Genomic DNA, 118,580 nt, shown 5'->3' with positions numbered 1-118,580 from the left:
TCCTTTGTTTCTTGTGAGTGTGGAATAACCGCAGCACAGCTGCACAGTAATGTGTTCTTTGGCTTTTACCCCCAAGTGGTGCCTCTCTGGCAGGAGGGGGGGATTAGGAGGAGAGGGAGCAAGAGGAAACGTGCTGCTTTGCTGCAGACTTTTAGACACTATAAAGGAAAAGATGAAATCACCCCAGCTGCCCTCCCCTTGCTCACTGCAAGCCTTTGTGCAATACTCCAGCACCTGCACTTGCCGAGCTACAGAGCTGCACTGAGACATAAGCAGAAGAGGAGAAAGGGTTTTGTTGTCTTTCTCTGTCTCTCTTTCTCTCTCTCTTTTTTTAATATCTCTAAATCCTCCCCAGAGGGGAGCTGTGGGCCCTGTGCATTCCTTACAGCCACATGCCTGCCTGACCACAGCGGGCTGGGAAGCCTCCAAAAATACGGTGCCTGGGCAAGGCAGCTGCATCCCACAGAGGGTGCACGGCAGTTACACCCAGGGGGGTGGGGACTGCGGGCAAGGCTCGGGTACGGATTGGTCAAAAATTAGAGAGGCGGTAGAAGAAAAAACAGCAGAGAGAAAGGGAAGTGATGTAACTTACAGGCGTTCGGATGATAACGTCCGGCCAGCACTGTCCACCCTGATCGCGCCTGAAGGAGTAGGTGGCGTGTGGCCGGCGCTGTCTGCTCAGGTTGCACCCGTAGGAGAAAGACAAAATGACGAGAGTCTCCGGACGCACTCCTTACCACAGCATTCAGAGTCACTGATTCGACCCACATATCCTTTTACAAGATTGAGTGCGTATGCAACCAATCAGAAGCCTCTACAACAGTCAGTGCATGATCAAAGGGAGATGAGTCTGAGGGGAGGGGTGCGGAGCCCGCAGCTTCCAGCTGTGACTGAACAGGATAGCGAAAGGAGAGAGGTGAATTTGCATTTAGAAGTTAAGAGAGATGCACTAACAGATTGTGGGAAGTTTAGATCTAGCCTGATAGAGGAAGGAAAAGTACTGGAGATCTTCCTGGTAGTAGAGAACGGTAACAGAATCCCAGAAGGGGTACCCCTCGATCTGAAAGACATCACACACCTGATAGATTGTGCAGAGAAACAGGGATTGAAATCACTCCTTGCTCTAAATGCATTAGAAGTCCTGACAGCACCAGGTCTTCTCTTTCCTCATGATGTAACGAATCTGATGTGCATGGTTTTTAAGCCAGTGCAGTATACATTGTGGGCATCAGAATGGGTTCCCTTCAGGGACAGGTGGCCAGATTGAGGCCTGGAGAACAAGCAATTCCACACAGCTGGCTTGTGAGAGCAATGCTTTCAAGGCTTGAGACATCTGCCTTGATATTGAATAAAATGTTTGTCATTTGGAGGTACATTCCAACAGGTACCTGAGGCAAAGTTGGCATATATTGGGAAAATAACCTGGTTATGTTTGTATAAGGATCCTTTGTAATTTCATACTCATAGATAGTGCCACTAGAGCTATCAGCAATCACTCCAATCAGTAATCTCTAATCTCTCTGTCTATGATTTTACCAGTACTGTAGGATGTGGCTTTAATTGTTTAGCGTCAGTAACATCACATCAATTATTGCAGGCACAGCATGCTTCACTGTCAGAACTGCGCATGATCTTCATGCATCTCTTCATATAGGTGCCAAGGCTTTGGCACGGGCCTGTTCTATTCCCTTGCTGACAGTTCGTAATGTAGTTCAGGCATGTCCATATTGCAATTCTGCCCCAACTATTGGTGCAGGTGTTAACCCCCGTGGCTTAAAGCCACTGCAGATCTGGCAGATGGATTTTACATGGGAACGCCGTATGGCCCCTGTTGTATTAGGCACTTGCGCCATCTTCAGGTTGTAACGCGTTAGGACCTCCCCCTCCATATATAAGCACGTGTTCGTTCCATTAAAGCGCCATTTTGCTGTTCACCATATTGGTGTCACCTCAGTAATTGGCCAAGCTGCGGTCTCCCAGGAAAAACGAACAGGTGAAGGTTACAACAGATGGTGACCCCGACGTGATTTCTGGGGGTAAGTCAGCTGTTCTGCCAGCGGCGCAGGATCCCATTGCGGAGCGGGTACGTTATAAAACCCGCGGAGTAGTGGAAGCCCGGGGACGGGGAGGAGTGCGCATTAGTCCTTGTCAGGCGGGAGGCTCGGGAAAAAGAGCCACGATCCCCCGAGAAGCTCAGGGAAGTGCCCGGTGAAGGCTAGACTCGCGCTTAGCCTGGGGCGATGGAAGCCGTTATCAAGGTGATTCTTCGTGCATGTAAAACCTATTGCGCAAGAAGTGTTCCTTCTAAGAAGGAGGTTGCGGTGGTTCTTTTGCTGCTGGAGGGGGAGGGCTTATTGGCATCTCCCTCTGATTTATACGATCCCGCTAATTGGGATGGGTTCACTGCCGCGCTCTCTAAGAGGGCAATGACAATGGCAGAGGTGGTTGCCGAGCCGCTCTCCATCATATTTGAGAAGTCGTGGCTGTCAGGTGAGGTCCCGGACGACTGGAGGAAGGGTCACGTCACTCCCATATACAAGAAGGGGAGCAGGGAGGACCCGGGGAACTACAGGCCGGTGAGTCTTACCTCCGTGCCTGGGAAGATGATGGAACAGATCCTCCTGGACAACATGCTTGGTCACATAAAGAACGAGCATGTGATCCGAGACAGCCAGCACGGCTTCACCAAAGGAAGGTCATGCCTAACTAATCTTGTGGCCTTCTATGATGGAGTGACAGCATTGGTGGACGAAGGGAAGGCGACCGATGTCATTTACCTGGACCTGAGCAAGGCCTTTGACATGGTCCCCCACCACATCCTCATCTCCAAATTGGAGGGAAGTGGATTTGATGGGTGGACGACCCGATGGATGAGCAATTGGTTGAAAGGCCGCAGACAGAGGGTGGTGGTCAATGGCTCTATGTCCAGGTGGAGGCCGGTAACAAGTGGTGTCCCCCAAGGGTCTGTCTTGGGACCGGTGCTCTTTAACATCTTTATTAATGACATTGATGAGGGAATTGAGTGCACCCTCAGCAAGTTTGCTGATGACACCAAGCTGAGTGGTGCGGTTGATACGGTGGAAGGAAGGGATGCCATTCAGAGGGACCTCGACAGGCTGGAGGGCTGGGCTCGGGTGAACCTAATGAGGTTCAACACGGCAAAGTGCAAGGTTTTGCATTTGGGCCAGAAGAACCCCAGGCACCTGTACAGGCTGGGAGGAGTGGGCCTGGAGAGCAGCTCGGCAGAGAAGGACCTGGGGGTCCTGATGGACGAGAGACTGAACATGAGCCAGCAGTGCGCTCTGGCAACTCGAAAGGCAAATGGGATCCTGGGCTCCATCAGGAGAGGGGTGGCCAGCAGGGACAGGGAGGTGATTGTCCCTCTCTACTCGGCTCTTGTGAGGCCCCATCTGGAGTACTGTGTCCAGGTGTGGAGCCCTCAGTACAAGAAAGACATTGAGATTTTGGAAAGGGTCCAGAGGAGGGCGACTAAGATGATCAGGGGGCTGGAGCACCTCCCCTATCAGGACAGGCTGAGGGAGTTGGGCTTGTTCAGCCTGGAGAAGAGAAGGCTGCGGGGTGACCTCATTGCAGCCTATCAATACCTGAAGGGAACCTACACCCAGGAGGGGAGTAAACTCTTCAAAAGGGCTGACAACAGCAGGACTAGGGGAAATGGTTTTAAGTTGAAGGAGGGAAGATTTAGGTTGGATGTTAGGGGGAAGTTCTTTACTAGGAGAGTGGTTAGGCCCTGCAACGGGCTGCCCAGGGAGGTTGTGGATGCCCCGTCCTTGGCCGTGTTTAAGGCCAGGTTGGACGGGGTCCTGGGCAACCTGATCTGAATGTGTATGTTTGGTGGCCCTGCTAGGCAGGGGGGTTGGAACTACATGATCCTTGGGGTCCCTTCCAAGCCGGGTGATTCTGTGATTCTGTGATTCTGTGACTACCCAAAAGGCAGCAGAGTTCAAGGTGTGGGGATTGATTTTGGGGGCGTTTAAGATGGCGAGGGAGGAGAAAATGGCGAGTGATCGAGCTAGGGAGCTGTTAGGGCTGGGGACGGGGGGGGGGGGGGCGGGGGGGGGGACGGAGATCTCCCCTGCAGGTTTGCTGGAGGGCAAGTCGGGGCCGGTCCCCGCAGCCCCGCCCGAGGCGGCGGCTTCGACACCAAGAAGGGAGGAAGTTCGGCAGGGATCATCGGACCGCAGGGACGGAGAGGCTCCATCCCCGCCTCCTTATCCAGCTCAGGGTTTATATCCTTCGTTGAAACCCTTCAGGGATGAGGGGGGAGGGGGAAGTGCGGAGGAATGTAGCATAGCCTGTTTAATACCTGTTAAGAGGGCAGTGGGGGAGGGCGAGCTGGCCAGAGAGGGTACGGCGCGGCTGGTGAAATGTGAGAGCGGGGGCGGTGCTTCTTTGCTGCCTGACTCTGTTTGTTGCCGCGGCCGCTCCCAAAAGGGGCTGGAATGTTCCACTCCGTCTTGTGAAGGATGTGGGTGTGGCGTCCCGGTGCGAGCAGCCTCGGGATTCACCCAGGGAGGGCGGGATCCTGCAGTGACTGCCTCATGGGCCCCACCTACACTCACTGGGCTAGGGCGAGGGAGGATTTACGAAAGGCAGATCCGACAGCTACGGCATTTGCCCTCCCTGTAGTAGTGAAAACAGGGGGTCCAGCTTGGACCCCTCTGGACTCCAAGGCAATTACTCGCCTTGCAGATTTGGTTAAAAGTAAAGGTCTGCGCTCTCCTGTGACCATGTCGGCAGTAGAAGCTCTTATGGCTTCTAGCCTCCTGCCGTATGATGTGGTCAATCTTATGCGTGTCATCCTTGAACCTGTACAATACACCCTGTGGTATGATGAGTGGAATAGGCTGCTTCAGGTTGTGGTGGCCACTGCCACTCGTGACCACCGCCATCCAGCAAATGGCCAGGGCCGGAATGACAGGACTAATCTTGCGCGTCTCCAGGGCCTAGCAGAGGGTATGGTAGGGTCCCCAGAGGGCCAAGCGACAGCACTTAGAGCAGGGGAGTTGGCAGCCCTTACAACCGCAGCTCTTCAGGCCTTGCGAACGGTGGCTAGGGTCGCAGAGCCTGTGTTTCCATGGACAGATATCAAACAGGGGCCCTCTGAGTCATTTTCCGACTTTGCGAATCGTTTGATTCGCGCGGTGGAAGGATCCGACCTCCCCAAGGAGGTTCAACCTCTGGTCGTCATAGATTGCCTTAAACAAAAATCGCTGCTGGATGTTCAGCAAATTATCAGGGCAGCACCAGGGACCTTGAATACCCCAGGAGAACTCATCAAGTATGTATTAGATCACCAGAAGGTTGCACCTCTAACCAATGAGGGTTTAGTGACAGCCATGCAAGGGATGGCTGCTTCGGTTAGCTCGGCGGTTAGGACAGAGGTGATGGCAGCTGCTTGGGTTGGGGAAGAAAAGGATAAAGGCCCTTGTTTTAAATGTGGACAGCGCGGTCACTTTAAAACACAGTGTCCTAAGAGAGTGGGCCAGGAGGGGTTGCAGAGTCAGAAGAAGAGGTGTCAACTGTGCGACAGGCCCGGACATGTTGCGCACCAATGTCAAAAGTTCAAGGTTATGCCGCAGGGAAACAGGAGAGGGAGGGTGCCAATGGCCCAGGGCTCCTTCCCGTTTCCCTGAACTGGGCCGCAGATGCTACGCCTACAGCCGCATTAGCCATGGACTTAGGCGAGCGGCCATTAACTAAGGTCATGATGACATTTGATTTGGAGCTCCCAGTATCGGGGCCCCGAACGGTGTTTTTTACAGCTTTATTGGACTCTGGTGCGGACATTACTGTTATTGCAGAAAACGACCGCAAATAACAGTACCGGAAAAAACAGGACCGGAAAAAGAGTCGGCTGGCGACTCTTACATGGAAAAAGCTTGCCGGGGTGGGGGGTGAGGTACCTACCAAAGTGGCTGATGCAGGAGTGGAGCTTTCAATCATAGGCAGAGATGGCTCTATAGAGAAGACTGTTTTCATTACCCCTACCCTAGCCCCGATTCCAGGATCTATACTGGGCAGAGACATCCTTCTTGAGCTGGGAGTGAAATTGACAAATTTATAATAAGGGCCACTGTCCATCATTTAGCACTGCAACACGCAATTCCGTTACGGTGGAAACGGGATGTATCTCCCATTTGGGTGGATCAGTGGCCCCTTCCAGCTGATAAATTGGCAGCGCTTATACAGCTTGTTTCGCGAGAGCTTATGGCAGGCCATGTAGAACTGTCACTTAGTAATTGGAATACACCCGTTTTTGTTATCTGAAAGGCTTCTGGGTCATTTTGGTTGCTGCATGACCTTCGAGCGGTTAATGCGCAGCTAATTCCCTTTCGTCCGGTTCAGCAGGGAGGACCTCTACTCTCAGCTATCCCGGAGAAATGGCCCTTGATGGTCATTGACCTTAAAGACTGTTTCTTTTCTATTCCCCTGGCAGAGCAGGACAGACAGGCTTTTGCATTTACGGTCCCGGTTGTGAATAACCGGGGACCCACCCAAAGGTATCAGTGGAAGGTTGTTCCACAAGGTATGACCTGCTCGCCCGTGATTTGCCAACTCGTAGTGGGCAAGGTCATAAAGCCAGTTAGACGGTCATTATTGGACTGTCAAATTGCACATTACATGGATGACCTATGGCTTGCTGCACTGACTGATGCTCAGTTGCGGACATTGGAGAAGAATGTAGTTACCACGCTCACTACTGCTGGGTTTGTTATCTCACAGGAAAAGATTCAAAGAGAACCAGGAATTGAGTTCCTAGGATATAAGTTCGGGTCCGCGACGGTAATCCCAGAGGGATTGGAGATCAAGCCCCATGTTACCACCTTGTGGGATGTTCAAAAATTAGTGGGGGCTATGCAATGAGTAAGAAATTCAGTAGGCATTCCCCCACGGCTCATGAAGCCCTTTTATGACCAATTGAAGGGGTCAAACCCACATGAGGAAAGGGAATGGACCCCGGAGATGAATTCAGCTTGGCAAGAGATACTGACAGTTTGTTCTACAAATGCGCTTGCAAGGTGGAATCCAGATCAGCCACTGGAAGGCGCAGTAACCAGATGCCAACAGGGATCGGCAGCTGTGATAGGACATACCCTTAGCTCCCGCCCACGTCCATTGTGTTGGCTGTTCTCCGCCCAGCCGGTGAGGTCGTTTACTCCGTGGTTGGAGCAATTGTCCTCTCTGCTCCGAAAGGCTCGCCTCACCGCAGTAAGGGCTTTTGCAAAGGACCTGGATATTGTGTACCTACCGGGGGCCTTTTGAAATGCTCAGCCTTTGCCGGATGAGATCTCCTTGGCGGTGCATGATTTCAGTGGTAAGCTTAGTTACACTGATGTACTGCCAATTTTCCATCTGGCGAAACCTCTTCAGATATCCCTACGGCACAGAGTGTTGACACCCCCATAGATGGCCCGACAATATTCACTGATGCCTCTTCAGCGACTGGCCAGGGAGTAGCTGTTTGGCAAGTTCTGGGTGGCAAGTGGGAGTCTAAGTTGATAACTGATGGCTCGGTGAGCGTTCAGATGCTGGAAGCCAGAGCGGTGGCAGTGGCATTATGCATCTGGCCCCAGACTCCCTGTAACATCGTTACTGATTCGGCATTCGTAGCTAGGTTGCTATTACGCATGGGAAAGGAGGGACAGCCGAATACGACAACTGCAGCTTTGTTGGAGGATGCTTTGGTGGCCAGATCTGCGCCTGTCGCCATCCTCCATGTCCGTAGCCATTCTGATGTTCCAGGGTTTTTCACTATGGGGAATGATACAGCGGATCGTTTAGCGGGGGGCCAAGTATTTACTTTGCGGGAAGCTCGTGATCTTCATTCTGCATTACATATAGGGGCTAGAGTGTTAGCTCGGACTTGCTCCATTCCTGTCACTGTTGCTAGGGAAGTTGTGCAAACTTGCCCGCACTGCAATTCTGCACCAGCGCTCGGGGCAGGGATTAATCCCCGTGGTCTCGCTCCATTGGACGTCTGGCAGACAGATTTTATGATGGAACCACAAATGGCCCCACGAGCATGGCTTGCTATAGCAATTGATACATCCTCTACCGTCATCGTTGCTACACAACATGGGCGCACTAGCTCTGCGGCGGCTCAGCATCATTGGGCCACGGCCATCGCGGTCTTGGGAATGCCGCACCACATAAAAACAGATAATGGCTCTTGCTTTGTTTCGCGGTCGTCTAAAGAGTGGCTGGCCCGCTGGAACATCACACATAGTACAGGAATCCCGGGTAATTCGCAAGGTCAAGCCATTGTAGAAAGGGCTAACCGCCTCCTCAAAGAAAAGATTTGTGTCCTTGGGGAGGGGGAGGGATATACAGGGAAGATCCCAATATCACTTCAAGGAGAAATCTTGGCTCGTGCATTGTATGAGTTAAATCATTTTGAGCGCGGGGAAAGCGCAAGGACCCCTATACAGAAACATTGGCAGCCGAAAATTATCGAGGAGGGCCCACCAGTTAAGGTTAAAATGGAAAATGGTTCTTGGGAAGCGGGGTGGTCCATATTGGTATGGGGCAGAGGTTACGCGGCAATAAAAAACAAAGAAACGGGGGACATTCGATGGGTACCCTCAAGGAAGATCAAGCCGGAGGTTGGTGATGTTAAAGTTACTGAGGTAATAATCAAGAATTGAGTATCTTGTTACAGGCTATGTTGATCGGGCACTCGAAGGACCCGGAACCAAAGGACACCCACATGAAGGAAAAGGACCTGGAAAAGGGACCCTTGCTGTCAACGAGAATTACTGTGCTAATGTCGTTGTGCCTCTTTTGTCTGTGTTGGTCGCCGGTGGGAAGTACTCACTTGATCCAGCAGCCTGGGAATTTGTGGGTTACTTGGGCTCGCCAAACAGGGAGGACGGATTTCTGCCTAAGCATGCAATCGGCCACTTCACCATTCCGCACGTGCCTTATAGGGGTACCTTTGAATTTTTCTACTGATAGGTTGTTATATTTCTGGGATTAATGTTGTGTTTGCCATGTATCTTTCGATGTTTGCGAGGTTGTATACAACGAATGACTGAGAAAATGATCTACACGCAATTGGAATATTGTAGGATGCAGGATAAATTCTAAGATATATGTTGTTCAGGTTTAGCATATTGCGTATTGTAATGGGGCAAGGCTTCTCTTGGCATGGGGAGGGGGAAATGTTGTATTAGGCGCTTGCGCCATCTTCGGGTTGTAACGCATTAGGACCTCCCCCTCCATATATAAGCACGTGTTCGTTCCATTAAAGCGCCATTTTGCTGTTCACCATATTGGTGTCACCTCGGTAATTGGCCAAGCTGCGGTCTCCCAGGAAAAACGAACAGGTGAAGGTTACAACAGGCCCCTTGTCCATGGCTTGCCGTTACTGTAGATACAGCTTCTTCTATGATATCAGTCACTCAACATGCAAAGTGCAATTCGACCGCAGCACAGAGTCATTGGGCCACTGCAATAGCCGCTATGGGGTTGCCCAGTCAGATAAAAACAGATAATGGGTCTTGCTTCATCTCAAAATCGACCCAGGAATGGCTAATAGCTTGGGGGATATCTCATTCCAGAGGAATCCCTGGCAACTCTCAGGGACAAGCAATTGTAGAACTTGCCAATCGCCACCTCAAGGAAAAGTTACACGTCCTAGGGGAGGGGCCGGGTCGGGCCGGGGGCGGCGATGGCGCCGCGGCTGCAGTTGGAGAAGGCGGCCTGGCGCTGGACTGAGGCGGTGCCGCCCGAGGCGGTGACGCAGGAGCACATCGAAGCGGCCTACCGCGTCAGGCTGGAGCCCTGCCAGCGCAGCGCCTGCCGGAGGAACTGCCGGGGGAACCCTAACTGCCTGGTGGGCATCGGGGAGCACATCTGGCTGGGTGAGATTGATGAGAACAGCTTCCACAACATCGATGATCCCAACTGCGAGCGCCGCAAGAAGAATGCATTTGTGGGCTTAACGAACCTCGGCGCCACGTGCTATGTGAACACTTTCTTGCAGCTGTGGTTTCTTAATCTGGAGCTCCGGCAAGCCCTCTACTTGTGTTCCAGCAATGAGCACACAGTCAGAGAGAGCATCCCCAAAGACAAAGACTATGAGCCTCAGACCATTTGTGAGCATCTTCAGTACTTGTTTGCCTTGCTGCAGAACAGCAGAAGGCGATACATCGATCCCTCTGGGTTTGTCAAAGTGCTGGGCTTGGATACAGGCCAGCAGCAGGATGCCCAGGAATTTTCCAAGCTGTTCATGTCACTGCTGGAAGATACTTTATCCAAACAAAAAAATCCAGACGTTCGAAACATTGTTCAGAAACAGTTTTGTGGGGAGTACGTCTATGTCACGTTCTGCAACCAGTGTGGCAGGGAATCCAAACTCGTGTCTAAGTTTTATGAGCTGGAGTTAAACATCCAAGGACACAAGCAGCTGACAGACTGCATAACAGAGTTTCTCAAGGAAGAAAAATTAGAAGGGGACAATCGTTATTTTTGTGAAACGTGTCAGAGTAAGCAGAATGCCACAAGGAAGATCAGGCTGCTAAGACTTCCATGCACACTCAACCTGCAGCTGATGCGTTTCGTGTTTGACAGACAAACTGGCCATAAGAAAAAGCTGAACACCTACATTGGCTTCTCTGAGCTGCTCGACATGGAGCCTTTTATGGAACAAAAAAATGGTGTTTATGTATACGAACTGAGTGCTGTTCTCATACACCGAGGTGTGAGTGCATACTCAGGGCACTACATCGCCCACGTGAAGGACCCGAGGAAACGGCCAGAAGTTATACCAGAAGAGGTTTAGGTTGGATATTAGGATATTGTCAGAGTAAGCAGAATGCCACATGCCGTGCACCCTCTGTGGGATGCAGCTGCCTTGCCCAGGCACCGTATTTTTGCAGGCTTCCCAGCCAGCTGTGGTCAGGCAGGCATGTGGCTGTAAGGAATGCACAGGGCCCACAGCTCCCCTCTGGGGAGGATTTAGAGATACTGCAAAAAGAGAGAGAGAAAGAGAGACAGAGAAAGACAACAAAACCCTTTCTCCTCCTCTGCTTATGTCTCAGTGCAGCTCTGTAGCTCAGCAAGCGCAGGTGCTGGAGTATTGCACAAAGGCTTGCAGTGAGCAAGGGGAGGGCAGCTGGGGTGATTTCATCTTTTCCTTTATAGTGTCTAAAAGTCTGCAGCAAAGCAGCACGTTTCCTCTTGCTCCCTCTCCTCCTAATCCCCCCCTCCTGCCAGAGAGGCACCACTTGGGGGTAAAGGCCAAAGAACACATTGCTGTGCAGCTGTGCTGCGGTTATTCCACACTCACAAGAAACAAAGGAATGTCTGGCAAAGTGGAACCATCTGGCTATGGCTGTTCAGTGCAGGAGACAAAGGAGAAAGCGGAACACCACAGAGAAGGGCTGGGTGGAGAATATGACCTTGGTCACAGCAGCCGACTTTGGGAAGAGACGCTCTCAGGTGTAGCAGCCATTTGAGGTGAGAAAGGTGGAAAAAACTGAGACAAAAAACAGTCGCAGTGTGAAAACCAAACACTTGCATTGCTGTGTGGATAGTTTAAGTGCCTCTTAGTAGTGCTCGTGGTGTGGCTGATGGGTGCTGGTGCCCAAATGAAGGCCTGAGTGCCTTCCCTCTGTCACACTGCTGCCGACGGGGGGCTGGGGTAGGAAACATAGCTGAGGAACCAACTGGATGAGAGGAATGGCTTTGTGACACACTGTAAGGCGCTGGGGAGATGCTGCGGCCTGGCAGCTGTGCACAGAGCTGTGAGGTAGGTGGGAACGGAGGCACCCTGAACTCCAGTGAAGGGAAAGCAGAAAGGCCGGGGAAAAACAAACCCACAAACAAACAAACAAAAGAAGCAGAGAAAGAAAAAAAAAAAAAAAAAAAAGCCGGGAAAGGGCAACCAGAAGGTGCACGAGAAAGAAAAAAAGGGCTGAGGGGGTGAGGCCGCGGGACGAGCGCGAGGCCCTTCAGCACCCTCAGGAGGCCGTGGCGGGAAACGCCTCAACGCAACGTTGGGCGGGAAGGCATCGCGCACGCGCACATCCACGGCGGAGGGATGGAAAGGGGGAGAGCGCCCGGCGTTCGAAAAATGCCCGGGGCTCCTCATTGGCTGGCGGCTCCGGTAGGCCCCGCCCGCCGCCCGGCGCGGCCCCGCCCCCTCCGCCCCGCCCCCGCCCCTTTGCCCCGGCCCCCCCCGCCCCTCCCCCGCCGGTTCCCCCGCCGCCGCCATTAGAGGGTCGCTTTGTGTCCGCCGGGCCCGCTGGTGAGTGAGGGCCGACCCCGCCCGGCGCAACAACGGCACTGCTCAATCTCCTCTCCACCCCACTTTCTGGGTGGGCTGATGTCGTTTCCCCCCTCCCTCTCCCATTCATATAGTGTATCACACTGAGAAGAGTGAAGCTTTGGGAACCAGGGTGACCTTGCACACATTGGTGAGGATGCACAGGAGGAAGGAAGCTGTGCAGGACAGAGAAATTGCCATCAAACTGATTGTACACAGCACTATCATCATCATCAAATACTTTTAATAAGTGCTAAGCACTTTCAGTCCCTTTTCTAGCCCTCCCAGGTGCAATGCAATGTATGAATCCCAGCTGGTTCATGGATTTTTTTTTTCTTCAAAATCATCCAATTTGATTGCAGCCCTAAAGCTTCTACAAATTTGCCTGGAGCTTTGGGTTTTGACTGTGCAGTTCAGCCTGCAGTTTAAACCGGGACATTTAGCTATTGCTACTGTTTAGATGAGTTCCATAAAATTTGCATGTCGAGTGATTTACCATTTCCACCCCATATCCTTTAGAGACTTTCCAGACCAATGCCACATGTTCTTTTTTGGCTGGAAACATGAAACCCACTGTACTTCTGGTCTCAGTACCTCCATTCCAGGGGTCACAAGCCGTTTTGTTTTCTTACCATACACCAACTAATGTTTTCCCCATTTTACCACAATTTTTACTTATGGATAAATATATTTTTTAATTTAACAAACACATCACTCATGTTGTTGAACTGCTACTGCCTCACACAGAACAAAACAAGATTATCACTACCCATGTCACGGTGTGCTCTGTATACGCTGGAATCAGCTTCTGCTGCTATGTTCACAGTCCTGCTGGCTAAGCGTCACCAAATTCTGTTTTAACATTGGCCTGCAGCTTCAAACTTGATTATATTTAGGCCTTGCCTCTGGTATCCTTACCCCACTTCAGCAAATTTGTTTCCACTTTTTTACCTCAACTTTCACATTTGTTTTGTAAAATCTTTCCAAAATGTTTGGCCTACAGCCAGCCTGGCTCAGGGAGAACGTGAGTCTTTTCCATTTCATTCCACATCAGGAGCACAGCAGGCTGGGGAACTCCTTCCCATTGCTTCATTCTTTCATCCCTCAAGCTCTGCGTTCTTCTGCTTCTTCAGCTTCTTGTGCTTTGAAAAACAAATCAAAGATTCCCCGAGAAGCCTTCCCCAAATTGGGTAGCACATGTTTACTGATTCTTCCCTTTAAACCTGTTTCTCCCTGAATGTGTATCTGAGGAAGGTAATTTGGGGTTTGATGTAACCTTGGGGCTAAACATGCTGTAACAGAACCCAGCCTGTTGTTGCTGGCAGCCTGATTGCGCTGTTTGATGGGAGTCAGGCTGTGCCGTTTGAAGTGTATGGCACAGCTGCTAATTTTGCAGTGAACGTTCCAGGGAAGCTCACAGAGGGCTTGAGCAGGACCCTTGCTTTTCTGCCTTGTGGTTCCTGTTCAGCAGGCGGTGTGCCTGGCTGTGAAGGGAGAGCCTGGCTCATGTTTTCAGCTTAACACAGGTAACAGGGAATGGTGTTGAGTATAACTATCCCAAAACCATCACAAACTCAAAGCGTTTAATTAATGTGGGTCTCACGTCGATATGTGAGAGACTACCTGGGCTGAATGAAACCCCTCTGCAGCATGCAGAAGTATGAGGTGAGGAAGGACTCTGCTTTATGAAACACAGGCCCTGCACAGCACACACTCAGTTCCTGACTTTGGAAGAACTGATGTGATGTTCTTTAGCCACAGCTTTGCACTTTGTTGCCATTCTGGGCATGTATGGCTACTTTACCGACTGCACATCTGTAATGGTTGCCAGAACAACTGAGAATCTCTTCTAACATACTGTGTTTGCTGCAACTGTGCAAAAATCACTCAATTTCTGCTTTCAAAAAAATGTACATTCTCTGACACTTTGTGGCCCTCCCGACACTACCTTTGATCTCTTTATTCTTTATCAACCTCCAGTAAGTTTTTTTCCATACTTTTCCAGCAGACTGTTCCACATTCCACTCCCAGCTGATTTGTTGCCATCCCTCTAAGAGCAACCCATTAGGGATCCCAGCTAGCTCTTCTTTTCAAACCCTTTCCAATTTTCCAACTGATATTCTGCTCATCTGCTTACTTTCAAACTTGCCTGCTCATTTTTGCATTAGTTCCTAAGAAATGAATAAAAGCATGTTTAAAAATACCAAAGTTTTATCTCTTCTGGAGCCATCACGGGTTTTTACATATGGCAGAAATGTACCTGCCATTGGAACTGACAGAAATTTTGACCGTAAAGAAAGGGCCTTGCAGAAAAAATGCTGTGGGCTCAGTTGCCTCCACAGGCTGCTGCTCTTCTAGAGATGCCCCAATCTGAAAGGGATCCTTATGGCAGATGAGGCAGATATGGTCATCGCTGGGAAACCAGTGGCTGGAAGTTGTGATTCTTCCATCACACTTCTGGCATTACAGTAGAGATTTATTTTACCCCAAGCTGGCAAGAGGAAACAGCAGCTCCCCTAAGCCAAAGACAGTTTGAAGCTGACCAGCTTGGCATTTCATAGTAGGTCGACACACCTCTCCCAAAGCTGTGTTCCCATGGTTAGTACCTGGCAGTGGGAACGCTGTGAAATTCCTTTGCTCTCTGAACCAAATACAGTTCCAGAATAGAATTGGTTCGCAGCAGGCTGCAGCGCAGAGCAGGCAGTGGCTGTTCCTCTCAACCAGGCAGGTAATAACTCACTGTCAGGAGCACCTCCTGGTTGGGTATGCTTTTCCAGCTACAAAAGCTCACTTTTGGCTGCTGTGTGTGCAGTGCCTGCCCCTGCCATCAGCAGCACGCCCAGCACATTCAGCAGCCTGGCCGAGCTACGGCCTCTGCACTGGTCCTGCAGCTGTAACAGAGCAACAGCATGCCAGCAAGCCTTGCTGGGAAGACAAAACCCTTGGGCTGAGCAGGAATTTAAAGCACTTTTGGCAATAGCACTTGCTTGAAGCATACAGTCAGATCTAGTGCTTGTCTCTCCATGGGAAATCCATCAGCTGGCTCTTCTTTCACATTTGACAGCTGCAGTCCAGGTTCCTGTTCAAATGAACTACCTTGTGATGGTGGAGGCAGCCAGAAGAGTTGGATGTGCTCACCTTTCCTTGCAGGATGAGCATGTGTTCCAAGGAGAAGGTGTGTGACATTCTTTGTGTTTGATGATTACATTGCACGAAAAAAGCATCTCATGTCAGCGGATCCCAAGGCAGGCACTCATGCTGTAAGAAAGCAGCTCAGAGGAAGCAGCTGGGATGGGTTCTACCATCCACTGTTGCGTTGTGCTTTTGTGGCAGTTCACTAGAATTATTTCTGCCCTGCAGACCCACAGCAGGGCTGTGCAGCAGGAGAGCAGTGCCATGCACTGCGCCCATCGCCAGAAGCTAACGCAGCAGCGGTGCCACAGCCCAGCCGAGTGCTCAGTGCCTGCTCCCTTCTTGGGCCCCTTGTTGTGATGCGGTGCACAGATACCCAGCACAGCGCGGGACACACAAACAGGAGGTGGCCAGGGCAGATAGCTCGTTCCTTTAAGTCTATCTTCAAAGGCAGAGAGCATTTCCACCCAGCGCTATTTCAGAATAGCTTATTCTGATGCACTGAAATGGCCTTTTCAGCTCTTCTCTGCAGTGTATAATCAAGATGTTATAATCACAATATAATTGTGTATAATCAATAGATATCAAGATGTTATAATCACAATATAATCAAGAGAATTATGCAAAGTAAACAACGATCACAAAAGAGAATAAGTGGAAGAGCTTACCCTTCGGCTGAGCTCACCAGAAGACACCAAGAGAGGTGATCTCCAGAAGAGATCCTTCCCCTCTGGTAGCCAGCTCTTAAATAGGTCCAGGAGGGGTGGAGCCAGGCTCCACCCCTTCCAGCAGCACAGATGAATTGCCTTCACCTGTGCTCCTCTGGCTGACTCAAGGCTCACCTCAGGTGATCAGTCAGAGGTTCAGGCCGTGACTCAGCAGTTCCCATACACTCCACCCCTTCACGGCGTGAACCAATGATCAGGTTAACAAAAGGGTAAGCTTTCCCTAATACAGAGATCCGGTATATCATGACGCTTATACAATTTTATCGCGACATGTGTTGGTACAGTTCAAGACAAGTGATGATTAGTGGATGTCTATATTCTTCTATGGGCCAGTGCTCGATGATGTGCCTGGAGGCATGAGGTCCTGAGGTGCAAGTCCATTCTATGTTCCATCAGTCCCATGCAGACCATCACCGGGTGTTGTACGTGATCTGACAGCAACACTGGAACGCTTGATGGCATTTTGTTCCTTCCGGTGGTCCTGAAGGCTCACAGACTCACGGGGAGTAATACAGATGTTTTACAGGTACCAGGAGGGGAAGGTCTGCTCTCCAGGGCAAGATACAGGCCGTATTTCTGTCTTGGGTCAACACTTCCGCTTGTACTGGGGCACGTCCTGGCCGCCTGTACCACACCTTCTGGCCGGATATCTGCGGCTGCATAACGATATCAGGCACCAAAGGAGGTGTCCTGATCTGCCACAGGGACATGATGGGGGTCCCTTTAGCAATAAAGATCGGAGTGTTGACCACAATATCAGTAGGCCATGTACCTGTTACTGGAGGGACTACTGAGCCTCCCACCTCCAATAGTCTCCCCCAAGGTGCAAGTAGGCCACACCACTTGGGTCCTACCTGCACCTTCCAGGGCCATTTTATTTTATGGGTACCTGGCTCTAAATTTTCAGGGGCAGGGAGCAGAAGATTGTTTTCATTACCAATCTGCGGTCTTACCTGATGATCAGTGCCTGTAATTTGGATCCTAAGTGGGGTGGCCCATGTCGTCTGCAACATTCTCAGGGCACTGGGTCTGCCATCTCGAGGTCTTTCATTCAGGTCCCGCAGGGTTTCATACAGTCTTTTTGTCCACCCCTGCAAGGACTGGGAGTCTGTCTTCAAGGCAGCCTTAAGAATACCATTATAACGTTCGATGAGGCCTGCCCCCGTTGGATTATATGGCAGGTGGAATCGCCATTCAATGTTATGTTCTTCTGCCCAGCGCTGTATCGTTGCACCAGTAAAATGAGTCCCTTGGTCGCTCTCAATGACTTGAGGTGTCCCGTAGGCAGACATCAGTTTAGTGAGTGCCTTGATGGTATATGCCTGGTTTGCTTTCGGTACTGGATAGGCCTGCAGCAGCCCACTTGCAGTGTCAACACAGGTCAGGGCGTATCTTGCCCCTTCGGAACGAGGAAGGGGCCCGATGTAATCGACCTGCCATCGCTGAAGAGGATTGTGTCCCCTAGCAAGGTGGGCTGTTGTTTCGGGCAACGATCTCGGTCTCATCTTGGAGCAAGCGTCACAATCCTGGCATGCCTGGACGATATCAGATAGTTGTATGGGCAGTCCCCATGCTTTAGCAGCTGCCCACATTGTCTTTTGTCCAGCATGCCGTAGCTTCTGATGTAACCAGCGGGCGATGTTCTCAGATGGTGAATTCTCAATCCATCGAACTCGGGCCTCCCCACGTAAACGCAAACTGATCTTGCGATTCCTCAGCAATTGGGATACTGAAGAATGCATTTGCTAGATCTAGGACACAACGATAGGTTTTTATCTCCCTACTCAATGTGTCCATTAGGGAGGCAATATTGGGTATGGCCGCATGAATAGGCGGCGTGACCTTATTTAATTCTCTGTAATCTACTGTCATCCTCCATGTGCCATCCGACTTTCGCACCGGCCATATGGGGGAGTTATACGGGCTGTGTGCAGGTCTTATAATGCCCACTTTTTCTAATTCCTGCACCGTTCTCGATATTTCATCTTGCCCACCCGGGAGTCTATACTGTCTAACATTAGTAATCCGGCACGGTTTCGGCAGGCAAACAGGCTCATGTTTCGCATGGCCTCTTAATATTGCCTGCACCGCCCGGATACTGATACATCTTTGTCGAAGTCTGAACTCTCCCACAGTTGTTTGGAGAGCCAGACCCCATAGAATGTCTATGCCCAGGATGTATTCTTGGACTGGGGCAATAGACACCTTGTACTCCCGGGGTGGGAGACGCCCAGCCCCCAATTTTAACCATGTTTGGGTGACAGGAATAGTCTGTCCCCCAAAACCACCAATCATCACTCTGTCGCCATCAAATTTACCCGGATCTCCATAGATAATTGATGTTTCTGCTCCTGTGTCTACCAATGCCATCACTCTCTGAATATTTTTTCCGGACCAATAAATCGTTAATTCTACATAGGGCCTCCGGTCCCGTCTGGAGGCCCTACGGGGACTAACATCCCTTGTCACTCCATGAATTGTGCTAGGGCCAGTTCTTTTGCTTCTGACGGCTCAGGCATTGTGGCCCGAGACACCTAAGGTGGCTTCTTTTTCCTGTTTGGAATAATAAAATCTTCTAGGTTCCATGTTGTTGTTGGAACCCTCTCTATAGCTCTTACCCTTGATTTCTTAGGGTAGCTCTGGAATTTTTGATTGTCCTTTAGTTGTCTCCAGAGCTGGAGAAGGACATGGTTGGGCTGGCGGTCGATCTTAGCAAATTGGACCCCAGCCCGAATTAAATCATTAAACATTTGTTTTCGGGATACCCTTATGGGTCCCGATGGAGGAGCTCGAGTAGCCAGCATTTTGGTTTTATTTACCAGCAGGACCTCTGCTTCCTCCAAAAACCGAATATTGCGCCTAGTCCGCAGGTGTTCTGTTTCTCCCAAGTCGACAACTAACTGGGCAGCCTGCTGGACTACGGCTTCTGATGCTACAAGGGGATTTAATATGGAGACTAGGGTGCCGTACAGATGGGAGGGAGCTTGCTGTAAAATTAAATCTCTCATCCCTGCTGAAAATTTAACCATATCAGGGCCATCAAATGTATCTTCATAGATAGCCTCTCTTACACCCGGTTCGCAGATATAATTTTGAAGGTCCTCCATGGAGGACCACATGCCTGTATGTAAAGGTATGTCTGATTTATTCGGCCATACCATACAGCAGGCCGCCATTAACCATTCTAGTATGGAATGGTTTTCATCACGATATTGATTACCTATGTATAACCTCTGCCTGAGAGCAGGATGGACAGTCATGGTGGCCAACTTAGCTATTTCTGAGCCATTCACCAAGACACTTTCTGCCCCAGAATCCCATAGTCTCAATAACCAAGCTGGCACACTTTCTCCAGGCTTCTGCCGAAATCGTTGTACTAAGTCCATTAATTCTGTTGCCGTGTATGGCCGAGCTGTAACATGTAAATGAGTCTGGGCAGGGGGCCACTGATCAGGCGGCACCCCTGCCGGTCTGTCCTGTACTTTTTTTGTTTTCTGGGTTACAACAGGACAGACTTCCAATGGATCAGTCAGAATTGGACATTCAAGGTCTGATTTGGATTTCTTGTTCTCCTGATCAACGAAGTCTGTTGATTCAGGAGTCTGGTCATTATTTATTGAAATGAACTTGGCCTACGGGAAGATGTAGAATTGGCTTCTTCCCTGTTAAAACGCCAAGTTCGTGCTCCAGCTTTTGAAAGCGGTCTTTCACAAGCTGATTTTCAGTTTCTAAAGTATTATCTCTTATATCCACATGATTTAAGGCACTTAATAATGGCCATGCCACCATGGAGTTGTCTTTCTTTAGTAATGAGGACATCCTTGCCAAGTCCTTGAAAATAGTCCGCCATGCGATATGGGGAGATATTGCCCATAACGCGTAAGGGACCCCATTTTTTAATGATAGCAGCAAACTCATAATAGGGCGATCCCTCAAATCCTGGGATCTGCCCTGGAATCATTTTCTCTAGAGGAGTATTGTTCTCCCCCTTGACCCATTTATAGAAATTCCATAGAAAAGACATGATGTTAATTTCAGTATATTTGGCCTGCCTGGCTCGCCAAGTGTATAATCAAGATGTTATAATCACAATATAATCAAGAGAATTAGACAAAGTAAACAACGATCACAAAAGAGAATAAGTGGAAGAGCTTACCCTTCAGCTGAGCTCACCAGAAGACACCAAAAGAGGGGATCTCCAGAAGAGATCCTTCCCCTCTGGTAGCCAGCTCTTAATTAGGTCCAGGAGCTTCCAGCAGCACAGGTGAAGTGCCTTCACCTGTGCTCCTCTGGCTGATTCATGGCTTACCTCAGGTGATCAGTCAGAGGTTCAGGCCGTGACTCAGCAGTTCCCATACACTGCAGTGCTGTAGTAAAACACTTCTAACAGTGCTCTCCTCCGTGCCTGTTAATGCTCTGCACTCGCAAGCTTAGAACTGTGCTTTGTGGCAACATCCACTACTAACCCTATGGGGGCTGGAACAAGACAACCAAGCATGCAAAAGGAAGGCTTTACCGTTTTCTCCTCTCACACTAATACAAAGATTTCCTAACTTCCTTAAAGCATTGCCTTCCCCATGACCCCTTTCTCCCTTCCAGTTTGCAGTCACAGAACAAATATCCCTGCAGCTGGGACAGCAATGGCACAGTTGGACAAATTTCCCTTTGGAAAGCACTGAATGGAGCAGGAGCTGGTTTTATTTCTCTCTTCTTTTCAGTGCAATTTAGCAGCTGGAAATGAGGGAGATAAACTAGCTCCACATGACCAAAACTTTCCATAGATCATGGCAGGGCATTCCTACAGCTGCATTTAAATAAGAGGGAGTTATTTCAGAAAACCACAATTCCATGACTGTTAGGGCAGGCAGTATGCAGGGCCCCACGGAAAGTACAAGGGTAGAACACTTCTACTGAAGTTTCCTCAGATATGTGCGAGGGTTTGGTCACGCTCATGGAAGTTGAGTGGGCTGACCAGTCTCACTTGCTGCAGTTGCTTGTCTATCGCCATGCTTTCCCTGCCATGGCTCCTTGAGGATTCTCTATCCATGGCGCTGGAGTGACGAGCAGCCATGCAGCCCTGGGGTCTTCAGCCTCAGGCTCCGTCCTACGGTTGCTGCAGTGTGCACGTGGCCCTCAGGCCACATCAGAGCATTGCTCCAACTTTCTATCAGCGCGTGGCCTCTCACGCAATCCCGAGTTAGTACCTTACTAAAATAAAGTAGCAGGTGAGGAGCTGGCACTTCTGCTGATGTTGTTTGGTGCTGCTCAGTTGGCCTAGGGCCACGTAGCAGCAGAGCCAACATCTTCCAAAGAGCAGAATGGCCAAGATCTGGACCATGCCGGACCAAGCATGTCATGTTGGAGCTCAGTGCTTGCTGGTTTGACCTTCTGCCCTGTGCTTCCTCCTCAGCAGCCCTGACCAGATTCCCACCTCGCAGCACCTCACCACCAGCACATCTATCTCTGGCCAACAGCCACCTCACCTAAATGGAGCTGAGCATCTTGAGGCTGATCTGCAGTTACCGCCATTTCTCTGGCATGGTCTTTAGGAAAGCTGTGAGGACACAAGAGGGTTCTGGGTGTATGTGTCTGGTTTTGAGCTTGCTGCCTACAAAGCTGAACCCTTTCACGTCTGTGAAACAAATCAAATGCAAGTGACTGGTGCCAGGGGCACAGCTGTACTAACTGTTCTGCTCTACACTGAATGCTTCTGACAAACCATCCAGTTTCAGGTCCATTTGTCTGCAAAACAACTCATGTTGAACAGGAGCGTACAGGAACAATCACAGCCACTCTTTTGGCAACCAGATGCCAACATCTGCAATTGGTTTTAAGGAAGCTCAGCAAGTTATGGGGTTTTCTTTGTCTTTCTCAGGAGAAATGATCTGTAGGTTAGAAATGAAAGCTCTAGGTTGCAGGGATGCAGCAGACTGGTAAGTTGCTATTAGCTTAACCCTGCCTTGTGAATACTGGAAACCACTTCTACTGCCAGTCCCTTTTCCCAAATCTCTGTGAGCCTTTAGCTACCAGCTCCTGCACCACGGAGTGCTGGTCCTGGGCAAAAGTCACAACCACGTCCCCTTACACCTGCCCTAAGAGCCTGGGCTGTGGCTGTTCTCACGACAATTCTCACTTGCCGAGTATCTGTAACATCCCTGTCACGAGGGATTTTGGGAGCTGCTGCCTCATTTAGAAATGGAAAGCGCTCAGGTGTGACCATGAGCAGCTCCGTGCCACAACCTGGGTGACTCAGGAGCACCTCAGGCTCCTTGGCTCCAGTGCACGTAGGGCATCGCTGAAACACAGCCAGACTGTTTTATAGGGAAGAAGCAAAAGGCAGAGCTGCACGCTGAATTCTGCTTCTTGAGAAAACAAGGCTAAAAAAACTTGTTAACACAAGAAGACACTGCAAGGTCTGTTATCGGTGACCTGACCTCATTCCTAGAAATGGCTGATGCAGTCCTGGAAACACTTTCCTAGAAAGAAACCAGCCTTCGGCACACACCTTGCCTGGATACTTCAACTGCTTCAGGTTCAGGGACATTTTCAGCAATGAAGACAAAAGAGACGTAAGTGACGCATCTGCTCCTCCTCCTCGCCCGCGCCTTTGATAGCACTCAGCACCAGAAGGGCTCCCAGCAGTGGAAATGGCTCTTAATGCTGCGCTTTCCTGCTGAGCTGCATTAACGCCCTGCCGCGTTCATGAGCCTGCCCAGACAGTGCGTTTAAATGCTTCGTAGGATGAAGATTGAAAGGGAAAACAAACCACAAACATTAGGGGATATCCATGTCCTCCCTGCTCACACCTTGCAGTATCAATAGCAACATGCATGTATGTGGAATGAGGCTTCTGCAAATCAATCACGAGAAGAAAACTTCCCATGATTAATTACCCTCTTTTCTGTTTCATGCATCTCTTGCAGTTTTTCTCTTTTAACGCCCACAGGGAGGATGTGTTGCAAAGATCTTCACGGACCTCTGGTTACATCCTGAAATCCGTGCAGATTTAGGTGACTGAAAAACAGCTGCAGCCTGCAGGTAAGCAAGCAGCATGTGGCAAACAGAGCAAGGCGGGCAGAGGAAGCAATTTTGGTCCAAGGTTGGTATCAGATGGTGACATTTGTAGGAAGCTGAGCCACAAGGCAACATATCCACTGCTGGAAGCCTCTGTCTAGTGTATAAACTTCTCACATCACTCCATGTACAGCTTTATTCCTCGATCTCAAGAAGATGTAAAAATTGCTGTGTTGCAAACACACCTTTTCAGAGCCTCTGAGTAATTCTGAAAACATTCTTAAAACCTTTGAAACCTTCCTTCCTGCTGCAAGGCACTAACAAGGCCAGTTCCCACTCCCTACAGACATCTACCATTAAAGGCTCAAACAAGGAGAGGAGAGACTTTCCTCCTCTACCCGTGTGCTCACTGATCCCCTTCCTTCCAGCCAGTGGTTTTTCAGATCCTTCAGTCTGAGGATTCAAGCTCTCCAACATCCCTGCCCTTGCACACTCTGATTCACATGAATGTTCAGAGGCTCTAGCAATTCCTACCTTTCTGATTCAAGGCAATCAGCACAGAAATTACAGTCCTTACGTAGTGGCACACGGTGGCTCTGGCGCAGGACACACACATTACCAGCAGGATCTGAACACTGCCCACCAGTTCACACCAGTGTGAGCGCCGCACAACTTAGCAAATATTGGCCTAATTTATACACAAAGTCGCATCTTCTTAACTGAACTATTTCACTGCTACAAACCATCGCATACCTACTCTTCTTCTGGCTCGAAAATTAATTTTTGCAAGAAGAGCACACACACAACCCACAGCCTCACAAACCAAACCCAAGCAAACCGTCACAGGACGGTGAGCCCAAGGCTGGAGGTGGGGGGAGCAGCTGTGGATGAGGAGCTGCTGGGTGTCATACAAGCAGGTACAGACATATGCATATATAAAGGGTGAGAAGTTTCTTTTCTTCTTTTTTTCTTCTTCTTCTTTTTTTTGTTTTTTTTTTTTTTTTTTTTTTTTTTAAAAAAAAATCAAAAAAAAGTGTTTTATTGTTACTAAAAAAAAAAAAAAAGAAAAAAAAAAGAAAAAAAAGAACCAAACAGCTCTAGTGTTTGAGGCCATGGATTCTCCAGCTCAGACACATGGCATGGACACACATCGACAGGGAAAGCGTCACACAGACATCTCCCCCTCCAGCCACAACCAGCTACCCTCCTCCCTTCCCCTTGGTGATCAAGTAACATCCTTATGTAAGTACAGCAATTGTTTACATGTAAAATTAGGAAAGTATTTAATGTAGTTTTTGCCTCCCCAACCCCCCCCCCTTTTTTTTTTGTTTTTGTTTTTAAGATTAAAAAGAAGTGATTTAGCAGCTGGAAAGAAAAAAAGACAGCATCACGTGAGCAGCTAGTGCTGCACAGACCACCAGCAATTGCTCCACAGGTTACTCGCGGTCCACGGACCACAGTTCACAAACTCCATTTCAGGGCTGCACAAACTCGATGACGGTAGACGCTTCTTCACTGTGAGAGCCAGCAGGTCATCTTTGGTTGTTGATGAGAGACAGCCAGGAGACTTAATGCGCTCAGCAGCTCCGTTAGCACCTGGTGAGCAGGCACCGCGTGGGGTGGCAGGGCCGGGAGGAGCACCGCGCCGCTGGCTGCGCTCCTTTCACCTCATGGCTCTCATAGGTCGCGTTCCTCTTCACCCTTCTGCGTTTTTGGGTTTCTAACGAGCATCAGGGCAGCCAGCAGGTGTGCTGGAAGCTGGGCAGCAACAGATGCACAAGCCGCGCAGCAGGGCTGTTGGGGTTCTCCGCTCCAACAGCTGCAGCCTCCACAGTCGCCGTGTCGCAGGTCCCAGCACAACACCTCTGCTCCGAGCAGACGAGGCGCCGCGCTCACACGGCTGCCAACGGGCACAGCCCTGCCTGCAGCCCCACAGCACCGTGCTGCAAGCAGCCGCCTGCTCTTGGCCATTAAGTTCTCTCTGCAGAAGAAGTCTCCCAGGCAGCAACCCCCCACCTTTCTGTTGTTGCTGTAAAAACAATTGCTCTCACCCCTCTTTTTGGTCGACACACATACGTACGCACACTATATGTACACAATTTGGAACTGAGGATCTACACAATGAAAAGGAAGCCAGCACCGCTGAGGTGGTGCACACATTCAGCAGCTGTCAAAGGAGAAGTCATTTTACTTTCTTTTAAACTTGCAATGTTTGTCTTTATTTTTGTTCTTTATATTTTGAAAGTGAAAAGAAATAGTATCCGAGTCAATTTCTTTTTTTTCTTTTTTTTCTTTTTTTTTTTTTTTAAATATTTGTTCTATGTATTTACAAGCCTTAAAGTTGCTCTAAAGGTTCTGAAAGTATCACTAGTACGTTTTTTCCCCAGGGTAGCACTGTTTCGAATGAGTTATTTTCGGAGCACTCTGGTCCGCAGCCTTTTTCTCAAATTCACTTCCTTCCGATCCGAGGCTGTGCACTACGTTCTGTTACATTTCTGAAGCAAGCTGAGAGGCAGGCAGAAAAATCTGATGACAATTAAAAAAAAAACATCTCTTCCTCATCTAGCTTACCCCAACCCCCTTGAAAAGTTTTGTCTATTTATCATGCTTTGAAACAAAACTGAGGTGCATACGAAGGGGAGGGAAATTTATTTCTCTGCTTTTGTTCTATTATACAATTTGTTTACAGAAACTGCAAATTTAAAAATTACACTGGCATTTGCAGTCCTTAAAATAATAAATTAAAAGTTTTAAACTTTTTTTTTTTTTTTTTTTTTGCTAAACAGGTTTGTTTTGCTTTGTGTATTTGAGTCCTCGTTTAAAAAGAAAAGAAAAAAAAAGATTAAAACAGAAAATATTTTCTATAAATAATACATGGATTTTGGTTTAGTGCTCCCACCAGGTTTGAAGTTTACTGTTTTTTTCAAGTACCTTTTTCCTCCATGATCACCTTTGTGTTTATCTATGTTACCTCTCCCACTCGTGCGTGTGTGGGGGAAGGGGGTCTGCGCGAGAATTGGCCTTGCTGCACTGTGATTGGCGAAGACGTGAAACTCTTTAAAAAAATACTTAAATTGTTTTTTTGTGTGTGTTTTTGTTTTTGTTTTTTTTCCTGTATTTTAAGTTTTAATTATCCTCTGACTCCTCTTCAGCCTCCCGTAGCCATGTGAAGAATGCTGTGACAGATTTCAGCGCTACTCCTTTCCCGTTCTGCTCTGCTGGGTCCTTGCTGCTTTCCCACTTGTAGAAGGCATCCTCTGAAATCACCTCCTCATCATACAGGCAATCGAAAAACATCCGCAACAAATCTGCAATAATGGAACCAGGGCAGAGAACATCTGTTAGTGCTGCGCGCCGCAGCCAGCAGACAAAGCCGCGGTTACAGATAAGGGGATTAATGGGACCTTTACAGCAGGAGACACAAGCAAAAGGAAGACCTGCCCCTGGGTTACTGCTTCCTGGCTGCTCAGACACAGCTGAGGTGAAGGCAGCTCCCTCCAGATAAGGGTTAACCTTCTACTGTTCTTCTGTCATCTTTGCATTACAGAGATTTGTTTTTTCTTCTGCACAGCTGATTACAGGAGCAAGCAAGAGAAGAACCCACCTCTGGCCAAGCATTTGGGGAGCTGCGCTTCTCTACAAGCTGGAATCTGGACAAGCAGAAAGACTGTACACTGTGTTATCTCATCTGCCACATACAGAGGTAAAATTTTGTTTCTGTTGTCAGGAAAAGCACTTCTTTCCAGACTCTACTGCCAGACTGCAGCAGAAGCAACTCTTTGTTAGGCTGTCAAGGGTTTAAATCCCCAGTACACAGACAACACTTACTGGGAGGCTGATCAAGTTTTACTATTGATGCTTGTAGTGCATAAAGTGCTTGTAGTTCCTTCTCTGTGTCTGAGTCCAGGTACTTGAGTAAGATCGGCACTCTCTGCTTGATAACAGCAGTGTCCACACGGAAGCTAGAAGAGTCCGCTGAAGGGAAGAGAAGAAAATAGGGTCAGCTGTGGTAGACGGCAGCAGGAGTAAATCTTTTATCGTCTTTATTCGAACAGAAATGACTGGTACTGGTTAGCATGAAGACAGACAAAAAGATAAGAAAAAATAAGAAGTATTTCTGATCACTGGCTTTTTCTGGAAGTCTTGATTTTTACAGTTCCCCAAAGGCAGCTCCTATCTGTAGTGATCCTAACCAGCCTGCTTCATCTGAACTGTGCAGCACAACTCACCCAGCTGGATGTTCAAACAATGTACAATGGCTAGTGCTAACATTTCAGCTCTATAGAAGGTTTTTAGTCTGTGTTTTTTTTCCCCTAAAAATACTAAAGCATAAACAGAATCATCAGTTGCAAGTGACACTGGGGATCAGGAACATGCAAAAATACACGTTAGAAGTCCGTCAGCAACACAGATACATTAGCAGCTTTATAAGTAGATCAGACAACACAATTCAGTGATTTTTTGGAAACAAAAGAAAAAACCCTCTATTAGAAGCAAGGCCAAAAAGCAGAACAGAAGACGTTTCTGATACACTCCCAGCAAAGATTCCTAACTCTCCAACACCCGTCATAGAATCTTGCATCATTCCCCCGCTAACACTAGGTGGCATCAGAAAGGTTCTGCTCTCGTAGAAGAAAGGCGCTGGGCTGTGCCTTTCCACTCAGCCTTGCAGCCAGGAGGTGAAGCGCAGCCCATTCTCTCTGCTGAGCCTTGATTCTTACAGCTAGGAGCAGAAGTGGGTGCTTTACAGGCACAGTTTTTTGCCTTACCAGACACCAAGAGTAAAATTAAAGAAAACAACGTGAACTGACCAATCTGCAGAGCACCCCTGCGAGGCTGAGGCTCATGTGTCTGACTTAGGAATCCATCTCCTCCATTTCAAACCATACACTGCAACTGCTGTACCTTCAAACCCACACAAATGGGTTTCTGAAAACACAACACGCTTTGGACACAAAACTATTAACAAGACAGTGATACAAGCCGGCTTCTGCTCTGAAACCCACGTTTCCAACTCACACATGGCAATCTCAGGGAGACCTCACTGCTCTCTGTAACTACCTGAAGGGAGGTTGTGGTGAGCTGGGGGTTGGCCTCTTTGCTCACGTAACAGTGATAGGACGAGAGGGAATGGCTTCAAGCTGCACCAGGGGAGATTTAGGCTGCAGGTTATGAAGTACTAATTTTCTGAAAGAGTGGTCAGGCACTGGAATGGGCTGCACAGGGAGCTGGTGGAGTCACCGACCCTGGAGGTGTTCAAGGAACATTTGCATGTTGTGTTGAGGGACGTGGTTTAGTGAGAACTACTGGTGATGGGTGGATGGTTGGACTGGATGATCCTGTAGGTCTTTTCCAACCTTGGTGTTTCTGTGATCTGCAATGGTTGAGTGCCCATGCAAGCTTGCTGACAAAGGAGTGGAAATGCTAATTACCTTAGTAATGTCTAGAGCATTTCCACCTTCCCTAGAAAAATCAATGAACAACCTGGCATTACTCAGAGTCACCTGCAATGTCTGCTCACGCACGGTCGCCGGGCCGTGTCAGGGCCTGAGCACACCGTAAGCAGGGAAGCGCCTGGCCACTGCAGAGGAATGGATGTCCTGCCCTTGAACACCAGAACTCAATGGGGTTCAAAAATCTTCCATGATAAAAAGCAGTTTCAGAGGGGAGAAAAAAGTGATATAAACTTGAAAAATTAGTATGTACTAACTCTTGCAAGGCCAGTTGGTGTGGTGTTTACATTGCAAGTTACTCACCTATAATAGCTGCTTTACAAACTGCTGTCATTAAAGCTCTAAGGAATGTAGGTGAACTCATCTGGCTTTCATCTAGATTAGCCTGAAATCAAGAGTAAATGGACCAGTTAAAAACATGCCAGTGCTTAAGAGGAATTGTTTCCAAATTCCACTGCTGAATTTGGCAGGAAGCTGAAGTTTAACAAAAGCTGCTGCAGTAAGAATCCAGTGCAAAGAATCATGTGCAAAAACTCAACTTTCCCATTCAATTGGAAACAGCTCAGGTACACCAACATGCAACAAGAGCTCTCCTGTGATCAATGCACCAATTCTTCTCACAACTCATCATATGTCTTAAAAAAACCAAAACCAATAACTCTTGTTGTTTACAGTAGCCTTATACATCTGCTGTGTGCTTTTGAAACAAATTTTACAGAATGCTCCATGGAGGAGACTTGTTTGCTCTGCAGAAGAAGCTCACAGAATGGCTGTATAACTTGTCCAACACTACAAAGAGAGCTTGTGGGTGTCCTTAGATCTTCATGCTTCTTTTGTTCTGCTCTCTAACAGCCACAGAAAATACCACTTCTCACCAGCAATACTAGTCCTCCAGCAACAGAAATAACTGGAATGAAGCTGACCAAGGCTTAGCTGTAAGCAGAGAGCTAACTGAATTGAGCTGAGTATTGTTTCAGGCATAAGATTCAAAATAGGCCTTAGATAACGCAGCCAGAGTATACGGGGCAGTGCCTGAGATAGTCAGAAAGACACAGGTGAGAGCTGTAAATGCCTCTGACAGTTTCCCACCTCGGTGGAACAAACAGAGCAACAAGGAAGGGGCTCTGTGCCAGCCACTTGATCTTACAAGCTGTCTCCTGGCAGTTTTCCTTCCAGATACCTCAGGCCTAGCACTGTATAAATGTAAGAGGACCTGAGAGACTGTAGAGATACTCCTTTAGATGAGAAAATATTTACAAAAGCAGTTAATGAACTGTGTGCCGGGAGGGTGAAAACAGTCTTTGTACCTCTACCCAGTCAAAGATTTGTTCATCATTCGCCTTGTCCTCAACAATGAGTTTTTCTAGCTGCTTGTTCAGCTCTTCTGCGGAGAGTTCTTTCTCTGAAAGTGCTTCTGGGGAACTGGAACAGTCAGACTCCGTGAACTCCAACTTCTGCAACATCAGAAGTGATGATGAGGATGAGTTAAATAAACTTTTCTACATCAAGTTATGCCAAGTTGAGGCAGCAGGCTACACTTCAGTGTTTTCTGCATCTTTCAATGGCAAAGTTAACACTGCCATGATTTATACACCTTCTTCTGTTCCAAACCCTATAGAGCATTTTACAAAAGTGGGAATTTCATTAACCAGCAAAAACAACCAGGCATCCCAGAACTACTCCAGCCCTGCACGACAGAAAGTCCGTGCTGCTCAACTAAAACCACAGGGAGCTGGAATGCAATTATCAGAGCCAGCATTTGCCCAAAAAAGCTGCAGCCAATGCCTCCATTCTTACAAAACATGACAGAGGATCTGCAGTGCCCCCATCCATCGCCAGGCTTTGGTGATCCATTTCATTTCCTGCAGCACAGCACTTCTTAAGTGTGAAAGCAGGGCAGTGGGTCACCTGGGGCTCCCGAAGAAGACCTCCAGGTACTTCAATAGGAGCACAACCACCAGCTGCAAGGTGCCCTCTGTCAGCCTTGGTTCCTCTTTGTTGTGAAACTCTCTGGGATCATGATGCAAGGTGGGACCAGTGAATACATGCTACCATTTGTTCTGAGCCTTCTGCACAGTTTATCCTGCTTGCTTCAAAACTCATTCTGAGTTCATTCCCCTCTTTAGGAGAAATACATCTGCTGGCTAAGCCAGCTGGTGGGACATGCTTGCCTGGGATCACAGAGAAGCCAGACCTGCTGGCATTTCAGAAAGAGGCACTGAAATCATATAACCTCATTTCAGAGCTGGAGACATTTCATCCCACAGCAACTACACCTAAGAACAGGATTGGAAGGGGATTAACAAATGCAATACACAAATCAGCACGACAAAGCCATTAGGCAGTGGCTTGCTGTTCACTCACTTGTTCCATGAGAAAGGTATGTACATCCTCCCCTTCAGGTAAGTAGTCCTTCCAACTGAGGCCAGTCTCCCTCCATAAGGCTCCCACTTTCTTATGGCTCTAAAATACAAACAGTTTGCCCATTTGAAAGACTTGAGAGACAACCATGAGAGCTTACACAAGCTGGAGTGGTGCAGCTGTGTCAGGGGAAATAAAGAACCATTCAGCTACAAACAAGATGCCTAGCAATAATGTGAAAATGTCTGGAAGTCCCGTGCAAGAGAAATCATATACACAACCCTGCCACACATATAGGTAACTTGTAAAGAGGTCAGATGCCATGGTGATGGGTAATAAACAAGGCACAACGTGACACGTGGGGTTTGCAACAGCTTCAGCCAGAGGCTACCTATGAGAAAGGACATGCCTGAGTAAGGCACAGCTTCCCATGACCACAACGGAGCTGGCAGATAGAAGCATGATTCTTCTGTCAGCAACTTCCTCTGTAACACATTGCCTCCCTGCCCTGGCGCTGGCAAATTAGCTACTTCTAGAACATTAGTATTTACATGGCTGTTTTCTGCTCACGGGTCAAAGCTCCCATTTGTACATAGCACCCAACTGTTCCATTTTGAGAATTTGTTGCCAGTGTTGAGGAAAATCTCTTTTGTAGCACACACCGTGCAGCATCTGCTGTGCTGACTCTTTGGTAGCCTGCCCAGCATGGCATGGGCATCATCCTGACAGGAACACAATCAGCTCTTTTCACTGCAAGGCTTTCCAAAATCACTGACCCCATAGCACCTGCACGTGGGACATTACTGCACAGTCCAAGTTAAATACTGATAAAAGCAGCTTGATTTTCCATTTACAAAGCAGATTACAATCTTAAATTTACAATACAGACTATTAAATGCTAATTGTGTGCAGTTCCTGCTACCACTCATCAGGATCTGACTATTCAACAAGACTGCTATTGCATGGAAACGCCTGACTTGAAATAACCACGTCCACACACTGGCCTGGACAAGAGAATTATAAAGCTGTGACAGAAATAGAAACCCAAGCTTGTCCTTCAGCCCCCAGAGCAGAGCAGCTCTCACAGAATGGAGGAGAAAAAACAAAATTCAGAAACAAACTAAACAAAAAACCCCATCACTGTCCAAATAAGCATAAGACAAAAAGACATCAATAAAACGTCACTGTTTGCACTGCTAGCCTGAAATGCTCTAGGAACAATCACCCCTGTTTAAATGCATGCTTAAAAACAACCAAAAAGGCAAGTGAAGGATTTTACAGAGTTTCAAATAGACACTATTCAAAGTGCATATTTAGCTGGATTAAAAAAAAAAGACAAAAATGGAGACAGTTATAGGGAAGCCACCAAACTGTTTGGACACACAACTGTGAAATGTGTAAGAGAGCTGTAGAAGTCACAGGGTGAAAAGGTGTCACTACCCCTAGTGATGGTGAGTCTTAAGAGTTGGCAGGTTTAGTTTGGATAAGCACCCAGAAGTCTGAGAGGCATCTGGAGCTTATCCGAACTCTCAGAACCTCTGCGGTCTGCAAGAACAGCTCTCTCGCAAGATTTCCGGCACTTGCTGCTTCTGGTCAGCCCAGAAATACCTTGGGAATGTCCCTCTTGCAGTATTTCAGCACTCTAGCTTCTGGAAGAAGCCAGGTGCAAAGGTACCTGCAAAAGGGAAAAGTGATGAGAAAAGAAAAGTTAACTCAACTTTTTGGAACCTCGCAAGGCTTGGTTTGAAACTGGGGATGAAGAAGCAAGTTTTCCTAGGTTATCTGGAGTGGCTGCCCATCCCTAAGTATCTCCAAGTGGGAAACGTGAGCAGTGGTTTCATGCACTGACATACTTGCTGCCTCCAGCTCATAGGAACGGTGCTCCTGGACACTTACCATTTGTTTGCATAGAAGGTGCAAGATTTCAGCAAGCAAGACCCCGGCTCTTCCCACAGGAAGTAAAGGTTTGCTAAATTCTCTAGAATAAGAGAAAAACAGGTATATTTGCTTATAATCTTTTTTTTTTTTTTTTTTTCCCTGAAGACAGTTAAATGCTCATCTAACATTGCTCCAAGTTTGCAATGCAAGGCAAGGGACATGATCAAACGGAAGCAGGACAACAGCTGTAGCCTATGCCAGGGATACAGGATCTCATCTAGCTAGCACAGCTGATAAAACAGACTTTGTTGATGCAAGCGTGCTTGCCACAACAGGGCTAATTACAAATACTTTCTTCATTTCTGCTCGAGATCATATCCATTCAACTTTTATGAGGTGCTGCATTTGGGTAGCAGGACCCTACAGGATAAGAGCTTTTGAGGAAAAAACAGTCATGATTGTCTCAATACTACTTACTTAAGAAGGGAACCATTCAACTGACTTCTAATTAATCTCCAAATATATAATGAAGTGTACAAAGCATAGGAACTCTGGTCCTGGGAGCAGTTTCCAGCCCTGCCAGCCAGGTTTGTGCCGGTGTTTCAGGCACTGCCCAGGCAGCTGTCACTGCACTGTGAGACACAAAGACACTGGCGTGGCACCTCGCTCTCTCCAAATCTAATTCTCAGATCATCAGCGCGCTTCTGAATGGCACTGACTGTGCAGCACGGGGTAGCTGCTAGGTCAGCCAGAGTAAACAAGACCGAAATCCGTTTACAGATAAAACTTTCACCCCTGAACCACGATGAAGAGCAGCAAGCTCCCCACCCCAGCTTTTAGTGCAAATCCTCAGTCCCAAAGGATATGCAGCAACCAATAGGTGAAGGTGCACCTCTAACGTGGTCAGTCTTCTATCTGCCAGTAAGAACCGTGCTGTGGCACAGCAGGCAGACAGCTGAAGCTCGGCTGTCACTGAAAAACACTGCTTACTGTATAAGTTCTCTCATAGAGATTCCTCCTTCTTTTAACATGGGGGTCACCAGCTCAGCTAGGTACAGCCATATATGGGGTATATCTATGGCCATGTCATCTGCCATCTCCAAGGTATCTGAAAACCTTTAAAAGAAAAGAAAAATGTCAGGCATTAAATACAACTCAAACTGAGATTTTTCCTGCAAAGTAAACCTGCATTTAAAAAACCCTCTGTTAAAAGCAAACCACAAACATCACAAGGAACACATCTGACATCTTATGCTTGCAAATGCTTTGAATCTGCCAGGGGCCGATTTCTTCAGGCAGTAATGTGGAAGGAGCATTGCCTTGTGTAAAACCAGCAGCTAGGGATGCTGCATCCAGAAAAGCTCCATGGACAGCAGTTTTTATATCCCAGGAACATGCAAAATTTCACAAACAGAAGTACTTTTTACATTTACAAGTTCAAATAAATTGAGCCTTCTTAAAAAACCCAGGCATTTACAGAAGGATAAGGGGCTGGCTTCTTCCCTCACAAGCTATTTGCTCAGACCTGCTGAAGAATGGACATCCAGAACAGAAAACGTAGCAGGCTATTACAAAACTGTTCCCCAGCTCTGGATACAATTTCCAGCATAGCTCAAAACTCTCTTTCCCGATAAAAGCTCGGTGGGTGGCTTCACTTTCCAAGCCTGATACTCCTATCAGGATCAAGATGATCATTTTTCTGCTTCTCCTGCCTATTTTGATCATGGTTCACTTCTCTCTTAAAAGCTGTAAGATTCTGGAGTTCAACTTCTAAGCAGAGGCTGTCTCCTTTGCTCTGTTCCTCATGTCCTCTGCCACTATTCAGCTCTGGTTTGTTCAAGCACTTGGGCCAGCAGCTGGTTTCCTGTGGTATCTCTCCAGACCTGTGCTATGACCACTACTCACCCCACAACCCCTAATTACACAGTAACTTGTGCAGCAATCAGTGTAGTGGTTTTCAGTGTTCTTCTCAGGTGCCCACTGGAAACCACAAAGGGCAGCTGCCTTTTCATCATCCTCAGGAGCTGCTGTGCTCTGTCGGTGCTGTTTCCAAACCACAACCCCACTATTTCAACACGATCCCAGGTTACTTGGCATCACAACTGCTTCTCTGCGCCCGAGGAAGCGCAGGAACGGCTCTTATCACAGTGCATTGCAGGGATGCATCACTGCAGACATCTCAGCCATCAGTGATGCGTGGACATGGATGCGGGCTCCCTGTGCACGTATTTTCTTATTGCCATGTGGTTTGAACTGAGGCTGCCTCAACTTCTCCTCTGAGCCACTCGATTTCATCATGACAAAATTCACTGCCAGACATGATTGCGGGGTAACACTGCTGCTGCTGTCAGCACTATGATGAGATGTGATTCAAAGCAAAGCAGCAAGACAGGGCTAAATACATAGAAATGTAGCATCTGAGAGCGTTATTTCATCTACCTGTTCTCCAGCTGCTTGTCACGGTTTTCCATTTCAACCATCCTGCTCTAAATCTTACCAAGGACAAGCTGGCACCCGGGAAGCTCCGGGAACACTGATCCTTTCGCGACTGGATAACATTCAAATCCAGGCTGGGAACACCAGCTCCAGAGGCAGTTATCATCTGGGAGATAAAAGGAGCTGGTGGCCTGAAGCAGAGTTATCTGAGGAAAGTCTGTTCTGTCTGATACCATATCTGGGCAGGCACCAACGTCACATCAAGTTTTTATCTTCCTCCTCCCCTTTTGTGCACATTCGATGGCTCGCCAAAAGGCAAACAGTGACAAGCACAGTGCCAAGCAGAAATCTGAACATGCGCATTTAAACGTACACCTATGTATTAGAAATAAATACTTAAATACAAAAATATTTACATTCATTAAAAGCATCTGAAATGACTAAAAATGCGCTAAAATATCTGTATTACTTGTAAGCACACCCAGGTGGAAATGCTGCTCCCAAAAGGACGTGTGGTGAGGGTAGGATGCCAACGCAAAGTGAGAAATCATTCTCTCCAACACAAACAGTGCTCAGCTGCACTGAACACGCAGGAAAAGCATCGGTTTCTATGTGCAGAATACAAACCCCTTGAAGAAATCCTGCTTGTTCAGCTTTCCTGACTGCACCAACTGATGTAATAACTGGCCCATGTGATCCCTGGTGATCTGACTCCTCTCCAGCGTTGACTCCACTCCCACTCGCACAAACACAGGCAGCAGGCTCTGGGCGCTCAGCTCCTCCACGCACTGCATTGCCTCCTGTTTTAACGACACGCAGGGTCATCTGCCTCAACTGCAAACATCAAAAGGTGCCAACACGAAACAACAAGCGGCGCAGGAGGCCTGTGCTGCCAGAGCAGGGTGTGCTGTGCAACACGTGGCACAGGGTCTCAGGACATCGCTGCCTTTCAGTTCTGCTTTAGACATAAACACACAGCGAAGCCAAACTGGGCTGTGGAACTCTTCACAAATCACCACTGAAATGGCAGTCAGGAATCAAAAAAGGATCAAAATTACACCGTGCGAACAGCAGAACTTTTAATACACACTCATGCTCCAGGGCACTGCTTGGCAGCTATGCTTAGGGACAGAGGTCGTTCTGCATGTCACCAAAATCCCTACCGTTCCACAACATATCAAGCCAAGTCCAAAACAGGACAGGTTAGCTTCACTACTAACTGGGCTGGCTGAACAGAAATGCCTACGTTACAGCAACACACTGTACAAAAAAGCAGAAAACATGGGTAACGTTAAGAGGGAAATTTCCTCTGTATAAAGCTTTTACTTTCTAGCATGTGTATTTTGCAACCTATGCAAATAAAACACTCTTAAATATAGACTGCCATAGCTCTATTGCTTAGCCAAGTGTTCCATTAGCACAAGAGCTGGCCTATTAATGTGAGACAAAGCTGCATTTGTCAGAAACTTTGTCACCACATTTGAAGGGTGCTGAGAATCCAAAGTTATCAAGTAACTGCAAACAAGCTGCCTCAGTCTGATGTACTTCTGAACAGTGTGAACCCCAAACAAACCATCATAAAGATACTCCCCTTTCTGATTTTAATTAGAAACACTACGAAATGCAAACAGCAGTTCTGTTTTATGGCTGCCAAGCTAGGAATATCCCTTGCACTGTCATTTCAAACTTTGCATGTTTTTAAATTTTATTTCAGCAAAAGATCAAACCAATCAGCTCTGCAGCAAATGTTCCCCATTCCTACAAACTCCCTGGACAGGCTCAAAATCCATTTACATGGGAAACAAAATTGCAACCTTTAACCAGGAAGTGATGACAGCTGCTCAGTAATCTCCAATGTTTATTAAAAATACTCTGGAGTGGTTCGTTCAGTATTTAGTATTGCTTTATCTGCCTCCAGATCAGAGCAGCAAATGCTTTGATAACTAAATGAAAACCTCAGTTCATTTTCCCACTAGCTCTTCTGCTTCCAAAATTGCCGTATAATGGAGCTGCTCAGTGATTTGTGACAGATACACATACATCTTGCTGCTTACAACACACACACCGGCCCACCTTCCCTGCTTCTAGTATGGCAGAAAACACCCATGGAGCTGCTGCCACCCAAACCTCACAAGGTCCCACTGCTCCTGTGACCTCTGGGAGAACTGGGTACCACTGGTTCCATGGAGAAGCATCCTGAGGCCCCACAGCAGGAGACCTTTCTGCTAAGCAAGGATCTCACGTTGCTCACCTTAAAATCATTAATATGCAAGAACTCATCAACGATAGATTTGCATTTTCTCTCAATTTCCTCTTCTGATAACGAAGGCTTCTCTTGAACTGGGGCTGGGGGAGCTTCTGGCTTGGCTGGTGAAAGCAGAGAAACAGCATTTGGGAAAGGAAAATCAGAACCGTTTCCAAAGATGACAGTTTGAAAACAGAAGTCACAGAGCCAACTCTGCTGGCTGGCCAGCCACAATCACAGCAATCTTCACTGTGATGACCGAAACAAAGATGGTTTGCAAGCAGGAATGTGAGGGCTGTGCAGGGCGAGCTTCCTGGCTCCCCATCAGGCACGCGTCACCTCCTCCTTGGTTACATTCTCCCCTCTACCTTTCTGCAAGGAAACTATGTAGTGATGTGGGACGCAGCACCTCAAAGCACTCTCTACCTGCATTAAATAATTAAACTTTGAGCTGTTACAGCAGTTCTGAGGGTATGCTGTACCTTCAAAACATACTGTGAGTAACACCCACAAACCCTCAGACCTTCCAGAGCGGGGTGTGTGTGCGTGCTGCGGGGGCAAAGATGTACTCCTCACAATTCCTACTGCAATAGCAGTTTCTGGATGCTTTGCATGCAAGAAGCAAAACCCAGTACTTAGTTTTGCATAACTTATTGCAAAAGCTATGTCCACAGGGAATGCTGTCTTAAATGTCCTCAATACATCCTCGCTAGCAAATCAAGATCCAAAAGTGGGAGCTGCAGCTCTGACACAGCGACAGGTCGACCCAGTGGTGCTAACATCACGCTGCACTGGGCCCTGCGTGGAACCAGGGCTGGCAATGAGCAGAGCTAAAAGCTCCACCTGGGGATTCTGCCTTGGGAACAACCAGTTCCCTCCTCTGCTCCGGCCTGGAGAGAAGCCTACACCCAAGGGAATGCCTGTGGGCTGGACCTGTGCTTGGTTACATCCTCCGGTTGTGCCAATTCTGTAACCGGCTGGGGATGAACAACCAACCAACGCAAAGGCAAAAAAAGAGGTCCCTCCAAGCACACAACGTGCCATACACTGATTCTGCTCGAGCTTTGCCAATGTGCCTAATCACAGGAGACAAGATACACTGAGATGCTCCTTGATGCTGATTTTGGGGACCTGTCTCCCAGGAACAGGTGGCAACAGCAACAGGGCACCAGCAGGAAGGACAATGCCACGTGCTCGCGCTTTGTTGCTCCCTGCAGCCTTCCGCTCCGAGGAAACACAAAGAGGAGCTGGTGGCAGAAGACGACACTAAAACCTGTAGATATCAGTTGTGTTACAAACCTCTGGGAGGTTCTCAGCTATCACAGCTTGACAGCACGTCTCTGTGGGCCAAATATTCACACCACAGCAAAGACCCCTGTCGCTTCTACCTATGAATTCTCTGGTGAGCCTTTCCATGCATTCAGCAAGGTCCCCTGAGTACGGAAGAGCTGCTTACCAGACTCCTTGGCTTTGCTCCTCTCTGCCTCTGCGCTGTTCCTGTCCATCTCCATGCCGCCTGTCAGCTGCTTCACCGTCTCCAGCATCTCTCTCCTCTGCTCCTCCTGTGCCTGATTGTCGAGCAGCAGCTCCTTACTGCTGCTGCCCCGGAGGAAGGTGTTGGGGCGGGACAGGGAAGGTGGGAGAGGTTTATCGTTCTTCTCCCTGCCTGTGCTCCCGCGACTGCAGAACAAAACCACATGCACTTGAAAGCACAGTAAGAGTAACCCCAGCTCGCAGTCCTGGTAATGACAGATCCTCAGCCCAGCAGGACTGCTGTCTCAACTTCTCACAGCTGTAGCTCCACTGATTATAATCACAAGTCTCAGAGACACACAAACACAACCAGCACATGGAGCGGGCAGGCAGAGCCAGAGAACACGCAGAAAAGCGTGAATGTAATGACTGAAGTCATTACAGCACCCATTTTAAATGTGCAGTGGTGAAGTCTGTGATGTAAAGGCACTGTTTCACTGTAAGGCAGTGGTGCATTTCTACCCATTTATTGAAAAAGAACCTCAAACAGAGCCAAAATGGAACAGCCTCCAGGTGATGAGAGCTGCATGTGACAGAGGAGGGAATGCGAGCAAGGAATCAGTACAACAGCATGCTAGCTGGTGTGTACTGCAAGGAAGAACTAATGACTCCAAATGAACCACACATTTACAAAGTGTGTCCCAAGGAAGCAAATTACTAAGGATTAATTCATATTCCATGCTACAGGCTGGAGTGGCTGCAGTCCTGGTGTGATTAGGTGTGTGAGAACTGCATGGCCTCGTGGATGCATGAGGCAGAGGCCTGGTCACATGGGAAGGGTCCAGGGACAGCCAGAGAGCTCTAAGAGCCTTGCCACCTTTGGGCAGGGCTTTAAGCACGTTTGTTGGATCAACAAATCCGGTGACCTGGCTGAACACATGAGCACTGCGTTCAACGCCTGTTTTTATCTGAACATCCCTGAATGCGTTGCAAAGCGCTCACACGGTGTCCTTTAGAAAGGGTGACTGCAAAATGGAAGCTGAAACATTCATAATGCCTTTAAAATTGAATACCACTTGCCTCTCGTATAATACTATGAAAGATGCATTTTAAGTCAGCTCAAAGTACACATGGGGAAAAATGACCCCGCTGTTCCTGGAAGCTCCATGAAATTCTCATTGTTTTCATTCTTCCAGAAACTAGAGCAGCAAGTGAAAGAGCAAGCACACAGAGAGCAGAAGGGAAAACTCACTGGCAGGGCAAACCTTACCTCGTTAAGGCCCTGCGAGAATCTAGTTCTGAGGATGCAGATGAGGCAGATACAGATGAGACTGGAGGCTGCAGTGCAGAAAATCTGTTCAAACTAGTGGCACTTGGTCGTAGGGAGTCTGGGAGACCACAAAGACAACACAGAGAAGAGGAACGGCAAGGTCAGTAGCTGCCAATACCTCACATCACACAGGCATTTAAGCAGTTGCTGTTTTCAGAGCGATGGGGAGGGAACCAGTGGGAAAAGGCTGCTCCTGCTCCACTCGTCCTTTGCCTTTGGAGGCAAAGCAGAGGGACACAGCTGCTTACTGCTCATAGTGCTGGTGGAGCCTTCTCCATCTGATTGTTTAGAAAACACCCCAAATCAACACTCCCACCCTAAAGAAACAAATAAATAAAGCCATAGGAGAGACTCCTCTCTCAGGGTGAGAAGCAAGGAGGTTGTGCTGTCTGCCACAAGCAGCACTGTGCACTCAGAGGGGCACAGGTGCTAACCCACTATGTCACCAGTTTCTCCCCGGCTCTGCAGCTGCACGAGAGGAGAGGCTGTAAGAAACTTCTGTTGTGACAGGATCAGCACGACGCCCTGAGCTGTGTCAGCTCAGAGCCCCTGTGAACACCTCCCTTGCATCATTCAGCATCAGACCCGACTGCAGCACCTCCTGCAGTTTTCCTCTTCAGAGCTCAATAGTTATCTTGAGGGAGGTCACACGGCACGTGTGGGACAGCTGGGGGACTGAGCTGCACAATGTGGGTTTGTGAGAGGCAGGTCCTGCCTGAGCAACCCCCTGCGGTGCAGTGACCCGCCTGGTAGATGAGAGAAAGGCTGCTGATGAAGTCTACCTAGAGTTCAGCAAAGCTCCCGACTGCCTCCCACAGCACTGTGCTGGGGAAGCTGCAGCCCACAGATGGGACAGGTGCACTCCTTGCTGGTAAATAACTGTCTGAGGGCACAGGGAGTGGTGGTGAATGGAGTCACATCCAGCTGGCAGCCGGTCACAGCCAGTACTGCAGCTGAGGGAATGGAGCGGTGAGGGATGCGGTGCACAGCCCTGTGGGGAGCGGGAGCTGGGATGGGTGAGTCTGGAGAAGAGGAAGCTCAGGGGAATCTCATCACTCTCTACAACTCCAGAAAGGAGCTTGTGGTGAGGTGGGGTCGGCGTCTGCTCTCACCTAATTAGTGACAGGATGAGAGGCAATGGCCTCGAGTTACACCAGGCGATGTTCAAGTTGGATGTCAGGAAAAAATCCTCTGTGAAGGAGTGGAGAGGTGCTGGGATGGGCTGCTGGGAGGCAGCTGAAGCACCATCCCTGGAAGCGTTTAAGAAATACTCAAAAAATGTTTAGATGTCATAGTGAGGGACGGTTTAGTGGAAAAATATTGGTGGGAGGTGCGTGGTTGGACTGTATGATCTTGGAGGTCTTTTCCAATCTTGGTGATTCTATGATACTAAGATTCTATGACATCTGAATCCCACTTCAAACCATGGACGGTCCTCCTGAGGGGGTTCACGGTCATGTGCACTGCAATACACCACAGTGCAGGGAGTGCATTTGTCTGCTCCCACCAAATCTGCTCCTGGCAAGAATGACGACCGGACAAGGGAGAAAGTTTGCAAATAAAAGAGGGGGGATTTAGGTCAGATGTCAGGGGGAAATTCTCCACTCAGAGGGCGGTGAGGCCCTGGCACTGCTGCCCATAGCAGTATGCATGCCCCATCCCTGGAGGTGCACAAGGCCAAGTGGGATGGGGCCCTGGGCAGCCTGAGCTGGTGGGGGGCAGGCAGCCCATGGCAGGGGCTGGAACTAGATGATCTTTAAGTTCCCCTTCAACCCAACCATTCTGTGAATCTGAAGGTGTTCTCTGACAGCTGGTAGCAACGCAGAGGGTGAGGATGTGTCCCTGCTTACCCATCTCGCTTGCCTTTGCTCCACCACTGCTGCCCTTTCCCCAGCTGCCCAACTGGGCTTTAGGCACAAGCTGAATCTTCTCATCTATTGTGGGCTGTAAAAAAAACACATCAGGACATATGGTTACAGGGGAACAATTTGCTTCTTTATTTATAAACGGAGTATTTACGTTGTGGTGAAAGTGTCCACCTTGTGAATACTAAAGCGCACTTAAATTCTGGAAGACTCATCTCTAGCCAAGAACAGAGGACGCAACCAACAAAGGTCACTACAAGCAGCCTCATCCAAAGTGTCAGTGAAAGACATTCATCATGACCACGAGCTTTATTTCATTAAAAATTACTTAATTCCTCAAGGAGGAAAAAGTACCATATATCAGTTCTCGGAAGACATTTGGTTTGTTACGACAAGTAAAACTGCTCTACAGTCCACTCCATGTACCAGCAATGGCCCTAGGGTGAATCTGCACAGTAATAGGATTCAAAGGGCAAGGGGCTGTAGAATTTGGAGGGAACAGCAGAGTTTGACAAGAAGAGAACATTGATTTTACAGTGCTCAGTAGGTGAATTTACTGATGAGAGGTTGTGATCCTGATGATCTCTTTGTGCAAACTCTTCGCACCTTCCAACAATGCAGCAGCTGTGGACCTTGGTCTATTTGTACTGCACTTGCATTAAACAGAGCAGAAGGACTTTTCCCAGGTGAGCTGTAAGCCCAGACAAAAGCGGGCTGAATCTCTCTCGTGAATTAAGTTCTGAAGGTTGTTTTATGACTTCCACAAGAAACAAACTGAGCTTCATCTGCAGAACGACTGCAGTCTGTCAGGTTCTGCTTTGCTGTTCTCTGAATATCTGGACACTGAGAGCAAAACTCAGGCACAGAGCACAGGAACATCTGGGAAATGCCCACTTATGTCAGAATTCTGCTTGGTGAGACAGACAGATGCAACCAGGTAAGACTTGGCACCTTGTTGCTCTGAATGAGCCCCATGTTGTCACCCACCTTGGTGATTTTAAGGAACTTGGTAGGGTCCAGCACTCTGCTGTTCTTTGTCCCCTGCACAGTGTTCCATCCGCCTTCATCAACCCGCTGGACACCTGCAGACAACAAACACACCGCCTTCAGCTCGTCTCTGGCCCCATGGTGCCCCAGGGGACGGTGGGTAATCATCTCCCAGTTCAGGAGGAGGAGATAAAGAAGATGGCACGTTTCTGCTGAGCCTGACCGCAGTTCTGTGCAGAAATCACCTCCTTCAGAACGTCCCTCTGGATTAACATGACATCTAAATCTGCCTCACTACTGTTAAAAAACAGTCTTAACATTTAAAAAAAAAACCAACAAAACAGTATTTTTCAAGGCAGGTTCCAGTTTACAGAACAATTTCTCAGTTTGCTCTCATTCTGCTTCAGTACAGCTGCACATACTGTGTGTTAACAAGCTCAACAAAGGAAAGAAGACATGCCGTGGCTAACCAAAGCCTGCACTCATTGCACAGATTTCAGCAGTGCCAGAGACAGTCGAAGTGCAGAACCATTCAAACAGTTCCCTACCTCCTACAGACAACAATTTCAGGCTAATGGAAACAAAGTCTGTGTGCATTTTCTTCATGCTCTGTTTTCACAGAGGTACCACAATGCCTCAGAAACAAAGCAGGTTTGCCTGCTCTGGTCCTGTGCCTCTAAAAGCATCAGTTACTTTACATTCACCTTCAGGTAGTGTCAACTCCGAGGGCTGGTAGCAATTGAAGGTGATGCTAGAACACTTTCTCACACAGAGTTAACACCTCACAACTTTAACTGCGAAAGACAACATGGTTACTCTTGAAATCCGATGCTGTTCTCTTGAAATTAAATGCTGCTGAAAACAAAAATGGACGGCAAATCTGGCTCCTGGATAGGAAGCTGTTAGCACAGATTTCAGGTATGGCTTGCATGAACATGAAACCCAAGCACTACTAGCCTGCAATGTTTATCTTTCACCAAGGGAGTTGAGCAAAACATGGCCAATCCATGGTGCACCTGCTCCTCTTCCAGCCCCAGCCATGATACGGCCCCAAATCCCTTTGCTCTTTGCATTTTGGCAAAAAAAGACTCCTACAGGATTCTGACCATGGTCACTGGATCTGAAATGACTGAAGAGAGAAACCTGACTTTTATTTTACCTGGTCTCCTCTTCTCTTTGGTCATGAGTTGTTGGACCTTCCTCTGTTCTTCCTGCTCTTCTATCTTGGCTTCTTTATGAATCTGCTCAATGGTCTTCGGGCCTTGGTCTGCTCTCCGTGAAACCCAGTTGCACTGAGAGAGAAACAAAGGTGCTCGTGACATTTCTTGGAGCGGAGCATCATAAATGGGTTACTTTGAGCACACTGAAGGAGGCCTAAAGCTCCCTAAACCTTGTGCCGTGTCAGTGAGGCTGTGCTGCAAGGGATTGCAGTTGGGTCATGCTGCTGACACGGCTATCCCAGCACCAAGGTAGAACTGCACGCTTCAGCACATTGGCTGTAACGTATCTATAGGGTTGAAGGCTGCAGTGAAGACCTGACTGTGAGGAGGCACGACTGAATTCCATACATTTTAACCCCTAGCACCTTGAACATTTCCAGTTTTCCAGTATTTCTATGTGAAGAGAAAGAGATGGGCTAGAGGAAGGGTGCTGTGGTTCTGCTCTTACTACTGGCAGCATTCATTGGAGCCCCTCCTCCAAGGCTGAGGAAAAAATATGAACATCTGAAAATACAGAAGTGACAGAGTCCTGGAACAGGCTGCCCATAGAGGTGGTGGAATCTCCTTCTCTGAAGATATTCAAGACTCACCTGGATGCCCTCCTGAGCAACCTGCTGTAGGAACCCCATGCTGAGAAGCCCTCTTTGCTGAGAGCCCCAGTCTAACACTTGGGCTCTGTTCAAAACCCTCACTTGAATGCAAGGGGGCAGATCCCCTGCTCACACCGCGCCTCACCAAGTGGTCTCCAGTTTGCCATTTCTGCAGCTTAGTTAGCTGAACCAGAACAGCCAGCATTAGTAAAGCAGCACAGCTGTCTGCCAGCCCTGCCCTTTAGTGAGACAAAAAAAGAAGACAATCCTCATTGCCAAACTTCTGAATGACAAAGGGCCCAGATCTCACCCTGTCAATACTGCACTGCCTGACCTCCTGTGAGGGCAGTGCCAGGAAGGGAACGTGCTCTGTTACTTGCTGGGTTGGTACCTACCAGCCTTAGGTCTATCACATCCTGCAGCATGAACCGAATCCTTGAAGACGTTTTCCTCTCTTTCACAATCTTCTCCATCTGATTAAAATACTGGTCCATGCGAGGCTACACAAGAGAAACATCATCAGTGTATTCTGGAAGAAAATAAAAACACTCCCTCTGTGGGGAGGCAGTGGGTTCTGGATTGCAGCACCTCTGTGCCAGCAGCACAGCTGGGACCTGGCCTTCTTGGGGTGTGCTTGGGCACAAAACTCCTGCACTGTTCTGCTGCTTCACCTCCCCAACCTGTCTCAGTCTGGGTCAGAAGGCAAAAGAGGGAGCAGATGCACAACATGAAGCTGTTTCACAGGCGGAACTGTAGTTCCAAATCCAACATCATACCATACATTCAATCTTATGGCTTTTCCTTCAGAAAGTCATGAAGCAAAGAAGCCAAATCTTCACTAAAACAAAGTGGTGTCACTGCAAAGCCTTCACTAGGTCTAGATTTGGCCTGGCAGTTTTATAAAATGTTTCTCCTTGCCCTCGTTAAGAACCTGCTAAGTCCTTTTCCTCACACCTACATAAACTAGAATGTGGTTCCAGCCTTGCTCTGGAAAGTTTCAGCCATATGAGCAAAGGTTTCCAAAGGCACGAATGATGGGAAAAATATTTGAAGTGGACTTTTCCCAGAAATTTTAATAACAACTCACTGCCACTTCAGCTTCAACAGCAACACATAACACAGCATCTCCTCCATGAAATGAGGGATTCTCACTCAATCCTGTAGGAAGAACAACCACAAGGACAGGACACAGGGGCTGCACACCAAGGCCGCCGTGACGCCATTTCCATGCTAACAAAGGCTGAAAGAGTGTCCAGGATTCATCCAGCATGACCTCAGCTTCTGCTCAGAAGTCAGACCCTGTTTTTTTCCCAAAGCACGTGGAGTTTTAAATCTCTCTTTTTGGCCCTTTCAAAGCTACACCAACAGCGCACACACTATTTCATGATGCAGGGTATTCAGTCTGGGGAATGAGCAGCAAACTACACAACTTCAGGCCATGCCCCACACAGCAGTTTGGGAAACTGCTTCTCCAAGGAGTCCCTGTGAGGATCAGGACTGACTCGCTGCGATCCCTGCAATCCAGCACTGTAAGAGCACTCCTCCCTCTGCAGAGCAGCTGAAAGCAATTAGCTCTGTTCATTTCCAGGGCTGAGTCTGACTGATTTCTGGCAAAAGTCTTCAGTGCTTTTTCATCCCAAACTTTAGCAAAGGAGCAGCAGATGCCTGTGCCAATAAGAGCTCACGGAGTGCACGACGCTCCCAGTTACACATACATTTGCTGGAGAGTCAGCAGGAGGACACTGGAGCAGTGCAGTTGCAAAACAGCTGCTTCATTTCAGCACAGCTGGAGATGAGGACACAGAATGAACGCACCCGCCAAGTTTCAGGTCTGGGGGTTTGGGCAGCTCGCAAGGGTTTTTTTTAAATGCAACCCAAAACAATACATTTAATGGTAGATTTCTATAAACCCTCCATGGAAATGAGACCAGTTTCACGTTTCAGAAACAACATAATGTTTTAGGAACCCACAGCACACACTGAGCACTTTAAGAATGTGAACTTGGATGAAATGCTTGGGAACAAGTTGCAACTGGAAATGAGCTTTGCAAACGGCACAGAATCTATAAGCCAGGGGCAGGAGGCAGCAGCAAGGCCAGGCGGTGACGAAACGTGCGCAGAGGAGCAGATGATCTCCTCGTGCCGTACAAAAAAAACCCAGAGGAAAAAAAGACCCTCGAACAAAAACACCCCACACCCATTTTTCCACCCTTGCCCATACAGCCTCATCTCTTGCTCCTGGCCCTGCCCTACCTTTGCTTTCTCAAAGTCCAAGTCCTTGCCAATGGTAGTCAGCAAGCGGCAAAGGCACTCGAGGGACTCCTCATCGTGGTTTTTTAGCAGCTTTACCACACAGTCATGCATGATCGCTTCCGTCAGCATTTTCAGTTTGAAAAGCTCGCCGATGAATTTTATATTCCCAATGGATCTCCGCCGCGCTTTGTCCTTGGCCTCTTCCAGCTCGTCGTGGAGCCGGGTCTTCTCCTCTGGCTGTAAAACACAAAAACAGCTTTAAAAAGCATGTTCAAAGGCCACAGGACTCTTCAAAAGAGCCAGTTTTACAATCACAGTTGATGTTGCTCCTGTTTACTCTTTTTCTCCTAACAGCCAAAAAGCAGCTGCTCTAAACACTCATCGAGGCAAATATTTATTACATTCAGCTACAGCAACAGTGAAACTACTCTGATATTTCCCCCAAATTGGCCGCAGCCTTCAAAAGAGATCCTTTTCTGAGGGCTCTCTTGAGTGTCTGTGGGGAAATACTCCACATACAGTGGTAGCAGCTTCAAGCTCTTTCTGTTTCTTTTCAAAGACATCGTCGTCAGCCTTGTCCTTTTCAAATTCCTTCTGGCAGCGATTTAACAGTAACTTGCGGAAATTCACTGTGCTCCCAGGTTTGTCTGCCATGGGCACTTTCAGCTGCAGGAAGAGGAAGCAAAAATCAGCAGAAATACAGGTGAAGTCCACACACAAATGAGATCTGCCACAAGCCACCCATCACATTTTATTATGGACTTCATATTCGGCAGAGCAACTTTGCACAGCTGTGACCATTCAGCACCACGCCATGATTTCCAGCAGTTTCAGATTCCATGTGGAAAGTCACACTCAAAATTTGGCTGACTCCACCTCTGCCTGGAGACAGATTACATTTCCATTCACTAAATCCTTCAAAAAGTCTCACTGCTTAAAAGCACTGCTATTGCACACCGAAGACCTTGGGGCCACGCTCCTTCATGGCACACCATGGAAATCATCGCGGGGGGAGGACGAGCTGGTCTGTCCCACAGTCAGCATCTGAAAGCTAGCTTGGCTCTGCACCTCTCCAAATGAGAGGGAGAAAACAGACTTTCTAAACGTGATTCATAGCATCTCACAGCCAGGCACAGCAAAATGCTTGGTGTCCTCCACTCCAAGCAGTGTGTCACTCCAAGCAAAGCATGGCCAATGAACAAAGAGGAAGAAACCCACAATGTAAATTCTTTAAGTTCAGAAATTAACATTCAATCTGCTCTTGCCATGCTTCTATTACTGCCCAGCAGTGCGCGGGGAAAAGGCACAGAGCGCTCTCCCCAAGGAATGACTCCCACTGGCCTTGGGCAGCTCTTACCGTCACGAGGCACCTGCACATGTTTGCATACGCCACGGAGAAGCTCGGCTCATCAATAGCCTTCTCAAAGACCAGGTCGATGACTCCTTTTAGCCTCTCTTCAGTATCTACCGTCAGGTCTGTGACTTGCTTCATAAGCTGATTGAACATCTGGGGAGTCAGCTTGTTCAAGATGCTTCGTACCTTGCGGAACAGCTCCTAAACAACAGACAAGCCTTGAGGAGCAGCACCAACCAAACAGGCACACGGTGGCTTTCAGGAATGAGCCAGGATGCATTTTTGAGGAGAACAGAGAAGAGGTGCTGCAGGGTTTTAGAATGTTGAGGTACGCCCCAACACTCCTCGCTGTGCATTTCAGCTCCAGCCCTAAGCCAGCTATCGGCTGTCACAGCTCCTGGCTGCAGTGCAGGGGTTCTGGGAACATCTAAGCACTTTATTTTCAAGCACAACTGAGGCACAAAACCCTGCTGTCACTCAACTTCATTATCAATTCAGCTACAAAACATCAAGTAACAGGGAGCAGTTACCTCCGCCCTCATCCAGAAGCAATCAACTTTTTCTGTATTTGAGACACTAAGGAAAAAACTGTCCTGACAGTAATTAGGTCAACAAAGCTCCTGTTAACCCCGAGGACAGAATCCCAGTGTCCTCCACGACTATCTCCACTTATCCTAGGAATTAGAAGCTTTACCGCCAGGCAAATACCTCACCTACAGTGGCTGCCCCATGGAGGGAAGGAGGGAGAGAGGGACACAGAGAAAGCTTCAGAGAAAGTGTGGCTGAGCTGGGCAGCATGAGCTGGGGGATTACCACAGAGGAAGCTGTGTGGCTGATGCTTGGTACAGAAATGCAGTCTAAAAGGGGATGAAAAGCAGTTCTGTGCTGGAAGTCTGAGCCTGTTTGCTTTAGAATGGAGTCAGAAACATCTGACAGCATTAGAAAAACAACCCTGGATGAGAGGTAGTAGGTTGTCTGGTGTTCACAATTTAAGCTCTCCATGTACAGGTTTGCCATTTAAACTCTAAGAATAAAAACATGAAAAAAAAGATTAAGGCAGAGGAAAGCTGCAATTCAGAGTGGAATTCACTGCCCTTAAACAACAGCCAAGGCAAACTACCTCTTCTTTCCTTGGTTACAGACAGCCATGCTCGGAGCAGCACTGCCTACGTTCTCACCTGGGTTTTGACATTTTCAGGGTCCTCAGTTTGGTTCTCCCTCTTCAGGCTCGGCTTCCAGGCGTTCTCTGCCTTCTTCAGGTGAACATCCTCCTTCACACACACCGTGATAATCTTCCTGGGCTCCCTCCTCTGGCCCGGCTGAGATCTCCTCGGTCCAACATTCAACAACTAGGACAAAAACATTCCTTGTTGTATCCCCTTTTAAACACGTGCCTTGAGAGCACTCCAGGGCGCAGAGCAGCATGCTGAAGGCAGCAGGTCAGTCACCAGCACGGCCTGGGATGCTCAGGGCTCCCTCCGCACCACACAGCGCTGCAGCTGCTCGCAGGGACCACGTGTGCACCCAGCACATCTCTCAGCAGCCCTTCCCAAAACAGATGGGGCCAACTCTCTGCACCTCAGCTGCACCCAGATGCTACACAGGCGCTGTGGGACTGAGCCCGGCCCCGTGGAAAGCAGGAACCTTGTCAGTGAAGTATCACTGCAAACAGGTACTGAAGGATCAGGTGCATCCTTACCAGAGCGTTTCAAACATGTCATCCCAAGCAATTAGGCAGTGATTAATCAGCAGCTCTGCCAAAACACTAAGTCTTAGTGGAGCTTGTTTCAGACAACAGAGCCATTTTGGGACAGGAATTACATGAAACGCAATGAACAGAGCATTGGTGCTGCTCCTGCACTGCGGAAACACGAATCCTAGCAGCTATGGATTAAGCTCTGCAGCTCACAGGAGAAAGAGACATGCGCCGCCCATCCCCGCATTGGTGTGAGAGCCGCCAGCACTGGGGAGGTTCCACCAGCTGTGCCCACAAACTGCCCACCCATCGCCTGGGAACTGGTAAGGACTGAACACATCACACGTGGCACTGAGGTTATTTTTTTCCCTGCGGTGCTTGTGTTTCCAAACTCATTTATTAGAAACCTCTTAACTCAATGTAAAAATTAGCGCAGTAAAATTCCATTATCAAAACCCGTTCTTTACAACAGAAGTAATTAATCTCTTCAGTGGCCAGCAGGAAGCTCCATGCAAACCATTAAAGCACGTCTTTGTTCAGCAAAGCCACAGAGCCAGTGCCGCAGAGGCCCAACCACCTCCGTTATTCTAACAGCTGCACTGAATGCACATGGGAAGTGACCTCAGAGGTTGCCTCACATGCCACAGAATGGCCCCGGACTCACTTTTGCACAACTGAAAATAAGAAACCCACCCTCTGCTAACTTCTATCTGTGATTTGACCCGCGCAGCTCGGCGAGGTGGATGTGAGCACATGGGGAGCTGTCGGAAGGCGATGGCCTGGTGCTGGGACACGCTCTGTAGGCGTGGATGGAAGAGGGCTGCATGTGCCCAGGTCTCTGCACCACGAAGACATGGGGCTCTATGCTTCCTGGGTGCACACCATGATTGGAACAAAGCCATACAAGAAACCAAGCTCCCAAGACAACAGCAGTACAACGACGCAGCACAGCTCCCTTTGAAGTCAGGCAGAAAGCAGCCTCGGGTCGTTCCTGTAGCCCCTGCCATGCCCGCCCACCCTCAGCAGAGGCACAGCTCTGTGCCTGCACCGCTTGGTGCCACCTGCAGCCACGGGCGCTGCCCAAACAAACGTCCACGAAGGGCGGCCACGGAGCAAGGAAGCTCCCTTCCCATCCAAAAACCAGACAAGAAAAGCAACAGACGAGCAGCCACCGCCAGCCGGACGCACCAGACCTCATTACACACCTCTGTGGCCACAGAAGGCTCCGGCTGGCCACATGCCCTGGGAGCACGAAGGCTTGGGCCAATCTCTGCCCCAAAAGAGAGACAAATGGTGGCTGTCCCATGTCTCTCCCACTGAGGTGCCCCTGGCCCGAGGGACCACTGAGCCACAGGGTGCAGCTCCTGAGCACGCAGCTGCCCTGCAGCCACTGATCAGATCTTTCAAACTGACGGTGCACTTTGCAGAATGTCAGTGTGGAGCAGGAGGACATGCAAGCTGCCCTCACAGCTCTCTCCAATCTGCCTGCCTCTGACACCAGACCTCTACAGGCATTAATAAAACAAAGGCTTTAAGATTTTATTTTTTTTAATAAGTGAGACAAACTAGCTGAGTGTTGGATTAAGTTTTAAAAGTGAACAGAGGCCTCCTTTGAATGTGAGATGAAATATACAAATCACAAACTCTGAACAGGAAGAGCTGTCTATTTTTTGTTGCAAATTTACAAAGCAGCAAGTGGAAGAGGCACCAAGCTCATGGCTGGCCTCCTGTCACAGCCCAGTCCCCATAGATAATAACAGATCCGTAACACCTCTGATTGCAGCACTTGTGCTGCACTCACATTTTCTGCTAAAGGCACGGAGAAGCACTTAGCAGATCTGCCTATTAACCTACGTTACCCGTCCCTCCAGATAAACGGGGGCAAAAAGGAGAGCAGACAGAGGCACGGACACAAGTCCTGCTGAGCAGCCAAAGCCTCACACCTCCTACTCTCCATCCGTGGTCCTGGTGCAACAGCATCCAAGAAACCATGGAGCTGCTGCTCCCTTGGGCACAGGTGTGAGCCAGGAACAGCCGCCCTCCCGAGGGGCACAGAGCCCAGCAATGCAGCTTCCCAGCAGCAGCATCCTGGGGAGCCCAGACCACCAGTGGGGATGAGCACAGCCGAGGGACCGAGCGCTCCTCCCCCACGGCACGCGGCTCTACCTCTACCTTCTTCCCTACAGCAATAGCAAGTGTTTTGTTCCTGTGTGATGGCACTCCTGATCCCATCTGAACTGATTACGGTCTGAAAACAGTCACACAAAACATTTAAAGGAAAAGAAGGGGAAAGACAAAGCCAGGGAAGCAAAATAAAAGATTTCCACGTGCCGTAAGCTTGTTAGCACGGAGCTGCTCGATGTTATTTCGAGGGCAAGGAGCAGGCGGTGGGCTGGGATGGCGTTATGAGCATGGCCTCTGCGGAGGCTGGATGGCTGAGCAGACAGCGTGCACGCGGGCTTTGCCATGCGCCACGAGGCAACGGCTGCCTCTGCGTGGGCCAAGAAGCGCTCATCCTGCACACCAACACCGCAGGACAGCCGCTCGTTAAGCAACGTCCCCTTCCGGCCCCCCTGGGGAAGATGCAAAGAGAGGCACTGCCCTTCAAGGCGCAGATGTAGGATGTATGTTATGTGCGGGATGCTCCAAATGAACGGGGCAAGCAGCACTTACCTTTTCTCCCCCTTTCCATAGGTCTGCAAAGTGCAGACCCCTCGTGGATCCCGCTCAGGCCAACGTCCCAGCATGCCCTCAGCTGGTGCTGTCCCACCCACCACTGAAGACTGCCTAGAGGGGTACAATGCAAGTCTTGTTTCTTTTTTTTTTTTTCTTTTTGTTCTTTTAAAACAATGTTGCACCTTTTTGTAAAGCTTTCTGCCGGTGGTTCATTATCAACAGCGGGCGATACGGGGAAAAAACAAACTCTACAAAAAGGTGCAAAGATGGGGAAGGAAGGGGGGATGTGGCTTACCCCTATTGGCAGGTTCCTCAATGGTGGGTGAGGCGAGACCAAGAGAGGGCATGCTGGGGAACCGCACCGAGCCAGGGACGGCAATCCAGGGCCGCTCTGCACTTTGCAGGCCTGTGAAAAGAGAAAGAGCAACAGCGGTGTCACTGAGGTGCCACACGAAGGACCGACAGCGCCGGGCACAACCTGCAGCCCACTGCAGCATCTCTGAGCATGGCAAGCGATGGTGACCTCAAAGAGCAGCACCGCCTCAGGACCGCGCCGCGCTCCGAGACAAACCGCGACAGCGAAGCTACTTGAAGACAAGGACGTGTGCCCAGCACCGAGGAACCAGCCAAAGACTGCTCCCCAACCAGAAACATTACAGCAACTCAAAGTCTGCAGCACCACTGCCGGGCTTGGCTCCGAAATCTGGAAATCTGCACACTCAGAAGTCAAAGTTATTTAGTGAAGGTCTTTGGAACCAGCGGTTCTGAATGGTAAGAGATGGATACACGACTAGATGCAACCAGGCAGACAACCTGAATGTATTTAGAGAAAGAGATGGAAGATGAGTGATGACACATGAGGCAGCTCCGACCCGGCTGCAGCTCCTAGAATAACACAGCACAGCACAGACAGAAAGGAGGAATTCAGAAGCAGGGTGAAGGGTTTGGGCAAAGCCAGGCAAAGGGCAAAGAAGAGAATGTGAAAGGAAAGCAGAGGAAAAGGCAGAAAAATGAGGAATGAAGCAACCAAAGTATGCCAACATGTTGTTGTATGAGATACGGACGCCTGCACACATGGACTGACAAATCCACAGCATGGAAATACATTTCCACATTCTCAAGAAGGAAAAGAGGAAGGAAGAGATCAAGTCCATGTTAAGTGCAACACATACCAATTAAAAACATCCACAGTGTTTTGCCTGTTTTCCTAAACTCTGACAGCCAAGAAAATATCTCCCTTGCACTCAAGCCAGACAAAACCAGAACCATCGGAATACTGGAAAATGCCCAAACACGTGAGGAAGGACTCCATGAGCGCCAAGACCAGTTGTTAAATTAGCAAGCTTGGGAAAACTCACACTTCCAGATACGTTTCTTCCACCGGAAGGCTGCCTCCCAAAATCAGCAAAGGCTGGCGTGAAGTCTGGGCCTCGAGGCAGTATCCGAGGGTCCAGGGTCCTCAGTGGCAATTTGGGCTGGTTGACCTGCGTTGCATAGCAGAGCAGACAAACATGGCCTCGTCAGTGGGCGCTGCAGCTATCGCAGCTCTACAGTCTCTGCTAAACCATAACATTCATACTTAACATCCAAATGACGCTTTTCACAAACCAGGCAAGTTTTATGCACTCCCATTACACTAAAGGCGCACTTAATGCCTTCCACAGATGGCAACTGTGGAAATATGTGATGCTCAGAAACGTTTCAAAGCTGAATATCATTTAAGGAAGATAAAACCATGCCAGCGTCCTGTGCACAACGAATGCAGCTGTCCTGTTTTGGGATCCCAGAGCTGCCACCTTCCCTCGAACAAATCCCTGTGGTGATAACACAAGAGACTGCTGGCTGAGCACAGGCAGCCCAAGAGCAGACAGAGCAGTGAGAAGCCAGCACAGAAAACTAGTGGGAGGATGGAATCATTTTGGGAACAGTGCTGTGTGTCACAATTTGTCTGGGCACGAAATTCAGAGTAGAAACATTTCTACACGTGAGAATCACCTACACCTGAACTATGCTCGAATGTTAAGAACGAGCCTGTGGTGCTCACACCAAACTACACAGCTCCAACAGAGATAGGAACAGGCTCCTGACGGCAGCCCACCCAGATAAGGAGTACTTCAATACACAGATGTACAGGAGGGAGAAGCACATCTGTAATAAGGCGGCTTACAATCACAAAGCTTTGTGAGAGCCGAGGTATTAGTCATCGTTTATTAGACCTGCTCATAAGTATCAACACAACTGCTTCAGATGAAAACAGCCTGCCCACAAGCAGGGCTATGCTTTCCTAGTGGCAGAAATGAACTCTTAAAAGACAACGGCTCTCCTTTTGCTCTTGCTTTGCTAATATCCTTGGGTCTTAATGGCTGTAAGACAGCACTTTCAATTTTAAAACTACGCAGTGTAACTTAATCCAGGATACAGACCATTAAGAAAACCAGTGCTTCAGATTTTAAATCGTCTGCACTCATTCACTACTCAACAAATCTTGTGATGTGACACGAGCCCTTCCTGATTTTCCCCTTCCTGACAGAAGTCTTTGCCCACGAAACCAAAGGGATTGCACGCACCTGTTTGATGGGCTCTCCTCTCACCTTGTCGAGAACCACGTCACTGATGGGAGGCAGCCCTTCTGGCTTCTGGATGCAGGCAGGCATGAACTGGCAGTCCAGCAGGAACTCCCTGTCGTACTGCTTCTTCCCATCCGGGTCCACAGGCTTCCACTGCTCTATAATGAGAGAAGCTGCTGAGATTCACAGGGAGCAAAACCTCCACTTTTGAAGACGCGTTCCTGTTTAATCCGAAGGGGAGAGTCAGCTAATGCTGCGCAGGAAGTTGGACTTGAATTTTAATTTTGAAGCCCGCCAGGCAGCAAGGAGAGGAACATACGTCACATGAAAGGAACATAACCAAGTGGGGGCACACGGCCAGCCCAGCACCATGTAGAACTAATAACCAACCTGGAGCCCACGTCCCCTCACTTTACTCTTCACATCTGCAGGAGATGCCACGTTTGTGCTGCACGGATGCCAGGCTGCTGCTGTGCTTTGGACTGTCCATTCACACCTGCTGCTAAAGCTTTATCTTTTTTCTTTATTTCACTCCTTGATCAGCGGTTTTGGGTTCTCAGCAGCCTGATCCCTGCAGGAGCCTCTCCTCAAGCTGACCTCCTAATTTGTTTCACAGAATTTCCAGGCTCCTAAGCAAATGACTTCATTTATTTTGAGGAAGCTCCACTTGAATAAGAAATAACTTAGAGACTGGTAGCAACTGTAAAGTGAGATGGTCTCAAGGTCTCTCTTAATAAGGTGAACTTCCCGAGGGTCCGGCCTACGAGTGGTCTCCATAATAACACCCCCAGGCAGACTGTACATAGCACCGACCAGCAACAAGAGCACAGTGTCACACTCACAGAATGGCTCTGGGTTAGGAGGGACCTCAGCAGTGATCCATCCCCACCCCTGCTGTGGGCTGGCTGCCCCACCAGCTCAGGCAGCCCTGGGCCCATCCACAGCCTTGGCCAACTCCAGGAATGGGCCCCCCCCACTGCCCTCTGAGGCTGCACGATGTATTTCATCAGAAAAACTGCACCACCACAGCTCAGCAGCAGAGCCTGGGCTGACAATCAAGCATTGCTTCTCTCCTTCTTACAATTCCTGTTTGATCAGGTGACTAAAACTGCACACACACTCACTCTTGTGCAGCACCCAGTTGGGACTTTCACAGCGTTTAGTAAAAACCGTGTCTGCTTATGTGCAGCTTCTCAGAGCCCACTGGTTTGTGAATCCCAGCAGAAGGCAAGCAACCTGCAGCAGCCCGGAGCGTGCTTACCTGGCTTGTACTGCAGTGCAGGCCCTTCAGCAGAGCCCTCTGTGCAGCCCGAGGTCACGTCGGCCCCCTCTCCCTCCGACATGCTCTCAGCACCATTGCGGACAGGCTCTGCCTCCTGCTCTCCATTCTCTTCCACAGGTTTCACTTTTTTAAGTTCGGAGGGGTCTCTCTCCAGCTGAAACCCGTGGCTCATGTTATCCTGTTCAGATTCAAGTACTTTGTCACTCGAGAGCTCCTCTTCTACTTTAGGCTGAAGCAGACACAAACACAGAGGTGCTGTCAGAGCCCTTGCAGAGCCCAACACCTGCAGATGGCTCCCCGTTCACCCACGCAGCCTAACAGCCATGTTTTGTGTGCTTCTTCTACTAACCCTAATCCTTCCTGCACGTGCTGTGCAGATCCATAGCAACACATGTGCTGACCACACCATATACTGACACTCCTGCTGTTAATTGTAGAGCTCTGAGGATACAGCCCTATTCTGAATTCACACACGGACACCGCAGCGATTAAACAGAAGGACTCTGAGGTGCTCCAGGAGAGGCTCTTATCTCTCCTCCCAAACTACATGCACCGCATCCTTTCACACTTTTTGCAGGTTTGCAAGTTAAAATGGCATGGCGTTCCATTTTAGCACAGGTGAAAATATCAAAGAGTGCAAAGATGGGACTCCTCCAGCACTGACAGGAGAACATACAGAGAGAACCTGCAGGGGCAGCTCAGCCAGCGCCACTCTTCACATGCACACCAGCACGGTGTATATCCTGAATGGTTACAGTTCCCTCACCCGCTCTGTAAGTTCTACTGTCAGTTTTACCCAGGACATTTAAGAAAGAGGCTCTCCATGCACCACCCCTACCAGAATGGCAGCAAAAGCAACACTCCCAGTTTGTCTAACTGCAGGTGAGGCGGTTTTGCACAGATGTCAGCTATTTTCCTTCCCAGCTCCTCCATCACACAGTCATTCTCTGGTCATGACATCACAATGACATCACTGTGCAGCAAAAGAATGTCCCAAATGCCACCAGAGTGGCCCTGGGACCCCCAAATGGTGCACTTTTAAAGGGTTCAAACCCATTTCCCCTTGGGACAGCATTTAAGACTCCACATTCTTGAATGCTAGAAGTGTTCAATAAGGCAAGAATGAAGAAAACTTGGAGCTTCAAGGTCCAGGGACAGCCAAAAGCCACTGCTCTAAGAGATGCCAGGGAATATCACAGGTTTGGGAAATGTTCCCAAAAAGTCTGCCTTGGGTCCTTGTGAGACAGAGGAAGCAGCGTGTCTGAAGCAGCCTTTGAAGACATCAACATCATCAGTGAATACAGAGAAAGGAACGCTGTGTTCCCTCACCTCTGCCTCTGCCTCTGTCACCTCCTCAGTGCCCTGGGTCCACTCTTTTGGTTTCTTCCACGTCTTTGGTGCAGTTACAGCAATTGAGGCTGCAAGGCAAGCGTGCATCCATCAGAACACAAGCGACGCGCTTCCCTCCTCACTGCGCTGCCAACCACGCAGGGTAGTGGAGCAGCCGCAGCCTCACAGAGGTTTTATTTCAAAGCAGCGCTAACAAAATCATCTGAGCGACATTAAAACAGGATAATTGTTCCACAACTGCTTGTTGGAGCTCCAAATGGCCCTTCTGACAGCTAGGAGTTTATTACCAGCACTGTGAGGATCGTGTAGGGCAAAAGAGAACATCAGAAACCAGAGTTTTGGGAGGTGACGTCCTGGTGAGGCATTTCTCAGCAGGTGCATCACAACGGCTCACCACCACCCAACCCACAAACCTCACAGGGCGACCACGGCAGCACCACCAGCACAGCACCTCCCACTCCAGCAGCCCAGTTCTCGTGAGCTGGGTTTATGTTTTGATTTTAAAGCAGGTTAACAGCTCCACTGCTCATTAATTTCCCCGGACAACTGATTCAAAGAAAATACCATATAATATTTCTAGGGTCTGCAGTGACTTACACTAATTACCTTTCTCCCCGGAAGGGTAAAAGAAACCATGCAGTATATTAAAATACAAAACCATTAGTCCAACATGCTCGTAATTTGTTGCCAGTGTTACCAACTTAAATTCTGACACAAGCACAAGTGCATATTTAACAGTGTAAACAGAACTGATTTTGTGATTGAAGTTTCCAGCAGATGGATTTGCTGCTCAAGCCTTTAGTTTCCAGCAGATGCTGAGGAAAAGCATCTTCCTTTCTTTACCACTTCACCTGAACAACAACATTCTGCTGACAGGATGGGCAGAGTACAAACCCCGACCTGGGAGAGTTCCACCCTCCCTGAATCACCAACCTCAGAGTTTCGTTGATGCTTTACACGACTTGAGAAATTCTCCTTTCTCAGTTGTGAAAGCCCATGTTTTGGCTAACAGATGCCAACCCCAGGATGTGCGTGCAAAGCTGGCTACCACTTTTATGAACAATTACCCAGGGATGTTCTGTAGCTGCAAACAGAGCTTAGCATTTTGCAATCAAAGCAAAGGCCATGAGGCAGAATCAGATTTCCCGGAGACAGATACAAACGGGAACACCAGACAGAAGAGCCCCAAAGAGCCCTTCCAACGGCTCTGCTGCACGCCCCGTGCTGCCAAGCACTTACCTGGGACAGGACTCTTGCTAGAGCTCAAGCTCAGAGCCTCCGTGCTCTCCTCCAGTTGCCCATCCGCCTCCGTCTCCTCCTTCTTCTCAGCATCTGTCAGCTCTTCACTAGGAGCAGTCCTTGCGCCTTCCTCTCCCTCCACATCTCCCTGAGCAGGGGGGGCACCAGGAGGCAGAGGTGGTGGTGGGGAAGGGGCTGTACTGGTCAGAGCAGCAGGAGGAGAAGGAGGGCTGGGAGCTGGGGCGGGCAGTGGGGATGGGGCTACACGGGGGGTGCTGGGGAGGGGCACGGAGCCCAGGTCCCCGGGAGCTGCCTCTGGTTCCTGTGGGTCAGCAGCGAGCGGCACAACGTCCCCTGCAGCCACGTCGGCCCCACTCTCTGCAGCAGCGATGCTCTCACTCACTCCGTTCAGTTCCTTACTGGTGTTCATGTTCACGCTCACTGTCACCGGCACATCGCCGGGTGCCACACGGCTGCCCGCCTCCTGGCACGCCTCGCCACGGGGCTCCTCTGTGGGCACTGGGTCCGACGCGTCCAGGCTGGGGAGAGGCATCGCCTCCTCCTTGGGGGAAGCAACTTCACATCTCTCCTCGGGGTCGGCGGTGGGCGAAGGTTTAGCAGCAGCAGCGGTGGCAGCGGCCGCAAGCGGGGCGGGGGGCGGCGATGGGGCCGCAGCAGGGGCCGGCGGGCTGTGCGGAGGGCTGGGCTCAGCCACCGGCAGGGCTGGGTCCTGCTTCTCTGCTGTGGGCTCTGCCCGGAGCATGGGAGAAGACGGCTTTAATACTGGGTCTGGTTTTGGCTTCTCTTCTGGGAAAGGAAAACAAAAGGCGATGTTACAATCTGAACACCAGTCTCTGCTGTAGCTGCCCCCCCCGGCCCCAACTCCCCTGCTCCAGAAACTCCACAGAAGACAAAAATGCACCTGAGTTGGGTTCTGTTGTGGAAGAATATAGGGTTGTAGCGCCGAGAGCTGAGCAGCTCCTGTCCTGACAGGCAAACGGGTGCTGAGAGCAGCCAGCTGCCTGCGAAATCCCCGCCAGCATCGCCGCATCGTGTCACAGCCATGGGATGGCTGAGGTTGGAAGGGGCCTGAAAGCCCACCCCTACCATGGGCTGGCAGCCCCCACCAGCTCAGGCTGCCCAAGGCCCATCCACAGCCTGGGGCACCTCCATGGATGGGGCACCCACAGCTCTGGACAGCAGTGCTAGGGGATGCTGCCCGACGGCTGGTGACAGGCTGTGCTTTAAGCCTGCCATGCATCACATCATCACCGCTATGTGAGACACATTCAGCTTCTTCTGCACTTGCTAGTTCTAAGCTCCAACAGACTGAAGGACATAATCCCATTTTTGTTCTAAATTTCAGCCAAGAGGAGATATCTTTTCCAAAGAAAGCAGAAACAAAAGCGAGTGAAGCACAGCTGCCACCAAACAGCACCACTGCCACTACGTGTTTGTGGTCCAAAGGCTCAGGAGGGTTGGATTTGGATTCTGAAGGCTCTGTGGAACGACCCAGAACTGGTTTAGAGAAGAAAATGCGTCACCTCCAATTCTGGAACGTGGCTGCAGAGTGGAGCATTCCTGACATTTACAGTTCTCTATAAACACTGCCTGGGTATTCTCTCCCCAGAGATAAATGTGATTGCTCAAAACAAAACAAAACAAAAAAAAACTCGAACATTTGAAGAGCCCAGAAAAAACATTCTGGGAAGTAAAAACACAGCAAAAGCCATACAGCTGCATCTGGAGAGCGGTGGTCCAAACAAACAGCCTTCAGCCTGCACCTCATGCAGGGAGGACTGTGCAGAATTCAAGGAGAGATGGAACCAGAGGAGGATTTCAGAGCCAGGAGCAAACCTGGCCGAGGAGAAGCACATCTTCCCTTGAAGACCAAATCTCCAAGTCCCGGTGAGGATTCCCATCTGCGAGTGACCACAGAGACAAGGACCCACACATGGCTGAGAAGGCCAAACAGCAGCATGGGAGCCGCTCATGCACACTGATTCAGCCCGCTTACCTTCCCTCGGTGTACCCAGGGAGGCGGTGGGGTGCTGGGTGAGATCCAGCTGGACATGGGAACCCATCCCAGCTCCACGCTGTTTATCCAAAAATAATCGCTGGGCTCGCTGCCATTTTTCCACCCTTTGTCCCAGCACAGATATTTGTGAGGCAGAGCTGCTGCTCACTGGAGCACTCTGCAGTGCTCTGCACACACCGGGCACCGACAGCACTGAGCACTGCTTGCCCACACGGTGCTGCAGCCCTCAGCTCTGCCTGCCTGCATCCCTGCATGCCTGCACAGCCCGACAGCCAGGGACCGCTGCAACAGCTGTGAACCCAGAGCATGGACTGCTCGTCTTGTAGAGAAAGTCCAAGAATTCCAAAGGCTGCCAACAGCAGTGCCGGCTGTGCTGCTACACACAGTGCCAGCCCTGCACCACACACATTGCTCACTGAAGCTTTTCATGGCCATAAAGTGTCACCGCAGGACCTGGTGCGCAGCACCTCCCCTCCTCTGACATCTCCTCTCCACACAGACAGCTGAAGACCCCCTTCAAACACCCATTCTGAGGTGTAAGAATGAAACATGATCACTTCAGGAAACCTTTTCCATCTGTGCCCTGGTTTCTTTTCAGTGAGCCATTTCCGAGACTCACGGCCCAGTCACAGTTTTTCTAATTACTCTCTCCCACACCACAGGCCAGAGCTCTCCGGGCACCCCTGGGATGCTCTGCTGCGGCTGATGAATGGCAGCAGTGATGCCAAGCCTCTCTGCTAAGAGCCCTTTCCTGACGTACGTTTGTTTCTGAAGGACGGCACATGGGTGAGAGGAGCTTCACAGTTCTCACTACTCTGGAATAATGTTCACGACATACAAGCTTTAATACCATTTTTTGTTAAGCAGTTTCACACAGGCAAATTTCAATTAATTCCCTTAGCAACACATTGTTCCACGTTCCACTGGAGGAAGAGACGGCCCCTCCCCTTCTATTGCTGCTGAATGCCACCCTGCTTCTCTCCCTGCCAAAAATATTCCAACTGGAACAAGAAAGGAGAAAAAGGACTAAAAATAACAGCAGAGGAAATATCTGATGACCAACCTTGCTTCGGGGCGATGGCTGTGGGGCCGGCAGTGCTGGCATTGAGGTGGCTGCTCTCCACTGGCCCATAGAGCACAGGGCCGGGCTCTGGGACCTGGCTGGGCAGCTGCTGAGGGTGGAAGGACAAAACAGGGCAGCAATGAACATGAGAACAGAAAAACTGGCAATGTGAACGCAAGCAGGGAAGGGGGAGATGAGAAGAGCACAGGGGAAACCAAGAGGCAGGGAGAAAATAAGAGAATGCCAGCACAGAGGGAGCTCAATGCCTCCCATATGCAGACACACAGTGCAGGAGCAGCAGGTCACACAGCTGAGAAGGATGCTCCTCCTGCAGAACCCGACCTGACAGAGCAGAGTGCCCAGGACACGGCTGTCCGGCTCCTTTCAGACACCGTCAGAAATCCACGCTGAATGCATTTCCCTAAAAAGAAGCTCTGCCCATCTTCTCCCTTTCCTGGGACTCCCCTTTCCAACTTCTTCAGCTACTGCCTTTGAGCAGGGCAGAACACTCCTGCTTGAGAGAAATCACCGATGCTGTTGGGACAATAACTCTGAACCTCCTGGCTCAAGCGGGCTTGAATTTCCAGTTGTGTTGCACAAATGGAATTTCACTGGTGAGCTCTATCTCAGAGCTCTTCTGTCATTAACAAAAGTGGCTCCAAGTAGCTAATCAAAACGAAGCCTGATTATGAAACAATGAAGTATTTGCATACTTTGCTTAGAGCATATGATTGGACATCACTGTTGCACTCTGCATACAAATGACAGCTGATGAGAAATCCAGGCTTACTAACCTCCTCTTGAGGAGCATTTATTTTGTCCCGTTTGACTTAATTGTAGTACCTTAAAATAGACTGCCGGATGCAGAAGCAACCCGGTGAGTGCCTGCGTTACCTGGCACCCCCCACAAGCACTCTGAAACAGCTGTCTGCAGCTTGTCCACACTGCCACTTCCAGACTCTGGGGTTCATGTCAAGGTGGATGTGTGCTCATAGCAGTACTGCCCATCTGCACTGCTCTCCTGGTCCAGAAAGGACCCAACAGCCCCAGGTTTCCAATCAGCTTAATTGTTGGCCATGCCCTTTTCTGTTGATTTGGTTTTGTTGTTTGTTTCTTTCCCTTGAGAGGCTGCACGCACAAAGACCAGATTTGGAAATTCCACGATAAATGGCCTGAGTCACTGTCCCTGTAGCACCCTAAAGCAAGACTAAAGTGGGAGGGCTTTAGCATGGACAGTAATGTGATATGAGATGTACCACCAACCCCAGGCATGACCTATGGGGGGCACGAGCCAGTAGTGGAGACACCATGTCCTCCCCAAAGACTTCACCAGCTTCAACCACCGCTGCTGACACACACAAGGGGAAGGAGGGACTGCCAGCAGCACTGCAGCTCTGCATGGTACAAGCTGAGGGCTGCTAAAAATGACCAAACCTGGGGAAAAAAAAAGCTTAAGGACATGGACAACTTAGGGAAAGAGCATCCAAGTGTTGCTGGTGTGGATGGAAGATAAAGAAGCTGCTCTAACAAAGGCAAAGCCACACAGTCATGCTGTTACCTGAGGCGGGGTTGGGGTGGAGGTGGGTCTGACGATGGGCGGCGTTGGGTTCCTGCTGCCCCCGCCGGACATTATTTCTTCTGTTATATCTTTGCCCCCCTGGTTCGGATCCCGGATCCGGATCTACGGTTTGGAACCAAGAAAGAGTTTGAGTGAATCTTCCTTCACAAGCTGTCCCTGGGGCTCAGGGGCAGGACATGCTACCATCCCACACAGCACGAGACACTCCAGACTGAGCTGATGCTCTGCAGGAGCACTGCAACCTGAAATGCATGGTATCTCATCTCCTCATCTTAAAACCCAATTCAATCAAAATGCTCATCAAACACACGCACCTCTTCCCTTCGATCTAAAGCAAGTGTGGCACAACTTTAAGAAGAAATGCATGCCTTGTTGTGCATCTGTGATCTCTAGATTAGGAAAATAAGCTTAGCGAAAATTGGACAATGTAGCAGTTTAGCTACAGAAATAAACTTGCCAGACAAAAAGAAAGAAACAAAAAGCCCCATATTACCCAATTGGAGATGCAGTGGCCTTGGCAGCCCAGCTGCTGGGACAGGAGAAAGCCTTTCTGTTTTCCTCTTCCACACTGAGATGGAGCATGCCATCCAAAACCAAACACCTGAGAACACACTGAGCGCTCAACCGGCGCCTGAACCGCTGTCACTGCAGGTGGGAATTCATCAGGCCACATGGAATGAAGTATCAGTGCATATATTCTTCAGTGTATAGCTTGTGGGTTCCCATTAGCTGCAGAAGTGTGTTCCCTCCCATCTGGCTGTGACGTTACAGAACAGCACAGAAAGGTTCCCCATCAAACTGAAACGAAGTCAGCGCTGCGCAGTGCCAATGCAGTGTGGGTGTGCGATGGAAGAGTCAGCCCCTCCAAAGATACAGCTCAGGTTTCAGCTCAAGCCCTCACCCATGTCCTTCAGCCTTAGCAGCAGGGCAGTGCCCAGACACAGCGTACTGTCAGAGAGGCTCCCTTACCGTTTTTTTCTCTCTTTTTGCTGGTGGAGGCTGCTGCTGCTGCGTAGGCACTATGATGGGTGCTGACTGATACACCGGCTGACTCGGGTAGAAAGGTGTTCCTGGGGAAGGACAGCACAGAAATGAGTGAGAGATTCAGCTTGTTTGTTAACAAAACAAAACCAAACACAAGAGGTGAAGCTGCTTGTCCACCTGCTCCTCCCTCCCTTCTTTTGACCAACACTTCCAGCTGCAAACCAGTCTGTTTTGCTCTTCCCCACTTCCACTAAATGGGAGCTGCTGCTCCAGCAAGACAGGAGATGAGGTCACTTCTTCACGTGAGAGCTTAGCGTGTGCCCCAGTGGCTACTGAGACCCCTAGGGCAGGAAAAGCAACGTGCCCCCCTTGGGCTCCACTGCTTGGTGACACAAAGAAGCACAGACAGCACCCCAAAACTACACTGCATTGCTGACTGCATGCCTAACATCCAACACCGCTGCATTTTCTTTATGCACTGAGACTGCCTCATGGAGAATGGGTTCTCTCCAGAAGTGCTCCACAAACAGGAGTGTCACAGCAGAGCTGTCTCCTGCCCACATACCAGACAGCAGGCAAGCGTGCAATGCAGGGCTGTTGTCTGCTTTTCCATGGATGCTAGATGGCCACTTGCTTTCACTCCCCCCCCCGAATTAATCTGATTTATTCTTCAGCTGAACTAACCTTTGAATGGGAATGAAAATCTGCACTGTGTTTCTGACGTCTTTGTGACCACTGTAACCAAAACAGGAGGTTACTGCTATCTCAAGCAAGTGGAGAAATACACAAAAGCCAGTGAACCCAGCTCTGCACAATCTGATCTGCAACTTCAAAGGATGCATTCCTCAAGCTGTCAGCTGGAAAGCAAGGGCTGAGAGCAGGCCCCACTGCTGCAGCTCCAAAGGAAGGGCTTGTTGAAACATCCTGGGGTTTCCCAGAGTTCTTAGAAGTGGGCAAGGCAAGGCAAATAATGGCAATAACAATGATACGCATTACTGCAAGACACCTATTTCTGCAGTCATTCAAACAGAACAGGTTTGTTTGTGCTGATAGATCCTGCAGAAACTCTTGGAGGGGACTGTGCTTCGAGTGTGGTATCATCGCATATGGCAGCATGTTAGAAATGACAAAGCCCTTCCAAGGCCCTTCCAAGGGCTTTGGAAGAAGAAGACCTGCCAAAGGAAGAGGTGCCATGGGACAGACGGACGCTCACACATCTGCATGCAAGGAGCCAGGAGAGAGGCGGCTGTGAGCTGCTGGGGGATGGAGGAGGAAGCTGCTCTGCTCCGTGGTGTGGCTCTGAGCCTCAGGGTCTGAGAGACAGTGTCACACACTCAGCACCACGTGCAAACGGCCACAGAGCACAGCACAGGGCGACCACCCACCCCACAGCACCAGACAGCAGGTAAGGCAAAGGCTTGCCCTTCTCCATTTCTAAACACCAAACGAGGAATGCGGGAACCAAAGATGCTAACTTTGGAGGGCGTAGCTCAGAGGAGACAAGGGCTGAGGGATGTACTGACAACACCTCAATCAATAGTAATGATTTAGCAGGGAATAACAGCCAGCCACTATTCTTGTTCACACGTGACTGTGGGTAGTTCTATGAGCTGCAGCCCTTCCTTGAGCATTCATACAAACAAAACTCCATTACTGTGATTTTTTCAGGAGTGAATAATCAGGGCCGTAACACAACCGAATCAAGCAGCTATTTAAAGTTCAAATAAATGCTAATCCAGTTTGGTATTACAAATCTTCAGCTTGACAAGTGCAAAAAACACACGCAGGAAACGTCCAAGCAGAACTCACCATAGGCGTTGGGGAATTCCCCAGGACCCGGTCCTGGATAGAACGGGCCCGGCCCCGGTGGCTGCACAGGGTACTGCTGGGGGGGCCCGACGTAGGGTGGGCCGCTGTGGCGATACTAGGAGGAAAAACACAACCACCTGTTTACAGAGAGATAGGCGATGGCGTGCTGCTGCACGAAGGAAATGCAACAGAAGCCTCAAAAATCAATAAAGATGAGGCTGTCAAAGTTCTTTACAAAGACAAGTCACTCCCCTCTTTTGGTAATACTGCGTTCTTACAAAGCCCAAGGTTTTAGAGCTGTTAAGTCAATTTAAATACATCTACAGCATTTTCCAAGGAGCTTGATTTCACACCGTTGCTGAAAGGATCTCGAAAACCAAAGGGTTCATTCATTCCTAATGCCTCCGTGCTCAGATGAGCAGATATTTCATAAAAGAGAAGGTCGGGATCTAAATATGCAGCGAGAGTTACATCTCTCTCCCTCTGCTGATGCTGCAGCAGTCATGGAGAAAATCCAGACAGAGCAAAGGTTGCTTGGCTTCTAGAGTGCCTGGGAAAGGTGTCTGTACCTGTGGTATACAGTACTGGGGGGCCTGAGGCATGGGATACGGCATCGGCAGGTGATTAACCATCATGATGTGTTGGTTGGTCTGATACACTGCGGTCGGTGTTTGTGCACCAGGACGGATGGAAGGGCTGCTGTTCTGGATGGTGGCTCGTGGAGGCTGGATCTGAGGCCTCTGAAAAAACTGGGGCAGGGAAGGGAGAGAGGGAGGAGAGAGGAGAGAACAAAGAGTCGGTCAGTCCTTCTGGGGAAGGATGGGCAGCATTACAAAGGCAGACAATATTGCCATTCAGTACTACTTCCAAAGGGTTGCCACGCATTCAGAAAACAGCAGGACAATTTCTGACTATTTGTAAACAACAAGCTCATGCTAGCACCTTCGATTTTTACCAGGTGTGAAACTTTACATCTAGCTATTAGTTTGCACCTACTGAATTATACACCCCAACTTTCACAGCAACAGCCAGAAACACAATTTCTGTCAAATATGCTTTTATAAGGTGGGATGACTGCCAAAAGCCACCTTTATCAGGAAATCAAAGATCAAGGCAGCTGTTCCAATCTAACTCCAGAACAGCTGAAGGCCCAGCTTTATGAAGGCCACAGACGCCCCGTGCAAACTGAGCCAGGGAACTTGTCTTGTGCTTCGTTTCCAGAAGGGTGGCAACCTCTTCCAGGTGGCACCAAACTCCTCTACCATGTTTGCATGAAGTGATGCCCCAAACAAGTGGAACAGGTCCAGGAAATCAAGGAACCCACTGGAATGTGCTCAGGTCTCGGCTCAGAAGCACTGGGAAAGGCACCAGCATCCCAGGATGGAGCTTTCACAGCAGCCCTCGCTCCGGCTGCGAGCCCTGGCAACCCTCAGACCCAGCTGGTAAGGTATGCAGACAGTCAGGCATTCACTAACAAAATAATGATGCGAGTGAGAAAGAGACACTTATGCCATGCAGAACCAGGAGTTAAAATTACCTGTATAGGTCTGAATCCTCCCTTCAATAACGAAGCAAGAAAGCAGCAGGAAACAGAAAGAAAGCCAATGGAACAGCTTACAGATCAATAGGAAGGAATAGGATTTAACATGCACCCTAACTGCACACAGCTCCATTCATCTTTCTGCCCTGCTGTGACTGAGATCCTGCACAAACAGCAAGAAGGACACTGAACTGGTGCAGGACTGTCCTACCAGAACCCCACATCAGGGGCAGAAACTCCTCTGGAAAGGTTTCATATGGAAGTACAGAAATTAATAATAATAAAGAAAAAAAACAAACAATAATTAACTGTAGGAATTGTGATGCTACACAAAGACTCTATATTTACTCTGTTCCTAGGTCAAACATTTTTCCTTTTTGGTCTCTTTCAGTAATACAAAGTGGATAAAGCAGTAACACATGCTCAAATCATGGGTTTGGTCTCCACTTCTGCATCCAGACTGGAAGGATAAGAAATGCCGCGTATTTAATTGCTAAGCAAAAAAATAACGATAATAAAATTAGGTCATCGTACATCACACCAAAGAAAGCTGACTGATGAAGTGTATCAATGCAAATAGTCTGTGAGAACCAAAAAAAGAGGGTAATTGCTAAAGGATGAAGGCATGTGCTAGGCTTGTCTGCCTCGGCATTCGGAGAGCACGGGGCAGGGCAGAAGGAAGCTGTGATGCCTCTATGTGACATGACAGTGACATTAAAATGGCCGTTCTGGTGCTCCTGAGCGCTCTATGATACCTACAGTGCTCCCATAGCAAAACACGTCTCCAGAAAAGCCAACCTCTGCTGCAGAAATCCAGACACAACCAGGGTGAGCACAACGCCTTACGTCCAACTCTGTGAGCCGGGGTGCAGAGCCATCACTGCTCCGTGTGACCCGGACAGCAGCAGCTGCATGGGGACATCTGGAAGTGAGGGTGCAGGAAGAGAACGGGAAGAGCTGTGCTGCTCTGCTCCTCCACTAACACAGCTGTGTGGCTGCCCAGACGCAAGGAGCCACTACCGGGAGATATGCTAAATTTACAGTGAGATTAACTGAATTCTGCAATTCCTCAATCCCTGAAGACATCAAAAAGAATTCTAAAATATTTTCTTTCACTGCCGCTTCTCTTCACTATTCTCAGGGCTACTGATAAATGTGCAGAACCATCAGGGGGGATGCCTTGGAAGGGCCTGTACTCCAGGTTCAGGAATGAAGGAAATCATGTCGTTTCTTTCTCCGCTGCCAACTGCTGAGTTATGACCATTGCTATGCTGTTAGCGGGTTGCAGAACTCTGGGAGAGCCAAAGTGCAGTAGGGAATGAAGAAGAAAGGGAAGGGAAAGGAAGAATGAGAAAAGAGAAGAAGAAAAGAAGAAAAAAGGCAATAGCCACCACGGTTCTGCAGAGTGAAGGCGCTGGAGATGGATGCTCCCCAGCAGCAGGGCAGAAGCTGGGAATCCTGCAGCGGCGCACACAGGTGCCACCCCACACTCCTGCAGATACGTGTCAGGGGCCTGCTGGTAACACAGCACTGAAATGGCAGAGGAAAACCTGACAGCAATGGAAAGTGCTGGCCTACAGACAGCTTTTCCTTTCTGCCTCTGGCAGAGCATGAAACATGAGGGGTAGGGGAGACACGCTGGAAAAACTGCTCCTCGTGGAACGCAAGCCAGCTCTCCTCCCTGCCTTGGCAGATGGAATGAAAGCATGCTCTGTGCACCACGTTGTACTGCCCTTCCACCGAGCACTCAGTAACACCAGGGGAGTGCCAAGATGCTCCATGGCAGAAAGAGAACCTCCAGCAAGGAAACTTGGGGTTAAGCAAGCAAACCAACCAAACCAACAACCTCTCCACAACACTGCCCACACCATCAGAGAGGAAGCTGGATCCAGAGAGGAAGGAAAAAAAATAAGGTTCGCATTACTTCTAGGAAGAAGGACACAGCAAGAAAAGAAGCAGATCCGTTATTCCAAACAAGACAACAGGAGGATGTGGAAGAGCCAGCCATAGAGGTCTCCAGCAAAGCCTGCATTGCTTTGAGTTATTCCAGTTCCTGTAAGTCAAATTAAAATACACAAGAAAATCAGATTTCAGAGCACTGTGCAACAGGTTTGTTTATGGGTTTTACTGCCCAAACTCTGCACTATCAGACTTCTTGATGCTTTCTCCTATTACGTCCCTTCGAAGCTAAACTAGCAATACTCAAAGTCATTCACAGAAATATTTTACTACACTGATTTGGTAAAAGATTTGTTTTGAAAGGCCAAAGGGGTGCTCACACAGACCCATTTTTAAGTAACGCTAATGGTACCCTACAGGAGAATGCCAGGAGGTTGAAAACAGACATTGTGCCCCACTTTCTTCCAGAAAATGCAGAACTGGGCCCGGAGCGCACAGCACCCACAGCGCCAGAACAAAGGTGCTCTGATGCTTCTCACAGAACCCTTCCCAGATCACTGCCTTCAAAAAGCCCTGCTATATCCCAGCGATGGTCAAATTAGTGCAAAACACTCTCGAGTCAACAAGGAAGGAGAGAAGAACTGAACTGCAGTCCTCAAGTCCCAGTCTCACCCCTCATCTGTCCACCTCTGCTAGCTAAACTCTTCCAGTCTGCTCAATGAGCTCTCATCATCTCAGCAGCCCTCCTTGTATCTGCCCAAGGAAATCTTTGTGGAAAATAAAAAAAGGATAATCACACACATTCCCCAGACATGGTTTTGCCACTACTTCCTAACACAGCAGTAGTAACTCCCTGTTCCAACTGGAAATAACTGCTCTTGCTCATGTAACGATGGCATCACACAGGTGGTCCCAGCCAACACTTGGTATTTCCCTTGGCACTGAAGTGTGAGGGTCTGCTTTCTGCGATGCTGAATTGCACCTTGCTTCCCCTGCACTGGCCCTTCTCACATAGGCTCCCTATGCTGCCCGTACTTTCCAGCCTTGTACTCGTTAGGTTTGCTGCAGACATTACCTGCTCTTTGTGCCACGGTGATCAGTGAAGGAAATCCACCACGAACCTCCTGCCTACCCTCTCAGCACTACTCTGCCACTTACCCAATCAGTCCTTGTAGACACCCCAATATTCTCTTATTCAGCATGTTCTGCTTTAATTTTCCTCCCACGCACAACCCTGTGGTCCCAGACACTGTCTGCTGAAGGGCTGCCATAAGAGACATCAGATTTGCAAGCAGACAAATAAATGACCAAAGCAAACGCCAACCTCCTGATAAACCTCTGCTGCGCCTTAACTGATTTTCTATTGGCTCCAGATTTCTCAGTCCTCACTCCAAGGGAAAAGCTCTGAAAGCTCCACTGAGCAGCGCAGCTTCTGGGGACAGCAGAGCGCACGGCATGCGCTGCGTTTGCTCAGATTGCTCCACTGCAGTGAGGCTGGAAGCTGCAATGATCCATGAAGCCACACACAGAACTGCAGAGAAAGGCAGTAAAAGCAAAGCTCAACTTGCTGGCCATAAGCCTCCAAAAGGTTCCTTCATCCCCTGTGACCAAATGAACTCTGGCAGCAAATCTCCGACCTCTCGGCACCGCAAGGCTCTGTAACACAGCACGCTGCTGATGCCTTCTGCTGTATAAGCCACACTCAGAAGAACTCACACAACCCCAAATAAATCTGCAATGAGCTACAACTCAGCCTGCCACAACCAATAAACTCACCTCAAATACAATTATAAGCCATACAACCCTTGAGTTTATACTTACACTGATTTTTAATTGATTTTTTTTAATTGATTTTTAATTTAATTTTTAATTAAACTGTTTTTAATTACAGTGGCCTCTTCAAAGCATCCATTCTAAAATATCCCATGCGCTCCTGAAGTTGTTTCCCAAACTAACAGTTATTCTGCATTTTTAGACTCCAGCTCCAAAGAAAACTGCTATTTCCAGTTGCGAGGATCAGAAGAAACAAGGTGGCCCAACAGCTTCACACCAATGAGAAGAACACAAACAGGGACACTCCGTGTGCATGGCGGGACGTGGGATTTCCACATTCAGACCAAGGCAGCGCCCCCGGGCTGTGCTGGAAGCCACAAGTGGACAGAGATGTAAAAATATCGCTGCAAAACCCTCGATGGCACCCATCTGCTCCCTGATAGAACGCCAGGCCTCCCAGCTGTGCCTCCACAGCTGCATTACCAGCAGCAAGGATTAGTTACGCACATTTAACTTTTAATCAGAAACACTGTGGTTGTTTCCGTTGGACTTCAGCTGCTACTCACTCAGCACAGCATCCTAAATCTCATCTTCATATTTTCTGTCACACAGACCTCAATGACACCTCCTGTAGCACCGGCCAGCTTGGGACCATTGGAGCATTCCTGACCAAGAAGAGACTACTGATACAGCTGCCCCACCACCTTCAGGTGCTTGAACAGTGCTAATTTGAGGACTCCGAAGATTTAATAATTACAAGAAATAACATTAAAGAGCAATCCATCCCTTGACTGCAGAAGACGCAGGATCAATAACAGGCATATTAATGGCATCACAGATCGTTACAAACCTTGTTGTGTTGCTGCCTTCCTACAAGAACATGTTACATCGCCGTAACACACAGCAGCACTGCTGTGGGAGATGCACTTTGGAGTTTTGAGGGTACAAAATCAGCCTCAAAGCCTGCTGCTCATATTCCATATTTCTCTATTTCAGCAGACCACATTTTTCCAGTTCATGGAAGAAGAATAATTTACATTAGACTCAAATTCCTCCTCATGTTGGCTCTGCAATGAGTTCATTCCCACGGCTGTCACTCCTCTGTACAGGTCAGCAGCAAAAATCCCTTTCCCCACCCCCCCAGTCTGCATGGTGGGTAACCACTGACATTGGGATTAAAAGTTACAGGGTGCCCAAGTCAGGAAAACACTTGGGAAATTACAAATGCTAACTGGTGACAGGGTCATACCTGGGTCCAAAGAAAGCTTTAAACCGTTATGACAGCAGGGTGCTGCAGTGCCATCAGTGAGCCCTGCCAGCACTGCGAGCATCTCCTGAAGGGCTGAGCTGCCTCACACAGAGTCAACTCTTCCAGGTTCTGCTTCCATCAACCTGGTAATCATTACAAGACTTATTGACAGATCACAATTTGTATTAGTATCAACGTATGAAATAACTATTGATTGACAAACACAGAAAAAACAGAATCACAGGGGTTGGAAAGGACCTCCGGAAATCCCCCAGTTCAACCCCTGCTAATTCCCTGGAGCAGGATGTGCAGGAAAGCATCCAGGTGGCTTGTGAGTATCTCCAGAGAAGGAGATGCCTCCACCCCTGCGGGCAGCCTGTTCCAGAGCTCTGCCACCTCCAAAATAAAAATATTTTTTCTGACATTCATATGGAACTTCTGGGTTCCAGTTTGTGCCCGTTGCCCCTCGTCCTGTCTCTGGGCACCACCCAAAAGAGCCTGGCCCCATCCGCTTGCCTCCCACCCTGCAGGCATTTCTAAGGTTGCTCAGATCCCCTCTCAGCCTTCTCCTCCCCACACTGAGCAGCCCCAGGGCTCTCAGCCTTTCCTCATGCAGGAGATGCTCCAGGCCCCGATCTCTCTGTAGCCATGCTGGGCTCTCCCCAGCAGTTCCCTGCCTGCCTTGAACCGGGCAGCCCAGCACTGGGCCCAGTGCTCCGGATGCGGCCCCCCCAGGGCAGAGCAGAGGGGAGAACCTCCCTTATTCTGCAGGCCGTGCTCTGTGCAATGCACACGGGGTCCCACTGGCCTTCCTGACCACCAGGGAACTGCTGGCTCGTGGTCTCCCTGTTGGCCACCAGGACACCAAAGTTCTTCTCTTCTAAGCTTCTCTCCAGCAGCACAGCCCCCAGTCTGCAATGATGCTTGCAGTTGTTCCTCCCCAGGTGCGAGACTCTACACTTGCTCTTGCTGAACCTCATCAGGGTACTCTCTGCTCAACTCTCCAGTCTGTCCAGGTCTTGGTTGAACGGCAGCATATTATTCCAGTGTGTCAGCTGCTCCTCCCAACTGTGTATCATAGCAAACTTGCCACGGGTACATACATTCCTTCACCCAGGTCATTGATGAAGATGCTGAACATGACCAGATCCTGTACTGACTGCCAGGGAACATCACTAGCTACACGCCTGCAGCTAGACTCCATGCCACTGATCATCACCCTCTGAGCTCTGCCAGCCAGCCAGTTCCCAGTCCACGTCACTGTCCCCTTGTCTGTACCACACTTCCCACGCTTGTCTGTGAGGACGTTAAGGGAGACAGTGTCAGAAGTCTTGCTGACATCAAGTTAGCATTCACTGCTCTCCTCTTGCCAGTCATGACATAATAGTCAAGCATGATTTCCTCTTGTTGAACTCATATTGACTATCTTGATACACCTTCTCTTCCAGTTGCTTGGAGAATGACACCTCTCCAGGGATGGAGGTGAAGCTGACACCCAGAGTTGCCCGGCTTCTCTTTTTTGCCTTTTCTGAAGACTGGAGTGACAGCAGATTTACACCAGTCTTCAGAAACATCTCCCATTCCCTACAACCTTTCAGAGATGATAGAGCATCCAGTTCAGCATCCATTCTGCAGCTCCCTCAACACTCATGACTGCAACCCATGGATCTGCATGTGTCAAGTTTGCCTCGATGACCTCTGATCAGATTCTCCTTGACCAAGGGAAAGTCTTCCTTCCTCCAGACTTCCCCTTATCTCCACGGTCTGTGATTCCTGAGTGCCAGTTTCAGTAGAAAAGACCAAAGCAAAGAAAACGTTCAGTTATTCTGCCTTCTCAGTGTCCCTTGTAACCAGGACACCCACAATGCCCGGTCTTCCTTTTGCTACTGATATACTTAACAAAGCCCTTCCTCTTGTCCTTGACCTCCCTTGCCAGATTTAATTCCAATTGGGCCTTAACCTCCCTCACTGCATCCCTGCATGCCCTGACAACGCTTTTATATTCCTCCAAATGGCCAGACCCTTTTTCCACACTCCATAAGCTTTCTTCTTCCATTCAAGTTTTTCCATGAGCTAACTGCACATCCACATGGGTCTTCTGCCACCTTTGCCTGATTTCTTACACAGAGGGATGCATAAATCTTAAGCTTGGACAAAACAATGCTTGAATGTCAACCAACCTTCTTGGTCCCCTTACCCTCCAAACTTCTAGCCCATGGGATACCTCCAAGCAGTCCTTGAAGAGGTCAGAGTTGGCTTCCCTGAAGTCCAGGATTGCAATCCTACTTATTGCCTTGTTTCTTCCTGCAAGATCCTGAACTTCACCATCTCGTGGTCATGTGCATCCAAGGCTGCCCCCAACCTTCATCTCCCCTGCCAGGCTCGCTTCATAAGAACCACGTCCAGCAGTGACCTCTCTCGAGTCCCCCACTACCCGTGCCAGAAAGTCATCTTCACTGTGCTGCAGGAACCTCCTGGACTCTGTGTGTGTGGCAGTGTCGCTTTTCCAGTCAACATCGGGGGACAGAAGTCTCCCACTATGCATTATCAACATCATATAATATCAACAGAGAGATGAAGTTAAGGTCAAGAACATCAATACCTAAACAAGACACTCTGTCGTTCTGCGTGCTGCACAGTAATCCTTGCAAACATTCCTCCACCACTGCCCGTCAATGCAATCCCTTGCCACGCAAAAAATCATTTCTCTCTCACATGATGTTTGCCTGCAAACAAATAAGTCCAGCAAACGCCTCATTCTGCTCTCTAAGCCTTTTTTTGTGTCCTGCCCTGGAAGGGCGCATGCCTGCCTGCTGCTCACTGAGGCACAAAGCACAAAGCTGGCCAGTGTGTCCCACTTACCTGCTGTCCCAAAGGCATGCACTGCTGTAGCACCAAGCCCCTCAGACCAGCAGGAGTGATGTGACACCTACAGCTCTCCTGGAACACACCTTCTGTGATATAAGCCTGTCCCAACATTGCTAGAGGTAACTGAATCATTTTTTCCCATTAATGTGGTGCAGACAGATGGGCTCTTTTCAAGGAATCACAGAATCACAGAACAGCCAGGGTTGGAACGGACCTCAAGGATCATGAAGCTCCAACTCCCTGCCACAGGCAGGACCACAGCCTCCACATTTAATGATAAACCAGGCTGTGCAGGGCCCCATCCAACCTGGCCTTGAACACCTCCAGGGATGGATGGGGCATCCACAGCTCTCTGGGCAGCTGTTCCAGCACCTCACCGCTCTCATAGCAAAGAACTTAAGAAGGAAGAAGTAAGAATGACATGAAAATGACCAAGCTGGGTGAGACTTCCCATACCACTATGCCCCTCCTCTGCTGCCCCACACACCCAGGTGGCTCAGGCCACCTCTGTCCCTGCTAAAGCTACAAGAGGGAACAAAACCAGTTCCCAGAGACACTGACAAAGAGCGTCTGCACAGATGATGGTTGGGTTTGATGGAGAAGACAACTTCGAACAGGTCAGAACAGAGCTGTGTGTCTGTCCAGATCCCTCTGCTATTTTGCCCTCCCTACCAACAAGTGCTCCTTTTGACCTTCAGAACTATTCCTTACTTTTGTTCTTCTTAGTCAAGCGATTCCTAACGATGCCCAGGAATACTACAAAGATTCTTAATGTCTGGATTTCATATACTGAGGGAAAGAAAACACTGAGCAATGTAATGATAACCAAAAACCAGGAATATACACAAGGAGTGAATGAATTTGAATTTTTGAGTTTAAAAAGTAGAATTTTCAGAAGGATGTGAATGTCCAGCTCGCATCGAAGTCTTCAGCTCAGGCAAGGTTATCCACTGGGTGCTTTGAGAAACGTGAGCTCCTAGCAACTCGAAAAGGCAAGCAAATTTTACACATACCTGGCAACCTCTACGCTTCTCCATTCCTACGGAAATGGTGTAAGTGGGGTGGTTAATGAGTGCAAGTGACACCAAACTGGAGCTACGTGTTACTCCGCATTGCAGGCAGCTTGTTAGAGGGGTTATGTGGGTGCTAGCAGCTAGGAACGGGGCTCCAAAGCCAGCTTCCGCCCCAGGTTAGTGGGTGACAGCCTCTGACCACCCCCTCCCCCAGCAGATTAGTTTAGGATGGTAATGAAGGGGCAGGGTACTGTACCTGGTGATGGGCAGGTCGAGGCCCCGCTGCAAACTGGGGAAAGGCGGGAGAAACAAACACAAAAGGAAAGGCACAAAGAGTCAGAAACACCACAATGAAACCAAAATGTCACACTCTATGCAAAAATAAACCCACAAGAAAAACCACAGTCAAAGCTGTGCTGCAGGACAGTGACAGACAGGTACTGAGAGAGAATGGGTGAGCACCGCTGCGGGGAGTGTGCGCTGCTGCGGAGCTGGCAGACAAACAGCCAAAGCTGCCAGCCGTTCAGAGGCGCTCTGGGGCAGTGCAGGCATTCGTCACCCTGCCCAGGGAAAAACTCAAAGAAGCAGCGGTGAAGGTTTTCAGCTGTTCATAGTGGAGGTAAATGGTGAAAGCAGCTGGCCTCAGAGCCGCTCCCCAGTCTGCGATGGCGAGGGGCTGTCGGCCCGTCTGAAGGACACGGGTGAAGCCGTGCTGTCCCCACGGGCACCGCTGGCACTGGGAACGGGAGAGCCCCCAGCCCCGAGCGCGGGCACATCACTTCCCACCCGCCTGGGCTACATGGGGAGGAAAGCATTCAGAATTGAACATGCTCGGTCGACATTAAAGCATTTTCCAATAAGTAGTAGGTTATTAAAATAGAAATAAAAATGAATGCAAGAAATGGAAAATATAAATAAAGATGACAAGGTATCCTCTTTAAGAAGCCAAGTTAGGTACTTCAGCTCTTAATTCTCAGCGTAATCAGCAGAATCCTCAGATGAGAACAGGTACACCTATGGTGACAGCTCCAACAATTAAAGGGAGCAATGAGACCGGGTCCCACTGTGATGTTTCTCTGCCCGGCACTGCGCAGTGCTGCCCCACATCCCCCTGCTGCCCCTGCTGGGACCCTGAGGGCTGCCACGGATCCCGTGGTAGAAAAGGACTAATGAGAAAAGCAATCAAAACTGGTTGCTAGTTACTGACTCTTGTAACGAGATTTTTTCTCAGTCAGAGTAAGTGGAGTGGGAATGACTTCCAGCCCTACATCCCTGCTATTTCCGCAGCATGAAATACAAGATGCTAGTTTAAATATTCACTGGTCCAGCTGATTTTCTCCCTAATAAACATTTTAATCACTCGTTTTCCATGTCTCCAAGAAGCAGTCTCTAATACCGGTGTTCACACACTGCCTCTACCTTCACCTCACTGCAACACCTGGGTGGAAAGTCAAAAACCTTCAGAAACGAGGACATGCACACACAGCAACTACCGTGAGAGCTCGCAGTCACCTGTGCTGCCTCAGCCCATGACATCCCCACCCCCAGCTCCTGAACCACCTCCCTTGGCTTTCCAGATAAGAAAAAACAAAAGATTCACAGCTCTTCAGACCAAAGACCTGCTGTGGGAAGCATCAGCCTGTGGGAGCCTAGCAGAGATGGATGCACTTTGGGTCTCTGTTCCTCAGGAAGAACTCCTCAAAAAAATGTTGGTTGTTTGAGAAGAAGGAATAGCGCTGACCTGGAAAGGCTGAGAGGGGCCTTTGTGGTGCAGGCTGCACTCCCTGCTACATGCCAGTGAAAAATAAATACATCAGATGTGTTTTAGAAGCACTAAAAAGAGCATAATGGGATACAAAAACCTCGTGCTGCTTAATCTGAGGGTCAAAACTCCTCTCATCACTGTTCTGCAGGAAAGATTCGTTCTCATCAAGAACTGATGCTTACACCTCAGGAAGCCAGAGACTATGCCAGCGTGAGCAGCGACATGTTAAAAGAAAAAAAATATAGATAAATAAAAACAAAACCACAAAATTAGTGAAAAATACTCTGATCTATTTGCACTGGTCACCATTGGCTATTGATTTCTCTCAATTTTTATTTTTTTCTTTTTTTAAAAAAACAGTTCAGGTTGACAGGATTCGTTCCTATTAGCAGCTGTAAGCAACAGAACAAACTGTAGTCACGGCTGGCTTGGATTCAAACGGACGCTTTGCTCTTCTGAGGGCTGCAAGATGAAAGCACGGCTCGTGGGGAAACCCGGCAGCACACATCTGGGCACGGCCGCTATCTGCTGCTGGTGGTCCGGCACAGGGAGCACCGACCCGGACAGAGCCGCTGCTGGACGGCACAAACACCAGCGGGGCTCTGGCAGACGCACAGCGGGCAGCCGGTGCTGCCATCACCTAACAGCTCATCTGCGGCGGCGTCACACAACTCGGATTTCATTCTCCTTCCCCCTGCTGGAGCTGCACCTTGACATTCCCGCTATCCCACAGCGGCAACGCCAGGAAGTTACCGGGACAACGCGTGAAGCCAGTTGGGATTGCAAACGCAGCTGTCCTCAGAGGAACAGGAAAGCCCGAGCCGTGCAATTGCCAATGGCCCTGGGATGCATGGAGGAGCTCCGGCCGCACCGCAGCATCACCACAGCGGGGCGACGGGGCCACGTGGGGGTGGCAGAGCCACCCTGCCGCCTTCCTCTGCCCTCTGCTCCCTCCCCTCACCACCAAAAAAGAAGGCTAAAAATAAATGAAAAATAATAATAAAGTAAACCAAGGCCAGAACAAAATGCAAGAGTAGCCCAGGAGTGGCCGGCCTTGCATTTGTTTTGGGGCGGGGAGGTGGAATGGAATGTTATGTGCGTGGCTTTTAGTAATGGGGGTGGAAATGGTCACTAGCAGAGCAGATGGCAAAAACTGCATACATGAGAGTTAAAAAAAAAAAATGGTTCACGACCACAGAGAAACGGCTGACAACTGCAGGCCAATTCTTCCTCAGTACCTCTTTAGTAACGGCCAAGCCTCTACAATTTGACACGTTTTTGGCCAAATCTCCTAAAAACATTATCTGCTGAGCAGAAAACCCAAAGTCACTCTGGTCTCCATCTAACAGGTCAGACCTCCAAACTTCAGTTCAACTTTGGATATTCTGTTGCCACTTAACCTGGCAGGAACTGCCATGGGAGCTCATGCTTTTAGCAAAGAAGCAAATCAGTGCAATTCTGTAGATCAGCCAACAAAAAGATGTGGTAAAAAAAAAAAAGAAGAAATAAAGAAATAAAACAGTGCCATCGGCACAATTGCCTGCAAGAAGGAGTACAGTTTGTTATATTGCTTACAATGCAGTATTTTATCCAGCCTCTTCCAGCCAGGGACCTGTAAACCGGACTCTGTTCCAAAACCTTCCTCCTCTTCCAGTTGTCTGTGCAATGTATTGGCACTGTTCTGCTGGGCTGTCAAAAAAACTGGTTTAGAGATGCAGCTCTTCAGTCAGGTTTTGCTCCAGTTCTAACCATATCAATTTATTTTTGCTTTTCAACAATTAAAGATGTTGAATATACTTACTGAGCAAAGAGCTTTACCGTCAGTATCCCACGTTACTGATCAGAACAGGGGACTAGGAAAGCAGTGGGATCTGGTGGGGTCCCCATCACATCATCAAACCTGGTATTAATTGGCTCACCCATGGCACAGAGGTCAGCAGCTCTCAGAACTAACCCTCCTGCAGCCCTGGGGGCATCTGTGTGGTCACACAGGGTAAGCTAGCCCTGTACTGTACCTATTAAGTGGGCAAACAGAAGGCTTCTGTCTCGGAAGCTTTCAGTTGCCACGCTTCAGCAGCATTCATCTTACTCTAAAAAGAGAACAGTGCTGGGAATGGTGCAGTGGTTTCACAGGTAACCTGAAGTGTTGCGACGCATATGCAGGTTCACAAGAGACGCAGGGACTGCTGCTCCCTTGGCAATCTGAGGCTTTTGGCACGGGGGCAGCACGCCAGCAGGCCTGCAGCACAGGGCTAAGCGTGCAGTGCCACAGGAAGGTCTCCTAGCACCACGTGGGACTGCACTACAAGCTGAGATTTGCCAACAAGAGCTCAGGAAACCAAAGGCTCGTCACAGCCGAGCAGTACAAAAAGATTGCGCAGGACAATGAAACCTGAAGGCAGACGGAAGGGGGAACGCCTCAGGAAGATGGGGGGACACAGAAGCTCTACCTTCCACGAGTGAACACCTACCTACTGCTAAGCAATAAGTGGGCAGAACTGAACCAGTGGCACTGAGTAAAGCCCACAGGCCACTGGGGACTAAGTGTGGCTGCAGAGAAGCGCTTTAATTTACTGATCTTTGTGCTACCACTTAGCAAATACTTCCTTAAAGAAAACAAAAATGAAGCAAAGAGAAAGACTCTGGTAATGAATCTAATTGGAAAATGAAGTGAACCTGAAAGCAACTATGCTAAAAATAAATCATGTTATTTGAATGTAGATGAGAATCCCTCCATCGTTTCTTTTCTGATAAGGAAAATTATCCTACGAGGACAACGCCTGCATATTCAGTCAAGATTTGCCATTTGGAATGTGCTTCCAGTTCGGAAAAACTGACTTTCCCGAGAAGTGGCCAAGTGCTGCAGACACACATACACACAGAGAACCACGCAAACAAGGAAGGGAGGAGATAAAGCAAAGGTGGGCTGCCTTACCGGCGAGCGGGTCTGAGGCTGAGTGTTCATTGTTTGAGGGGCTTGAGGGTACACCAGCGTGGTTGGAGCTGCATTCTGTCCTGAGGGGTAAGGAGCCTGCCAGGGAACAAGAAAGTAAACACAACATGAGTGTACTCACGGATTTGTGCCAGAAGGTGGAAAACTGAATGCATCATCACAGACTGTTGATTACCATCAAGATAAAAGACAACACACAAACAGATTGGGCGATTATGAAAGCAAAAGCCGCCTCTGTCGAGGATCCAACCAAATTGAAGTCCAGAAGTGCCCCCATGGAAAACATAGTGACAAGCACACACCAGTGCCACTCTCATCACAACTCTGCGGTCTGGTCCCTCCAGCCACAGTTTCCAGCCATGCAGCTCCCAGAAGGCTGCTCAGAACCTGTTCCCAGGGAGAGCTGGAGCCGTAGACATTGCTGCCAAATCCTCCACAATCCACAAGAAGTAAGCTCAAATGCATTTACTAGAAACCACTGCTGCTATAAAGCATTTGCAACACAATGAAACCTCCCGAAATTGTTACAGCTGTAAGACAGACCATTGGCTATGTAAATTTTCACAGTTCCACTGGCTTCAATGGGCTATAACAATTTGTACTACCAGATGCTCTTCCCCCATGCTATTTGCCCAAGTAACAACGAACCACAGCTTTAGAGCTATACCAATCACCATTCTAACAAGACATTCCTCCTTTCTGAGGATGCTTTCTTGGGGTACTCGCCCTTAAAAAAATAGCAACTACAATTACAGCTTACCTTTTCTTTAAATAATAATGTCATAAAGAAAGAAAAAAGAAACTCGTGCAACAGCAGTTCCACAGCAATCAAGACAGGATTTGCAGCACAGTTGGTGATCCAGCGTAAAGCCTGGAGCTCAGTTTCAGGCAAGCAGCGCAAGCAGTGGCTTAGGAACAGCAACAAAGCCCTGAAACGCAGTGCTCTGCAAACCTTCTGTGCTTGAGACAGCAAACCATGCCAAGGGTAAGCAGGCCTGCCCTGACCTTCAAGGGAGGATCAGCCAGCCCTTACAAAGTGTATCAGGAGTTCTACCGATGGTGGGTTGTGGATAACGTGGAGAACACATACTGCTCACCCCCCAGACTCAAGGTGCATCACATTGCCAGGCCCCACGCTGCCCCACTTGGCCAAACTGGTCATCACTGAGCAGAACCCAAGTACAAGCACACAGGTGCTGAAGGGCAGTGTTCTCACTGCACAAGCTAACTAAGAAGGACGTTCTGTTATTTTCCACCTGATTTTCACATTGCTTTTTGGGTCAGGGAGATAATAAATATCCCTGTCTCCAAATATATCATCAGATCTTTGCTGTGAATGTAGAATAATGAGTAGAACATTTAGCTGAAAACTGTTATTCTGCAGCAGCTCATACCAACACAACAGAAAAGACTGGGCCAAGAGCCATGAAATGCTTTCATCAGCTCCTGCTCTAGAAGCAGCAACCTCTGCCCTCCTCCTGGGGAGCTCACTTAGTCCAATCCTCTCAAACCAATGTTTCCTTCCTTTCTTACCACTGGCAAAGCCTCTAATTCACAATAACAAGTCATTTGCCTTCTAGTTTTTGAGATGTCAGATGCAGCATCAAATATTTTCCCCTTTTATTTGACAAGTGTGATTCTGTTTGAGCTGTTCATGTCACGCTGAGTAATAAACACTATCTCACATATCTCACAGCAGTAACGGTGCTGCAGTGAGGGCTCTCAGTCAATCAAACAATCAAGCCCTAACGAGACGCAGAGGAAATGGTATCTTTCTGTCCACCATCTAGTGAGGTCCTGCCTCCACGTTACCTCGCTCCTGACTTTCTGCCCATCGTGACATTAAGGCTTCCTCTTCCCCAGGAGGACCAACAGCTCTGTATCCATCTGGGTGCTCCTCTCACATCCTACACGATGGAGTCTCCCATGCCTGCCCTGTGTCTCAAGAGAAGAGGCCTTACCCCAGACTGCTCCAACCGCTCCTCCTCCCCGCAAAAAGGGGGAAATATCAGGTTTTCCTCCCCTTCTTCAGGCCCAGGAAAACATGCTTTCTTCAGGCTTAAATAGCACGCAACAGAAAAAAGCCCAGGTTAGATACAATTTCCACGCTACCACCGACCCACCTCCAAACAAGGATCCCTAAGAAAGGGAAGAGCAGCTAACACTGAGCCTAACAACTCTACATTTAGCAGCACGACTGCAACGCAGGCATTCAGAAACACAGTGCTACACTCAAATATAGCCATCTCACTGATAACAGATGTCATTTCTGACACTTGCAAGGCTGAGAGGCAAATGCAAGATGCTGCAGCACGGTATCCAATTTGTTTAAGCATTTAAACCCTATCAGAGTCAGTATAGCATTAAGTTATTAAAAAATAATCACACAAAAGCTCAAACAGCAGCCACTGATGGGCCCCTCCTGCTATTAAGCTGTCATCAAAACAAGGTAATGCTTTGGGCAGCTGCCACCGGTCCCAACCACGACGGCCGACAGCTGAAGCACATCTACACCACAGCACGGGCAGCAGACAGGAGGAGCTCAGAGCCACCACGCAGCAGGCAAAATCTGACTTAGCTGCCATCGCCAAAAGGCAAGGGGAGCACTCAGAACCAGAGTGCTGCAACAGAGAGCCATGGGCTCTGCAGGAGGGACAGGCACTGAAGGAGGCGGTGGGGAACCCCGTATGTGAGGGACTGTTTTGATGTTGCAGAGCTCAAGGCTGGGAATGTCACGTCCCTGTGGGTAAGGGTGGGGGCAGACCAGCAAGGCAGACATCCCATTGGGAGCCTGTGACAGAAGAGCTGACCAGGTGAGGAGGCAGAGGAAGCGTTCCATGAGCTTCTGCTGAGACTCTAGGAAAGAGAGCTGACCACCTTTGGAAGGATGAGCAGGCAGCTTGAGAAGAGTACAAGGACTCCGCTAGGATAGGCAGAGAGAAAATTAAAAAGGTGAAAGCCCAGCAAAAACTTAATCTAGTCACTATTATTAAAGACAACACAAGATGCTTTTACAAATAAATCAACAGCAAGAGGAGAGCCAAAGAGAATCTCCAGCCTTTACTGGATGCAGTTGGGAACATTATCACTGAGGATGAGGCTGAGGTTCTTAAAGCCTTCTTTACTTCTGTCCTTAATAATCAGATCAGCGATCTTCAGAGCACTCAGCACCCCGACCTAGAGGGACGGAGAGCAGAATAAGCCCCCAAATTCAGGAGGAGACAGATCTGCTGCTCCACCTGGACCGCTGTAAGTCCATGGAGCTGATGGGATCCACCCAGGGGGCTGAGGGAATGAGCAGAGGTGACAGCTAAGCTGCTTTCCATCATTTATCAGCAGTCCTGGACAGCAGGGTAGAACCCACATGCCTGGAGACTGCTAATCTGATGTTCAACTGCAAGGGCTGGAAGGAGGATCGGGGGAGCTGCAGGCCCAGCAGTATGACATGAACTGCAGGAGGTCACAGAGCAGATAGTCCTTACGGAGCTCACATGGCAGCTGTGGAGCACCCAGGGGATCAGACCCAGTCAACACATGTTCACGAAAGGCAGCTCCTGCCTGACCAACCTCATCTCCTCTGCAAGCAGGTAATCATCTCCGAGTCACAGGGAAAAGCTACACTCCACCTAGAGTTCAGCAAAGCTCCCGACTGCCTCCCACAGCACTGTGCTGGGGAAGCTGCAGCCCATGGCTGGGACAGGTGCACTCCTTGCTGGGGCTGAGGGCACCGGGAGTGGTGGTGAACGGAGTCACATCCAGCTGGTCACAGAGATGTTCCCCAGGGGTTGGCGCTGGGGCACAACCTGTCTGATACCTTCACTGATGAGCTGGATGAGAGCACTGAGTGCACCCGCACTAAGTTTGCAGATGACACCCAGCTGGGAGGAGACGTCCATATACCTGGGGTGGGGAAGGCCCTACAGAGGGACCTGAATTAACAAACATCATCTAAACAAACATGTTGTTGTGTAAGAGCTGTGAAACGTGCTTCTGTCTTGCATGCTTCAAGCTAGATGGGTGTGCCGTAGCTAGTATTTGTGTTAAACAGCATAATGGGAAAAGAGACAAAAAACGTGCTTTGTAGATAACTGCAGTACATAGCAGACTAAAATACTACCAAAACAAGCATCAGAATAAATCACAGCAATCCGCTGCCCTGCAGACAAGTAGGCTGATTAAAAGTATTGCACATATTCATCTGTCAAAAGGACTTTTCCTATGCCAAGCATTTAAATAGGTACACAAAGTAATTATAATCATATTCTGTCATGCTGGAAATGTGTGGCTTTTAAGCACCATGGCTGGAACAGTGAGCACGAGTGAACAACAGAAGAGATGCTCCAAAAAGTCCCTAAATAAATTACCACAGAAGGGAAGCTTGGGAAACAAGTTTTGCTCCGCGCATAAATCCTGGTTCAGAAGCATCTAAATGCTGGCACTGAGATCCCTGAAGTGCAGCACCCTGAGCTGAAGCAGAGCTGCTCCACTTCCAAGGCACAGCAATTGGCTCTCCTGAGGCTTTCATCCTCACGGCTGTGTTTGAAATGTTGCTATCCATGGAGGGAAAGGCGATCATATTTGTGTTTATGTATTCCAGCAGCTTGCTGGGGAAAACCCTTTCCATCTTTTTTGTGCAGAGCTCCGGCTTCAGGCTGCCGACTGCGTGAAGCAAAAAAGTAAAAATAAAACAAGAAATTGTCGCTACCAACAAAACAAATGAAGAAAGTTATTCTTAGATCAGCTCCCGAGCTGGTTAGTAAACACTGTGCCTGCTGCGTAACATGACGCCCTCAGCACTGACAGCACTGGGAATAAACAGGCAAAATGCATACATCAGGTTCAGAAAGAGCTGAGTCACGCAGCTCTCCGCCTCCCGCAGCCAGCGATGATTTTTCTTGTTGGAACAGAACTCTCCCATCTCCAGGCAGAAAGGCACTGCTCTGAGCTCCCCACCTTCAGCAGCCCGGTGAGACGTGGTTCAGCTCTGTCACCGCTCCCTGCACTGTCTCCTGACTCGTGGAAGCAGTTTGGATGGCTCTATATTTACTGAAGTGATGTAGCTGGAGGTGAAATGGTCTTGCAGTTCCAACACATGACCGTGACTCAGGAGCCTGCCGCTGTCTCCTCTGTCGCTGAACCTCAGCCTGACCTTGGGTGAGAAAAACCTTTGGACTTCCAGTTACTCACTGGTAACAACAGCAGTGGCTGTGCTCCTTGCTGGGGTGAGCTGGAGCTCAGCTGAACGCCAGCAAAACGCTTTCATCTCTTTGGGAGGAACATGACAGCAGAAGCAAAATATGTTATAGCTATACAAAGCACACGGGGCCAAAGGCAGCTCCCAGCTATCCTTGAGTAAGCCCAAAGGCCCTTCGTCCTGATCTGCAGGGTGACAACCCAGCCCACGACAAGCCAAGCCACCTCCAGACCGCTCCAGGTGGGCACGAAGTAACCCCAGATGGAAAGGTTCTTACACCAGCTCCCTGCCACAAAACCTAACTGCTCCAGGAGTGAGAGACAAGACAGCATAAGATCACTGCATGCCTGCCTCCTTCTCCTGCCCTACTTTTAGGAGCCAGACTCAGTTCCCCCTCCAGCTGCTGAACTGTTTTCCTGGAGGAAAACCACAAGAGGGACCGCAGGCCAGCTGTATGGACACAGCAGCGCTTGAGGTTGCTCGTCAGCACAGAAAAGCCTCTTAGAAAGCTTTCCCCTGGGCCACTGGGCTGTACGGCAGCAGTTTGGCCTCGGCTGCAGGTGGAAATCCCTGCGGCAGCACAAACAATTGCTTGGTTCACAAACACAAACGGATCCCAGCAGAGACATGGCTTGTAATCCTGAATCATCCTTCGTTTGCCCACCCACGGCCAAAACGCTTTGCTACCTGAATGACTGCAAGTGTGCAGCACTCGTAAACAGCAGTTCCTCAGCATTTCAGCCCTCAGAATTAAGAGGATAATCATTTAAATCCCATCTCTCCATTTCTACCTACTGACTTCACCCACAGGTAGCTGCAGTATTCCTCCAGGCTGCTGCTCCTACAGAGGAGCACCTCGATTCTCCTCCACCTTCAGCTTTGGAACAGCTTCAGTTTTAGGCTAAGAAAGGTATAAGCAGCCATGAACTTGCATGTCCCCAGAATAAGCTGTCCTGTCACCTGCCCCAAACCAGGCCCACACTCCTTCAGTCTTACATCAATAAACATGGGCCATTTCCACCTACACACTCCTAGCTCCTATTCACAACAATACTTCAACTGTGGGTAATCAAACACACCATCAGGGTGTTCTGTTTGAACAGAGAGCCTCCCTCACAGCTCCATGTTCAAATACGAGATTCTTCGGTGTACAGTGCAGTGAGAACCTCTCGTTTTGATCAGCTCATTTGCTAATGATGCAGCATCACTGAAATCAGCTCATCCTTATCACAGCATCCTGCCTTCAGGAGAGCTCCCCGTGCTGCAAAGTATTGGGAAGCAGCAAACTCAGCCTCTAGAAGGATAAAAATATCCTGACCTGGGAGGAATTACTTCTTTCACAAGTGTGGCACAACCTTTGTTATCTTTACTGCTCTGCAGCAATTTATCTCAGGGTATCTCATCTGTGTCATTACCATCCCCACTCAATTTTTAACGACCTTTTTATGGCTTTGTATGATTTAGCATCACACATTTGAGAGGGCCAATGCAGCAAGCTGAACAGGCAAGCAGAGCCCCAAGGAGCAGGCACAGCACTGCAGGCACTGGTCTAACTTCAGCACCAAAAATCACATTCCCACCAAGGGAAGAAGGCAAAGAAAATGCAGTTTCCTGTCCCCTGCACAAAGGCTGTTTGTGCAGAGGGCACACAGACACAAGATACCCGCTCTTTTCCTTCCTGCTTAAGACACTGTGGTTATTATTCCTGCAGAGATGTTACAAAGGAGAAGGGTGAAAGGGGAAAGCGAGACAAAGTGTCCCTGTTGGACGCGCTACCTCCCAGGAACTCAGGCTTACCCTGTGCTTTTAACCATTGTGCATATTCCCATCACACTTCTTTTGCTCAGCATCTGCACTGCTGAAGGCAGGCAGCCCACGGCACAGCACTTCAAGCAAAGGTAAACTCAACACATGGCTTTGGGAAGCAAAGGACAACCCCTGGGCTTTCTGTTTTGAGAAATAAAAGCGAGGAGGCATTCCAGCTGCTAACCAGATCCCAGTGCTGTGGTCACAGTGAGACGTTGCAACGCGTTCATTCTGTGTCACTGGGGCACAGACATCCTGCCAGGCAGGGCAGCTCCTCACCGTGGCCATTACAGCCCACCCATACAGAATATCACCTGGCCAGGTTCAAAACCATTGCTAAGGAAGGCACGAGGGCAGGGAAAATGCCACAGCAGATCATTGTCTCGTAACATCTGTAAGTACTGGTGTGACTGAGCTGGTTTCTAACAGAGGCTGAAATGCCAGTCCCTGTCTGGAACGCAACACATGCACTGGAAGCTGGGGGTGGTCTGGTCATCACCATGACACAATCAAGTGAACTGCTATTTTCCATAAGGAAGGTACTCACAATATTGTGAGTCAGGGGGAGAAAGTCCAGCACCTCTCCTGTTGGGAGCAGATCTGGATCTCTCAGCAGAGCCCACAGAGTTATGTGGTGCTTTTCACTTGGCCTGCCTACAAGACCTTGTCACAATTTAAGGACCACACGCTGTGAGGAAAACCACTATTGCTTAGGAGTACAACCTGCAGCCAGCTGGGAGCCCTGCTCCGTGCCCTTCCTCCTCACGGCTTCCTCCAGTGGCCAACTAAAAGCTGCATCTGCCTGGGTGGGACATCACCCAACGCTGGGACAGAAAGGACGTCAGCTGTCCATGTGGGACCATCCCTTCTGTTAATCTGCACAACCAGGTCTGGGGCACTGGGCAGACCAGGAGGAGCAGGTCTGTAACTTCAAGATGAGAATGCTCAGGTGGGATCTCGCTGATGTGACGGCACAGAGAAACAGACTCTTCTCAGCTGTGTGCCTCGGGACAAAAGGGAACAGTCACAAACTGAACTACAAGCACTTCCACATTGATAGAACAAAACCAGGTCGCTCGGGCAGCAGTTCCCCTCCTGGAGAAGCTCAAACCCCAGCAGGCTCAGCCCACAACCACCTGCTCTCGCTGCCTGGCCTGCAGTCCGTGCTGACCCTCCGTGGTTCCCCATGGAGCACTGCAGCAGTCCGAGGGCCCTGACTCTGAAACGACTTTCAGGAGGAGGCGCTGAAGTCAGAGCTGGGATTTCACAAATTCCAAAAACACAGCCTTGTCAGAGAGGCTCTGTAGTGTCAAACCACTTGAGAAGCTTTCCTAGCGAGCAAACTTGTTTCTCCCAAGATTTATCTTGCTGCAAAAATATTTTTGCCCTTTCTGTTTACAAATGCAGACTGTGCAAAGCTCTGACTTTAGTGCTGACTCCAGTGTTTACGAGCACACAGTGCCTTCTGCAACACATCGTGTTTGCTTGAGAACGATGTCTTCTTCTGGAGCGTTCAAGAAAACATCAATTAAATAGCATGGAACAGAAGGTGTTATTACAGAAGGAATACCACAGTAGAAATTATTAAATGTAAGAAAGCGGCAAGTTGCTTCACGTTATTTTATGTTATCAAAAAATATGGGGAAATCTGAAAAGCATCAACATGAAGCACAGCGCTTTGTGACTGTGACAACAGAAAACGTGCACAAAACCTCCAGAAAACAGGGAGCTGTGACACGTTAGAGACAATCCTGCTGGCCAGGCAGCCAGGGTGCACCGGGTGAGCTCTGCATTCAAACCTCTGTCTGCAGCAGGAGACCGGGGCGACTCCAAGCCAGGGCAGCTTACACCTGACAGCAAACAAGCTTAAGGAGAAAAACACTGACCTGCACCTGCTGGCCACCCAAGACCACAGCACTGACCACTGCTCTGCCCAAGGACCGGCTCTGCACAGACCTCATCCCAGGCACAGTCTGTGCTGCAGCCCTCACTGTGCTGGTGTACAGGTGACCAATTTGTAACAGGTTCTCCTCCTTCCTTATTAGAAAGCGGAAAAAATGAATGAAACTGCCTTCAGTCCCTCCCAGGTGCACCAATATTAATGCCAACTCATTCATCCCCTCCGCACCATGGCTTTAAAAAATTGTTTCCAAGGCTAAGTAATTATGGAAGTTACTGGCATCAATGTGCACTTGAAGCCACACTGCACCCTTCCTGCTATCTCGGAGCTCCACAAAAGCCTGCAGCTCTTAAACACGGGTGCATTCCCCTAATTCAAAGTCAGAACTAAGGAGGTAAAAGGCACGGGGATTCATCAAACCCATGGAGAGATGTTACACGAGCAATCATCCCCCACGCTGTTAACCCCATCAAAACGCCCCTAATCCCATTACACAACACAGAGTTCAGCTGCCCTTCCAGCAGCCCTTCCACACAAAGGCCAGAAGAAGATTATGCCTCTCCTGGGTTTATCAGCTATTAAATAACTCACCGTTCAGATCTCCACCTGCAGCCATCGACTCTTCTCAAGCTCAGGAGCAGTGAGCTGCATTACGAACATGAGTGTTACCGTGAGCACATTGCAGGGCGTGCTGCTGGCACCCCTGAGCACAGTCACGTCAGTGTTCTTTATCCCTGTTATCTGCTATGGGCAGACGACCTGTTACTTCGTTAAAAGCATCTGATATCTGAACTGGTGATGGGAGGGAAATACTGAATAAACACCATGGTTACAACGGAGCTCCAGCTCCCACAGGAAGGAGCCAAGATCATAAAGAAGGGGTGTGGGGATTGCCTATAACATGCCACAGATGGCACGCAGACATTGCCTGGCGCAGCCTCCCAGGCCGTGAGGTACCAAGCAATATCTCAGTGCTGTTACAAATGCTAATTTTGCAATGGTGACATTTTTGAGGACCAGAATGAGACCACAAAACTCTTTTCACTTAAGGCAAAGAACCAGATGGTAACAAGCTTCAGCTAGTACAGTCTGTTTTGGATTTAAATCAGCCACCTAAAAGTCAAGGTCTCTGTATACCGGGATCCTGAGAATTCAGCTCTCTGCACTCTTGTTTTCTGAGTGTATCTCGACGTTGTTACAAACAGACAAGGCATTATTAAACACAGCTGTCAGTGAGTACAGCAGCTTCAGAGGGAGGTCCCATCGGATGCCACAGGGCGCTGGGCAGTGCCAGCCCAGCAGAGCGCTGATCTGCAGTGCACAGCATGCTTGGAGCAAGACCTGAAGGCTTTCATGATTACAGATGAAACTCCCGGCCATTTGTTACAAGAGTTGCTGGTTGGTGCTGTACACTGTTGTCCTGTACCAGAGGAATACCTCAGCATACACATGAGAGCCCTCCGTTCAAAGCTAAAGCAGAGGAACAAAGTGTCGTGTTTGGAACACCGCTTCTCATCCACTCCCCCATTGTGTTCCTTCATCTCACACACCAGACTCCACCATGCCTGCTCCCTGGGATCCTTCACAGCATTCTGAGGCCTTGGGGAGGAAGACTGAGCAGCCCCATCCCGATGCCCCAGCTCTGCGTGCTGCCTCCTGCCTGCATGAGCCCCTCTTCCTCCTCTCATCGCTCAGCAGACAGAGCAAAGCACTCTTCTGCTGTCTTCTTCCAAGTCCCAGTCTGGTTGCTTTGGAAGATCTCTCCTTTATTGCTGTTCCCTTCACAAGGCACAGCTACACAATAAATTACCACAACGCAGAGCCAGAGCAGGCTGCAGATTTACAGCCCCTCAGCTGCTTTGTGTTAACAGCCATGTGAGCACCACGCTGCACAGCCTCACATCCAGCGTGGGATCAGTGCTCCAGCAAGCACTACCCCGCCGTGCCCTGTGCCCTACCTGAGCCCACCAGAACTTGCTCCAGTTGCCATGGCCAGGAAGAACCTTATCTACTGCCTTTTGCCGATTTCTCCTTTTCTCTGCATGCTGAGAAAGTCTCAGACGAATCGAGGTGAGGGGGCAGGGCTGTGCCATTCCTCTCCTGCTGCACAGGGCCCGCTGCACAGTGCAGAGATGTGAGATGCCGTGTCTGCTGGACCACATCTGCCGCAGCATCACTGAGCAATATGTGCTGCGTGCTCCTGAACACCAGCAGAGCTCGGCACATTCCAGAGCAGCGTGACTTCAAGACCCAGGAGTTTGGGAAGCGGAGGGAAGCAGAAGTGCTGGTCTTGCTGTAGGAGCGATTCTCACACTGCTGAGCTCTCCTTGTCGTGCTGCAGAACTAATTCTGAAGGGCAGCACAGTGCCAGAGGCAGGTCACTGCAGAAGTTGAACAGCAACCCTCTCTCCTGTTTGGCTATGTTAAGTGGAAAAGGCAGAAGAGTAAGCGAAAGAGACACTGAGCCACAGCAGCACACAGCCATCTGTTTCTGTCCATTTAAATGGAGAAGAAAAGACAGCTACAGAAGTACAGCACCCATCTGCACCTGGCTCTTTTTCCCACAGCAGACACTAACCACCCCGTATGCTGTTGCAGCTCGTGCCATTCCAGCCCTGCTTCCCCAGGCCCAGGAACCTCTCCACGCCACGCTGGAAGCTCATCACAGGTACCTGCAGAGCTACAAAGCACCCCAGTTTTGTACAGGGAGCAATCCCTTTGCAGAGCACTCAGCTGACGGCATCAGAGCAGTCTGGGACCACCCCAGTGACATGCATGCTAGCAATACGGCAAAATGGTTTTTAGATCTCAGTACCTGAAGCCTAAAAACACATACATGTTTTCATCCATTGCTGCCTACACGGCCGTCCCCACCCTGAAAAGACTCAGTTTTAAGAATATTAATTAAGCCACAGGTCAGGGGAAAAAAGAATGATGCCTTAATCAGATTCTTACCCAAATGAAGTGCTTTGTTGCTTACCATCTTCGTTGCTCTCAAATCAAGAACACACACATCAAGTACGACTGGAAAATGCAAAGACAACCTCTGCTCAATCAGCAGTGTGGGCTGTGGAGATACGTGGCAGTTCACAAAACGCGACCTTGCCATTATAGAACTCGGGAACACAACACTCATCAGAGCCCCATCAGCTCCGGGCCCTCTAACTCAAAAGGGAAGCAGCAGGAGTCCAGCAGTTTGAACAGAGAAAAAGAATGATCAGAGCATAGAAAAATGTTCATGTGATGAGAGACTTAAAGGAGTTTTGATTGTTTACCCAAATGAAACAAACACATGAAGTCGTGACAGAATTTCCCCAAAAATGTGGTCTGCAAACAAGAGATTTCTACTCACCTCATTTCTTAATGCAAACACAAGAGAGCATTTGGAAAAACCCAGAGGAGAAAAATGATAGATGCAATAAATAGGCAATGCCTCCAGCCCACATCCTGCTAAGCCAGAAAATTGGTTATTGTGATATAACACTGCAACTCAACATTTGACCAGAGCTGAAGTGAGCTACAGGAGAGAATGCTAACATTTCTAGGGTTGAAGGCAAAAAAAAGAACAAAAAAAACAGAACCACATACCACAGCCTTTGAGTTGACCCAAACCCCTACCAGCTAAGGGCACGGGCAAGCACACGCTGCTGACTGCTACTGCTGCTAGAAAAAAAGCACGACTGATGCTGTTCTGCCACCAAGTCCCAGCTTTGTGGCACTGCTGCAGAACTGCCCCGACCTCGTGTGTCTGAGCCAGCACGCCTCACCCCCCTGCAGTCCCACCAGCAGATCTGCTCCATGCCAGCAGGGGACACACAGACACAATTCGGGGTCCTGCTAGCAGCAGCACGGTGGCACAAGCAGGCTGACGCTCATTTCCAAGAGGATAAGAGCCAGCAGAACAGGAAACGAGCGTTTTCCCGGCTGGCCAGAGCGCTGATCTGGCACACAGCCCGCCATCTACATATGCACTGACTCAACAGGAAAATATTACGAGAAGAAAAAACCTTGATTAGAGTTTTCTTGTTAAGAAGCTGCCTAGAATGTCCTCTTTCTTCCCCTTTTATCTACCATGATTAGCTTCCCTCTGTTGACGACGTCTACCAGGAACAAGCTCTGTGATCCCTGACACAAGCCGGCCGGCATGCGGGGTTTGCTCTGCAGCTCTGCTGTGCTCTTCAGCTCAGCCTTCAAACCAGAGACTTCCTTACCAACAGCCATGCAGCGAAAGCACAAGGCACCGCTCAGAGACTGCTGACTGACACCCGCAAGCTACTTGTGATCCTGAATAGATACTGCAGCCTCTGACTTCCCACTTCATAGAAGACGAACATTCGCACATTTTTCAAACACAAACACAGGTTCCAGTTTTCCCACCAAGCACGTCAGACACGGATCACTAAGCTTTATCTAGAATGCAGAACACAGAGGTGAAGTGCTCCTCGCATGACCTCACTTGTTATCACACATCTCGCAGTCTGAAAGGTCAGTTGGGGTTTAATATTTCACCCAAACTGAAGAGGTTGGCAGGAAGGGCAGAAGCTCGCCTCCTCCAGCACAGCCCTTACCACCAGCTCACAGCAGCATGCAGCTGTCCGCAGCCTGTCCTCAGCAGCCAGATTGAGGTGCCCTTCCACCAGCTCTTACTGGTCACAGACAAGACAGATAACATTGAATTTGAGCAGCAAAGCCAAGAAGTGCACAGGAGGAAAAGAGTGTGGCTGGGAACGTGCTGCTCTGGCGCTCTTACCTGTGAGAGCCCTGGGGACGACGCGTGTCCCGGTGGCGTTGCAGCAATATTTGGGTGTCCCTTATTTATTTCATGTGCAGTGTAAGGGGATGGGGCAGGAGGACCCGGCTGTCTTGCTACTTGTGTTACCTGTGTGGAGATAAACTGTTAGTAAAACAGAACATTAGTAATCCAATCTGTAGAGATGCTGTACTCTTCTTAAGAAAGCAGCTAGCAGCACAGTATTATCATCACTATTTTTAGTGAGACACCGTACAAGTCAATGCACACAGATAAGGAAAATGGGAAAGGACCAAATACCAAGAGCACCAGCCAGAGCCCCTGGGAAATGGGGAGGAACGCTGGGGCCGTGCTGTGCAGCATCCCTCTGGCTCCAGGCTGCAACCTTCCCAGCTTCCCATGACATGCTGTACCCAACCACACCGGTTCTGCATCACCAGAAAGGCAGGAGCAAGGCCCTGGATCTCCATCTGCAGCTGAGCGTTAGCACCAAGCAAAGGCAGCATGAGGGCAGAAGCCACAGAGTTCAACTACACGCTTTCCCAAGTCGCGCTGTTACATTCCAAACATTGATGCTTTCTTAAACATTACCTCCAAGCCTGAAACAGCTGCACCATCAACAAGAACGATACTGTGCAATTTCCCAAGGCTTGGGAACGGCCCAGAACCATTCACTGCAGGGAGATTTACAGCACCCCGGTGCTCACCCTGAGGGCAGGTCAGGGACGAGTCCCCCCAATATTACATACAGCGTATTTACATAAACTGAAGTCAGGGTGAGATATTTGCATGATAGCAAGCTAAAAAGCAACAAGTCCACGAGGGCACAATTTCTGTCCCGGCATGCTCAACCAGGGGTTTGCTCTGCTGTTTACCACGGGACATTCTGCAACAGAAACTTGGGTTGAGGTAAATAAGGAAGCAGATGTCCATAAATCCAGAGCTGACATTATTCTCCTGAAAATGGATACAGAGAATTCCATACTAATTTGCTAGGTATCTGTATGTTTTGTTTTTCAGAAGCCTTTATCCACATTTTAAAGAAAATAACAGACTATATGAGAGGTGAACTCGGGCTGCAACTCTCTGAGTTTAAATCTTCTGTAGGTTTCTTCCCCTTCTGAGTCCACAACTTCAGCCACACAGCCACATCCAGGAAGCCCTCAGGTAAGACCAAAAGGGACAGGGCACAACACAAGCATCCCTGAGATGCAGCAAAAATTGACTTGGGCAGAACCTCCAGCACCCAATGACCAGCACAAAGACCCCTGGGATGCCCCATGGGGCAGAACAGCCTCCTGAGCCCACCAGCACGTGGGCCTGCTCACCTTCTGTCATCTCTTTTCTCCAGAACTGCCTTCAGCATCCCTTTAAGGGCATCACAGTGGGCTGGGAGTGCTCGCCCCACCACCAGGGATAACCCTCTGCCCAGGGCTTTTATCACAGGGGACAAGCACCTCACAGCAGGCGCAGGACTGACTGCAGGGATCTCTCTGCTGGGAACCACCAGGAAGGCAGCAGCTTACACGGAAACATCCAAAACCTCCCACCCAGAAGCAGCTCTTCGGGCACACGCAAGCACCTCCAAGCTCCCAGATCAGCTGCACTCATGCCTCCTCTGTCCCCATTCAGCTCTTCCAGGACTTAACTCCACATCTGCCACCTGCCAAAAGGGCTCGGGAGGAAAGCTCTCACGGAACCCAAGTGATAAATGGCACTCCTTTCCCTTAAGCAGAACACCTTCTCCCATATTTGTATTTTCTAAAAGCAGACACATTTCCAGCCCTGCCTTCTACTCCTGCACCACACAGGTATTTTTCACACTGAAATGTCATTTTAGCTCATTCTTTACAGTTACTTTTACATTTTACATCAATTTACATTTTTACAGTTGCCTTTTCCCCAACAGGCAACCGCATTATACCCTCAAAGATCTGAAATGAAAAAACTGCGTAGGGAGGATCCCCTGGGCACAGAGGTAATGAGGGGAGGAGGAACCCTTGTGCAGCAGCCTGTGTTCTTCTACAAACACTTATGCTGGCTGCACAACACAGAGGGAACTTCCTGCATCCACAGCTTTCCTTCCTGCTTCCCAAATAATAAGGAGCTGCCTGGAAGCATCTTTTGGCATTCCAAAGATGTGCACTCTCCCACCAGAAAAGCAAAGCAGTGCTTTAACAGGGTCCTGCTGATTTAGCACAGCTTAGAAATAAAACTGGGATTCCAGCTATTGCCGCATGGGAAAAGAAGAAATGAATCAAAGGAAAATGGTGTTCTACGTTCACAAACACTGCTGCGTTTTGGTGGTGTCTCCTCGATGACCCAGCTTTATCAACAAACACCAGTGAGCCAAAGCACCCATCCCAGGTTCTCACTGTGCCATCACAATATTTCTCCGCAGCTCCGAACGGAGCGCTCAATGCGAAGGCCCAACCTCTTTGGGCTGCTCCTGTGACAGGACACGTAGCACAAGGCAGGAGGGATGGAGCCAACCAGCTGTATGCAGGACGCCTTCATCCCATCGCCACTGCCTCGGGAAACCCAGCGCTCTGCTGAATCAGCAGGAAAGGAAGGGATCCCAACTCCTGCAGATCCCATCACTGCTTACAATGCAAGAAACCAGGAATTCCAGTGCTGGGAAGCACCCAGCAGCACTGTGCAGATACTCACAGTGCTGTACACGGCAGAGACGGTCGGCGTGAAGATCCGCTCCTCCAGGGGCTGCTGCACGGGGCCGCGGTGGATCCTGAGGGCAGCATGTTAAGGAAAGCAGCACGGGGAGGGACGTGGGGGCAGCGCCACTTCCTCCCCACGCAGAGCCACAGCCACCATCGCCCTGTTTGCACTTGCCTCCATGTGGCAGTAAGTCACCTCCTGCCCACACAGCGGAGCTGCTGCCAACAGGTTTTACGTCTCGGTGTGGAGCCACCTGCTGTAGTTCTCCCAACTTGGAAAGGTACCGAGGGCACCCAGAGGAAATAAAGAGGGAAAGGAACAAACAAATGAGCAATCCCTGCTCCAAAAGAGACCGTTCCTGAGTTTGGAAAAATTGTTTCATCCTCGAACAGGTTAGGATTTATTTTCTTATTTTAGAACTCATGTAAGCCATGGGAAAATAATCTTCTCTGAGCAGTCAGCTCGCTGCCTGTGCCCAGGGCTGGGTGCTGCTGCCAGGGCAGCTGCTTCCACATCACTTCTGGAAAGTGATGGTTCTCATCAGATTAAAAGGAAACCTCTAAGTCCTTCTGCTACAGGACTTGATCTGAGCACAAGACTGAAGAATACAGAAGTGCCTTAAGTTCCACTAAGCTTTAATGAGATCCAAAGGATGGAGAAAGTGCTTATTTCCTGTACCCGGCTTCTGGCAAATGCAGGCACTGGGTGGGCAGCACAGTGCTCCCGGGGCTCTGAAGGGATGGGATGGGATGGGCAGAGCAGTGCTCGCAGGGCTTCTATGGGATAGGATGGGATGGGCAGAGCAGTGCTCGCAGGGCTCCTATGGGATAGGATGGGATGGGCAGAGCAGTGCTTGCAGGGCTCCTATGGGATAGGATGGGATGAGCAGAGCAGAGCAGTGCTCGCAGGGCTCCTATGGGATAGGATGGGATGGGCAGCACAGTGCTTGCAGGGCTCTGACAGGATGGGCAGAGTGCTGCTCCGGGGCCACAAGCGAGGTGGTCAGTGAAGCCTGCCCTCAGCACTCTGCTACCAGGGTAATTCAGCCCCCGTTGCTGCATGCCACCCAAGGTGCCATGCCACACAGACAACAAATGCGCAGCACTTACAGCCAGGAGGAATTCCTCGCCGAAATCTCCCTCCTGTCCAACACAAGTGAGCCCTCTGCCAACTCCCAGGGTTAAACAACCCCACTGCATGGCCCTGCTTGTACCACGTGTGCATTAAACAGTGGAAAATATGAGACAAAGCCATCAGGTGAGCATACAGAGCATAGAACCACAGCAAACTCAAACCCTCAGCACCATCTGCAGCTTTCTGGTGCACGGAATGTAAGGGAATCAGCGGTGCTGGCAGCATCAGCGCTCCGTGTCCGAGGGAAACTCGATCACAGCATGAACTCCTCAGGAAGAAGTTGTGCAAATCCTCCCAACTTTCTGCTCCAAAGCAGCTGCTCCTGTGCCCCAGCGGAGCAGCAGCGCAGCCACGTGCCTGGTTGTTTAGCAGGTACTTTAAATCAGCGAAACCCATCGAGACACCCCAAAAATTAAACAACTTTTCCTGGCATGAGCACATCAAACTGCAGTCAGAGGTTCAGAGACACAGGCAAAGACTTCTCTAAGAAGCCACATCCTCCTCACACCCCTCATTAATCCTGACATCAAGGACAGACTGCTGACTGCTCAAATCAAAGAACACACTAAAAGGTGTTTGCAAAATGGCAGCAGTGGGGTTTACAGCGGGTACACTGCCTGCAACAGCCAGGCTGCATATTGCAGCCCTTACTGCTGCAAGCAGATGCAAACCATGCTCTGAGATTCACCACCTGCTGTACTTACTCATAACCAAAAGGATCTTCAGGCAAAAGCCATTATTAAGCTCGTTTCAATGTTTTACAGCCTGATATAAAGACCCTTACTGCAACATGTGGAGTCAACACTCACAACTGCATTGCCATTTGTCAGGAGGTATAAAATGTAAGTGGATCAACAAAGCGTTTATGTAAACTGGCCTCTTATTCCATCACCTTATTCTCTGTATTAAATGGCACAACCAAACTCTCTTTACATTTTCAATTATGAGCTATTTTACACATGCAACAACCACACAATGAGCAGCTCTGCGCTGCCCTAACAGCCTCATGCCCAGCAGAGCACTGCTCCGGGCAGCTCCCCACTGCTGCCCACTCCCTCACAGGGCTCCATCCCCACTCAGCACTAACAAAGCCATGGGCTCGCCTGTCCCTCTGCTAATTAAGGGCTCCTCATTAAGCACTGCTCCCAAGCGCAGTCCCAATCCAGACGCTGTAAGCAGTGAGGCTGTCAGCATTTACCCAGATCATACTGTGCTCCCACCCAGCACTCTCCCTGAAAATCAAAACTCGTCCTGAAATTTATCTTGAGCTTTTTACCTAATTACGTATCATTTATCTTAGTGCTTCATTTTAAGTAACCCAGGTGCTTCCTGCCCATTCTGCCTGCCGTAACATCGCCTGATCTACACTGCACACATCTCTCTATGCTCCAACTTCTGCACTCAGTTGGAGTGCACTGCACTCACACCATTCCACCAAAACCCTCTCCCAGCACCCTTACCTGCTCTGTGCCACGCTGCCCTTCAGCCTCACCACAGCTGATGGAATGGGGTGGGAGGAATAGAACAGCAGAATCTTTGCTGCGAATGAGCAGCGTTTCCAGCATCTCATTCATTCCCCAATGCTTCCAAATAAAAATCAGCAATATTAAGGGCAGCAGCTGCAGGCAGCCACGCTGGTTACACCTGCAGACAAGCACCTAATTATCTGGAGCTCATTCCTTTCAGGCTCAGTTTTGCATCTCTAAATTAAAGAGAACTGGAGATGGCTCAGCAGCATGTAAATCACCCACAGCCCTCGCTTCACCCAGCCCTGAGCAGCCTGCTGTCAGCATGGGCACCACGGCCATGCAAGCGCAACAGAACCCAATGCACTGCAGGCCAGTGAGACACAAAGGAGATCTGCTTGTGCTACTCAGCCTGTTTCTGTCAACCCAAGTGCCAAAAGAAATCGTTTCTTTGGCCTGGATGGGGCGCTTCAGGTGGAAGCAGCTCTTTGTAAGGACAGGACTAGCCTCAAGCCCTGCCCCACCACAGTTCACACTGAAGCATCTCCGAAAAGGAATTTACCAAAGCACGGCCTGAGCAGGGCTAACAGCCAGCCGAAAGCTGTAAGCACCACAGATGCCCGCTGCACTGCAGCTGTGCCCAACACAGGGTTGGAGCACGGCTCTTGCTCAACTATGGACAACTCCTCAGCGGCCAACTTGCCTGAAAATATTTGTTTGCTGGCCCATCTTCCTCCATCAAAGAGCAGTTGCTGCTTTTTTTTTTTTTTTTTTTTTTAATTCACATTTTATTCTTACAATACACAGCGTCTTCTAAGAGATGGAAAAGTCAATAGATTTCATCAGCTCCCTTCAGCTGGAAAGTCACAGCATCATGGAGAACATGCCAAGGGATACAGCCTTAGAATTCCATTTCATCTCAGCAGCAACATTTATGACCCACAGAGCCACAGCAGTACACCTATATGGATGGTTCCTGGCTACAGACCCAGGGGCAACACCCGCACCTCCCCAGCACTGCCCCAACAGTATGCGGCCAAAGGACGAGGTTCTGTTCTAAGCATTAAGTGCCCTGGGAAAGGAGCCTATAGGCTCCTACGTGAGTGCTGGGGAGTGACAGATCACAGGTGGGAGCAGCTCGAGTGCTGAGGAACAAACACAGCCCTCATCCTGCTCAGTGCGGGCAGAGCAGCTATAGGAATGTGACACCACTGGAGCACGGGGCCCTAGCTTACACACAGGGCACAATTTTAATGGACAGGACAAACAAAAGGCAGCAGTCAAAGGGAAAAAAAGTAAAAGCAAAGTACCTAGGTTCTCAAAGTCATCACACCTGCCATGCCCACAGGGATGGGATGTCGCCAGTGAAGTCCTCACAGCCCACATCCTTGCAGAGGGGAGCTAAGAGATGATTACAGTCACAACAAAGCCACCTTCCACGTGAAGCTTCTCCCGTGTAAGGCTCTGGGAGCCCTTCACCTCAGCAGCACCCACACACCTGCAGTGCAGGGGTGCACACAGTTCCTCGAGCACCGAAGGATGGCTCTGCAGGCCCCAACCAGCCATCCCAGCACTCACAAAGCTGGAGCTGCTTTGCTGCACGAAGTTATCTGGCACAGCTTGAGAAAGAATAAAGTAGCAGCAGCATGTGAAAATTGGCTGCACTCTGTTCTAAATTTATGCGAGGTACGGTGTGTTATCATGGATGCTGGGCCCAAGCCTTCATTAGGCAGGAAGGCCCCCAGAGGCCAGAACCAGCCCTGCACTGCTCAGCAGAGCGCAGTCTGCCTGCTGCAGGCAGGGAGCGTTTCCAGGGGCCCATCCAGCACAGAGCAGGGAGCCCCACCAGTCATCCACACGGTACCTGCTGTATGGGGAAGCAGTGAAGCCTCTTTCACTCAGGAGCAGTTAAACCCTCCCCAACTTTCCACAGATTTAAGTGGGAGCAATTTTTCACGGATGCCCAAAGCACCGCACGCAGCTTTCAAACAGCTCTCACAGCCCATCCCCGCAGGGAGCTCTTGCTCGATAACCTTCTCTAATGCCAGCTGATGAAAAGCATCCCAACGAGGGGCAGAGCCAGAACCCCCCACATCCCAACCAAGACCCACGCCGTCAGAATGCAAAGTAATGCAACCAAACACCGTGCTGCCTTGAAGCTGGGCCAGTCTCACGCTAATCCAAAGCACTTCAGTTAATCTTTTGTTTCAAAAATTAACTTGTAAGGACCTGTAAGTCAGAACTTCGCCAAATGAAAGAAAGATTCTGCAGGTGCCTGTGCTGAGCCGAGCCGCTCACAGCTTTTCAAACGTAGAGGTCGACTGAAAGCACCGATCCCCTGGAGGAGTCCAAGTAACTTCACTTTTATCTACGGCAGGCTCACCTCCCCTTCATACCACTTATTATTAACCTTTCACTGCGTGGCGATCACAACCACCAGCTCTGCTGAAGGGGAAATCCAAGTGGAAATCCCCAGCGGGATCTGCAGACCGGAGCTCTGATTCATTTCCCCACACCTGCCACAGCCTGCAGCGCTCAGCCCAGCCCTCCCACAAGCTTTTGCTGGTGGTTCCATGGACCTTGGGGTGACTTGCAAAGAACTGCTTAGAGATGCTTCTTAAAACACCGGGAGAACCAACGGGAGCCCTTTTGATCGACTGTACCAGAAAGTGTTTCCAACACAGAAAATCCCAGGAGCGGCAGCCAAGAGGAAAAAGAAACATTGAGGCTGCAGAGCAGAACGTCAGCATTGCAGCCTGCAGCCCTGCTCAGCGTTACTGTGGGCCATTCAGCTGACCAGGGAGACAGCCTGGTTTCCACTTCAACTGTTTTAATTTTGCATTATTTTACCTTGCATTTGTCTGACTGAACCACACACTGGATGATCAGCTCTTGTAAGTCTTTACCTCTAGCAGGTATGCCATAACCTTGTTGGAGAAGGAGAGGCTCTCACAGCCAACTGAAGTTAAAAAGCAGCAGCACGTTTTTTCCTTCCGAGGCATTCAACCCTTTTGCTGCACGCAACGTCGGAGCTCACAGCAGCCCCTGAGCTCACAGCAGCCCCTATGCTCGGTTACATGAGGGCTGCTGGTGATTAACAGCAGGGCTGAGGTCTCACCTGGGGCTGCAGTAACACCCTCAAACAGGGATGGCTGAGCTGCTCTTTCTTCAGAAAGACGTGGATGGATGGCGGTGGAGGAATGTAAGAAGTGGGCATTCATGATGTTTGTCAAGAGACAAAGCAAACTGGGGTTCTGGCTCCTGGAAAAGTTTATCAAATGCAATGGTTATTTGGCAACAGGAGTGACAGAACCTCTTGAATCTGATCTGTGAGGCCTGAATTTCGGTGCAGGGCTGTGCCAAACCATCCACGTCCTCACACAAAGCTCCTGCTTCCAAGAAGGTTCCTATTTTCAAAGAAATCTCAGAGAGGCTGTGGGTGCTCCATCCCTGGAGGTGTTTAAGGCCATGCTGGACAGCCCGGGGCAATCTGGTCAAGTACTTCATCTAGCAGGTGGCAGCCCTGCCTGTGGCAGAGCGTGGGAACTCGATGATCCTTGAGGATCCAACTCAAGCCATTCTACGATTCCACGAAAAAAAAAAGAAAGCAGATCTCAAGAGGACAGGCACTTGAGATGGAAGAGCCTGCATGAAAAGCAGTTCTATGACACTTAGCACGAGGACGTATAAAAACAAGCAAATCCATATTTATTTCCAATGCATCTCCCACATTCTGTACTCCAGCAACCACTGTTAACATTGAAAATACAAAAAGAGCAGCAGTGAAAGGGGCACCCAAGGTCAAAACACAGGCCAAGGCTCTTCAGCCCAAGACTCTGATTACAAGAGCCTTCCATTGAAGCTTGCAGGAGAACATAGCAGCTGCACAACAGCGTGAGCAGGGATCTCACAGTGAGCACACCAAAAGGCACAGAGGGTTGGGCAACGCACCCCAATACAAACCTTCTGCCACTGCATTTCAATGGCTGAAGATGCAAGGAAAAAATGTCCTCTTATTATCAGCTGGGAAAATTCGGCACCAAAGTAAATAGAAGTGGAAAGGACAGTTTTAGTGCCGTCTCACAGACACATTCCACACCTTTAAGCACGGTGAAGACCCCACAGCCTTCAGATTTGTTTCTCCCTTAATCTGTGAGAGCCTGAATGTATTTATTAGCCTTCCAGACATCGGGCAAGGCTCATCTCTTCGTACAGGAAATTGGGAGGAATTCAGACGGCGGTTTATTTAACATTCAGCCTCCCCCATAGGGCTGCTCTGACACACAGCGATGTCACCTCAGGCATTTACTTACAAAAGCTGAAAAAAAAATAATAAAAGAACAACTGAAAAACCAGAACCAGACCCTCTGACAAGAAACACAGAGCTAAAGACAACATTTACCAGGGCACGAGGAGCGTTCACAGCATGCAGCTGAGCACTCCAAAAGCCACCCCTGGCCACAGGCTACAGGAACTCCTTTTGAGTAATTAATGAAATAGTAGATTTGGAGGGGGGCGGGGGGGGGGGCACAGGGCTAAGGAAACCTTCCAAGGATCTACATTTGCAATAATGCTGAGAGCTTCCTCTCAGGAGTGATGGCATCCACCAGATCCATCTTTTACTGTGCAAAGGATTTCCAAGTCTGTTCTATCCCATTTAACAGAGTGCTGCCATGAGGTATTGGCCTCGCTCACATGATCCTTTAAGAGGTGCAGAAATACAGTCACACTTATTGCTCCGAGTGCCACATTTTATCCTCTCATTGAGTGGAAGACAACGCAGCTTTTCGTTCCATTAAACAGCAGTTTAGAGTGCCGAAAATGCAACTATTTGTGAAAAAAGGAGTGTGCTGAGATGCTCCAGAGCATATGGCAGCCTGCGAGCAGAAGATCATTGCCACAACCAACCCCATCGCCCCCTGATTCGTCTCCAACAACACCCCTGGTTTGGGGGCATGCTGCCCCAGCGACGGTCTGCAATGGAGAAGGAACAACCCTAACATCTACTACCTCCCTCTTGGACGCCTTCACCTTTATTTCTGCATGCCTGCTCTGCATTGGCCCTTTCAATCAGCTGCTTCCTAACATTTTATTTCCAGGAATTAATTCCCATACTGATGTTTCAGAACAATTAGAAAGCGCCTTCCAGCAGCTTTCAGATTTACTAGCACAGACACAGACAAGCAGCTTGGTTTTCGCTCATCTCTACCTGCTGGTAGGAGGGAGCACACACACATCCTTCACTTGTAAAACAAAGCCACACGCTGCACCCACTTGGGAAGACGCTGAATGAATTTACAACTCATGTACAACGCTCTCTAAGCACCTAACAGCCATTTAGCAGAACCAGCTGTGCCAGTAAGAGCCTTTCTCTTCCACTGCCAGACCAGAACCAACCAGGAGAACGTGGAGACAGGCCCAGCGGTGGGGGGAGGCCAGTGAGCGGCTCCACAGCCCCCAGCCACATCCTGCTCCGGGGATGTGCCCGCAGCACACACTGCTCCCCCGGTGCAGAGCAGGACGGGATGCCCCGCTCCCTCTTGGCCCTCTGCAACTTTTTCTGCAAACTGAGCAAACAAAATGAACGCAGAAATATCATCGTGGCTCCTGAAACATATGAACAATGAGAGCGAGGGCTGCTGAAAGAGAAAGCGGGGACTGAAAGTATTAACAAAAGCCCACAGCACACTGGCTGTGGCTAAAGCTAGGGCCTGAAAGACTTCTTTGTTATCCAGTCAATGCAAGCCTGTTCAGCGGCCCAATATATAGCAGAAAGAAAGTGAGGGTGGGAGGAAGAAGGGTACTGTCTCTTCAGGGGACGTCTCCTCAGCTGCCAGGCTGCGAGGGGAGCGGGCTGCTCCAACACAGGGAGCTCTGAGCAGCCCAGCACCACCCTCACCAGCAGGGCTGCAGGAGCTCGATGTGGGTCCCAGCGTGCCGTGCAGTGCAGCCCATCGCACACCCTCTGCTGCTCAGGGAGCTGCAGGAAGGCTCTGCGGGAAGAAACCAGCGCACGCTGCCTGGCAGACCCTGTCTTTCTGCACCAACTGATGCTGCTGCACTGAAGCGTGCGCACACTTCGCTCCTAGGGACTCCACAGCTATTTTTGGAGTTGGCCAACAGGCAAGAAATTTCTCTATAAAAACAAGCAAATTAATTTCACTGCCTTTAAGGCAAGGGCTTAACTGCAATCGCAGCAATAACTTCTGCAAGAGCAGCTTGTAAAGATAAAACTTTTTTTTTCCTGCGCCATAGCTGACCTAAAAGGGAGCGAAACTCCGCGGTTACCCCGGTTTTAATTAAATTTGATTGATAGCCCATTACATGAGCACGCACAAAGCCACAGTTTGCACAGGATGCCTTTTCCTTTCAGGTTTTTCAATACAGAAAGGACTCCCATTCTCAACTGCTATGATACAGATCTTGGAAGCGCTGATCTGTTGGAGTGCTGCGGAGCAGGGAGGGCCTCGTTAAGGGCAGCGCGGTGCTGCGGACATCACCGTGCTCCAGGCACAAACCCGCTTTGTTTCTCTGCAGGTGGAGAGGGACATAATGTGGGGAACTCAAAGAAAAAGCTTCCGAAGCAAAGCCTCTCAGCTCACAGTACCTGTGGCTGCTCAGAGCGGGCTTTTCCAGCGTGCTCTTATGTCACCTCCTCATCTTTCCTTTTCCTTTAACACCTGTGTGCTGCACACTCAGCTCCAGCAGCAACTTTAATCAAACCCCTTCACTGCAAAGCTGCACCGCTGCCACCACAGGCACACGAGCACCAGGAAGTTCCGCATGGCAGCACACCCTGCCTTCAGGTCAATGTGTATTTGTTCCACTTATTTTGGCTTCGTACAGCCCAGAAATACCAACTGAAGCCAACACTTTCTGAGCTGCGGTAACGAAATGCCAGCATTCAGGTATCAAACAGGATGAGAACAGAGGCTGCAGCGCAGCGTTCTGTGTACAGCCCAGCCAGGGCAGCAGGGACAAACAGCACAGCAAGGACGTGTGAGCCAAGAAAGCCTCTTCAAAGCACGGTCAGTAATGGTCTCCTGCTTCTACATCCTTGCTTTTACTGAACTGTGAACCGTAAGGAGCACAGAGCTTTCAACCGCCTCATTCATCCTGACTCACGTTTTGCAGCTGCCTAAGCCCGCTCTGAGATGGGAAGTTCTGCTGTTCCCCACTGCCTCAAGGCAGCACAGACATCGTGCATACACCCCTCCCCTGGACAGGAACAGGATCTCAGCCCAATTCCAGCTGACGGTTAAAGAACTCTTCAATTCAGAGCCCCATGTGGTTAACCCCACACAAGCTTCCACCTTCTTCTGCCCAGGCAGACACGGATGTTCCCAAGGGGAAGCTGATATTACCACTAGACAAGTGATGTTACCGAGGAGCATCTGCGTGCTGCCATTTGATATCTGTGAGACAACCACTCCTGGGTTGGTGCAAGGACCATTTTGCTGCACCTCCCATGTTCTTAAAGGGAATTTGCCAAGTCCTGGCTCTCTCTGCAGGCTCAGGGCACACCAGCAAAGCAAGAAAGCTCCTCTCCAGCACTGCGACTCACCAACCTCCCATACAGCTGTGCCACAGCCACTGCAGGCCAGAGCAGTCACAGGGCAGTCGGCTTGGTCCACTCCAGAGTGACATAGGGATCCTGGGGAGCAGCACACAGGGATCCCTGCCTGGAAGTTCGCTGGATCCCTGGAGCAAAAGTCAGTTGCAATTCCATTATTCAAATCTTGATTAAATCTTGCATTGAGGATATTTCTTAATCAACATGCCTCAAGTGACTACTTGAAGGCTAATCCCTCAAAGCCTTCATTCAGGGTAGAGAAGATTCTTCTGTAGCTTTAACACACCAAGGAGCAGGTAGAACGTGAAAACGATTATCCACGAAGCTTGTTCTTTCCAGAAATACTTGGCAGAGCACTGGATTTTTATTTTTTTTTTTTGTCTGTTTCATATAAACACGATGTAAAATGAAGTTGTAACAGTCTCAAAATGCCCTTCAGCATCTAAAAACGAACCAGGCTGGGAGGCAAGAAGCCACTGCGCACAAGGTGCTCCTCAGCATGTCGCAGCAAGAGAAGGTCCTCTTCAGGCTGCTAACTGCATTTATTTTTGCAATTAGCTACAACAGAAGGAAAAAAGAAAAAAAACCAAACACATTGCCTGGAAGAGAGCTACCTTAGCCCTGCTTTCCTCTCCAAGGCCCTTCTAGACCAGCTTCTGGCTACCAAGCATTTGGTAACCGCTGAGCTGTATTTCTGGACGGGCTGAGCAGGGAGATGGCATGCTGGCACCAAACCCCCCCCAAGCACACACACCAGAGGTGACTGCACACTGGAAACTGTCCCTGAGACCATGAAAGTGAAGAGGCTGCCAAAACAAGGCTCCCAGCTGATAAGCCGAGCTAACCACACCCCGCAGCTTTGCCGGCACGGAAACCATCAGATTCCTCCCCGAACAGCTTCAGCAGCATTCAGATGAGACTGAACGGTAGGGGTGGGAAAAGGAAATATGGGCAGGGAAGTTTCCTGGATCACTTAATCAAAGCGACAGACAGCAGCCAGCCACGGGGAAGGTGGAAACGCGGCCGGCCCGTCGCTCCCAGTGAGCATGGAGGAGCCCCGAGTGAAGAAACCATCACTTGGGAGAGTGGGATGCAAAGGAAGAGAGAAATCTTTCATAGGAAAGAAGCACTTAGAGAGAAGCTTCACGCCCACAGAAGTCCCAAGCAGCGGCCAAGCACAAGCTGGGGTGACATAGGCCAACGTGGCACAAAGCAGCGCCAGAGCCAGCATGTGAGGAACACCATGGATCCCTTCATCGCATCCCCTGGGACAACACCACGCAGGCAGCAGCAAGAACAGGTCGTGATTGTTTGCTCCATGTTTTGCTTTTTTTTTTTTTTTTTCCCTCTTTCAGAACAGTTACTTAATGCACACAGTTATTTCCATACTGAGTTCTTACTGCAGACACACAGCTAGCTGAGGACAATGGAGTTCAAGCAGAGGGCCAGGTGACAGCCAGGTGAACAGCACAGAGCAGCAGGCTCTGCTCGTCCCAAATCAAAGCAGGGCAGGGACGAGGGCATGAAGGGCAACACCAAGCTGGACAGAAAGATACAACACAGTGCTTTTCCAGTGGGAAATTATTAGATACCCTGGGAGAAAAAGAAAACAAAACCAAAAACCCCACCTCTTCAGTTTCAGCAGACCAACCTTCCTTTGGCCAAACTGCTGCTCAGGCCGCCAGCTTACAGCCTACCGCAGCCTGCAGTGTTGGTATCGGCCTGCCTCCCCAGCACCAAACTCACCAAGTGAAGCCATTCATCTCCAGCTCCCCTCCAGCACAGCAATTATCTGTATCTGGGGCGTGTTGTTACAAGATAAGAAGGGGAAAAAACTTCCTAAGCCAGTCTCGAGCACTGCAGCAGCTTTCATCCACAGATTTTCACCTGCGAGCCCAGATTTCAGCGCTGTTTGCTGCCATTTACTAAAACACAGCATGCCCATTTTTACCCTTCTGTGTGTTTCATTCACACAGAACTGCCCCCAGCCCACCCTCATGCCCTACGAATGCAGATCAGCTGCTCCAGCTGCCAAGGCCACTGCCACACGTGCCTCTTTGCCTTATGGGGATGCCCACTGGGACTCACCAGCCTCGCAGTGTGCCCCATTCTCAGGCTGTGCTTCTTACCACATCTCTAATACTTCACACTGCAACTTCATGGGAAAATGTAACACCTTGCTGGTCAGTCTGTCAGGAACCATCGTGGTGACAGCAGTGTTGTCACCCATACTGACTATCCTCCCAGGAACTCCCCAGGTATGTTTCTAGTGAGCAGGAACGCACATTGCAGCTCCCAGCTTCCTAATGCCTCACCATTCCCCTCCAGAATCTTTATTTCAGTGGTTTATCAAAATGAAATGAAACTGTAAGTACCCTTTTGCATGTGCAGAGCTTATGATTTCTCTCAGGTTCAAATCCCAGGTCAGACAAAAGGCAATTCTGGAAGCACAGCCCGCGGGGACGGCAGAGTGATGCCTCACACTCCGCTGCAGAGCCACAGTACACAGCAGCCTGGCTGACAGGAGCTCCAGGCCTCTGCAATCCAATGCTCTGCACGTCCTCTTCTTCACACATGGGCTCTCAGTAGCATGCTTTCTGCACATCTCCATAGGGTGCTTGACAAGAGCCTCAGCAGCAATACATTTGTCCCAGCAGAATCTGAAGAAGAGCAGAAGAGAGTTCCATGGCAATCCTCACGTACAAAGCGAGTTTTGCATGCAGTGGCCCCACATGGATACCAAGGAAGATTTCCACACACACACTCTGCTGTGTGAAGCAGCTCTGCTGTGACACTCCAATCCAAAGTACAGCGGGAGGCAGCCAAGATGTATGGACATGATGTGCCATCCACGGAAGGAAGCTCAGGACCCATCCATACCTTCTGCCTGCTCAGACCTCTTTGCATGCAGGAGACATTAAGACAAATACTCAGGTGCAGGGAGGAGAGGAAGAAAAGGATTTGCTTCCATCTGGTAGCACCGAGCTTTGTGTTGGACACTTCAGAACGGGGGGACCAAAGCAAACACCCAGGATGTCCGTGGTGCAGAGCAGAGAGGAGCCGGGCAGCCTCACATCGCTCCTCCAGCCAGCAGCCAGCTCCAAAGGCGTCCCAGCACCACCCAGAGCTCCAGCTGGCAGCAGCCCTGGCACTGCTCCTCCCGCCCCACAGTGCGGATGTTCGGAGGTCCCACACCCTGCTGGCAGACCCTGGGGCCGTGGTACGAGCAGGGCAGTTACACAACGCATTGTTCCATCCAACCACGCTTCTGCTGTTTCCTGTGCAATGCAGGAACATTTGCGAGCTACCCCCAGCAAGCATGACAGATCTCTGCTGTCCTCTATTCGTCAACAAAAGCACATCACACTGAGGATGGAGCTAGATCTTAAGGAAGAACAGCCCAAGCTCCTCCTCTCAGGAAGCATTTCAGCCTTCTCCTGGAAGCAGAGCTCAGCAGGCTGCCCCGAGCCCTTCCCAAGTCCCAGCGCATTCTGGCTCAGCCATGACAAGGCCAACTCCTCAGTGGAAACAGAGCCATCCTGCTTTCACACATCCCAGCACAGCTGGGAGCAGCCCCACACTGTCAGCAGAGCTCTGCTTCCTTCAACAGGCGCTCCCCAGGCTGACTAACGCCCCTCTGCAATGACCCATGACCCAGTAACTCAGGCTCCTGCACCTCTCCTCACCATGACCCTCATTAAGGCACGCACACTTTACTAGAAAGCTTTCACTGACTATTCCCACTGCTGACATTCAGGACATTAAATAACAGGTTGTGGACAGAGGTCTCCTCCATAAAATTCACATGATTTTAGTCTGCCAGGATCAGAATTTGGTGACAGCACAATTCATTCATTTATTTAATGATCTTAATGTCAGCCTGAGTGGATAAAGTGTGCTTTGGCTTCAGCAAGAGATGGGGACAGTGCCAAGCACCAGCAGCAATGGTTTCTGATAGGCCTGCAGCACCAGGTGCCACTGCCCTGCAGCACGGCTGGATCCCACGTCTTGGGGGCAGAATAGGAATCCTGCACAGCCCAACTCAGTGTGCAAACTCAGAACCAAACACTTCAAAATGAAGCAGTTCAGTTGTGCAGGTGGACTTCCGTGGTTTGTGTTGTTTTGTTTTTTTATTTTTAAGAAAAGGGTTTTGGAAATGTAATCAATACAATTAAGTTGAGGAGTTAAAGCTCACAGAGCATCCTGCAAGATTACACTTGGCAATATTTGCATATCAACGAAAACTGCACCTTTTTTCTTTTTGAAAGAAGACATAAAAGCACTCAGAAAACTACCTTAAAACACCTTCACTGAAAGAAACACACAGCCCGAGTTGCAGACAGGTTGACAGGCGAATTATTTGCATTTTACAGCTCCAGAATACAAAACGCAGAGCCCAGAAGAGTAAAGCATTTGAAGACAGACCATTCAGTAACCAGTATTTCTATTTGTGTCAGTACTGGAAAGAGAGACGCCACAAACTGAAGCTCACCACACATCCTACAGCAAGCCAAACACCTCAGCAGCTCAACAAGCACAGCCAGGAGCTCGTCCACCCCAACCTCACAAGGCCGACATGGGCATCAATCGGCCGCTCCCAAAACTGTTCTCCCAGCACACTCCAGAGCCTGACCCGCACCATGGATTTCACATCACAGGTCACAACTAACATGCTTTAAGGCTTTTTGATTTCAGCCACCAGGAGCACGGGCATTTAAATCAAGCTGCTGGTAAGTCAGTAACTCACACATCATCTCTCTCAGGTGTAAATCAAACCAACACAAAACCAAAGAGGGAATCATTATTTGGCAACCTGAGAGAGAAGCAGCACAACACAAAGCAGCTTCCACCTCGCAAAGGCTTCACAGCCCGGGACAACTTGTGTTACTTAAGATGTGCAACAGTGCGAGCTCTTCTCGCTTCTCCCCGACGCTCCCCCGATGGTTCTGGAGGACGCCCCTGGCACCGGGCAAGGATCAAAGATGCGTTTCTCTGTCAAGAAGTGCAGCTGAGAATCCACTTTGCTTTTCCTCGGTCGTGTTCAGAGTTCTAGAGGTTTGTCAGCTCACACCCAGATAAAGGACACACAGAGGCCTTACAACTGACAGCAGAAATGCATCACTTTGGTGGTGGGGTTGACTTTGATCTGACAAAACCTAGGGAAGCCCCGGGGCCTTGCTCTGTGTAGGAAAGCAGTCCATTTCTGGCCATCTCAGATGACTGAAGAGTAAAGCAGAGGTAAAAACAACTTTTAAGGTACAGTAAGAATACAGAACGTGTAATTTTCCTTTCAGGAAGGAAGGAAGCGCTGTCCCATTAACCCAGTTACGTGCCCGGCAGCAATTTGACTCAAGTCCCATCAGCAACAGTGTGCCATCACCTGCTATGAGGAGAGAGCATGCTCTGGGGCACCTCCCAGTCACAGAACACAACACAAGGATAACACGTACCCAAAAATACCACCAGCCTAGAAGCTCATTCCGCTCTCCTCCCTTTGATCCTTCCCTTTTAAGAACCCATCCTATTTTCTCCTTCCAGCTGTCCCACATCATCATTTCCTATTTGGGAGGCAAAACCAAGTCCACAGCCCGGAAAGGAGAACTGTGCCTAGGAGAAGATCTTGGAAATACCGCAAAGTGCAAACATGGCACAGTGAGAAGTCGCACCAACCTTCGGGATGGGGAAATGAGCTCCTGAGCTCAGCCAGAGCATGGCACCGCGAGCCCAGCAGCAACCACCTGCACCCTCCTGCTCATTCACTGCAGAAAAGCCTGTGCAATTACAAGCAGACATCCAGTCACAGATGCAGCTTCCCATTAAAGAAACGCCTGTAAAGCAGCGATACTACCCACCTCTAATTCCTTGGAGTGAAAATTCCAGCAACTCTAATCATATTAGAGGATTTACGCACAACTAAACTTGACAGTCGACTAGCCCTGAAAACACAGGATTAAGCAGAAAAAGAAAATACAGGTTATCTCTAAAGAGGGGCCTTCACTGCTAACTCTTACCGAGAAACAAAACCAGAGCAAATGCACCAGCTCTACGCAGCCCAGCACGAGCTGCTGACATGAAAGAGTCTTTCAGGCCCGACACAGCAACAGACAAAGCCCGCACACACAGACGGGCATCCCGCTTCCCAACTCCGAGCACGGCGCTTCCTACTCCTAGGTCTCCCACTGCTCCCCAGTCAACTTCTCACCACGGATAAAAATAAAACCCGCATTCCCAAATCGGTACCGCACACCAAAATATATACCTGCGAGTAAAGCAGCCTTGTCCTGCAGGCTTCTGCCACAGAACTCACACCGGCACGCCTCCAGACATGAGAAGAAAACAAGCTGTTGCAAATCCCATTTTTGGAAGAATGGCTTTCTCCAAGACATTTCACCACAAAATCTTATAAAGCAGATTCTTATAAAGAATCCACCACAGAATCTTATACAGCAACACATCTGCGCCATAACATGATTAGCTTTTGTCATTAAATAAATTAAAGCTATTTCTGCTCGAAAGAACTCTGAGATGTGCCAAGGCTCTGGAATATCAGCATGGGAGACGGCCGAGGTCTAAAAGCACTTAAATTTTGGCAGCATGCTTGCATCCTGTGCCTGCTCCTCCTCTGCACAGCAGTTCCTCCACTCGCCGTGTTTTCAGAGGATGCTCTATCGCATGCCCTCCTCAGAACGAAGATGGGTTGATGGTTGGGCTATGGGGTGACTGTTGGATTAGGTGATCATATTGGTCTTTTCCAATCTTAATGACTCTATGGCCTTCAAGGTTCCAGGTATGTTTAAAACTGAAACATCCCTGAGGCAATGAAGCTGTCCCTTGTGTCCCTCTGCTCAGCCAAGGTTTCAGAAAGCCCTGAGCTCAAGGTTTGAATGCCAGTAAGAAGTGAGGAGAACCCCTGAGCTCACCTCAGTCCTCCCCTCCTACCCACCTCTCTCCTTTTACAACCAGCACTCCAAACACCCTTATCCCAAAGCTCCAGTTGGCTCCCCAACACATCCCGTCCCCATCCCATGTTGCCATGGCTCTCCTTCACTCCTGCACACGTCTCCTGACAGAGCCACCACAGGAGCAGCTGCTGAGAGGGCCTGAGCACAGCCAGGGCACCTTGCGGGAGCAGGAGCACACGCTGAGTTACCCAGGAATACCTGCAAAACCAGAGCTTCCATGCACAGAAACGTACTGCACACACACAGACACAACAAAAGCCACAAATGCCAGCCCTTCCTTTCTGCTTTTCAGAAATGGAATCGAAGAAGGAGGGCTGAAAGGAAAGAGAAAGACTTTCAAACAACAGCTCTGAGCGTGGCACACACTAATCTGTTTGCCTTCCACAGCGCAACATTCGCTTGTGTCTGGGCTGGGAAGACACTGGTGACCTAATTATATTGATCCACCACACTTACTCACAGTATGAGGACCTTCTGAAGAGCAAACGGTTGCGACACACAGAAAAAGCACCTTCGGAAGCGCATAAGTGGGAGCACGGAGGGAAGGGAAGATGCTGTGCATTGAACACACAGCAACTGAACAGACACAAAGGGCCGCAGGGCGCAGGCAGCCCCCAGCACACCTCCTGGGCTCCGCGCTTTACGGAGGAAGCCTTGCAGAACAACTGCACACAAACCTGCTCCTCAGGGACAGCCTGACAGCAAGCAAAGATGGACAGATCTAAGGTTTGATAAAAGCATCCCCAAAGTGTCATTTCACAGCAACACAGACGCACCCTATCCGTCCCACGCAGGGCTGCAGGGCTCACACCAACAGCCAGGCACCACTCCTGCCCAGAGCCAGGCCTGGCCACCACTACAGCCATGATGCCAGCCTAACTTACTCCTACACAGAAAACTGCATTTCTTGAGGCCACTGTGCCACAGCAACATAGCAAAGCATGGTCATGTCTTGTTGCAGCAACCCTGCTGCCTTCTCATCCAGCGCATAACAGAACAGAACTCCTGTCAGAACATTGCTCTTCTCCATGCCCATCGCCCTCCAGCTTCACTTTTCAAGAAATCTCTTTTTAAAATCTCATCCCCCTAAGTTTTCCTTTCTGCTCATTACTCATTTCCTACAAACACACACAAAGTAAGAAGCCTCCTTCCCGCACAGCTTTCTCCCCCCCGATTCTGCTTTTCCCATCCTACATACAGACCATGTGACACTGAAACCACATGCTTCCAAAGACACAAAGTTCACCACGTGCAAACAGCTGTAGTTTAAAAAGCCCGAGCCAGCACCTCCATCTATCTACCTACAGACATAACCTTCATTTGTGATGGCTCATATAAGCCAACAGCCCCCATGCTGCAGTGCAGAGAAGCACAGCCCGGCCGTGTGTGCAGAACTGCACTTCCAGATCGTCTGCCATGGGGTAACTGCCTCAACAGTGGCATCAAAACAGAAAAAAGGACCAAACAGAACTAAAAATACGGCTGAACTCAGATGACCCTCTGCACTTCGGTAAAGCTCCAGTGAACTACGCTCCCGAAGCCTCGCTTGGGAGCAGCGCTGATAAAAAGGTAACAGCTTTTGTTTACCAACTGGAAACACACACAAACTTTCAGCCCAGGGAAAAGTAGTGACAGTGTGGGAATGCGGCTCACTGGCAGGGCACCAGCTTTCTGCCTGTGATAAGGGCAGGTTACCAGGTCAGAAATGCTAGTGCTATCCCATCTACGGCACTGCCTTCAGCCCACTCAACACTTCCACTCCCTGGGCCTCTGGCTCTGGGGACACGCCTTCTCCCTGTGCTGCCTCCCATGGGCCTCAGAGAGAAGCTGGGCTTCTTCCCCCCCCACACACACCTCTGACAAAGCTCGCTCCAAAGCAGAGTTCTCCTGCCCTGCCCGTGACAGACCACCACCAAGCCCAGAGAAGCATCCAAACCCCTCACAACTCTGTGAGTAATGAGTAGATGTGTGTGCTTTGGGAGAGCAGCACGCTCCCAGTCCCAGGCACACAGCAGCACCCACCATGCAGGGACGGCCCCTTTGGAGCAGCCATAACGCCTGCACCCAAACTGAGCAGCTCCCCAGCAGCGCCTTCGCTCACCAAACACCGCTGATGGCAGTGACAGCAGCTCCACACTGCTTTCCCCACGAAAGCCCACGCTGGGATTCCAGCAGCACGCCGGGAGCACAGCACAGCCCTCCAGCACAGCCTCACTCCTTCCCAGCTCTCACCTGACCCAAACACTGTGAAGCGCCAGCAGCCCCGTGACTTCAGCAGTGTTATTTGTGGTCAGGCCTGGCCGGAAGCTCACCAAAACAATGGATCTAAACCGATCACAGCAAGGCTCTGCTTTGCCACCTCAAAACTGAAAGTGAGAGCAATGGAACTCTTCAACGCAGGGAACACGCTGAGCACACGCATCCCATGGCTCCACGGCTCCCATGGAAGTCGCTCCACAGCAGCAGCCATGCACACTGCGGCCCAAACCGGGCTCACCCACCGACCCCCCAGCTATGGAGCAGCGAGGGCTGACAGAGCAGAGCCCCACAGTGCTGCTGACCCCATGGGCTTCTCCCAGAGCCCCTCATGCCCCCACAAAGAGGCCTCAGCCTCTTTATGGCAAGTTAGAACATGGCTTCTCCCCCACCGATGCCATGGGTGTTGGGGAACCCCACGGCACAGACCCAAGCGGGCAGCAGGGCCGTGCCCCCACCACAACACAACAGAGCACCGCAGCACTCACCTGAAGCGCAGCCTTCAATTAAAAGTTCACCGGGGGGTGCGGGGTGGGGAGGAACAAAACACACACACAGCCAGGGCCCCCCCCCCCACACACACACAGCCCCAACCCCGGGGGGCGGCCCGTCACCCCCCAGCAGGTGCACCCCCTCCCCCAACACACACACCCGGCAGCCCCCAGCGCCGAGCCCCCACCCCGCAGCCCCCCGTGCCCGCTCCCCGCCCCCCACCCGCCCAGCGGAGGGCAGCGCCGGTCTCCCCCCCAAACCCCGATCCGCCCGGGGCAAAGGATACTGCTGGGGCGCCGCGGGCGGCAGGGCCCTGATGGCGGGGTGAGGCGCGGGCGCCGCCGCCGGGTGAGGGGGAGCCGGGGGGGGAGGCGGCCCCGCCGCCGCCGCCGCCGCCGTCGCCCCACTCCCGGGGCC

General features: G+C 49.6%; 3 protein-coding genes across 14 annotated transcripts; 2 read left to right on the top strand and 1 right to left on the bottom strand.

Annotated features, from left to right (window-relative positions):
- The first annotated feature begins 609 nt into the window (after positions 1–609).
- Positions 610–9,294, top strand: LOC122192051 (endogenous retrovirus group K member 8 Gag polyprotein-like). Of its 4 annotated transcripts, none has more exons than XR_006182529.1 (2): positions 610–788; positions 8,684–9,294. XR_006182529.1 is itself a non-coding variant. In XM_042892491.1 (2 exons), exon 1 carries the CDS (start codon positions 4,488–4,490, stop codon positions 5,655–5,657), a length of 1,170 nt encoding a protein of 389 aa, XP_042748425.1. In that variant the 5' UTR covers positions 4,357–4,487; the 3' UTR covers positions 5,658–7,339; positions 8,684–9,294. The 4 variants fall into 4 exon arrangements, 1 of the variants encoding a protein (XP_042748425.1); XR_006182528.1 differs by having other exon boundaries at positions 610–2,036; XR_006182527.1 differs by lacking the exon at positions 8,684–9,294 and adding an exon at positions 4,103–4,298 and having other exon boundaries at positions 610–2,036.
- A 385-nt stretch (positions 9,295–9,679) lies between these two features.
- Positions 9,680–11,472, top strand: LOC122192049 (ubiquitin carboxyl-terminal hydrolase 48-like). The gene is made up of 2 exons (XM_042892480.1): positions 9,680–10,786; positions 11,368–11,472. The coding sequence occupies exons 1-2, from the start codon at positions 9,695–9,697 to the stop codon at positions 11,470–11,472; spliced, it is 1,197 nt and encodes a 398-aa protein (XP_042748414.1). The 5' UTR covers positions 9,680–9,694.
- Positions 11,473–26,051: 14,579 nt separating this feature from the next.
- Positions 26,052–118,468, bottom strand: EIF4G3 (eukaryotic translation initiation factor 4 gamma 3). Of its 9 annotated transcripts, none has more exons than XM_042892489.1 (35): positions 118,450–118,468; positions 98,275–98,350; positions 95,605–95,748; positions 81,937–82,032; positions 77,493–77,525; positions 67,464–67,643; positions 66,895–67,009; positions 65,071–65,171; positions 64,081–64,203; positions 62,523–62,631; positions 59,422–60,228; positions 58,162–58,250; positions 56,812–57,061; positions 55,551–55,708; positions 54,342–54,467; positions 53,279–53,389; positions 49,790–49,960; positions 48,615–48,812; positions 47,777–47,923; positions 47,258–47,494; positions 45,400–45,504; positions 44,354–44,486; positions 43,195–43,289; positions 42,193–42,286; positions 40,283–40,400; positions 38,996–39,219; positions 37,546–37,661; positions 35,922–36,094; positions 33,849–33,974; positions 32,877–32,958; positions 30,984–31,082; positions 29,927–30,073; positions 28,923–29,004; positions 26,995–27,141; positions 26,052–26,474 (listed from the first exon to the last, which is right to left on the bottom strand). In XM_042892489.1, exons 4-35 carry the CDS (start codon positions 81,964–81,966, stop codon positions 26,293–26,295), a joined length of 4,908 nt encoding a protein of 1,635 aa, XP_042748423.1. In that variant the 5' UTR covers positions 81,967–82,032; positions 95,605–95,748; positions 98,275–98,350; positions 118,450–118,468; the 3' UTR covers positions 26,052–26,292. The 9 variants fall into 9 exon arrangements, with proteins under 9 accessions (XP_042748423.1, XP_042748422.1, XP_042748424.1 ...); XM_042892488.1 differs by having other exon boundaries at positions 95,605–95,733; XM_042892490.1 differs by lacking the exon at positions 53,279–53,389 and having other exon boundaries at positions 55,575–55,708; positions 62,523–62,628; positions 95,605–95,733.
- Positions 118,469–118,580: the final 112 nt, after the last annotated feature.

The sequence above is a fragment of the Lagopus leucura genome, unplaced genomic scaffold, assembly GCF_019238085.1.
Source record: "Lagopus leucura isolate 7727_CA_CO unplaced genomic scaffold, USGS_WTPT01 35097-0_obj-0_obj, whole genome shotgun sequence".
Classification (NCBI taxonomy): Eukaryota; Metazoa; Chordata; class Aves; order Galliformes; family Phasianidae; genus Lagopus; species Lagopus leucura.
Note: the sequence above shows the minus strand (reverse complement) of the source record. Positions and strands in the feature narration are given on the sequence as shown.

What these genes read in the sequence shown, in the direction of transcription:
- EIF4G3 (XM_042892489.1), bottom strand. Translation starts at nt 81,966, where the DNA reads ATGAACACTCAGCCTCAGACCCGCTCGCCG. An exon ending in TAGCAAGAGTCCTGTCCCAG is followed by an intron (nt 58,251 to 59,421) that starts GTAAGTGCTTGG and finishes CTTGCCTTGCAG; the next exon opens with CCTCAATTGCTGTAACTGCA. An exon ending in TGCACTGCAGTACAAGCCAG is followed by an intron (nt 55,709 to 56,811) that starts GTAAGCACGCTC and finishes CTCTCATTATAG; the next exon opens with AGCAGTGGAAGCCTGTGGAC.
- LOC122192051 (XM_042892491.1), top strand. Translation starts at nt 4,488, where the DNA reads ATGTGGGTGTGGCGTCCCGGTGCGAGCAGCCTCGGGATTCACCCAGGG.
- LOC122192049 (XM_042892480.1), top strand. Translation starts at nt 9,695, where the DNA reads ATGGCGCCGCGGCTGCAGTTGGAGAAGGCGGCCTGGCGCTGGACTGAG. An exon ending in ACCCGAGGAAACGGCCAGAA is followed by an intron (nt 10,787 to 11,367) that starts GTTATACCAGAA and finishes ATGGCTGTTCAG; the next exon opens with TGCAGGAGACAAAGGAGAAA.